Here is a 144,179-nt window from a genome sequence, read left to right as displayed (position 1 = left end):
GCTTTCTTCATTGAAATAAATTCTGGTGGTATGTGTGGCAAAACCACTATCTGATTATGAGGCCCTCGCAGGGGACGCTGGATTAATTTTGACCATGTGGGATTCTTTTAACGCTTGCCTAAATCTAAGTAGATGAGCTTGTTTGTGGCTGCCATGGTAGGGATCGAACTTGCGGCCTTGCATTCAGCAGCGCAATGCCATAGCCGCTAAGCTACCTATCCAACCTTGCTTTGTTTCCTGGTAGTATTCTTTGTATTTCTTTACTAGAGCTGCCATATTTATATATTGACACAAGATGATTTCGAATTACGCGCGCCAGCCGCCTCCTGCGTTCGTGCAGTTGTTTACTGCTACCTGCGAAAGATAGCGGCAGTGAAGCGGGCAACACGGGCTCGCAAGGCACGCGCAATCGGAGCAGCGTGTCATGAGCGCGGGACACGAGCGACGAAGAAGACGTGCGGGTCTCTTGCGAAAAGACTGCGAACGCTCCTGTGAAGCTCTTGTTTAGCTGTGTGTCGGGCACAAGTTCGCCCAAGGTAAAGCGATTAAAGTACCATCACTCAATTGTGCGTTACAAATCTGGTGGAGGTGCGGGGTATGATTTCAACCCCTTCTCAAGTCAGGGAAAGGAGCCTGGACTCACGGCATTTTGGACCCATCGAATTGACTCCTGTTCACCAACGCAGCAGTCGTCGCCTACGTGGTGAGCCCCCTGAGTTCTCCTCTTTGCCGGATTCTATCGGTGCTTCAGCATCTGCTAGCGGAAACGCTATCGAGATGACCACTCAAACCACGCCAACTCATATCGTAGTCAACTCGCCAATGACGCCAGAGCCTTTCCACGGCGACACATTTGAAGACGCAGAGGACTGGCTGGAACGCTTTGAGCGCGTGGCCGAGTTCAATGGATGGAGCGGAGAGCGCAAGCTACGAAACGTTTACTTTGCATTGGAGGACAGCGCACGAACATGGTTCGAAAACCACGAAGCGACATTTGTGTCGTGGGATGCTTTTCGACGGGAGTTGCTGGCAACCTATCCGAGTACCGACCGCAGCGAGAGGGCCGAAGCTGCCCTGCAAGCTAGAAACCAGCGTAACAACGAAAGCGTGGCCATGTATGTAGAAGACATGTCCCGCCTGTTCCGCCGAGCGGATCCGAACATGAGCGAGGACAAGAAACTACGCCATCTAATGCGGGGCGTAAAACAGGAACTGTTCGCAGGGTTGGTTCGGAGCCCGCCGCGCACCGTCGCTGAGTTTCGTTCAGAGGCGACGACTATGGAAAGCACGTTGCAACAGCGATCAAGGATGTACAACTGGGAGATGAACATCACCTCTGTGGGCGCATTTCCGGCCGTCCTCGGAAACAGCGTGGAGGTCATGCGAGAGCTCGTGCGATCCGTAGTGCGAGAAGAGCTTCAGAGGCTACGGCTTGACCAGAACGTTCCAACGCCCTCTTCGCTGGCAGACCTCGTCCGCGAAGAAGTCAGACAGGTGGTCCGGGAACCACAGCTTAGTGCGCAGCCCCAAGCGCCACTCCTGCGCCAGCCGACCCTCTCATATGCCGATGTGCTGAGGCAAACTCCCGGACGTGCTGACGTCGCAGCCACTTCCGCTATGAATAGCTCGATGCCTCGTACTACGCTGCCGCCACCCGAGAGAAGATTCAGGAAGGCCGATGTATGGCGCACTCCTGACCGAATACCCCTCTGCTACCATTGCGGTGAGGCTGGCCACCTGTACAGAATGTGCCACTATCGTCAGGCAGGGCTTCGCGGTTTTCCGGTGAACGCACCTTGCCCTCGAAATGGTGAGCGTCCCTTGGAAATCGAAGATTACCTGTCCACTCGTCAAAGCTCCCCATACGCCTACCAGCAACACCAACCTCGGTCAACAGCGCCGTTGAGGCATCGGTCACCGAGCCCCCACCCGTCTTCAAGCTCTCCAAGACGCCGTTCACAGAGCCCGCGTCGGGAAAACTAGAGCCAGCGACCTCGGGAGGTAAGGTCGCTGCCGACGCGAAAAGAGAAGAACCTCCATCGATGACTCCGAGCGACGAAGAGGGACTCAGAAACCAGTGCCGTAAGAGTGACGTTGCTTCCGATTTACGTGTGTTTGTTGACGGTTACGAAGTAGACGCATTAGTGGATACAGGTGCAGATTACTCGGTAGTAAGTAGTGAGCTCGCCAGGAAACTGAAGAAAGTGCTGACTCCTTGGAAAGGGCCACAAGTTCGCACAGCAGGAGGACACCTCATCGACCCGACGGGCAAGTGTACGGCTAGAATAGGAATTCGAGGCTTCACGTACGTCGCCAGCTTAATCGTACTTCCCGAGTGCTCAAGAGACTTGATTATTGGCATGGACTTCTTGCAGGATAATGGCGCTATAATCAACTTGCGGGAATCATGTGTTTCCTTCTCAACCAAGCACGCTGTCGCAGCATTCAACACTGAAGAAAAATTCGACGCCCTTTACATTGCCGATGACGACGTGATGCTTCCTCCGAGATCCAGCGTAGCCGTCACAGTCAGAAGCGACGCGTTCAGCGACTACGAAGGAATTGCAGACAGCAACACCAGTCTCCTACTCCAAAAGGGGATATGCATGGCAAGAGGCCTTGATCAGCTGCGTGGCGGATGTGCCAACGTTTTCCTCACTAATTTTGGGAATGAGGTGCAACATGTCGCGAAGGGAACCGTTGTTGCCACCCTTAATAACTTCGTCCAAGTTACAGATCTCAGCATTCCGGAGTCTTCACCATCGAATTTTCAAGATGTGGATTCTGTCCTCGCAGCCATCGACATCGAACCAGGCCTATCGCCCAGACAGAAGGAGCAAATAGAGACCCTCGTAAGAGAATTTGCCGAATGTTTTTCAGTGTCATCCAAAGTCCGGCGGACATCTATTGCCAAACATCGGATAATTGTTGACGAATCAGTGAGGCATATTTGCCAGCATCCCTACCGAGTGTCACCAAAAGAGAGGGAAGCCATCGGAAGTCAAGTTAAGGAAATGCTTGAAGACGACGTAATTCAGCCGTCGACAAGTCCGTGGGCGTCACCTGTGGTACTTGTAAAGAAAAAGGATCAAACCTTGCGCTTCTGCATTGATTACCGAAAGCTGAACGCCGTCACAAAGCGGGATGTGTACCCACTTCCAAGAATCGATGACACTCTAGATAGACTACGAGATGCCAAATTCTTTTCCTCCCTGGACCTCAAAAGCGGCTACTGGCAGATAGAAGTGGACGAACGAGATCGTGAAAAGACGGCGTTTGTGACGCCAGACGGTCTGTATGAGTTCAAAGTGCTCCCATTCGGCCTTTGTTCCGCACCTGCCACATTTCAGCGGATGATGGACACTGTGCTCACCGGTCTGAAATGGCAAACCTGTCTCGTTTATCTTGACGATGTCGTGGTTTTTTCTACCACCTTCGAGCAGCATGTAGAACGTCTGCGGGCTGTGATGGAAGCGATTAGGTCAGCAGGTCTGACGATAAAACCGCAGAAATGTCATTTTGGCTTTCGCGAGCTTCTTTTCCTCGGCCATGTCGTCAGTTCAGAAGGCATTCGCCCGGACCCTGAGAAGACTGCGGCAGTGCAGAAATTTCCGAAACCAACCGACAAAAAGGCTGTTAGGCGATTCTTAGGACTTTGCGCCGACTACAGACGCTTTGTGAAAAATTTTTCAAGGATCGGCGAACCACTAACGCGGCTAACAAAGGAAGACGCGCCTTTCGTCTGGTTGAATGAGCAGGAGAATGCTTTCAATGAGCTCCGAAAGCGTCTTCAGAACCACCCAGTTCTCGCTCATTTCGACGAGGAAGCCGACACTGATATTCACACAGACGCAAGCAATTTAGGTCTCGGTGCCGTCCTCATTCAGTGGCAAAACGGAGAGGAACGAGTCATTGCGTATGCCAGTCGAACACTTTCGAAGGCTGAGGTGAACTACTCAGCGACAGAAAAAGAATGCCTCGCGGTGATATGGGCCATCAGCAAGTTTAGACCATACTTATATGGCCGACCATTCCGAGCTATCAGCGACCATCATTCGTTGTGCTGGCTGGCGAATCTCAAAGACCCATCTGGACGGCTGGCAAGGTGGAGTCTACGGCTGCAGGAATACGATATAACGGTCGTATACAAGTCCGGTCACAAGCACAGTGATGCAGATTGCTTGTCCCGTGCCCCGATTGAATACACCGAATCTACGCTTAGGGAAAATGAACAGGATTACCCTTTCCTAGGAGCTGTAACATCATCACAAATGGCTCAGCATCAGCGATCCGACACGGAGTTACGCCTGCGCATTGATTACCTAGAAGGACATCCTGTCGACATTCCACGAGCTTTTGTCCGCAGCTTGTCGTCGTTCGTCCTGAGAAATAATGTCCTGTACAAACGAAATTTCGAACATAGTGCAGAGACATTTCTGTTCGTCGTACCTTCAAAGTTACGACTCGAGATATTGGAAGCATGCCACGACGAGCCAGCAGCAGGACATTTAGGAGTGAGCAGAACATTCGCACGCATCCGCATGAAGTATTACTGGCCAAAGTTATTGAATTCTGTACAGCACTACGTAAGAACCTGCCGGGACTGTCAAAGACGTAAAATACCACCATTCAAGCCAGCAGGTCTCCTACAACCGATACAGCCACCGGAAACTCCATTCGCACAAGTGGGAATGGACTTACTTGGCCCCTTTCCCACATCGTCATCAGGAAAGCGTTGGATCGTAGTTGCAACTGACTACCTAACTCGATATGCCGAGACAGGGTCTCTTGTCAAGGGAACGGCCAGTGAAGTCGCTGATTTTTTCGTCACTAACATAGTACTGCGGGATGGCGCTCCTAAAGTTCTCATCACGGACCGAGGAACCATATTTACTGCCCGCTTGACACAGTCCATTATGAAATTGACGCACACCAGTCACCGCAAAACCACGCCATATCATCCGCAGACAAATGGACTGACTGAGCGACTCAACAGCACGCTGACTGATATGCTGTCAATATACGTGGACATGGAGCACCGAACATGGGACAGGATACTACCGTACGCAACGTTCGCGTACAATACCGCTGTGCAAGAGACGACTCAAATGACACCTTTCCAACTCGTTTTTGGCCGGACCGTCACCACAACCTTAGATGCAATGCTACCAGTAGATGAGACCTCCGAAAATGACAATGACGTCAGCGACTTCACACAAAGAGCTGAAGAAGCACGGCAGTTGGCGCGACACCGCATCCAGCAGCAACAGCAAACCGACGCGGACCGATACAACGTGCGACGAAGAGACGTCCAGTATGCACCTGGAGACAAAGTATGGGTGTGGACTCCCGTACGGATGCGCGGCCTATCCGAGAAGCTTCTTCGTCGTTACTTCGGCCCGTATAGGATAATTCGCCGAATTAGTCCGCTGAACTACGAGGTTGCTCCAGAAGGTCAAGTAACCTCATCACGACAGCGGCATCGCACAGAAATCGTCCACGTCGTCAGAATGAAACCGTACTACGACAGGCAATAACTGCTTCCGCCTACAAGCGTTGCGAAATCATGACAGCCTAGAAATCACCGCCCTCTGTATGAGCATCGGGACGATGCACTCTTGGAAGGGGGACAATGACACAAGATGATTTTGAATTACGCGCGCCAGCCGCCTCCTGCGTTCGTGCAGTTGTTTACTGCTACCTGCGAAAGATAGCGGCAGTGAAGCGGGCAACACGGGCTCGCAAGGCACGCGCGATCGGAGCAGCGTGTCATGAGCGCGGGACACGAGCGAAGAAGAAGACGTGCGGGTCTCTTGCGAAAAGACTGCGAACGCTCCTGTGAAGCTCTTGTTTAGCTGTGTGTCGGGCACAAGTTCGCCCAAGGTAAAGCGATTAAAGTACCATCACTCAATTGTGCGTTACAATATTATGGATACTAGGAACACAGTGTTCTATAGAGTCTATTATATCACTGTTAACCCGTTTCACTGTTAACCCGTTTCACTGTTAACCCGTTATGTTATGCTATCTGCGTGTAGCTTATTGCGACTGAAGAAACACCGTAAATGCGTCCTCAAGCTTTGCTATGAGCTGTTCAAGTGGCCTTGATTGATAAACTAAGCCTCCATGGTTAAAATTTCGAGTAAGCGAGGCATTGTTGTTTGACTCGGCTTGCGAAGACAAAGTGCTGAAACAAGTTGCACATTGAGGGCAAGGAAATCTTTTAAGGATTGTTCTTACAACGTATACAGCTACATAAAAAAATTAGTCTGCTGTCACTTTCTTTTTTTTGTCTACACAGCCCTGAGGATCGCTCAGGCTGCTGTGCTCCTCGAGCAGCTCTGCATGCAGCAGAAGCCAAGTTTCCGCCATCCTGTAAATTATCGACAAGTTCAGTTATTCGCGCATTTCTTTCTTTGGGGACACGAGATGGTTGCAAGAGGGCAGTCACTACTTCTGCAGGTACTTTTGCTCCTTTTGGAGGCTTTGCGAGGCTGTAGAAAGCCAGGTTGTTGATAATTATCAAAAACTGCCCCACTATTGGATGATAATTGCAACCGAAGCACTGGCACGCAACACCAAATACATTCTCCATCCTGTCTTGGCTTAGGTTTGCGGTCAAGAAGTACTTGTATTGCAGGGACGTGGTTAGGTATTTTACAAGCGGCAGGGTGCTTTGCAGCGTTACACGCAGCCCAAGGGCAGTTCCTGCACTTCAAAAGCCGCCACCATGCTGTGCAGCATATTCTTCCCATTCATTGAGAAAAACAATAAACTCATTCAAAAACTGTGCACTTCTTGAATCAGCACGAAGGCCTTTTGATGGGATTCTAGACGACATTATAAAAATTAGTCTTTCCATTAGTTTTACAAACCGTTCTGTCGTGTCGATGTTTCAGACGTTGTCCCTTTGCAAATGCGGATCAGGAGGTGTGGGCTCCTCATCCGCATGAGGATACATTCCAACACCCACAGCTGATTGAACCGCATGCCCCGGGTTGACTTTCTGGAAGCTGCCTCGAAACATGCCTTCACGATAAGGCGCTGCTTTGGAGGAAGGCCTCCGATTTTCTCCTCCAGCACAATAGTTGGGATGGACTGCGTGAGTGCCCGGAGGTCCTTGATGGTCTTGCTGAAAGCTTTCTTTAGGGGGGGGGGGGCGGAAGAAGTCAAGGGATTTTCGCTTCCTTGCCTTTATTTGTTTCAAAGTCGTTAGTCGTTTCTTATGCTGCCAGCTGAACTGGTTCAAGATAAGCTTTCTTGAGTATTTGCATCGTTGGCAAGTATTGCATATCGGACGTCGTCACAGTGCAGGGTTTCGAGAAGTACGCTTTTTCATACTGTGTATGTTGGCCATGTGAGTGAGGCTCACTCTAACAGCCGGGACAAAGTAGCAATTTATCTCGTGCTTTGAACGTAGCGTTCGTTGAAATGCCTTGAGCACACGACACAGGTTTCGTCGAGAGCCTTGTCATCTCGCGTTATGTTTCGAGCCCATTGTTGCGATCGATGAGGGTCGGACGGGGCGCGGAACGACACTTTTTCTTTCGACGACTTGTAGCCACCTTTGCAGAGCGGCACGAAACACGTGCGACCTTTTTTGTTGGCATTATTACACGTGCATCTAGAGGCACAAACAAATCACGCACAAATCCCAGCCCGCGCGCACTTGCCAACTGGCTGGGCGAACGGCGCGCCTAGAACAGCGCGGCCAAAACTCGCCTGGTAGCTGCAGCGCCACCTACGCAGTGCATCCAAACTGGTTTCACAGGGGCCTCTTGAAATGGTGGCCGTTCACGACACTAGGAAAACCTTCTAGCCTCTGTAATAAAGTTAGTAGATGGTTCGAACATAGAGTTTCCTACAAGAATTACTAGAGGGAACCCTGGCGCTAGTGTCTACGGGAGCTGCAATGGCAGCGGTTGTCCCAGCATGGGAAGTACATGGATTTGCCTAAACTTCGTTCTTTTGGCTTCAAACGGCTTTGTGACTTTGTAAACTCGTCATTTTCAACAGTATATTGCGCAATAAATAATTAAATAAACATCATTAAAATTACCCGACGGCAGGATTCGAACACAGGGACTCCAGCACAGAAGCCTAATGTTGAAACCATTAACCTACGTACGCATGTATCGACAAGCGAATGAAACGCCCTTATGAATTTATCGCGGGCATGCCAGTGCCTTGAAACGCTTGGCGCGTTTCGATTTGGCCACCTGGACAAGCTCAATCGTTGCAATTAATAGCAATTGTATGCGTTCCTGGCGTCTTCTGCACTTCGAAGAATATAGATTGCGCCGAAATATACGACAATAAGGTTTATATAGCGTAATATACAAAGCCACAAGAACGTTTGAATCCATAAGCACGAAGATCAGACAAATCCATGTACTTCCCATCATTCCCATGGTAGGACAACGACTGCAGCGCCAGAGTTCCCTCTAGTAATTTTGTAGGAAACTCTATGGGTTCGAACGCGTGCGTCTATTTGTCGTACAAAAATCCCTCACGTGACCTTATCATAGGTGCCTAGGGACAGCATCGTTTAGGGATTTTTGAGAAGGCGCGACGTTGGCGCCGAGAGACATCGTGGCGTGTTCGTCCTCGGCGTCATCATTCTCTGGACCGCGCGTTGTTCAACATTGGTCATGTGATTGTGCGTGCGTTGCTGGTGTGTTGGTTGTAGGTTCTGTGTTACTTGGTGGAAAGCCGTGAGTAGTGGCGGTGCGGCAGTGCGGCTTTGGCCTCGGGAGCTCTGGCAGTAAAAATGTGCATTGTGTGACCAGTGCTTTCTTGAGAACCCGGCGGTAGTGACAATTGAAATATCGAAGTGGCCTAGCGCCTCGGCAGCGAAGTTCTGCGAACCGCGATGTGGCGTCGCCGTGTCTGACTTTGCTTAACGGACATCGAGGGATGTGCTGCTCGCTGCAAGTCATGTAAATGCAACTGCGTCGACCGCCCACTGTTCAGCGCTGAATGTGTTTGGTGTGCTGTGCTTGAAACGAGTGGTGCAGCCGTGCAGCGGGGCTGGCGGAGGAGCAGAGTGGCTTAGGGGCTCCGTTTGCACGTTCACAGACATGTTCTCCCGTCTTGGTCTCATTAGCGGCTGTCGCGGGATTGTGGTGTGCTAGCTCCTTGCCTAGTATGAAGTTTACGACGCTGACACAGCATGTTCACGCTTTTCCGCGCTATATGTCATTTGCATGACGGCGGAGTTGAAAACGAGACATATTTCTGTGTTCTTTGCGTTGGTGTGTTGTAAATTACTTTCTATTGTGGAAGTTCTGGGAGTCTTATTACGCAAGGAGTGCGAACGTAAACATGAACACATATGTGTGTCTGAAGTTTTGAATTACCCATAATACCTTTTACGACTGATAAGTGGGCTACACGGCCTGTGTGAATCAGCTACTGTATGTTGCGACACTCTTTCCTGCGGTAGAATGATGCATGGTGCGCGTTTATTTCTGTACTGTTGTAATAACCATTTGTTTATTCACTCAATACAAATGTACGGCTTCTTCGCCGCAGTACATTTTAGTTACGCGGTGAAGCGTCCTTCCACGTTTTTCTGGTCACGAAACTCCGCCGTCACGCTATGGGAGAGGTTCAGATGCTGCCCAAAGGTGCCGCGACGCGGCGCCACTGTGCCACAGAGGGCATCGTTAGCGTACCAAAACGCGTGCGCAGCGCTAGGCGAGCTGAGTGAACGGGTGCGTTCTGTGCATGTGCTGCGTTATTTCTCGAGTGCTGGGATCTTTAGTTGAAGTGGCGGGGTGGGACAACGATGCCGAACACGTGTTGCAAGTAACAGCTGAAGAAGTAGAATGGTGGTATCTCTAACAAGCCATTTAAAAAAATTGCTGTATTTGTGATGTGGCTACTTGTGTTCGTTCGAGAGTTGTTTAGCCATGTGTTATGAAATGCTTATGCTTTACACTTTCTTGTTTATGGAAACAATCGATGATGCATTCTGTATTTATTGCCACTCGTTTGCTGGTGTATGTTTCCTGCCCCCCAATGCATGTCTATCACGTTTGACGTTATTTCTTTATGCTTAATGTATCAGTGTCATGCTTTTAACAAACTTCTTGCATTGTGAATGGTGGACCATTCGTGACCGGACGCCTCTGTGCTGTCTGTATTTCGCTCCGCTTATTTTACATGATGAATAAATGATCGTGCTTGTATGTTGTTTTTGCACCAACACGTTTTATTTCTTTTCTTAATCGAATTATAAGGCTTTCTTTTCATTTTTCGACCATGGTAAGAATATCCGGACCGGTGATTGCAGCATTTTAACATATTGTAAATAGTTGCGCATTAGGAATCAAAGTACCTAGTCTCGTCGTTTGTGCGTCAAAACCACGAGCAGCGTTACTGACGCTTCTAAACGACTGCTTGCTAAGGCAATTGCCTAATTACAATACAGCTAGTTTCAACTGTGCAGGTCCTAACACTTCACGTTCGCCTTAATCCGTTGTTAAAAGCCGCACCGAAGACATTTAGTAGCGAAGTTTGTCTTGCATTAATCCTACCTAAATCGCATTCAGAAATGGCCTCGCTTTGCAGAGAAATCTTAAGCGCACGGAGCAGCTCCAATTTCTTTTTCTTTGTCTTTAAGTATTCTACAGTAGCAGCCCTTTGCAATAACAATTTCACTCTTTGGATCTCCTTATAAGATACTGCCCACAGTCAGAGTCCTTCTCTGCCACAGTTTAACAGAAAGTGAACAGCTGTGCTTGGCGAACATTCTGGCGCTATGCGCAGCGGAGAGTTGGCGCTTACGGGTAAGCGGGGGTGCAACAGCCCATATGTCTGCATCTGGTGATAAGTGGGACCACTGGCGATAAGTGGGACCACTGGCGCAACACCTCGGTGGAGCCCACCGAAGTGTTGAGGCGAACGGCGATGATGAAGAAATCTGGACCGAGACCGCCCGGCCGTGTACAGCGGACGCATTTCGACGGGGGCGAAATGCAGAACACCCGTTTATTTAAATTTAGGTGCATTTTAAAGGATTCCAGGAGGTCAGAATTAATCCTGAGTCCCCAACTACGGCGTGCCTCAATCGTGTAGTGGTTCTGGCTCTTAAAATGCCAGATTTCTTTTTTTTTTTGGTCTGAGACCGCCGCAAGCTCCATGTTATGAGCGGCTTCTTTTTCTTCCCGAGCGCTCATGTCATGGCAGAAGACGCGCTCAGGCAGTAATTTAAGCATATTGTGACGTAGCAGTTGTCACTACGTTTATTCCGACTCGAAGATACGGCGAAGCGATCACGCCCACAGCACGGATCACACTCGAGAGCCAGCCCCACAAGCGATGATGAAGAAGAACCCCATATGAGCCCCACATGATGATGATCATGTACAGATGACAAAGAATAGCTTATATCCCGCTACAATATTCAATGTTAAAAATAGTTGCGTGAAACTGAAGCGACGGTTGAAGAAGTTGAGAAAGCTAGAATACCGAGGCTGCCCCACACACAACCACAGCGGTAGCGGCGTTCGCATGCCCTCTGATAGAGTCACTGGAAAATACCCTCTGATGCACGGTTGCGCCTCTAGCGGCGGGCGCTGGCTCTATATGAAACTGAGGCGGCAGTTTCGTGACCAGAAAAAAATGGAAGGACTCTGATATTATCCACCAATCAGATAGTCTCCGTTTAGTTATTTCTACCTGTTCAAAGTCTATTCTACTTTCACTGTCTTTAAAACATTAAAACTCAAAGCTTTGAATAGTTCCCTGTTAGATTCAACTGCAGGGTGAAGTTGTTTTACGGCCAACCGCATTACGGCCAACATTATTATTTTAGGCACCTAATTAAACCGCCCGATTCTTGGCCAATCCCCCACTGTGGGTATGTGCCACGGCCACTCAGGACAACAACAACAACAACAACATCGCCACCTTGGAGCCACCTCGGCTTCCATCTGCCGTTGGTGTTTCATCTCCCCTCAAGCCGCCTAGCCGCCAAAGAAGTGCCCCCACAAGGGAGGCGTGAGCCGTGTAGCTGAACTGTCGGAACCCGATGAACGAGGCCTGTCCCTTGTGCATGGAAAATGACGGCGCTTTTGTGGCCACCATGTGTGGCCACATTTTGCACTTCAGTTGTCTGCAGGCATGGGCAGCGCTGTCGAATACCTGCCCGATATGTCGTTGCGAGGTGGATCTACACGGTGTGCTGCGCCTTCATGGCATACAGGGCGACAAGTGTTATCTAGAGCTACAGGAAGAGAACACTGAACTCAGAAGGAGGCTCGTTAGTGCTGAACAGGAGAAGCTCTGTGCTGAATACATTGCCCGCAAGAATGCGCGTATTGCGAGCGAAGCAAGCGAACAGTATGTCGATGCCATCTCCAAGTTGGCTTGCATGGAGGCAAAACTGATTTATGCGAGGGAGAGAGCGCGACTAAGCGCCAAAGTTCGACGAGAAGCTATAGTGAGCCTGCGGAGACTGAAAACCCGGTACGCTATGTATGTGTGCGCGTGTGCTTGTTCAGACCTATTGTTGACTGTATTCTTTAACTCAACTAGTTCAGGGTTGTGTTTCACGGTTGTGCATGAGTCTAAACGCTATTCTTGCCGGCTTTTCAGGGTGACGTACTTCGACACTTCCCTGACCGCAAGTCTCGGAGAGGACCCGAAGGCCCCCATTAACGATACGGTAGCGCCCGCCGACGACGCTGCGGCCGCAACCGTCGACACCGTGGCGGGCCTCGTCGACATGGCCTGCTCCGTCGACATGGGAGATGAGTCAGGCGACGACGCTGCGGCCGCCACCGGCGACATCGGACAGGATTCAGGCGATGAAGTCACGGAGGACTCGGCTGATGAGGACCTTTGAATCTGAGCACTTCGCTCATTCGTAAACATCAGTATTTGGTGATAACAAATTCATGCACTTCATGCGTCCCAAATTGTTTGGTTATTACTGTCAGCATGCTATGTCCTGATGCTATGTAATACATTTGCTTTGGCAAACACACTGGATTCTGAAATGCAAAGTTTGAGCGAGAAAGCTACGATTGAGTTAGCACGAGCGCCGCAAGCGCGAGACGTCTGACACAGTGGTCGCCAAATCGGTCGTCAGTGCCTGCTGCGCCAGCAGCCAGCATCCGATCGTGAACAAACGACCCCATTCCGCAACGCCGGAACGCCTACATAAAAACCTCCTTCGCAGTGCCTAGGCAAAGTCATATTCAAGGAGCGAGGACATTTATGTAGGTACTCTCAAAACGAGGGAACTTTTTGACTCAATATATGGGCATACTGAAAGCACAGAATCGTTCACAGATGTTATCTTTACCGAATACGTACAGTGAACGCCACTGCGCGCGGTAGCCGCGATGGAATCTCCCGAACCGGCTTATTGCTTGAAAGGTAGCCAAACGCTGGGAGTAAACTATGTGAAATATCTTCTCATAGTGGGCTGTTTGTAAAACCAAATAGGGCACAATAGAATGGAGCCTCAATTCAGCGATCGCACGGATTCGCAGCGACCGACTGCACGTCTGCATGCATGTCCGTGCACAATGTTTTGCGCGCTCGATGTGAGAGCGTTTTCGCAGCATGCCGTGAGCTTAAGGCCATAGCATATCCATCATCCGTCGTCTTTCTTCTGTCTGTTGTTTTGCGCTAAACAATGTATTCATGGATTCGCACCAACTAGCCCACCAACGCATTGTGAAGTAGGATCTCACTCAGGACATTCACGGTTATACCGCACCCTGAGTGGGGATGAGGAAGAGAATAAGAAGGTACACCTGGCAAGTATAAGTTATTGCTTAAAAAAAGAGTGAGAGACGATAAAGAGAAAAGGGGATGGCGTTTAACTGATATAGAAAAACGACAGGTATGGGTCCTGCCGTTATTTGTAAGCAGGGCTGAAAAAAACAAAAACAGATTCAAACATGCTAGCAGGGGCTGATCATACAGTGGGCTTACCTTCCTGCAAAATAGGAAATAAAGGGAATTAAGATTAAAATAAAAATGGTAGACGAAACCAAGTTTCCCAAGCAAGACCCAAATGCTTTTGGCGCGAAAGAAAATAGTGGCCCCACAACTGTGTACATGGAGATCCAGGGCAGCTTTCTAGTTTTTTTAACTCCAAGAAAGAAAAAATACAGTGAGTGATAGAAACCAATTTTAATCCTTACAACCAAACGCACTGAGGTATACGGCGGCTAATCGTTGTTTTAGATCATTTTTGTTTTTTGTTCTCTTCGAATTTTTTTATTTTCAACCAGTCGAGCAGCCTCGCGTCCATGCTCGTGTGAGCGAAGCATGGACGGCACGCGCGGAGTGATAACTTTTCTTGACCGAACTTCTTGCGTAGCTTCCACAGTGTTGACTGCTTCGTATGGAATGGAGTGTAGTGAATGTATGTGCCATTTGTGCCATCAATTTAGTGGCAAGTGCATAAAAAGCATAAAAACAAGTGGTAGGGCATCAGAGGTTGCACAACGCAGTGTGATGTTTCGCTACTGCTCCAAATCTGTCGTTGGCAGTTCGTCTACATCATGTTGCAGAAAGAGCACATTTTGTGAAGGTGTACTTATTTCTATAACTCAAACTTTAAATCTGTTCTTGAAATAGCTCGCTGCACCATTGCTGATACTTTCTTAGCATGCTTAGGATCCATATTCTTTTACCAGTCATGCATAACATGCATGGGCCGAGTTGTGGAATGTGTTGGCACAACAGCAAAGCCGAGGGTTTCTTTGTGTGGTAGAAATGCAGATGAACATGGATTGTTTTTTTTTTCTTTTTGCAGGTGCATGTCACGTGATGCTGCTGCGTCAAGTTTTACCAGTAAATGACCTTCTGCAAGCGTCGCCGACAGAATGTTCTTCCTGTTTTTTTATCCATATTGCAATAAATAGCTTTTCAGCAAGATCTTTATTTTGCTTATGGTGCTATTTATTTTTCTTCAAAGACACACTTCATCTGCTTTGTTGCAATGTAATTAAAATCATGACAGATACAGTTATTGTGCAGTGAAAACATTCACTGCCACGTTGTGCTACGCTGAAATGACTTGACATGTGTTGAGCTGCATTGGCTGAGTAGGAGACTCATGTGTAAGTAATAATTTGAAATCCCCTCTACGAACTACAAGAACACTGATGTGTGCATTGTGGTCTGCCTCTACAAACCTTTGTCGTGATTGACAGAAAAATTGGTACTAATTGAAGCAATCCTTAAAGTAAAATAATTCAGGGACTTCTTTTTGCGTGGAACAACACAAAGATAGGACTGTGGACGAGACAAAATTAAGTGTCAACTCCAAAAAAAATTTATCGAAATAAGGTGTGAATACGTTTTCATTTGCTATGTGTTCTGAGATGATTGACCAGGACAGATGCACAAGCTGGTATGGTTTGTATATATATTCACACCTTGTTTCATTTTTTTTGGAAATCAGCCTTGTCCATCTTCATCCTCTGCCACATCAGTTCAGTATGCATTACTGACATGCCGTTGCTTTAGTTACAGTGCATATCACATTTAGGCCACAGGGTGCTCAGTGACATTGCGAGGAACGTGGCTTTTTGGCGTGCTCGCCCCTATCATGGTAGCAAAGGCGCCACTGCAGTGTTTTGGTTAACTGATGTCTGATATCTATTCTGAATGGTTAGCCAAAGTTGCTGGTACAATTGAAGGGGCAACTCATGTCTCGAGACGTTGGCACCCCACTTATATGCTTGCTTCATAAAGAAGAAAATGCAAGCATATAAGTGAGCAGGCGATCACTAACCTCAAACAGCACTATACTTTGATGCCCTTTAGCGATGTCATCAATTCCAGTATTGCCACAACGTATTCCAAACACTCTAAGTATTCAGCCATGGCTTGTACTTTCCACCACAGCAACAACATCTCAATGAATCCCGGCCGCGCTTGCTGCATTTCGATAAGGGTGAAATTAAAGATCGCCCATATACCATGCATCGGGAGCACAATTAAGAACCCTAGATGTTCCAAATTAACCTGGAGTCCCTCACTATGATGTGCCTCATAATAAAATCATGGTTTTGGCACAAGAAATGCCAGAATGAAAATTTTGATACAAGTGGTGCAAATTAACCGAATTATCTCCGCCGCATGTGTTTCCATGTAAAATTCTCGACTGCTTTTGGAAAGGATTGCATAGCATTTAAGTTAATGGCGCACTTCGTAAAGTGACAATAAAAAGAACGATGCCATAAAAGAAACGCTCGGAGGCACAAATTAGCACTGTTATTTAGAAAAATCTATACAGCCGCGACATTAAGTCAATTAGGAGTCTTGTTTAGTAACTAGACTTGGGTCAGTACGCCAATCCTCAAGTGTGTGGAATATTTTAGGTAGTTCACCGTATTTCTTTAGGAGCCACACAAACCTTAAAGGATGACTTCAAAAGTCTCACCCGTACCCTGTCCACTCTTTCTCCAGCATAGGACAGGAAATCAGTGGGACTACTGATAGTATTTTTCTCTGAGTTTCACTTTAATTTGCAAGACAGTGTTTACTTGAGTGCATTTCAAAACCCTAAATTTCCTGTGTAGTTCCTGCCCAGACAGAAAGCAATTCAATATTGAACAGTATGCTGGGAACAACCAAGTCAAATATTACTGAGATAGGAAGTGCTGAGATCATCACTAAGCATAGCACAGTGCGAGGTTTTTGTGTATCTGATGGTAGAATTAAGCTCGGCAGCAAAGACTGACTGCTGTGGTAACAAAAAATGTCTGTTATTCCTTTTTTGTTTTCAAGGCCTTTTTTCACTGGCACTTCATCTTACCATACTTAGGAGGAATTTGTCTGCGGTACAAAGGTTTCTTGACGAGTCACTTGCATGCCAGAGCGGCGTGCTCTATAAAAACGAATGCTGAAGTGAAAGTTGAGTGTTGAAATGTTACCTGTGGCAAGGATGATATATAGCGTGCTAAAAAAATTGTTTTGAGAACTACATCGGCATATAATAAGCAAACTATAGACCTTTGAACTTCATACTTATGTTGAAATAAATTTCCTTTAGATTTGTGTGGCATTCTACATTTCTGTATTTGCCATTATGTGGCAAGCTTTAATCGCATTTCACGTCTTTTTATGTTGCAGATGCGACGTACACCTGCTTAAGGGTGCAAATAGCCTTTATTTAAATCCGTCCGTCCGTCCGTCCGTCCGTCCGTCCGTCCGTCCGTCCGTCCGTCCGTCCGTCCGTCCGTCCGTCCATCCGTCCGTCCGTCCATCCGTCCATCCGTCCATCCGTCCATCCATCCATCCATCCATCCATCCATCCATCCATCCATCCATCCATCCATCCATCCATCCATCCATCCATCCATCCATCCATCCATCCATCCATCCATTTATCCATAGTGAATAGACCCAGATGCGCAATGCCTTTCACGTAATCACTTCTTCTCAATTGCAACTGTAACTTACAAAGACAGCGTTATGCCAAAATATGTAACTAATTCCTATTCCCGACTTTCACGTGGAATGCACTATTTTGTGCTCACAAGTGCAGGCGGCATAAGAAGCCACTCTGGTCTTTGCAGCATTGCCTGGTAGAGTACGATCATAAAACAGTGGCCTACATTATCCAAAAAGCCACGTTCTTCACAATGTCACTGAGCCCCCTACGCCCTAAATATGACATGCACTGTAACTAAATCAATGGCCTGTCAGTAATGCATACTGAACTGATGTGGCAGAGGACGAGGATGGACAAGGCACATTTCCAAAAAAATTGAAGCAAGGTGTGAATATATATACAAACCATTCCAGCTTGTGCATCTGCCCTGGTCAATCATCTCGGAACACATAGCAAATTAAAACATAATCACACCTAATCTCGATAAATTTTTTTTGGAGTTCGCACTTAATTTTGTCTCGTCCACAGTCCTATCTTTGTGTTGTTCCATGCAAAAAGAAGTCCCTGAATTATTTTACTCTATGGATGGATGATGAAATGTGCACAGTTGTGGGGCCACTATTTTCTTGCGCGCCAAAAGCATTTGGGTCCCCAATTATGAACCTATGATTTGCAGTGGTGAACATTAGGATCTGTCGGAGGCCAGTAATTACCAATTTAAATCCCACTATTAACACACTCGACGAAAACCCTAAAGGGCACGTTCCTATCACAAAATTCGTCCATCCAGAGCACAAGGCAACACTTCGTAAAAATTGTGATTAGCACTAGTATTCAGCCATTCAAAATGCATTGGCATTACGCTCTTTTAACACCTTACGCACCACTTCACCATTGCCTACATTTTGTTGCTGCAAAGTGTAAAGAATGAATGAAATTACTGTTATCCTCTTTTTACATTTATATATATTTGTTGAAAAAAGTTGAATTTCTTATGTATTCACTAGTGCGGTTAGTCAAGTTTCCCAATATGACATAGAAGCTGCTCTGAATAATATGCAGTAACAATAACAGCTGTTAAAGAAATCTGAGTAAACAGTGCAATAATGGCATTTGAAAAGCTCTTCTCGTTACAATGTATTAAATTTATGTAATATGTCATAGAAGCTTTTCAATTCGCTGATTCTCTTGCTTGACATTGTGAAATTCACTGGATGACCATATGCTCGCATTATGCAGGGACGTGCATCTACACAGCTGGCACGCCAGACTGCTGGGCGGTGCTTGTGGTCATTCCTACCATGCAGCGAGCTCAGTCTCTGGATTCCGCTGAGGAGATAATATTTGTTGATTCAACCTCCTCATGTGATGTGACCGGAAGCACAGTGACAATCATGCTTACCGCCACAAAAGCAGGTGCCGTGCCTATTGCTGTGTTGCAGCACAGCTCTCAAACCACGGAGGGCTACAGCCTCGCCTTTCAACTGCTCAAGGATAGCTTCCTTCCAACAGACAGGTACAGGTTCTTGTTAATGAAAAATTCAATGTTGTAGCTTTCCACATTAAGTTACACTAGCTACTAGGAAACATAAATCCCCAAGAAAGTGGATGGGGAAACGGTGCCGCTGTAGCTCAATTGGCAGAGCATCGCACATGAAATGCGAAGGTTGGGGGGATCGTCCCCCGCCTAAGCCAAGTTGTATTATGCGAAGCATACTAGCCGCACAACCACGCTCTTCCTTGCTGCGCCGCGCGCGGCCGCGTAGCTACCGTATGACGTCATAACAGCTGCAAAAGCGGAGGCTCAGCTCGTGCACTTGCTCGCCGCCGCGTAGCTACATAGCCGGGTCTCAGCTCGTGCGCTCGCCTGCGGTCGCACAGATGGTACTGCGGCCTAACTCCTGCTCCTCCCACTAGGGCACTGACGTCACAACAGCTTCAAGCCGGGCTCAACTCTTGCAAGATGGGCTGGGTGGGAATCGAATCAGGGTCTCCGGAGTGTGAGACGGAGACGCTACCACTGAGCCACGAGCACGATATGCTTCAAAACGCTGCAAAAGCACCTCTAGTGAATGCGGTGTTGCCTTAGAAACGAGCTGTTTTCAGGCGTGCGTCGCTTGCTCAGGCGCACATTTCGTTGCCGCGCCGAACGCTGCGCTGCTCGACGCTCACCGCGTCCAATGCGTGGCGCGTAGTCGCTGCGCCGTAGCCCATTCTCTTACACCCCTTGGCGGGTCGACGGGAACGCTGTCGCGTTCCACTCTTGAAGGCAAAGCAGAGTAACGCATAAGTTGTTTCTTCGTCTAGCCCAACCAAATATAGCCAAGCAACAGCAGTTTACCACGCTAAACAGAGGTTCAACAACTAAAATAAAGGCTAGTATGCTTCGCATCCTGGGCTTAACCTTAGCTAAGCCACAGCCATTCTTTTCATCCACTTTTATTTAGATTAATTTATCGCTTCTTTATTTCATTTATTTAGCACAACTAATTTCCCCTATGTCATCCTTGGTGTCAGTGTTCGTTGGCTTCTTAAATATGAGTAGCTATACATATAATTTATTGAGGCATCCTAAATAATATTTGTTAGAGGTCAGTGTTGGCCATGGCAAAAATCATGATCTCAGTGCTCCTTCTGAGCAACTGTGGTGTTTCAAACAGAAGACTGTTTCTTGCACTGTAAAAGGACTATTCAGTGGGTAAGTAGTGTTTTAGGCTAGCAGGGCAACCACCAGAGACAACTAGAAGATAGGCTTATACATGCCCCTTTTCGCTGCATAGATTAAAACTATTGACAAGTGTTGTCTACAGGAGAAATATTTAGAAAAAAAATTTCTTGCTCAGTTTCGGTATTGTGCAGAAAACTTCTGGTTAAATGTATTTCATCAACACTAACTGACAGGCAGCAATAGGTGTTTGTTCATTTAGAGCTGGAACAATGGACAAGGAGGAATTTTGGCAAGCGACTCGCTTTCTTTTGAAAGCACGGTCAGAGAAGACAGGCTAACGCAAGATCTCCGGCTGCAGTGTTGTCATGCCCATGGCATAAAGCAAATGGTTCACCCATGGTTCACATATCACAAGCGCTGTCTGTGCATATAAGTGCCCACTTCCAGTTTTCTGCCTCGTGTTCCTCCCCTGTTTCTGAAAAAGCTTCTGTGAAATATTTTTCTTTTTGTTCATTATGCTTATTCTCAATGTGTCCTGCACATTTAGACAGAAAATATTCTTTTTGGGTATTCATATACGCTTTTAATAATGGGTTAACAGTGAAATAATAGACTCTGTAGAACACTGTGTTCCTAGTATCCATAATATATAAATATGGCAGCTCTAGTAAAGAAATACAAAGAATACTACCAGGAAAGTAAGCAAGGTTGGATAGGTAGCTTAGCGGCTATGGCATTGCGCTGCTGAATGCAAGGCCGCAAGTTCGATCCCTACCATGGCAGCCACAAACAAGCTCATCTACTTAGATTAAGGCAAGCGTTAAAAGAATCCCACATGGTCAAAATTAATCCAGCGTCCCCTGCGAAGGGCCTCATAATCAGATAGTGGTTTTGTCACGCATACCACCAGAATTTATTTCAATGAAGAAAGCAATGGGTTGACTTTGAATAATTACGACAGATACAAATGTTAGCCCAATAACAAAAATACAGTTGTTAACGCTTGTTTGAACCGCACCAATGGCACCGGCTGTTGGAATCTCAGCGCTGCCACCAGCTGTCGGAACCTCAGTGCTGACACCTGTTGTTGCAACCGGACCGTTGGCGCCCGTTGTTGCAAATGGGTCGCAAGCCCCAAGGGTAGCGTTGGCCTGGCGGCCTGGGGCACACTGGAAGCATCCGAAGGTCCCAGCAAAGCATGAGGCGACTGCTAACAGAACAACTTGTTTATTCTAGCATCGCAAAGAGCGGGCGGTCAGGTCGACCGAAGTAGAGAGACGGGAGAGCACGTTACTCCACAGAAGAAATCGGAGCCTCTCTCCTGGCGTCCAGGGGCAGCTGCTCTTATACTCTTGGCGTCGCGGGCAAGAAGGAAGGTCACGAGATGACACCACGTGACAGCGGCGACGGACGGACTGAGAGACACGTTGGGACAAGGAGGTGACGCATCAGCCGGGCCGGCGCCGGTCAGACCTCCTCGCTTCACACTGGGGGAGCTCCTCTCCCCGGCTGCCGCGCTTTGACAAGCGTGGGCACACACACACACACGCACACACAAAGACACGTGGCACTGAACATGCCGGGACGCGCTCGGCGGGGATGCGTCGCGGCCGCTCCGAACGGGCCAAAATGTCCGCCGCTTTGAACGAAGCCCCGGCGTCCGTTGAATCCGCGCCGGCTACAGCGCGCGTCATAGGCGAAACGTAACAGACCGCCCCGCCGGGGGAGGGAGATCCCGATGGTCAGGGGACTGCATCCGCTGTCCGGAGGGATGTCGCTCGATGATGCTCATAACCGAAGTCGGTCGTCCCTCGGCGTTTCTTGAGCGCAGCGTACCGAGAAGGCGTCGTTCTCACGTTCAGGTTCGCACAGGACACTGCTGAGTGACTTCAGGAGAGTTGCCATTTTTGTTCTCTTTCCCAGCAAGCGTTAGAACCGCGCCGAAACTCAGCCGCTCAGTCAGCAAGCACGGCACAACCCTCACTAAGCCATGCCAGGCTCTTTTCCCTTTAATACTACTGCCTAGTTCCTTACAGTAGTCTAGCAGCACTCAGAACGCGTCCACAAATCGTAAAATTGCACTAGAAAGCACATTATCACTTTGAAACACTACACAAAAGCAATATGTTAAAAATCCTGCCTCAGGAAAAAAAACATCAATAACAAACAATTTTGAGGCTGATTCCCACGTTAGGGGCTTCGACTTAAGCCATCGGCGTTACCGTTGAGACTCCCCTTTTTGTAACGCACCTCAAACGAATATTGTTGCAAAGCGAGGCTCCAGCGCAGGAGGCGGCCATTTGTGAAAGAGATAGTCTGCAGCCATTGGAGAGGGCAGTGATCTGTTTCGAAACATGCGATGCGGAGATCGCAGCGAGCGAACGTACACTAGCTCACCTGGCGAAAACCCTGTAGCGGCATGCGGCGCGGTCCTCAATGCAAACATCACCCCAGGCAGAAACAGCTCCCAGTCAGTTTGTTGTACAAACAACAATAATCTCAACACGCGCTTCATGACGGAGTGGAGCTTCTCAACCGAATTCGACTGGGGGTGGTGCACTGAGCTGTGTAACAGCTTTACTCCGCACCTTTCGAGAAAGGCTGTCGTCAAAGCGCTAGTAAACACTGTGCCCTGATCTGAGTGAATTTCCGCAGGAAAACCAACTCGCGCAAATATGGACAGTAGTGCATTGACTATCTCAACTGAGCTGAGTTCTTTAAGCGGCACTGCTTCAGGGAACTTTGTCGCTGGGCAAATCACAGTCAAAATGTGTCTGTACCCCGTGGCTGTTACCGGCAGAGGTCCCACTGTATCAATAACGAGCCGTCTAAAAGGCTCCGTAATGATAGGTACCAACTTCAACGGCGCCTTCGATTTGTCCCCTGGTTTGCCCACCCGCTGACAGGTGTCGCATGTCTTCACAAAGTGGTCTGCGTCCCGAAAACACCCTGGCCAATAGTACTCTTGCAAGAGACGGTCCTTAGTTTTCTTAACTCCTAGGTGTCCGGACCACGAACCTCCATGCGACAAGCGCAACAGATCCTGACGATAGCATTGAGGCACGATCAGCTGATCGAACTCCACTCCCCTGCGGTCTATATACTTCCGGTACAGGACCCCACCTCTTTCCACAAAGCGAGCATTTTTCTTGGCGACACCTTCCTTGACAATGCAGCGTATGTTTTCTAGGCTGCCATCCTTCTTTTGCTCGGCTATCAATGCTGACCGGCTGACTTTTAGCAACCTATTAAGTCCGTCTGGCGTAGGCGCGATGAGCAAATCTGCAGATATCTCTTCTAACTTTCCCACATCGGGCATTTCCTCTCCAGTATCTGGTGCCTTTAACGCTACAGACTCAGTTTTATTCAGCTCGGGCGTGCTCTGAATATCAGCTTGCTGCGCCTCTGACCCTTTCTCATCGTTCGACAACGTCGGCCCGGCAACTACCGCCTTTGCAGCGAGCTCCCGAACCTTCGATATGGTTAAGGCCTGAACGCTAGCCTCACCAAACAAAAGCCCCTTCTCGCGCAGGAGGTGATCGGACCTGTTCGAAAATAGGTACGGGTACTGGGCGGGCAGCATAGATGACACTGCCGCCTCCGTCTCAAGTGCTCCGAAAGGACCTTCAATAAGCACTTTTGCTACGGGCAGACACACGCTGTGAGCTTCCAAGGCTTGCTTGATCCATGCGCACTCGCCCGTGAACATATGGGGTTCTACGTAAGAGGGGTGAACTACATCCATTGTAGCTGCGGAATCGCGAAGCACTCGGCACTCTTTCCCGTTCACGAGGAAGTCTCGCATGTAAGGCTCGAGAAGCTTCATGTTCTCGTCAGTGCTGCACAATGACAAAAACACAACTTTTGTTTTTGTTTCTGGACACTGAGCCGAAAAGTGACCCGGCTTCTGACACGTATAACAAACGCGCGCTTGCCTCGTCTCGAACCGCTTTCTGCGTTCGGCTTCGGCTGCCGCCGTCTCCTTACGTTCGGTCGGACTGCTTTCACTCGCGTCCGCACTACGTGTGTCCCCCTTTGCTCTCATGGGCGTGAACTTCGGCCTCTCAAACTTGGAGCCAAATTCACCCTTTTGACTGTCCTTAGCTCCGCGAGCCCGACGCGTCACAAACTCTTCGGCTAGCTCAGCGGCTCTAGCCACCGTACTAACATCTGGCCTATCCAAGACCCAGAACCTCACGTTCTCAGGTAACCGACTATAAAACTGTTCCAGCCCGAAACACTGCAGAACTTTCTCGTGGTCACCAAACGCTTTCTCTTCTTTGAGCCACTCCTGCATGTTTGACATTAGCCTGTAGGCAAACTCTGTATATGACTCACTTTTGCCCTTCTCATTTTCTCGAAACTTCCCACGGAACGCCTCCGCTGACAGCCTGTACTTTTTTAGCAGACTCGATTTCACTTTGTCGAAATCCTCTGCCTCCTCTCTCTCCAAGCGAGCGACTACGTCGGCCGCCTGGCCGGGTAACAAAGTGAGCAAGCGCTGTGGCCACGTTTCCCGAGAGAACCCCTGCTTCTCGCACGTTCGCTCAAAGTTAACCAGGAACAAACCAATGTCCTCTCCAAGCTTAAACGGCCACATCAGGTCAGTCATTTTAAACAATACTCGTTCTCCTGCACCGTGTGCCTGACTTCCATTACGAGCGCGTTCCATCTCTACCTCGAGACGCTTCATTTCCAAAGCGTGATCGCGCTCTTCTTTTTCTTTCTCTTTTCGTTCTTTTCGTTCAAGCTCCTGTCTTTTTGCCGTCTCCCTCTCCTCAATTGTCTCAAGGCATTCCGACAGCTCGTCATCCTCAGCTCCTAACTCAAGGATAGCCCTTAGCAGTTCTGGTTTTCTGAGTTTGTCTGAGACATCCAGACCGAACTCTCTTGCAAGCTCCAACAATTTCGGTTTGCCAACGACTTCAAATCCATGGCTGCTCTGAATGCTGCTTTCTCTACTGCCTACTATTGTCTTGCCGCAAACAAACCCGGCAGCCACGACAACCACAATTACCAGCTCTGTTTCTGACACTAACAAAAGCCTGGCAAAACTCAGAAGAAGAAAGTCCCGCACTCACCAAACCTCGCAGCCAAGAATTCAGCGCAGTTGTTCCGCTGCAGGCAACCAGTCATCACACAGGGCTCATTGCACTGCTCCCGGATGGTCGTTGTGCTGCTCAGCATACAGACAACCGCATATCTTCGCTGTTGGCCTCCGTTGTCGCGATCTCACCACTGGCAACCAGATGTTTGAACCGCAACGATGGCACCGGCTGTTGGAATCCCAGCGCTGCCACCAGCTGTCGGAACCTCAGTGCTGACACCTGTTGTTGCAACCGGACCGTTGGCGCCCGTTGTTGCAAATGGGTCGCAAGCCCCAAGGGTAGCGTTGGCCTGGCGGCCTGGGGCACACTGGAAGCATCCGAAGGTCCCAGCAAAGCATGAGGCGACTGCTAACAGAACAACTTGTTTATTCTAGCATCGCAAAGAGCGGGCGGTCAGGTCGACCGAAGTAGAGAGACGGGAGAGCACGTTACTCCACAGAAGAAATCGGAGCCTCTCTCCTGGCGTCCAGGGGCAGCTGCTCTTATACTCTTGGCGTCGCGGGCAAGAAGGAAGGTCACGAGATGACACCACGTGACAGCGGCGACGGACGGACTGAGAGACACGTTGGGACAAGGAGGTGACGCATCAGCCGGGCCGGCGCCGGTCAGACCTCCTCGCTTCACACTGGGGGAGCTCCTCTCCCCTGCTGCCGTGCTTTGACAAGCGTGGGCACACACACACACACGCACACACAAAGACACGTGGCACTGAACAAGCCGCGACGCGCTCGGTGGGGATGCGTCGCGGCCGCTCCGAACGGGCCAAAATGTCCGCCGCTTTGAACGAAGCCCCGGCGTCCGTTGAATCCGCGCCGGCTACAGCGCGCGTCATAGGCGAAACGTAACACGCTCAAGTATTCACTGTGGTGATGTGTGGCCACGTCATGGGCCTTGCAGAATTTTGAAAGAAACTTTTTTTAGCTCTGGTGCTGCCGCAGAGTTCAGAATATTGGGACTGCCAGACAATCTAACAAATAAACTGCAAATGAACATAGTTATCTTGGCCAGACTCTAGAAAAAAGCAATGTTGTGACGGCCGAATTTTCGGTTCTGCTGAAGCCTCATAGGGGAGCTACTTTCTTAAAAATAATACTGGTTGGGATCACCATTGCATGCATTACTGTTGTGTACTATTATGTACAAGCACCTAAATCTCATATCGCACAAACACCAACCACACTGCGAACGAGCGACTTGTGGCGGTGCAATTTAAGTAAATTAGGATAAATGCATGCATGAAAGTGTGCACTAACTGCCACATTCTCTAACGAGCCTTGACCTGAAGGTGTCCCACTGAACTAGGTTCTTCATGTGAGCTGGTTAGTACGGTGACATGTTAAGGCAGGTAAAGAACAAATAAAACACGGACCATGGAAGCTGAAGGACATTGAAGCTGCCCCTCGATTCCAAAGTGGAGCGCGGCGCTTTCCATAAAGCAAACAATGCACTGTAGTCCAATAAAGCTCTTCAGTGATTACTGCAACTGGATGTTGCTTGAGAAATATATCTCCACTCCATTGTACTAAACTAGATTCCGAGGGCACCTGGTTACAAAATTATGGTGTCCCCCACTTTTCATTTTGCATTTTGCATTCTTCATTTTTATAATGGTTTAAATTTGTCAAGTTCTATAAATGATAGGAAAAATAAAACTCTCTGAGAATTCGAGCCAGCTTTTTGGTTTTAGGTTTCAATTGTGTGACTGTGATAGGAGTTTGGACTGTTTGAATGTCGCGGCCGAATGCGCGTGATTGCTGTGCGGCGGCGACGGACGAAGAAGAAGAGAAGGACCGGTGTCTGGGCGGAGACGGCAGCCATGCGATCTGCCTGAGCTGCCTGGGCTGGCCTTCCGTACGAGCCGAGCAGTCATCTACCCAAGGCCGGTGTTCCTGGGTGTGCTGGCAGAACAGGCCGGGCTGTCCTTGGTCTTCAACCGGCCTGCTCCACTGCTGGGCGAGCATCCGACACCGGCATGTTCCGGTGCAGCTAAGCCTTCCGAACGGTCTACCCTGTGGCGGGCAGACGTCCTGACCCTGCTGTCGCGCGAGTGGCTCGTCGTGTGCCGGGCACCCGCCCCGGCCTCCAGCACTTGCGCCACTCACCGCTCGAGATTCATCTCTGCGCCTCTTCGTGCCGTGAGTGTGTGACATACCGACGCGCTATCGGACGCCTTCCTAGATTGACGCTGAGCGTGACGATACTTACGCGACAGACATTTATGAAAGGAACTGTGTGTGTGTGTGTTATCGTGTACGTTATCCTAGTCCCGTCCCCGTGTCATTAAAGCCTCTCTGTGTTCATTGTGCCATCCCTGTGTGCTTGAGGCCTGGGCCCACATCCTCCTATCACAAATTTTGGCGAGCCTGCCAGGATCTTCAAACGCACAGGAGGGGCGATGGAGATCGAGAGGTTGTACGTCATAGGGAAAGAGCTAGGAATGACAGGAGCGGAGTTAAAGCGTTGGGTTGATACAGAAATCGTGAGGGAACGCGACCAGCGCGCCCAACATCGGGAAGACGCGAAAGCGCAGGCAGAACAAGAGCGTCTACGACTAGAAGCGGAAGAACGAGTACTAAAGCTCAAGATCGAGCTCCAGGAAAAGACTGCTGGCGTACAAAGCGCACAGAGAGACAGCACTACGGAACAGTCGGTTACCAGGGCGGCTCCTGAGCTATTCAGTCCTCATAAGTTGATCCCGCACTTTAACGAAGCCCGGGATGATTTAGACGCTTACTTGCAACGTTTTGAGCGAGTGGCAACAAGTCAGGAATGGCCCCGCGCAAAATGGGCGCTCTCCCTCAGCCTCTGCCTGACAGGAGAAGCGTTGACGGTCATAGGACGGCTTGATTCTAATGCAGCCCTAGACTACGACCAGCTGAAGGCTACTCTCCTTCAGCGCTTTCGGTGCACTGCTGAGGGATACCGAGAAAAGTTTCGAAACGCAAGGCCCGAAGACAATGAGACTGGCCTACAATATGCAGGTAGAATATCGGGATACTTTGACCACTGGCTTGAAATGTCCCAAATTGAGAGGACCTTCGACTCCCTCAGGGACACCATGATTGCTGAACAGTTTTTGAGAAGATGTTCTACGTCACTGCGAGTATTCCTGAAAGAAAGGAACTGTAAGACCCTCGCTATGTTGTCAAAGAATGTCGATTGTTTTATAGAGGCACAAAACTTAACCAATCTAGGTAGAGAAAAGTTATTCAAGGAGGTCGTGTAAGACCCTGCTCGCAAGAATGAACATCCAACAGCTATGCCACGTGCAACTAATCGGTGCTTCCTCTGTGATAAAGCGGGACATCGAGCTTCGGAATGCTGGTCCCATACTAAAGAGAACTCTACAGGTCGCGGATGGTCCGGCAGAAAGGGACAAGGAGGTGAAACCTCAAGAAGGAAAAATCAAGGACAAGCTTCGTGTAAGCATCGCAAGCCGAAAAGCCGACAGAAGAGAGTGGCGGATACGTAGTGCTTCAAGGTGGCGAAACGGTCCCAATAGTCAACATGACGTTAATGCGACAAGGTCCCAGATGTGACAGTGGAAATCTGCGAGTGAGAAGAGGCTTTCTCGAATCACAACCGGTGTCTGTCTTACGAGACACTGGCTGCAATACCGTGGTCGTGCGACTCTCTTTGGTACCTGAGGACAAAATGACAGGAACAAAAGGTCCAGTGTTCTTGCTGGACCGTACAATGCACTACTTACCGGAAGCCATAGTATACTTAGACAGTCCGTTCTTTACCGGCGTCGCGAGTTAAATGCATGCAAGATCCCCTGTATGATGTTGTACTGGGAAACATTGAAGGTGCCCGTGCACCTGATGACCCGACCAATTCATGGTCTCCGCTGAAACATAACAGCGACAAGATGAGTTACCCTGCTAACAGGATGTCATACACCGCTCAAGCAGAGCTACCAGACGTAGAGGGCCAAACGTTGACCACAGCAGCTAAAAACGCAGCCGGATCCTCGAGACATAAAGAAGACTACGAATCTGGTACCGAGCTCGTTGCTGTGACAAAAGAAACGAAGATACGGTCCCTGCCTACACTGCCTGTCCCGCAACTCGCAGTCACTGGGATAGAGCAAGGCAAACTAAAAGCTTTACAGAGAGACGATGGGTCTCTGAGGACATGCTTCGAAAAGGTCGGCAAGATGATGGTCGCGGATGGCCGCGCAAGTGAATATTACCTACAGAACGACATTTTATACAGGAAGCACACAGTGCAAGGTGGGAAAATACTAGATCAGCTAGTGGTGCCAAAAGCCCTCAGGGGGATGGTGATGAAGTTGGCTCATGAAGGGATCCTCGCCGGTCACCAGGGTATGACGAGAACGGTGGACCGAATTGTTGCTGAATTTTACTGGCCAGGGGTCCAGTCGGAGACGAAACGGTACGTTAAGTCGTGCGACGTCTGTCAACGAACGGTGCCACGCCATTTAGTCGGACGCGCTCCACTGGGTACGATGCCTGTAATTGAGACTCCCTTTGCTCGCGTAGGCATCGATATTATTGGTCCTTTATCCCCAACTTCAGATAAAGGCAACCGTTACATTCTCACTATGGTTGACTTCGCCACCAGATACCCTGACGCTGTCGCCCTGCCATCAACCGAGTCGAGAACTGTTGCGGAAGGACTCGTCGAAATGTTTTCCCGAGTGGGCTTACCGCGGGAGATTGTCAGCGACCGCGGATCCTATTTCATGTCAGCTGTGATGAAGGAGTTCAGTCGTCTCTTGTCAATTAAGCAATTGCCTACCACGCCGTACCACCCCATGGCAAATGGATTAGTGGAACGATTTAACGGCACGCTAAAGCGCGCGCTCGGACGGATGTGCCAAGAGCGACCTAAATGTTGGGACCGCTATCTCGGCCCGCTACTCTTCGCGTACCGAGAAGTGCCACAGAGCAGCATCGGTTACTCGCCATTTGAACTGTTGTATGGGCGCTATGTCCGTGGTCCGATGGCTGTGCTAAAGGAATTGTGGACAAATCTCCGTTTGGATAACGACACGAAATCTTCTTACGAGAACATCATGGAACTGCGTCAACGGCGTACGTGCGCCATCGCCATGCAAGAGCTTACGAAAGCGAAACAGCAACAGAAAACGTATTATGACAGGAAAGCCAAGATGCGGGTGCTCAATACAGGAGACAAAGTAGTTGTTCTCCTGCCTGGGGAAAGGAATAAATTGATACTTATGTGGAAGGGACCTTTCAACGTTGTAGAAAGAAAAAGTCCGTTGGACTATGCTGTTGACCTTGGGACCAGAACAACGGTATTTCATATAAATATGCTAAAAAAATATGAAGAGCGACCCAACAGCGAATTGCTTCAGGTAACAGCGACAACGGTGGGTACAGATGACGCAACAGGGCTAGAGCTTGAAGAGACGACGCCGCCTTACCCGTCACTTATCCGAACACAGACATCAAAAGACGTCGTCTGTTCAAACCAACTGACTATGGACCAGCGACTCCAAGTTGAAGCTGTCCTTACAACCTACGACGATATATTCTCCAATCTACCTGGAAAGACTGATGTCCTGCAATGTCATTTGGAATTGACTACTACTGCACCCATACCAATCCGGCAGTACCCCATGCCATTTGCTGTCAGAAATGCCGTGGAAAAAGAAGTCCAGGACATGCTGAAGTTAGGTATAATAGAAAAATCAAAGTCAGCATATCAGGCACCCATTGTGGTGGTAAAAAAGAAAGACGGCACATTGCGCCTCTGCATAGACTTTCGAAAACTTAATCAAATTCTAGTTCCCGACTGTGAGCCCATTCCTAGAGCAGAGATGGTTTGCCAGGCTCACTGGAAGTCATTATTTTTCTAAATTTGATTTCACTAAAGGGTACTGGCAAGTACCCATGGCCCCTGAGTCCAAAGAAGCCACTGCATTTTCATGCGACTCTGGACTATACCAATTTAAGTACATGCCTTTTGGCATTAAGACCGCACCTGCTGTCTTCAACCGATTGATGAGGGAGGTTGTCGGAGACATACCTCACGTCTACCATTACTTCGACGACGTTCTTGTGGCAACAGAAACATGGCAAGAGCATTTAAAGACTTTAAATTGCTTGTTTCACAGAGTGCGCACAGCCAAACTAACCATAAAATCCAACAAAAGTGAAATCGGCTCCCCAACAACATGCTTCTTAGGCCATGTGGTAGGGCAAGGCGTTTTACAGCCCTTGAAAGACACCGCCAACAAGATCAGCACTGCCAAACGACCTGGAACGAAGAAGAAGCTCAGGGCCTTTTTAGGACTAACGGGATATTACTGGGACTTTGTTCCGAACTACGCTGAGCTTGCCCATCCACTCACCGACCTTACGAAGAAGGGCTCTCCGAACCGGCTGAATTGGCAGACACCACACGAAGAGGCATTTATGCGATTAAAGGAGCTGTTGTCACAGCAGCCTATATTAAAGGCTCCCGACTTGAGCAGACACTTTGTGCTACGCACAGACGCCTCTTCGAGAAGTCTCGGAGCAGTTCTTTTGCAAGAACTCGACGGCCGTTTGCATCCCGTGTCCTACGCTAGCCGGAAGCTTTTGCCACGTGAAGCTGCCTACTCCACAATTGAGAGGGAGTGCCTCGCCATAGTGTGGGCTGTACAGAAATTTCATGTGTACCTTTATGGTAAACCGTTCATCCTGCAGTCCGACCACCAACCACTGCGATACCTCAATTCAGCGAAGCACGTGAACAGTCGCGTGCTACGTTGGAGTTTACTCCTTATGGATTATGACTTTCATGTGGAGTATATTCGTGGATGTGATAACGTTGGTGCAGACTATCTAAGTAGAATAGCTACGGACACGGACTAATCTGTCATGAGAGCAATAATTTGAACTGTGTGACTTGTGATACTCCGTAGTGCTACCCTCCTCGACTTCTTGAACTTGGGGGGAAATGTGATAGGAGTTTGGACTGTTTGAATGTCGCGGCCGAATGCGCGTGATTGCTGTGCGGCGGCGACGGACGAAGAAGAAGAGAAGGACCGGTGTCTGGGCGAAGGCGGCAGCCATGCGATCTGCCTGAGCTGCCTGGGCTGGCCTTCCGTACGAGCCGAGCAGTCATCTACCCAAGGCCGGTGTTCCTGGGTGTGCTGGCAGAACAGGCCGGGCTGTCCTTGGTCTTCAACCGGCCTGCTCCACTGCTGGGCGAGCATCCGACACCGGCATGTTCCGGTGCAGCTAAGCCTTCCGAACGGTCTACCCGGTGGCGGGCAGACGTCCTGACCCTGCTGTCGCGCGAGTGGCTCGTCGTGTGCCGGGCACCCGCCCCGGCCTCCAGCACTTGCGCCACTCACCGCTCGAGATTCATCTCTGCGCCTCTTCGTGCCGTGAGTGTGTGACATACCGACGCGCTATCGGACGCCTTCCTAGATTGACGCTGAGCGTGACGATACTTATCGCGACAGACATTTATGAAAGGAACTGTGTGTGTGTGTTATCGTGTACGTTATCCTAGTCCCGTCCCCGTGTCATTAAAGCCTCTCTGTGTTCATTGTGCCATCCCTGTGTGCTTGAGGCCTGGGCCCACATCCTCCTATCACAGTGACATAAAAAACCGATGGGCAAGGCATGAAGCAAGGGTTAACAACATTGTTCTAACTTTCACCTTAGTGTTGTCAGCAGTTGCTACTGCATGCACAGTTCAAAAGATTGGTGAAGTTTTTTTTTTCAATAATTCGATTTATTCACAATTCGAATCGGCAGTTAGCATCAGAAATAGCCACTACAATAACGTTTCGACCATAGTTTTATTGACACATGTCGACTAAGTTCGGTGCCAGCTGCATTATAGAATTTGGTATGAACAAATGGATTCATAGCCTAGCAGGTGGAGCTCAAACTTGTTGCTACTCTAACTACAATTGGTCATTGTCATTAGGGTGGCTAAACCATTCAATGTATGGCAGTGAGTGTTCTTGTAATGGTGGTGTATTTAACAAACATTAGAGCTCAGACAGCAAACTTGAGGTGCTATAAATGCAAATTTTCAAAATGTTATAAATTCTGTACAAGCACAGGCACAACACACAGATTCGACCTAATTCTTATACCATTCATTCAGTATTTTAGGTTAATGAAATAGAGTTATGGAGGAAAATTAGCAATGAATAGGCAGCAGAAAGCCTACTGAGATATCTACATCCATATGTTAGAATATATTTGCAATCTATGCCATCCTTATTGCAGGCTCCCTTAGTAGTGATGTCGGACAATTCCCGTCCCGACAAGGATGCTTTGAAAAAGACGTGGCCTGCAGCCAAAGAGCTCCTATGCCAGTTTCATGTGCTGCAAGCAGAATGGCACTGGCTGACTGCAGCGGGTAACAAAGACCCCAAGGAAGACCAACGTGAACTGATGGCTGCCTTCCAAAAGGTACAGAAATGAACACTTAAAAATTGCATGATGAGGTGACTGTCATACATACCAAGAGGTGTTGAAATGAGGTAAAGTGCAAAGGAAATGAACATGTTTTTTTATGACATCCTAGTAAAAAAAATTATGTGGCATACATCATAACACTCATCAAGGCAGCAGAAATTACTTCTACTTGTGACACACAGTCCACTACCAATAAAAATAAAGCAGTGGCTGCCTTTGAGGTATTCAGGCATACAGGCTTCAAGACTTAAAAGCTATCCTGTGTTGACAGTGAGACTGCATGTGTTTTCTTTAGAAAAAAAAAAGCCCTTACATCTTCGGGGCATGTGTGTATTTGCAATGGTAGCTGCCACAGACTTTATTGCATTTCAGTAAGCTTGATTGTATGTTGAACATGAGAAAATGCATAATGCAACTAGTATTGCCGAGCTCAAAAGGAGGGGAAAATAAACTAAAATTAGCTTGCAGCAACAGCACTCACCATGGAAACATGGTAGAACATGTCCATCTGCTCATACTAATGACTATAATCAGCACTGCCATTGCAAATATCTCCCCATCCAATGGGAGAGTAAGAAATCAAATACAAGAGGGAAAAGGGGACGTACTATTTGTGAGCAGTATTGCTTGTTTCTAGAAGCAAAAGAAAAGTTGCTTATATATTACTATAAAATCTGGTGTTTGCTTGTTTTCAATGATTCAATGCTTCAAAGCCCATCTGCAGACTGCAAAAAATGAAGGGCTGCTGGTTATATTTGTCCATTAGTGTAACAAATAAACTCATTGGCTACCTTCGAAATATTTATGCCATTAGGTCTGACAGCTTGTTAGACCACAGCTGATCATATCTTCTTTTCTAATTTACTAGTTGTTGGATTTCTTGATTTTCTTACCTCACAAGGCATGTTTTACTAATATGCTATCTTACCAAGCATAAAGTGATTGTTTTATTTAATATTGATACATTTACGTACTGAAACCATGATCTCATTGCGAGGCATGCCGTAGTCAGGGCTTCGGGATTATTTTTTACCACCTAGGTGCATTGTTTAATGCGCACTAATACATGGTATTTTTGCATTCTATCGGTATGCGGCACCGCCACCGCGGCTCGGATCGAACCCACGACCTCTGGCTCTGCAGCGTGACGCCATAGCCACTTGGCTACCACGGCAAGCAGATGTAAAAACGCGTTTAAGCCTTCTTCATAGCTGCCGCGCAGCAATGGCTTAGCGGCTATGGTGTTGCGCTTCTAGGCAGGAGGTCGCGCGACTAAATCGCGGCCGCGGCGGCCGTGGTCCTTGGGCGGCTTGCACGAACATTTAATAACGAATTTAAGAACGCGTTCATAAATCATCCATAGACAACGCCTAGTAAGCAAGCGGCGCGGCAAGCGGCGCGGCCGTTCTGCGCGTGCGCCGATCCATGCTTCTACGAAACTGTCTCGCGAGTCCTCGTTCGAACGCACCACCGTTCGCGTGACCGTACGCGCGAACGACCTTGCGTTGGTGTCCAGCATGGGGCGAACATGTTCGCTCGTTATCCGGTCGCGCCCATCGGCATGTTTTGTGGATAGCAACTCGGCTAGCAGGCATTGATCTATGAAAGGTGCAATAAATGCCCTTGTGATTGTTTGCACCGCTGTGTAGTTGTTCCTTTGACCCAATAGCGCGGGTGAGAACCCCACAATATACAGACAGAGAGAGAGAGCAACTGACGGTAGTGTGGTCTACTCCAGACTAACGTCAGCTGCACTTTGCTCCTCGAAGAGGCAGGACGTGTGTGGAGTGCGATCCTGAACAGCACTTTGCAACGTACGTGCTTAACGCGGTTTTAAATAGTGGGTAAAGGACCTCAAGAGTTGCGCCGTAATGCTCACGCATTTGCTACTAAATCGCCACTGAATCTCGGATCTCGGCACCCGTGCATTTAAATCTCCCTCACTACAGGGCATGCCTCGAAAGATGCGTATCGCATTAACGTGCAAGGTGCCTGATGCACGCACTCCACAACATACTGCGCTTTGTTGTGTCTATGCTGTTTCTTCCTTCCATATATAGTTAGGTACAGGATCGAACCAAGTAATGTTCGAATATCAGCGTTATACTACGCTCACACATTGTTCTAACAAAGTTCAGCCGAATCCCATCTGGCGACAACTAGTACCTCGGCACCTTACAAGTGTAGCAGCGCGAACGGATTGAATTTACGAACAGTTAAAGCTGCATGTGCCTCATTACTCGTGACAGACTGTCAAATGGTCAGAAAATTAGCACAAATCTTTGTAGTCGACTGCTGCACGTTGATTTGTCTTCTTGAGTGGGTGGCCGGCCGGAAACGTCAAGAGGAGGCACAGACAGCGGAGAACAGACGACAGTATACTGATCATAGCATAGATAGGTACGCGGACCACAAATTTAGACGCACAGCTTCAATGTCTCTGTGGGCCCGTTTCTGTTGGTGCAAGCTTTCAGTGATTTCCAGGTGGACAAAAGGCTGCGACGAGAGTTATGCCACTACTTCAGGCTTGGTTCTGCCCTACCGCAGGCCTGCCGTAATCTGCGCAAGACGCCGTCGACTCGCCTTGGTCGCTCGGTGTACGACCGGTCGGTCGAGCTCGCGGCAGACGCATCGGCACGTGAGGCTGCAACACCACGTGACTTGCGTTCTAACACGGACGTACGGCACGCGGGCGGCATCACTTCAAAGGCTCTGCGCTACTTTCGCCGAGTGCCAGTTGCGAACTGCGCAGTCAGTTCCTATAAACACGCCTGCGGTCGACTCTCTTTGGACGTCGCTCGCAACGTCAGGTCGATCAAGCTCGGAGCAGACGCAGGGAACGTACAGCCCAGTTAGAAGGGCGCGTTGGCGCGCGCACGCCAGTCTTCGGGTTCAGTGACACGTCGTGTTATCTTTCAAACGCCCAGCCCTACTGCTTTTCGCTGCTAGCCAGCAATCAGCGGGGCCGAAAGCTGCGACACGAGCTTGCGGTCCGCCCTCTCGTCGCCAGCGGGGGCCGTCAGGTCGAGCACGGCTTCGGCGTCCTCCGGGGGCGCCGTCTTCTGCGCGTAGCAGGAGCGCACGTCTTCCACGAGGGCCTCGTAGGCGTCGATGTCGCGGAGCAGCGCTTGCGCCTCGGCCACGGTCGGCTCGTCGGGGTCCTGGCACACGCGCACGGCGAGGGCCCCGAACAAGCCGACGGCCAGCAGCAGGCCCATGCTTACCAGGGCGTCCAGGGCTTGCTCGCTCGCTTGCTCCTCATTTCATGGCTCTGACCCGCTACGGGGGATTGACCAACAGGCCCTAGCTCTAAGGGACAGGGGCGGGAGAGAACGCTTGAAACAAAGTAAGGCAGGGTGAGGTAGACATTTATTTGTCAGATAATTAGGAAACAGACCAACTTGAGCGAGACTGAATTAATGAAATGCTAAATATGGATAAGCCGTAATTCTGGTATACCTACGTAAATAATTCCTAATTCATAATTGGTAATTTAGTGCACCATCCAATTAATTAAGAAGAGTTAAAGTGGTATCCTCCTTATGTCTCGAAGTATTCGCAAATGACCATATGTAGACGTACTTGTGGCTAATGCCCAATGCAGGAGTCCCGAAGGAGAGAATGTTTTGAGAATTTATAGTACAATACCTCATTGTCGGAATTAGATCGAAATGATTTTTTTTTTAGTCGTTGGCAAATCGACTGATGATTATGATGATGATGCCTTATTTAATGGCACAAACTCTCTGTGGGGAAATAGGCCCATCGATTCCCGGTCGTGTCCACACCGCACCATGTATCCTCATCTTCCTTTACCGGCACGTGACGATGACTCCTGGACTAATTAAGCTGCAGTATAGCAAAACTGAGGGAGGAAAAATTGAGGGAGAGCGTCCCGCCGCACGATTTAAATACGTATTGGTCCAGCATGTGATCGTTACGTTAGAGTTCATAGTAGGTTTTAATGCTCCATCCGTTCTGCATTATGACTTACAGCGCTAACAAACAAAACACGGACAAAGATAAAAGACGTAACACGAGCACCGACTCACAACTGTTTTGAGGCAACAAGAAAAGCTTATTTATTACAAACAATCATATAAATAGAAAAATCTGCACGCCATTCATCCCCGCTCTGCAGGCCGGGGTACGGCGGCGCAGCCTAATAAGTGCGCATCAATTGAAAACTACCGGTGACCAAACGTTCCCGGCCAATGCGATCTCTCTCACTCTGAGATCACGTGTTGCGGCGATAGTGCGAGCGCAATAAGCGAGTAGAATGGCTTCACGGAGCGTACGCTTGCGAATTGACTGGCTTCGTGACGTAATACTCGCTCCTAGTTCATTAACTTTCGTCGTGGACTGCAACACATGACGTCTCTGGCGTTTATGGGTGCGTTAATGTTCGAAACTTTCAAATAACGAATCGAATAGTACCCTATTCGATTCGGTCTTCAAATAGCTACTACTCGTAAATACTAATGTTTTTCTCATACTTTTAGAATATTTCTAAACATCAACTGAGTCCAAATAAAAGTAACATTGAAGCAAAATCAAGGTAAATTGTCACTCCCGCTGGCATAGTTTACACATAAAACATGAGAACCTGCGTATAGTGGGGCGGGCGACGTCAGTTAAATAGCCCTACTTTACAGGCTATACAGCGGTCATTCGCAGAAGTGCCCGGCGCATGCGAACATACTTCTGTAGCTCTAATACTCTATTTGTGCTTTTAATAAACAACGCTGCATAACGTGTACTATGTAACGTTATGTGTACTATACGCTTGGTTACGGCGATATTAGTGTTTGCGCAACCAGGTGACACCACCATTCCAGCCCCACTAAAACCCCTTAAACTTCCTTATGTAGCGCCACGCTTCGAAGAATGCCGCCGCCTCCTCGCGCGCTCTGATCGAGGCCTATGCCGCGTCGCCATTGGCCAGATGGCATCACGTGGGCCCTCACGTGGGGTTCGTTTGTTTTCAGTCGTACTTCAGCGCCATTTTTGCTTGAGAAGTGTCCGCGGAGTGGCGAGGAGCAAATGTCAGCGCCGTTGCTCTTCCGTGTTGTTTTGGTTTGCGAACGCCTTGAACATTTGCGGCAAGCGCGACCCCGCTTCACGGCATTTCCTATCACCATTAACCTGCTGCGCCTTCGCATACCAAAATAGTTTCAGCAAAGCTAAGAAGTTATTCTCGATACCGTCCGGTAAACGCTACGGGTTAGGAAGAAAGACATGGATTCATCGAATTGGGAGGGAGAACTTCAGACCAGCATTCTCCACTATACGAGGTAGTTGCGAGTCTCCCATAGTCTAGCCCTACGCGACGTGTACTTTTTATAAGTAGTACGGTCGTATTTGGTGCGCTTAATCCCATTGTACGCCAACAGGCTTGAATTCGCAGGCAGGCGAGGCTGCGTGCGACGTGATTACGAAACCTTTAGGATTCCTTTCGACAAAGTTTGGGGCTCGAGTGTGAAAACTCGACTTGGGAAAGGAACTCTGCATTTTGTGGTTACCAGCCTTCTTTAGAGCGAATATTTGCCTCTTCGTGTTCGCCATTGGCGGACGCCCGGTGGATTTGCGATAGGAAGGAAAAGCCTGCTTGCTCTCCCGAAATCGGGTTAGGGGGCGCGTTCGTCGCCGAACGACGACATCGTAGGCCTTTGAGATGTACGCGTTAATTTGTGGTTAATTTGTAGGTTAAGGTGCGCCGGTGAAGCACTCGCAAATAAAACGTGCGGTTGCCCGCTCGTTTACTGGTTGGTTTAGTCGTTCGCTCGTTCGTTCAACTATTAGTTCGTTCGACCACTGTGTCTTTGAAACACGCGTAATGAGACAACATATGGCGCCTCACTTGAACGGCTGCATCATTTCACTTACCGCAATTTCGGCCGCGTCATAGCGCGGCAATTATTTGCGCGGTCATCAATTCACTAAACTCGTATCTCGCAAACGGTATTTCGGAGTGAGCGCAACTGTCCTCAGTGCATGTACCTTATAGTGCAACTCGGTTAGCGACAAGTAAGGCACTTCGTGAACGAACGAGCTAACGCACCATGAAGAGTTATTCGTGATGAGTCACTAACCTGAGAAAAATAATTCACTTGCTTGAACCTGAATGAAGCGCAGGAACCGCATCACCGCTTCGCGAACGAATACTAAAAAGGTGATTTCATTTTCTATATACGCAGAATCCCTACTCCATGATCGGCCGCGCGTATTTCTGTCGACATTGAGGCACGACAAACATAATAGCACCATCGCCCACCTCTGAGCCTTTGCGCTTGCTTAGAAGATTGGCACGCGCGTTGGCGGAGCTGTAGCTTGTGATATTAACGCTACAGCTTAAGGAGCTCGTGTCGCAGAAAAGCCGGTGTCGGCGGCGTTGGCCGTGAGCGATAGATACCGGCAGGCACTTCATAAATAAAAAACAACTTGCAAGATGGGCTGGGTGGGAATCGAACCAGGGTCTCCGGAGTGTAAAACGGAGGCACTACCACAGCCAGGAGTTCGATGCTTCAATGCGGTACAAAAGGGCCTCTCGTGAATGCGGTGTTGCCGTAGAACGTGCCGTAGAAAGTCATACTGCGGTGTTTTTTCGAACCTTCAGAGCAGCGATCGTTCGTGCCCCCCGTCGGGCTTTGTACGTCATAGCTGATATGCGCCGCGAATTCATGTGGTAAGGACGGCGCGGATCATGTAGGCTACTCAGGGCTTGCTTGTGGTCAGGATGTTGGCATTCGATCGTAAATGTGTTATTTGCAACTATTCGTAAGAGCATCTTGCGACACTCACTTGACAAATGTTGCGTACCTAATTGTAGCCCATGCAATACATTCGGAGTCGTCATGGCACAGCGTTAGCGCTCGTTGAGATACAAAAAAAAAGGATTATCACAACATGAAAGAAAGCTGCCGTCACTGAAATTGTATAACCGTCCGTATAGAAATTCTATGCTGTATACGAAGTTACTCGGAGCTAGAAAGCCAACGCGAATGCTTACCGCCTTGCTATGCGTGCATTCACTCCGCGAAGGGTCGTCTGCTGCGCTCAAGCGGTGTAGGCGGCGCCACAGTCGGGGAGGGAGCGCGTAAGAGAGGAGAAATGAGGAGGAGTGTGTCGTTACTTTACGAAGTTTAAAGGGACACTAAAGTGAAACAATAAATCAGTTTAGACTAACGAATGTATGAGAACCCTGCAGGCAGTCATTTAAAAAAAAATTGATTATTAGATGAGAAAAGGAAGGTCCAAGTATCAGTATTTGAATTTCGCGCCGGTACGTCAGCGTGACGTCAGGGATTCCAAAGTATGTTTTCGCATTTGGGCCGGTACCCAAATAAAAGTTATGTTTCTCCTGGGAGTGTTTTTGAGTAGAATGTGGAGGGCTTCTTCCGAGATTCTCCCTTTGTTAAAATTTTGGATAGCTAATTTGTTATCGCATTATATTCCTCCCGCTATTGTACCCGCACAAGCGAGCGCTACTGCAACCTCCTCGGCTGTACAGGCGTCCCTCGTGCACGTGGAGCACGCTATCTTAACGCACCCGTCGCCATCGACCACCGTCGATACCGCAGCCCCGTCTCTGCCGCAAGCGGCGTCCACGTACGCTACGTTATGTGCCGGTGTGTTTTTAAGTTTATTTACTAGAGCCTTAGCCCTGTGAGCTCTCCTCTCTTTTTTGTAGATAGGATGCATATTTTTAGGTAGGGGGGCGATTCGGAAGCGTTTACACACGTCCAACGGAATGTCCCAGGCAACGAAGCCGCTCACGAGCTCGCCCGAGCACTCTACCACCGGGCAACTCTAGAGCAGCCACTTCCAGTGATCAAAGATAGCATCATCACGTACAGGGAAATTGTAGATCATTACAAAGGCGAAAGAAGAATCTTTCCGCCTCCGCATCGGTCTCTCTATCTGGAGGACGCTCGCATTTGGCGACGCCTCCAGGGAAACAATTATACATCACCACATTGGATTTACTTAACACACACGAGGGACTATAACGACGCCCTCTGCAAAATTTGTAAGCAAAAAGGTACGCCTCGACGGTGGCGCCAGACGACGGCCGGAGGAAATCCGCGGAAAAGTTCGTTCGAGCACTGCGGAGCAGTTTTTTTCAATCGAGGCCTTGCTTCGTCAGTCGGTAACTGGTCTTAAGAATGTTACGTTGGAATTGCGCAAAAATAGAGAAAAGTACCATTATTTAAGGCGTAAACCACGCGCACCTTGGGAGTTCGTGTTGCTGAAACACGACGCATGCACGCGGTGTGCTCGAACACGCACGTAATTACGAGAGTTTCAGGTTTTGACAGCGCGAAAGTATGTGTGCGCGGTTTCGTAGGTTCACATGCAGTGTATGTGACGCATGCGATACCCATTTACTTAGTCGGACGCATATAAATGTTAACGTTAAGTAGTCAAAATGTTAATCCTTATCAGCGGGCCTGCGGTCCTTTGCGGCCTTTCTCGGCCATTATAATCCTGCACACAAAACGTGCGAGAAGCCGCTGCTCTTTTTTTTTCTTGCGGGGTGCTTTGGTAATCGCGACGATAGATTTTTTTTTTTTTTACAAGTACTGCTCCAGGAGGGCACATGTAACGGCTAACGGATGCCTCTGGAGAGCACGTAACATTACAAGTGTTCCCGTTGCCGATTTGGTGCCCTGGAGGCACCGTCAATAATACGAAATAATGAGGCGTTGTTACAACTACTAAATAAAATCTAACAAAGAAATAGAATCACGCCGAGGCGCCAACTTCTGGCGCAGCGATACCGCACCCGCGCAAGAATTACGAAACGCAACGAGGAATTTACCGGCCCACGTACGACTACGATCAAAGTGCACGTTAAACATCCCCCGGCGACCCAAATAAAGTTATCCGGAGCCATCCACTACGACCTCCCTCATAGCTTTAGTCGCTTCGGGATGTTAAAAGCGTTAATCACGACAGACCAATTCAATACATGAGGGCGCACATTCGAAGCTAAACGACTGCATCCGTAAGTCATAGTGAGCCACGCAAGAGTGTCCAGAATGTGCTAATTTCTGGTGGAGCTCAAGATATCGCACGAATAAAGCCGCTTTTATGTCACAGGCCAGCTGCAGATGCGTACGCCTTCGCCGCAAGACGAAACTACACGAAACAAAGAGAGCACATTCAAAAACAAGTGAACTTTAACGCGCTAAAAGTACGCACAGCACGAACACATACTTTTTCGAAGAGGCAGGCGTGAACTAGGCTCAATTGATGTGAGGAACCGTGGCACTTCACAAAGCCCTGCGTTTCTTGCCACTTCCTCGAAGTCAGCCCGCCCGATCCTATGTATCCACACTTTTCTTCTTTGTGCGTTGCGCTCGTCGTATGGTAAAGAAAGAAGCCTTTTACCGTCGCTGTGTCGGTTGCGGCAACCGAAGGCGCAGCAGCACGGCATCGTAATTAAGTTCTCGTCCCTAACACACTCGATTTGTTCCGCTAACACACTGTATCAGTCCGTTTGCGCGTACTTTCGTCGCGGAGGGTCAACAATGGCGGTAGGAGGCCCCTGGAAAGAAAAAAAAATATAAAAAGCGCGGCGCCTACTTACACGTGCCAATGGGGGAGCGCTGGAGCAAACGTTGGGGAGAGCAGGGTGGCCGAAAGATATAATGGTGCTACTTCTGGAAAATTGAGGGGCTTTAAGCCGCACCCTACTAACCCGGTAATATGCTCCCGTTTACCAGCATACCGGACATGCTAGAATTAAAGACGTGCTAAGTAAACCTAAGCTATCGAATAGTGATTCTAGAAGAAGATACAAATATAGACCGTTTTTTCATAGGCGCCGCCATATTGTGAGCGCAGTGGCGCCGCCTATGAGCAGCGCCATACTGGCTTGGGTGAAAGCGGTCTTTTGCATGGCAGGTATACGCTCGGCGGCAGGTTCTGGCGTTTGTTTTCGCCGTCGTGCGGCCTGTTTAGTATGACGTGCGTCTTCTACATGGTAAACGGTTCTGTGAGCCGTGCTGAAGTGGGTTAAGGCGTCATGGCCGGAATTTCTGCCGGCGTTGAGGTGGACGGAACACGCAGTGCGATGTACGCGCGCATATTCGAGTCTACAATCAGCCTCGGAGATTAATTGTGTATTTCTGAATGTTCCAGTGACTAATGTGACCTTATTGCAGTATTACCCTCTATTTATAAGCTGCGGTTTAGGAGCCACGAAACATACACGACGATCGTAACAGCGTGAGCGTGGGTACCGTTCTGCTACGATAGGAGCTGTGATGTTATAGTTTGACAAGCGTTCAAATTGTTCGCTGCAGGTTACATTGCGTGACTACTTGGTTCGATGGATGAGGTTTCCGCCCCTGAATAAAATTGTTTTGGCAAGTGATAGCAGCATACCTTACAGTCTGAATTACGCTTGTCCAGCAGGGACTGTTTACGAACTGCGCGAGCGTCCTAAGCAGTGGTAGGTGCTGGATTACATATATCTTTGTTCTATATACCGCTTGTACCAAGCATACCGCATCAGCGGTTATATATTTATAAACGTTGTGCGGTGTGACTATGCGAGGCCCTGTTGCGGCGTTAGCCCGTTTTCTCTTGCTTTTTCTAGCAAGAGGATGATAACCGAATTTCTTTTTCGGTTGCGTTCGTTCCGTTCTCTACGACGCACTCACACGCATTACGGAAATTTTGTCCTCAAAAATAGGCATCGCATTCTTTTTATGCGATCCCTCATATATTATCATGGCTGTATGCAGGCCAGAAAGTCAATGCCGAAGCGCACAGCTTACATATGTACCGTGCTGGATCACCAACCGCAGTGATCGCTGTGTTGAGCAGCGCCATCGGCCTCATGCAGGAAGGCTACCGTAGGCATATGGTAATTTCAAGCCTACTAGATTTGAAATGCGCGAGAACGATGCCGGTGCATCACAAATATTTGATTGCGCCTGCCACTTAGATGTTTCGTGGTTGCCTTAGGTTGGCCGTGCACGAGCATGCGCTCTTATGCTTTATGTTTTACTCCCTACGCCAAGCGATCAGATATTGAGCAGATTTACTATTTGATGCTGCTAATACAGAGACACCGGTTTTCTTTGTTGAATTAAAACCGATATAATCAAAATAGTTCACAACACATACACACACCGCGACTGATAATGTGCGTATACACCGCGGCTGATAAAACGCGTCACATTTTTGCGCCCCCAAGAGATATTTCCGCCTACTGTAGTTACCGATGCACCGAAAGGCTTCCCTGACGACCATATATGAATGGACACGGCGTAAATTTCACAGAGTACGATCTAAAACATCAAGAAATCTTTCCGCAGCACGCGTCAGCAATACTTTCAAGCAGCGCCGCGCCGGATAGCCCAAGCCAGAGAGGAGGAAAGGCTCTTCGCGCGCCCTATCCCCCTCGCCCGATGAAACGGTCTATACACACACTTGAGAATTGGGAGCACATTTTTTTTTTTTTTACTGAAAACAAAATGGAGATGAGCGGTTTAGCTTTTCCGGTATTCTGGGTTGCGGCGGAGGCGTAAACGTGAGCGGCCTGCACGGTGGAGCTACCTGGTGGCGCAGAGCTCAAAGAGACAAAAAAAAACTAACATTGCATTAACCAATTGCATTCTACTTCGCTGCTGGTATAAATTTTCGGCACTCAAACCTTGTACCGGCACTGCTTTAAACCTTGTACCGTTGTTGTGCAGTATGAATAGGGTCGTGCACGGCATTTGCTAAAAACATGCACACATGTACTTTATAAAACTAGATCTTTGGCTTTTAAGACTGCGAAAAAAAAGGGGGAACTTCGTGCTGACTATTTCTTTTTGTACTTTTGTGCCACGTTTTCGTTAAAATTTGGTGAAAACAGTTTTCTTTGACAAGCGACGAGCTGAAGCCAGTGCCACATAGAGGCGTCAATCTCTCTTATTACATCATGGCAATAAAATAAAGGGGGGGGGGGGGGGTCGTCTTTGCGAAGTCCGCAGTCTCGAAACTTTGCTATGCCAAAGTTTTGACTGCAAATGTTCAACTGATCTGCATGTTTGAACATGTATACATGTACGGGCAATACTCGGAACTACAATACTGCACAAAAGACGACACTTTCAGAACAATAACACGATCAGAACCGATACGAAATGTTAGGATCAGAGCACTTGGTTTTCTGCACCTGCAGCATATGGCCAGAGTCCTTCCATGTTTTTCTGGTCACGAAACTCCGCCGTCACGCTATGGGAGAGGTTGAGATGCTGCCCAAAGGTGCCGCGACGCGGCGCCACTGTGCCACAGAGGGCATCGTTCGCGTACCGAAACGCGCGCGCAGTGCGAGGCGAGCTGAGTGATCGGGTGCGTTATGTGCATGTGCTGCGCTATTTTTCGAGTGTTGGGCTGTTTGGTTGAAGTGGCGGGGTGGGACAACGATGCCGAACACGTGTTGCGTGCCTGGGTGCCGTTCTGGCAACAAGGGCACGACCGAAAAGGTGTCGTTGTTCTGTTTACCTAATAACAAGGAGCAGCGCGAGAAATGGAAGCGGCCCAAACCGCGGCAGGGAAGTGGCGGTTTTAATTTCGAATCGAAGTATACACGTGTGTGCGCGAAACACTTTGACGCCTCGGACATCGTCACAGCGAAGGGGCGAGCTTCATGTCCAGCAGGGGGTGGTAGGAAACCAACCAGTTGAAGCGGTACCAGTTAAAGGGACGCAGTAGGTATCACGATTATCGTGTAAAGGTGACCACTTACAAAAAATTGCAATGCTGATGATGAAGGAGAATAAGGGTGTTGTGAGATCTGATCATGGCATTGATGACAAAACACATTTGCTTTATGCTTTGTTGCAACCTCAATTTGTGTTATACCAGGATAGAGTAGTTCACAGCAATAGCGCCCTTACCCCGACCATCTATAAAGGTATAGCATTAGAATTCCTTTAAATGCAAGTGTTAAAACAGAATAATATGCATTGTTTTATTTTCCATTGTCCTTTAGTCTTGGCTATTGGTGGGCTACAATTCTTCAATTGCACGTACTTTTAAGTCTATAAGCTGCTATGAGTAAGAAGGTTATCAGCACACCGTTAGCTACATTTGTATTGTGATTTGCTGAGCAAGTTTTGTTTGCATGTTTAAGTAACAGCTGAAGAAGTAGAAAGGTGGTATCTCTAACAAGCCATTTAAAAAAATATTGCTGTATTTGTGATGTGGCTACTTGTGTTCGTTTGAGAGTTCTTTAGCCGTGTGTTATGAAATGCTTATGCTTTACACTTGCTTGTTTATAGAAACAATCGACTATGCATTCTGTACTTATTGCCATTCGTTTGCTGGTGTTTGTTTCCTGCCTCCCAATGCATACCTCTCACGTTTGATCTTATTTATTTATGCGTATTATGTCATGCTTTTAACAAACTTCTTGCATTGTGAATGGTGGACCATTTATGACCGGACGCCTCTGTGCTATCTGTATTTCCCTCCGCTTATTTTACATGATAAATAAATGATCGTGCTTGTATTTTGTTTTTGCACCAACACGTTTTATTTCTTTTCTTAATCTAATTTTAAAGGTGTTTTTTTGTTCATTTTTCGACTATGATAAGAATATCAGCACCGGTGATTGCAACATTTTAACATATAGTAAATAGTTGCGAATTAAGAACCAAAATACCTAGTCTCGTCGTTTCTGCGTCGAAACCACGAGCAGCGTGAATAAGTGCTGGGCTTACTGACGCTTCTGAACGACTGCTTGCTAAGGCAATTGCCTAATTACAGCTAGATTCAACTGTGCAGGTCCTAACACTTCAGGTTCGCCTTAATCTGTTGTTAAAAGCCGCACCGGAGACATTTAGTAGCGAAGTTCGTCTTGCATTAATTCTACCTAAATCTTATTCAGAAATGGCATCGCTTCGCAAGAAATCTTAAGCGCATGGAGCAGCTCAGTTCCCTTTTCTTTGTCATTAAGTATTCTACGGTAGCAGCCCTTTGCAATAGCAATTTCATTCTTTTGATCTCGTTATAAGATACTGCCCACAGAGTCCTTCTCTGCCACTGTTTAACAGAAACTGAACAGCTGTGCTCGGCGAACAATCTGGCGCCATGCGCAACGGAGAATTGGCGCTTACTCATCTGGTGATAAGTGGGACCACTGGCGTTTTGTTGCGAATGCGCGGTGTTTAATTTAAGGCAAATATTAAAAAGCGGAGCCCACCGAAGCGTTGAGGCGAACGGTGATGACGAAGCAATCCGGACCGAGACCGCCCGGCCGTGTACGGCGGACGCATTTCGACAGGGGCGAAATGCAAAACACCCGTTTATTTAAATTTAGGTGCATTTTAAAGGATCCCAGGTGGTCAAAACTAATCCCGAGTCCCCCACTACGGCGTGCCTCATAATCGTATCGCGGTTCTGGCTCTTAAAATTCCAGATTTGTTTTTGTTTCGGTCTGTGACCGCCGCAAGCTCCATGTTATGAGCGGCTTTTTTTTTTCGTCCCGTGCGCTCATATCATCGCAGAAGACACGCTCAGGCAGTAATTTAATCATATTCAATGTTAAAAATAGTTACGTGAGAGTAAAGCGATCGTTGAGGAAGTTGAGAAAGCTAGAATACCGAGGCTGCCCCACACACAACCACAGCGGTAGCGGCGTTCGCATGCCCTCTCATGCACGGTTGCGCCTCTAGCGGCGGGCGCTGGCGCTATATGAAACTGAGGCGGCAGTTTCGTGACCAGAAAAAAACATGGAAGGACTCTGATATGGCGTTGCCGAGTGGGCACATAGAATCGTAAAGAACCCTGGAATACCCAGGACGTAGCTAAAGGGTATGTTCGCCTTCATTCCACGCCAAAGGCTCACTGCCCGACACCACATGAAAAACGAGTGCCACTTACGCAGTTAGTCGAGTCCCCGAGGTCTATCGACGGCGGTTGATCAGGGATGATGATTTCGTCCGGAGATGGCATATTCACCATTGACAGGAGGACACCTGGACACGTGTGTGGGGTTTAATTCAGGAGGTCAACCCCTGAACGGTTTATAAGCGGAACGAATTTCCGGGACAGAAAGCACAGTTTACAGGACCACCATATGAAGACACGGAAGGAACTATAGCACTATACTATTGAGGCCCGCAAGAGTTTATTTCCCACTCCGCACGCAAAGCCGCCAAACAAGGAGGCACTGTTTAAAAAAACTACCGCGAACCAAATATTAGAGACAGTATTACAGAGACTCCGCGGAGAGATTCTACGGGCTCGGTGTTCCCACCAGCAGTGGCCGCGCCTGTACTCAATGCTTCGCATTAAAATTCTTACTTTGAGACCAAAGTTATGCGCGCGTTTATTAGGCGAGTGTTTCCACGCAGCCACCTTAATTAAACACAGAAATGAAGGCGTAACACTATGTGGCAGCTAGGCTGGCATGTTTGCGCCTACATCCTGGATTTTCACATCAACTTTCGGTGTTCGAAGCGCACTCCACGACTGTTTCTTTGGTGGTGTGACGGTCTAGATCGAATTAGCGTAAATCTTCACAAAGGCTGTCAGCAAGACTATGCTTAAACCATACAGTGCCGTACGCATCCAAATTTACAGCCGGCTCGAACTTTACATCGTCGCTTAGCTCAGAGTTAAATTTGGATGGAACTGAAGGCAGTGCGTATCCCTAACATGCAACTGGTCGCAGAGAGTCGTCGTACACACTCACTCTGCGTGATGGCGTCGGGGTGTAGGATGACGCACTCCGATCCCGCGTCGTAGTCGGCGGCCACGACCGCCCCTTTGTCCCGTTCGCCTGCCGAGGTCTGCACCAGCTGGACGGCTTGCAGCTGCACTGGCTGCGCATGCGCGAGCACAAACACGTCTGCACAGGATTGACACAACTGGGCGAGCTAGCACTTTTGCCTGCAGTTAAGAAAGCAGCGCGAATCAGACCATACGAAGATTGCGTTACCACACACGTGACGAGACAAAACAAGAACACAGCAGAAGGCGCGCACAGTCCTGGCGCTAACTGCGTGCACTTACATTGACGCGCATTTGCCTTTTATACGCAGATAAAGAACAAGACTATGGGCACGTTACACCTCCGAAAGATGACAAGAAGCACTCGTGGCATTTTCATCGCTCAGACATCTCAACGTTTTTGCACAGTCCAGAGAAGTAAATTTGTTTACTTGTGAGGTTATGAAATGGGCTGCTTATGCAATTACCTTTCTAGCTGTCAATCTGAAAGGCTCATATCTCCCCTAGGTGCTTTATCTGGGTGCCTGAAGAGCGTTTTACGCTGTGGAAACACGGTGTTACATTTGCACTGTCTACAATGAAAGGCAATATTTACAGAGATGGCAAGCTTGGCCACATTGCTGCTGCGCTCAATCTATCGTTGTTACGTCTGCCTGACTGGTTGGTGTATCGCTTTCCACACACGTTCGTTGAGCCGAGTAAACAAGTTGCGGCGCACATGTAACGCACTGGTTCTCGCGCTTAGTCGCGCGCTATTGCTGCGTCCGTGTTGTACAGTTTGCGCAACGACTTCTTTCATCTTTCAGTGCCAAGGATACAGCACAAAGTGGAGAATATAAACAGCACGAATTAAAGCCTGTCTAGTGGTTCTTCTCCATGCTGTGCTGTGTCTTTCACGCTGCTTTCCACGTGAAACTGACATACATTCACGTGGTAATGCTTGTGTAAGGGCTTCACACCACTGGCTTGATGCCGTGTTGTCGTTCGGGTTCTATGTTCGGCCACAGGTTATGGGTAAAAGGAGACACTTAACTACCTTGGAGCTTCGTATGCGAAACTTCCACCGTGAGCCACGCTTAGACCAATCTCGCTTCCCTTTGTCCACTTCCACAAACAGGCTTTCGAGTTGTCATGTAGTACGTGTATTATTCTCTCTCTCTCTCTCTCTCTCTCTCTCTCTCTCTCTCTCATTCTGTGTCTGTGTAAGGAATAATGCGGGTTCCATGTTGTGGGTCTCACGGCGTGAACGTGCTTCGAGGGTCCTTATGATTGCCATTACGAAAAGGTAGCGCATAGAACACTACGCAATATTGGGCGGATTTTAGACCCGTTGCCCTCTCTCGCTTTTTTTTCTTTCCAATACCCCACAGCTCTTCCCTACCCCCCTGAGTCGCAGCTCTTTGCTTTCCTTTCTCTCTGCGTCCGAACATATGTATGCCAGCTTGCTGAACGCAGTCTCCCTCTAGCTTAATAGAGCAACGGGGAAGTCTCTTGTAAAGTTTATATGTGAGCTGAATGTTAAGGAGCCCGCATACACGAGCAACACTGGAACTAGTACTACACAGAAAGAAGACGCTTTATAGAGCAGAACCGATATGAAATGTTAATATCAGGACACTTGGTTGTCTCACAACTGCGGCGTCCAGCGTTAAGGAATGGGTTCATATTTAAAACGCGGCTAATCTGTCGTCAAAAGAACCCTGGAATTGTCCGCGCGTAGCTCTACGATTTGATGAATGCTGGTTCAGCTCAACGTCACAAGGTGGCGCCACCGGTTATGCGTATAGCGCATGCGCACAGGCTATAGAAAACCTCTCTGGTCACGTGTTACGCAACTGCAACGGAGCCAGCATGACTTACCTGCACAGACTGCACGGCCTGCGAGGTTCCCCGCGGGCCACCGACGACGGCTTTCTTCTCGGAACCCGCGGCATCGCTGAGGCTCTGCCTGCAAGTTGAAGGGAAAGAGTGAGACATGATTCTGCTTCCTGCAGTTTATGGAATCCCGCTTTCTCTTGAATGCAGCACGTTTCATTCGAAGGGTGCAGGAGTTCGCTATAACGAGAGCAGTTGCGCATTTTGAATATACTTGCATAATGGAGTAATCAGAGTTGGCTCAAACGTAAATAAAGGTTCTTCTTAATATTCACTTCGATATTTAAAATGCGGTTAGTTTGCCATGTGCGTCCTTCCTTTGACACTGTGGTTCGAAACGACGAGGTAGAGGTGCGCGAATATTCTAAATTATTTCGAAATGCGAATCACATAGTCATTGCATTTCGATTCGAGAATCCACTGTTCGAAGTTGCCGAATGTTCGTTTCTTTCGAATACTGCAACGTACGAGAACAGTTCTTGCTGTCTGGAGGGAGGAAGTCTGATGCAAGCGGTTGCTCTTTTGAGCGATCCTGGCGCAGGAGAACAGCGGTATAATTGTTGCCCAGACGATCCGGAACGTTCCTGGACAAATATGCGGAGGAGCTATGTCGGTCACTTACGCGCGACAGTTACCAGCCCTTGATAAGTACGTCTCGCCTTCGGCAGCTTACATCCCGATTTAGACAAAGCAATTTATTATTTCCCTATAATCTCACCTTGTTTGAATTCTTACAAAACGATTTACGGTGCTATACTGCTAATGCCCTTAGCTCCTTCAACGAGCGATACACGCTACTTTACTATTCGATCACGCCTACTAGCATACACGTTAGCAGGAGTGAGGCGACGAAAGGAGTGTTAAACATGGCAAAAAATTTCTCTCCCCTTCCCCGTCTTACCGGGTCTCGTAGGCCCCGACGAGGAAGCCGAGGTGCTTGTAGAGGCCCCACTTGACGAGGCGGTCATCCTCGGTCTCCGACTGCAGCTTGGACAGCCTCTCCTCGCGCACGAACCGGTCCCGCACGCTCCTCCACTGCCTCTTGCAGGCCGAGGCTGCACGTGTAACAGAGGAAACGCGAAGACTTTTGTAGACGCAAGATGTCCCCGAGGCTGCAATGTTGTGGTACCGAATAATATTGGTACCGAATAATATTGAAGAATTATCGCGGCTCCCATATACAGTGCAGGTTGAATAGCGCGCTCTTGTCGACGTTTAGGAGGAGGAACAAACTTTATTTGTAAAAAAAGAAATGAGCAGAAGGTGTAGTCGTTCCGGGTGGGCAGCGTCCCTATAGTGCAGGATGCCGTGAGCCTAGAACGATAGCTTTAGCTAGCCCTGCTCACGAGACGCTGCTGGTCTTCAGGGCTCGGGCTTGTCAGCTGGGCCGCCTCCCACTGCTCGACGGTTGGTCCGGTTGTGTGTGGTATCGACGGGCTGTGCCCACACTCCCGTACCGTGTGCTAGAGGCATGCTTTTCACGTCGTTTGGTAGAAATCCACACGCGCGTTCTGCCAAAAGCACCATTTGCATGCATATCGTGTCGTTTTGCAGAAAACTGCATCCGCGTCTACCAAAAGATGCATATGCATTAGAGGGTTGGTGTCGCGCTGGTGTCTCTGGAGACGCTGTTGCCGATCCCAGTTGGTGATTGAGGGATCGCTCCACGACGTCGGTTGGTGGTGCTGTGCCGCGTTGGGCACGTCAGTAACCCTTCTTGTTGGTTGCTCGGTAGCTTCAACCCACGTGCAGAGCGTTAATGCCACCCACCGCGAGGACTTTTTGACCCTTGGTGGCTTTCTTTATTCACTTTTCTCAGGAACTTGTCCAAGTCGACCGCGTAGAGCAAAAATTAAATAAAATAGCACCCCCGCCTCCTTACACACGTCGCGCAAATGAAAAACAAAACATAAAAAAAACATTATAGATTTAAGCCCGAGCCTGGGCAAGAAGTACAGGAAGAACGAGAAACAACACAAAGGAAATGACGAAATGTACGGTGAAGTTCAGTGTTTGACGGAAGCCCGTCTGGTCGGGATGACACATGGTGAAAAGGTAGACAAAACCCGGGGCACTAAGCCGACCAAAGTAAAATTTAAAAGAAAAGAAGACGTTCCGGCTCCCACACGGGAGCCTTGTTCACAGGTAAAAGAAACAAAGGCGTTCGAACGGCTCGTTTAAATAGTCCTGAACACGTGACGCAGGCAGCGCGCATACACTGACCGCGGATTGCCATCGCTCCTGTTCAGAGTGTTCGGCGTAGTCTGAATTACGAGCGACTCAAGATAAAGGCATCGCGATGGCCCCTTTTCCCTGGAAAGGGAAAATCATACATGCATTGACAATGTGATGATGATGTGTGGTGTTTTATGGCGCAAGGGCCAGGTTTGGCCAAAGAGCGCCATGACAGGTGGTAATTTTGACGATGTATTGTGGATGACATGCACAATGAACTCATCATGGTAGATGTGATGCGGCTGTAAAAGGGCCTAAAATTTGTAGCTGTAAGTGGCGTAGAATATATAGTTGCTAAAATAATGACGGTGACTAGGCAGCGATGTGGGCTATGGCAATGGGTGGTCGTTAAAACATTGTGCAATAAAACAACACTGACACCAGAGTTTTAAGAGAGCCCTTGAATGCAGGGCTGTTAGTCACGTGCTAAAAATTACCTGGCCAAATGATTTTCAGGATGTCAGTTTCGTCTAAAAAATCTAAGACTGCTTGCAGTTTGAAAAACGGTTCGTCACTAAGAAAAAAAGCAGGGTGGAGAGGTATATTTTCGCGATATGCAGAAGGGAAATACTTTTTCCTCTCCGTTTCTATTGCAGGGCACTGGATAAGAACATGGATGACTGTCAGGCCATCGCCGCACCTACTACAAGTAGGAGGGTTCCCGCCAGTCAAGAGGTAGGAGTGAGTACTGTAAGTGTGTCCTATTCTTAATCGGCAAAGAAGTACTTCTTTGTGCCGTGCTGTTTTTTCACTTATCCAATTCCGCAATCTTGGTTTTATAATATGTAACTTATTCAATGTTTGTGTATCCCACTCTGCTTGCCAATGTTTCCTCAATTTATGGCGCAGAAAGGGCTTGAGGTCTGTGGCAGGAATGGGGATGTTCCCATCTGTGTCGCTAAAACTCACTGCCGTAGCGTTTTCGTCAGCAGCTACGTTGCCTTTTATACCTTTATGATCAGGTACCCAGCATAGGATAATCACTTGGTTGCAGATATATGCGGAGCACAACAAACTATACAGCTCTTTCAAAACGGGATTCTTATGCTTTCGTAAGCTAATCAGGGCTCTCACGACACTTAGTGAGTCTGTAAAGACAACAGCCTTAGCGACATTTCTGCGCCTTATGTGTTTAATCGCCGAAAGTATACCATATGCTTCTGCCGTAAAAATACTGGTGTGTGGGTTTAGTGGCCCAGATGTTGAAAATGAGGGTCCGAGAGCTGCGTAAGCAACACCAGCAGGAGACTTTGAAGCATCAGTGTAATATTCGTCACAGGAATACTTCTCTTTAAGTTCTAGAAAATGCGATTGTATGTGAGCCTCAGGTGCTTGTTTCGATATTTCTAAGAAGGAGATGTCACATCTTATAGTCTGCCACTCCCAAGGCGGTGGAAGCCTTGTAGGAGGCATTAGGACATTGTGTAAAAGAGGGACCACTGTGTTTTCTGAGAGTGCTTCCAACCGGAGGGACAGAGGAGGCCTAGTGGCCGGGCGGGTACGAAACAGCCTAGCAGTGGACAAGTCGCAGATAGTGGAATGGCAAGGATGTTTAACATCTGAGCTAACTTTCAGGGCGTAGGAGAAAGTTAAATATGTCCTTTGGTAGTGCAATGACCATACGTTTGATTCGACGTAGAGGCTTTGCACAGGGCTAGTCCTAAAGGCACCTGTAGCAAGGCGGATGCCTAAGTGGTGAATAGGATCTAGCATTTTCAAAGCGCTAGGTGCAGCAGAATTATAAACTATTGCTCCATAGTCTAGCCGTGTTAATATTAGACTTTTGTAAAGTTTTAAAAGGCACCGCCTGTCGCTTCCCCAAGATGTGCGTGACAAGAGCTTCAGCAGATTCATAGTCTTGAGGCACTTTGATTTCAGATACTTCAAGTGTGGCACAAAAGTCAGCTTACTGTCTAAAAGGATTCCCAGAAATTTGTGTTCATGGCTCACAGATAGCCGCTCTCCATTTAGGTCTATTGCGGGGTCGGCAAGTATACCTCTCTTGTTAGAAAACAGGACGCATGTACTTTTTTGTGGGTTTAGCTTGAAACCGTTTTTGTCCGCCCACATACATAATTTATTTATGCAAAGCTGTACTTGCCGCTCGCAGATGCTTAGGTTACATGATTTGAAAGCTATCTGGATGTCATCCACATATACAGAATAAAACATAGTACGTGGTATGGCAGTCTGGATCGAGTTCATTTTGACAATAAAAAGAGTGCAGCTCAGCACACCACCTTGCGGAACACCAGCCTCTTGCGTAAATGGACGAGACAAGACGTTACCAACTCTAACACGGAACGTGCGATTGGAGAGGTAACTCTGAATCACGTTCAGCAAGTTGCCTCGAATTCCCATTTCAGACAGGTCACGGAGGATTCCATAGCGCCAGGTTGTGTCGTATGCCTTTTCCATATCTAAAAATACTGATAGAAAAAATTGTTTGTGGACAAAGGCATCTCGAATATTTGTCTCGATGCGGACAAGGTGATCTGTTGTGGATCTACCCTCCCGAAAACCACACTGAAATGGATCGAGTATCTTGTTGCTCTCAAGAAAATGGATGAGGCGACGGTTAATCATTTTCTCAAACAGTTTGCATAGACAACTAGTCAGAGCTATGGGCCTGTAACTGTTGCATGAGGAAGGGTCCTTGCCCTCTTTGAGGATAGGAATCACGATTGCTTCTTTCCAGGCAGAAGGAATGTAGCCGGCAGAGAACATGGAATTGAAGAGTGACAGTAGTGTTTCTTGGGTTTCAGGGTGTAAGTGTCTGATCATCTCATACACTATTCTGTCACTTCCTGGAGCGGACTTGTTGCAACAGTTCAGTGAGGCCTGGAACTCAGCCATACTAAATGGACGATTGTATGGTTCATTTGATGTGCTTTTCCGACCCAAATGCAGCTGTTCTGCTAGTCGCTGGTATTTTAGGAATGTTTCTGTGTAATGGGCTGCACTAGAAATGTGCTCGAAATGTGCTCCTAGGCAATCTGCCTGATCCTCCAGAGTCTCTCCTCGTGTATTCAATAAAGGTAAGGGGTGAGTTTCGCGGCCTTTTATTTTGTTAACCCTGCTCCAGGCTTTTCGTTCGTCTGTATACGAGTTAATGCTGTTTATGTAGTTTTTCCAACTTTCGCGTTTAGCGCGGCGGCGCGTTCTTCTACCTTGCGACTTGATCGCCTTGAAATTAATCAGATTTTCTGTGGTTCGTGAGTTACGGAGGAGGTTCCAAGCCTTGTTTTGCTTTTTCCTGGCTTCCCTACACTCCTCATTCCACCATGGGATACGTCGTTTCGAGGGCGAACCATTTGTTTGGGGAATGCATACCGATGCAGCCTCAATAATGCATGCTGTTATGTACGCTACTGCGTCGTCTAAGCTAAGTTCAGAGATATCATTCCAGGGCAGCTGCGTTAGTTCGCGAAACTTTGTCCAGTCGGCTGAGTCGACTTTCCATCGAGGAAGATGTGCATGACAATCACCTTGTTTTTTAAGGTTTAGTACGATGGGGAAGTGATCACTGCCATAAGGATTATTAATGACATCCCACTGGAGATATGGCACAATTGTACTAGACGCTATGCTTAGGTCTATCGAAGAAAATGTTCTATGTGTAGGGCTGTAAAATGTTGGCTTTTTCTTGTTAAGCAAGCAGGCACTTGAAGTGCATAGGATGTTTTCTATAAGCCGTCCTCTCGCATCACAGCGCGAATCCCCCCACAGTGTGCTATGCGCGTTTAGGTCACCGACGACAATGTAAGGGTGACGAAGCTCATCAATAAAGCTTTGAAATGTTGCGCTAGAGAGTTGATAACTTGGGGGGATATATACAGACGTGATGGTAACTAGTTTATTGAATAGAACTGCTTCGATAGCCACTGCCTCAAGAGGAGTTTGGAGTTGCAGTTGCCGACAAGCAACGCCTCTCTCGACTATTATTGCGACACCACCGGACGATGTAACAACATCATCTCGGTCTTTACGGAAAATAACGTATTGCCTAAGAAAGTTTGTTTGTGTCGATTTAAGATGTGTCTCCTGAACACACAGCACCTTTGGGTTGTATTTGTGTAAGAGTTCTTTGATATCATCGAGGTTGTGGATCAGGCCTCTCACGTTCCAGTGTAATATTTGTGTATCCATCTTGTTTGTGTTTATGTGCTGTGTGTCAAGAGATATCACTTAGGTTGGTTCAAGGGACCTTTTCAGGCCCCTTGATGCGGGGTATTTCTTTTTTGTTGGCGCGCTCCAGGGAGCAACGCCGTGCCTTCGGCGTCTGAGACGCCGGAGAAGTTTTCGTTACATCCATCGCCTCGTCAGAGGCGCTGGATGACGCCCGCTCAGCGGGCACGCGCGGGGGTTTTTCAGGCCTGTCTGCGCGAGCAGTGGCCCTGGGACCGGCAGGCTCGGAGGTCTGCTGGCCCTTCGTCGTAGGGGGCGGAAGAGCCGTGGCTGCTCCCGCCTGGGGGGCTGATGGCGTAACCGCCGTCACATTCCGTGTGACTTGCGCGGCCGCCTGAAGATGTAGCGCTGCCCCCCGGCGCGCCACATCGGTGTAGGAAGGACTGGACTGATTTTGGAGTGCGAAACGCTTACGTGCCTCTGGAAATGACAGATTCAGTTTTACTTTCAGTTCTATGATTTGTTTCTCTTTTTTCCATGTAGGGCATGATCGAGAGTAGGCAGGGTGGTCTCCTTCACAGTTGGCACAGTGGTTTGTTGATGTACAGATGTCCGAAGCGTGTTCAGAAGAACTACACTTGGCACAAGTAGCACGTCCTCTGCAGTTCTGTGACCCATGCCCAAAGCGCTGACACTTGAAGCATCGACGTGGATTTGGGATATACGGTCTCACGCGAAGCTTACAGTAACCGGTTTCTATTGTTTCAGGTAGGTTGCAGGTTCCGAAAGTAATGATTATGTGTTTGGTAGGTATTTGCTTGTCATCTCGCCTCAATGTTATTCTTTGAACTTTGACTACGTTTTGGTCTTGCCATCCTTCAAGCAGTTCGCTTTCGCTCAGTTCGAGGAGGTCATCTTCTGAGACGACCCCGCGCACTGTGTTCATTGATCTGTGTGGGCCCACTGAGACGGGAATTTCCCCAAATGCTACAACTTTCGACAGTTTGTCATACTGCACTTTGTCGCGGAGTTCGAGAAGAAGATCGCCACTTCCCATCTTCGTTACTTTATAGCCTGGGCCAATTGCTTCAGTGAGAGATTTCGCTACAACAAAAGGTGAGATCATTCTGACGGTTTTCTTATCGTGCTGACTATGTACAACGTGGTACTTTGGGAAAGATTGTTTTGGCTGCATGAAGAAAGTGAATGTTTCATCGGTGCGCCCCCTCTTCAGGGAGCGATCAGGTAGCGGAGGAAAGTTATTTGCCATATAGAGCTGGGAAATTCGGCGGCGATGGTGGCCACCCACCACCGAGCCCAACAAGGGGACGCTACAAGGTTGGAAGATTACCTGCAGACGCCAGCCATGCATCGCCGCTATAACCTAATATATATATACCCAAGGCAGGATATATTACACACGGTTAACCCTTGCCGCCAGGAAATACAGAAGTAATAAGAAGTGAAGAGAAGACAGGAAAGATGTAAAAGTGGGAGAGAAAGACGAAGATTGGCGAGGAGGACAGGAAACGGCGACTGCCGATTTCCCCCGGGTGGGTCAGTCCGGGGGTGCCGTCTACGTGAAGCAGAGGCCAAAGAGGTGTGTTGCCTCCGCCGGGGGGCCTTAAAGGTCCGATCACCCAGCATCGGCTCAACCTCCAGGATCCCCCTTTCCCCGGACACGGCTAAGCCGCGCACGGCTACACGCGGGAGGGTCCAACCCTCGTGTGCTCGGGTCCGTGGTGTCGCAACACACCAAACGCCTGCTTGCGCAGACGCCCCTGCGGGGATGCATTGACAATGTATGGTTGTCAATGCACGTATGATGTCAATGCGAAAGAAATGCATTACGTCGCACCTCTTCGACGTCCCGGGTCCATGATTTGAACCGCGTTCACCGCATCGCAAAGTTCAGGAGATCACTCGACGTACGTCCTGTCTCTTGCAGGAGCGAAGTGCAAGTGACGTTGGTTCGGAGTAGACGGCCGTCAGTTGCACGATGCGTATACATGTTAAAGAATTCGATAATTATAGGCCGATTAGCTTGCTTTCAGTGCTGTATAAAATATTCACCGAGAAGATAATTTCCAAAATAATCAGGGCAACACTTCAATGAACCAGAGAAGAAACTTGCATCAGGAAGTGATATTCTACAACGAACCACATCTATGTGATCAGTCGAGTAACTGAGAAATCTGCGGAGTACAATCAACCCCTCCGTATGGCTTTCATAAATTACGGGAAGGTATTTGATTGAGTATAGATACCAGCAGTCGTGGAGGCATTGCGTAATCAAGGGGTGCAGAGGCATACGTGAATATCGTGGGAAATATATACAAAGATTTCACAGCTACGCCTTGGTAGAAAAGAAAAGTAGAAAAGTACGTATCAAGAAAGGAGTCAGGCAAAAAGACCAATTCCCTCCAATGCAACTCACTGCGTGTTTAGAATATGAATTCAAGCTTTCAGACTGGGAAGGCTTAGGGATGAGGGTCAGCCGCGAATATCTCAACAACCTTCGGTTTGCAGATGACACTGTCCTGTTCAGCAAGACTGGCGATAAATTGTAACAAATTATTGAGGTCCTTAACCGAAAAGTAAGAGTAGGGTTGCATGCAGAAGACAAAGTTAATTAATGTTGAATAGCCTGGCAAGAGAACAAGAATTCATGATCGCCAGTCAACCTTTTGAGTCAGTGAAAGAGAACGCTTATCTAGGTCTGTTACTCACAGCCGACCCTGACCTTGAGAAGGAAATGTACAGATGAATAGAAATGCGTTGGAGTGCATACGGCAGACATTACCAAATTCTGACTGGAAGCTTACCACTTTTGTTGAAAAGTATACACTTGTAACATTCTACCGGCGCTAACATATGGGGCAGGAACTTCAGAGGTCAACGAGGAACGGCGCCCTATGTGGTGCTTACGCCGGACGGCGGCAATGCGATGCGGGCAAACGTACCGCGCAGGCAAAGTGAACGGCGCTTAGGTTTTTTTGGCCGCTTGCTAGCGACGATCTCGCTCTCTATCGCAGTTCTCAATTACGTGGCCGGACATAGATGCGCTCACTTGAGAAAGTCACCCGGATATAGTCCAGCGCGACGCGAAAGCGCGCCACAGTTTAAGGCGCGTATGTATTCCGACCTAGCCTGAGTGCGCGCGCACGCTATAACATCATGTTGGCACTGGCGCAGCCAACGTAACCGGACGCGGCCAACGCGCCCGACGTCGAGATGGCTCTGGCTCCATATGCGCGCGTTGGTCGCGCCGACCCACAATGCATTGCGCGAGAAAAAAAAAATTACGCAGATCCCACGCACTATGGGAATCGATGTACGCAAAGCTTTCCGTGCTCGATCACTTGCTTGACGATAGTTAGCGGTGATGTTGACGGCTAAAGCTTAATCCCTTCAACGTTTATTTTATATAAGCTAACACCAGAGTGGTCAGTTGATGTCAAACGTTACCTTGCGTGCACCACTGCTGTTTGTCTGCATGCGTAGTACACAGAACACACGGGGAGAGGTGTTTGCTTCAGGCGTTGTTGATCGCTATACTTCATAACCTCTGAAAGGGCTGAGCGTTGTCATTGCCTCACATGGCACATCGCATTGTGGCAGAAGTACTAAACTTGAATTGGATTATGGGGCTGTATACGTGCCAAAACCACACTCGGATTATGAGGCACGCCGTAGTGGCGGACTCCGGATTACTTTTTGGACACTGTGGTGTTCTCTTCAAGTATCCCTAAATATAAAGCAGCAGACACACGGTACAATTCGGCGTCCGATCCGACGTGCGGCCCTGCATGATCACGTGGGCCCTCGCGCCGCGCATCAGCGCCATTTTTGCTCGAGAAGCGTCTACGGAGTGGCGAGGAGAGCATGTTGGCGCCGTTGCTACGCTCGAACAGTGTAGGCGGCGCTAAAGCCCCTCCATACACGTTTCCGCCCAACGTTTGTAGATCTATAAACGTTGTTTCCGCCGACCAAAGCAGCGGTGGCGCGCGGGGATGCAGGGGCTTTAGGCGGCGCCACGGTCGAGGAGGGAGCGTGAAAGAGAGGAGAAACGAGGAGGAGTGAAGGCGGAGGAGGAGAGTGTCGCTACTTTACGAAGTTTAAGGGGCTTAAGATCCCTCGGTTTACAGCGCCACCTCGGTCGCCGCGCAGGTAACTCGAACTTCTTGTAATTCAAAACTCAAACGGTGAACTGCTACGTAATTTTTCTTTCTTGGAGGGGGGAGGCTTCTGCCGTGTTCATGAACATTCAAACGTGGCAATGTCGCAACAAAAAGCTGCGTCCACGGAATGCTCTCCTGCCTAACAAGCTTGTGCAGCAAGCATTCAAATACCTTCGGCAAATAAAAATTGCAAGTTTTCTTCTCGTGGAGAAAATAACGAGCAACCGCTTACACATACCGAAGCGGAATTTTCGTCTGCGCGTTAGCTGTAGCATCAATCGGCCAACTAATAGGTTCAGGTTCTTGCAAAACCGCAGAAAAATGCGCCGCGCCGAACCGAAAAAAGATATTCACTAGAAAACAACCGCGGAAGATCTTTCGTTTCGTCCTATAGACCAGAACACGCTAGTCTCGCACCCAGACTAACCGAACGCATACTCTCGCACCCGGGTTGCCCGATCGACCGGCGCCGTTTTGTACTGGGCTGCCAAAGTGTGTTCGCCGGCGACCGGTAGACATGGCAAGCGCCAGCTCTAGGGCTCCAAAGTGCGGAAATGTGCCCGTTCACACGGATCCAAAGTAGAAGAAGTCATCTGGGCATCATTGCGTCGTGTTTGGATGCCAAAACAACCAGCGGAAAAGGAGCAGGTCGCTTAGCGCTGTTTGCGAAGAGCACAACACATGCACGTAGGGAATCGTGCCGGTGCGGTGTTTTCAGCCTGCGCCGATTTCCATCCGCAACGAAGAATGCCAGGCTGCGCCACCGGTGGATAGCTGCAGTGAATAGGAAGAACTACCAACCCAGTGAAAATGCACGAGTGAGTATTCGATCTGTGTATATTTTGGTGCCACGTTCAACTTTGCGCCCTACGAACGTAATACGTGTAACACGCAGGTTTGCTCCGAGCACTTTCTGGGCAACAAGCCTACAGAGCAGAATCCCGCGCCGGTGCTTCGCCTTGGCTATAACAAAAAGGCAAGCCTTTTCGTGTTTTCATTCAGGCAGAGCTCCCGACGGTTAAGCGGAACAGTTGAGTTTGCGGTTAGCGATACTTGCAGCTGGTGCACGGAATGACCATTAAGCGTGAACGACAAGTTGTAGGCCTTGCTGCTAGTGAAAGTAAACCGAAGTCTGCTCGTCACGTAGCATGCGTCCACAAAAACGTAAACGACGACTACTCGTCGCCGAAGGTGTTCTTGCAGCGCACCTACCTTTACGAGCTGGTGTTGCAGGTGTCATTCGTAACGAATTCATTTGAGCCTCCTGAGCTCTAAACTGCGTGCGGGCTGTTATGCGGGGCAAAGCGCAAAATATTTCCGTTCATATGGCGAGGAAAATAAAGTGCTTAATTATTCTTGTATTTTGTAACAAAATTTTGATCGTTCTCACTAGTTTTTTTTACTGTTTTCTTTTCTAAGGGAGCGCCAACAATCCGATGGCCTCGCACAAGCGAAACAGGTCTGGTACCAGGTAGCTGCAGTTGGTGGGGCTAATTTCTTGGAATGCAGGTGCGGTTGTTGTCTTGTACGGGGTCCTGATGATGCAGCTTTAAGTAGGGATGGTAATTTTACGTGCCCTGTCATGGTTTGTGCAACTGTACAACACCTGCATCTGTCATGCTCGCCCTGTTATACGGGCTTTGAATGCACATGTAGTTGAACATTATAACTACTGTAGTACCTCATTTTCCAATGAGTGCAGGTTTAGCATCATATGCTGCTTGTTCGAGTGCTGTAGGCTTTTGTTCTGAATGTTGTACTCTTAAGTGGTTGCAGGATACAATTGGCCTGGTGTATTTTCTATTTAATTTTGAGAGGACTTTATATCTTCGCAACAGTGATGGCATGGGAAAGAACTACAGCCCTTCTTACTATAACATCTATTTTGTTTTCAATGTGCAGGTGGTGAAGGGCAGGCGTCTGCTAACCAGGCAGTCTAACGACCTCGCCAGTTGGTTGCGAAACGCGGCCAACCCAGTAGAGACCATGACAAACAAGACCAAACTGAAAGTGCAGATGACAGTGTTCTGCGTGCTTTAATAATATATGGCACCAACACAGTGCTGTAAATTCCTTCACAGGTTACGTGCCAAAAAGCTCACACGTGTTCTAGCATATAGCGCGCGGTTTGTACAAACGTAATAGCGAACCTACCCGATGTATTCGGTTCTGCAGTCTGCACAGCACTCAGTGTGGCCATTGCGGACTTGCATGAGGCCTTGAAGTTTGATAGAATCCAGACAGCGAAAATGACAGGTTAGAAAAAAACGCGAAATACGCCTTCCGCCCAGCTAAAAAGCCCAAGCTTCGCTTTCGTGCCGGGTCGCATCTCCCGGCGTGGCAGCCCAGGCCTGCTACTTCGCGGCGCTTGGGATAGATGGCGCGACCGGCGCTCATCAATATGGCGGCGCCCTTTGAATTCACGGTGTTCTGGTGTATAGCCGATTTGAGAAGGCTAGCACTTGTTTCTTCGTAACGACTGCAGAAAAGAAAAAAAGTGTGCTTACCTCTCGTCCGCTGGGAAACGGAAAAATTTCGCCCCGCTGTTCCTCCCCCGAGTTGCCACACCACACAGCCGCGCAACACGACTTGTGGCCCTTCGTCAGTTTTTCCGATCGACATTTTCGGAACGTTCGCGAGCACAGAAAGAAAATTTTTAACTGCAGAGCATACGAAGAGAGGTGCACAGAAAGCGGCGAGGAGCAGACGAGCAGAATGGCAGACGAAGCGATAAGAGCGAAAGCGCCGCTCATTGGCGTAACAAATGAAGCGACTAAACAAAGACATAGGACGCCGAAAAACGAAATAGCTGAAAACACATTTTACTTCCACACATATTTACATCACTTTACTGCTATGTAGATTGAAAAGACAGAGCCACATATGCAAAAGTTACTGAATTTTCCTTTGGTTGCCACTGGCGACGCCTTACTGTCAAACCGAAACTAGCACCGCTTTCCGCCCACTGCCATATTACCGCTTCTGCCTTGCTGTAATCAAGGGTTCGACGAAAGTTCGTCTGCTCAGGCATGGAATGAAGAGAATCACGGTCACTGACTAAGTATGATGAATTATCCCGACGTTTTGGAGCCGCGTATACGGGTTCCTCGTTCTCTGATGCTATCTTCGGCTGGTCGTTTCTGAGCACTCTGGAGCGCTCTGGCGAGCGGCGTTGTCTTCGGCTGGTTGAAAGAGGGTGCGCACCCTGCGTTCGGCTGGTTCTTCTCGATTGCTCTCCTCTATCTTGGAGCGCTCTGAGGCGCTCCGAGCCCTGTCGTCAGAGCAGTCATCGAGATTGAAACGTCATCGCAGCGCCGCGTCGCTGCTGTTGGCGACGGCCCACCGTAACCTTGGCAACCTAGGCCGCTGCATGCTGGCGTCTCGACGAACGCTCGTTCCGCCGGCACGTCTGCCGGTTTTTCTGGCAGTGCCGGGAGCTTTGGATAGGCGAATCATCGGACGTTGGCAGTAGTTACGTGGTTTCGCATCGGCAATTTCATCCTCCGAGAGCGAGTCGCACGTTCGGCTTGAGCGCTTGTCCCCTTACCTCTGAGCTCTGGAAATGACCGATCTACCCGACTCTGCTTCGGGGCATACAGGCGACCAGTCGAAGATACCATGAGTTGGACAGGAAATCGTCGTCACTTATATAGCCAGCACGTGACGTAACGAGCGTGCTTAAACGGCAGGTGTAGTCTCTGCTGTCCGGTTCATCGTAGCTGACGTCGACTGAATGATGAGCCATTCCAGCAGCCGCCGAGATGACATGTTCTTTCCTTTGGCGACAGAACTGTCATTGTCCGAATTAATCTTGTGACCGTGTTCTTGCGCATGCTCGGCAGTGGCGTTGGTCGTGAGACTGTTATTTCTTACGTCACGTTTGTGGTCCTTGAGCTGTCCGGAGAACTTCCATGTTTTGCCAACATATACTTGATGGAAATCAGCGCATGGTATCTTATGCACGACTCCTGGGAACGATTCAATAGGGTAACTTGTCTTTCACATTCGTTAGCTAGTTCCGGAGCTTGCTGGTGTGGATGTGGGCGATGCGCAAGTCGTATTTCGTAAATACGTGCGACAATGCCTCGCTGATTCCTTGGACGTAAGGGATGGCTGCACTTGTGCACAGATTGCCGGGTTGCTCTGTGAGCTTGGCTGTAATATCCGCTTCTCAGTTCTGCATATGAGACAACTAGTGTAGCCGTTGTGGTTTAGCCCTTTTTCCATGCATCGTCACCTGTGTTTAACACCTGCTTTGCTTCCACCGCCGGGTCGGTCCGGTATTGTACTATCTTCGGGATCGGCGCAGGTATGGGGAGCGCTTAACGCCTGCGTCAACTCCGCCGCGCGTCGGCGTGGCGTTGCAGTATCTTCGGGATTTTTTTTTCTACACGCGGACACGATAGTGGGGAAAGTAGACCTTAACAGCTTCGCTGGAAAAATTCACTCATCCGTCAGCGTTGAATCGCTAACGTTCAAAGATCGTACTTCAACGTCTGAACGTCGACCAGAGCGAGTACTGCTCATTACACAGTGACAGAGGGAGTAGCGCCGCTTCCTGTCAAAGTAAGCTTCTTGCACGTTATCTACACACGTCCATCCCAGCTCACGCGCAAACTTACGCCCACTCTGTCGCCAACGTATCAAGAATAAGTGAGTGGGCGTACTTTTGAACCAATGCTCTGAAACATGGACGACGGCGACTACACCGAAAACACCCGAATGTTCGGAGCTGCACGTGACGGTCCACAGCGTAAGCGAGTGACGTGTATGTAAAGAAAGTGTAGAGAAGGTGTAGCTCCGCCAACCCAATGCTACGCCAGCCTGTTTGTTTGCCATCTGCTGCCTACACTCTTTCGGTTGCATAAAAGACACTTTCGGTTGCATAAAAGACACTTTCGGTTGCATAAAGAAGTTGAATTGTTCATCGGTGTGGCCCCTCTTCAGGGGGCGATCAGGCGATGGGGGAAAAGCTTCTGCCATAAAAAAATTGGAAACTTCGGCGGCAATGGTGACCACCCACCACCGAGCCCAACAAGGCGACGCTACAAGATCGGAAGCCTGCAGACGCTAGCCATACATCGCCGCTATAACCTAATATAAAATACCCAAAGTTGCATAATTACACCAGGTTAACCCTTGCAGCCCAGAATACGGAAGTGAGGAAAAGTGAAGAGAAGACAGGAAAGATGAAAAAGGCGAGAGAGAAAGATGAAGATCAGAGAGGAGGACAGGAAAAGAGGACTACCGATTTCCCCCAGGTGGGTCAGTCTGGTGGTGCCGTCTATGTGAAGCAGAGGCCGAAGAGGCATGTTGCCTCCGCCGGGGGGCCTTAAAGGTCCGAACACCCGGCATCGACTCAAACCCTGGGATCTCCCTTTCCCCGGACACGGCTAAGCCGCGTACGGCTACACGCGGGAGGGTCCAACCCTCGTGTGCTCGGGTACGTGGTGTCGCAACACACCAAACGCCTGCTCACGCAGACGCCCCTGCGGGGGAAATTGAGCATCTGACAGAGTACGAAAAATATGTAACGACTGAAGGTAACAGAAGTGCAGCGATTATGAAGAGTAGGGCACTGTGGAACTACAAGAGGTACGAGGTGGTACGAGGGATATGGAAGGGGGAACCATTACCGGTAATGGTTCCGGGCCTGACTTTTGCCAGTGCAGTTCTATGTATGAGAGCAGAGACCCCGGCACAGTTGGAAACTAGGCAACGTGGTGTGGGTAGGCTCACTCTGGGAACACATGGCAAGACACCAAATCTTGGGGTGCAGGGGGATCTGGGATGGTATTCTTTCGAGGGCAGACAGGCTAGTGGCAAGATAGCATTTGAGGAGCGATTGAGAAAAATGGGGGAAATGCGGTGGGCTAGGAACGTTTTCAATTACTATGGCACAAGGTGGAGGAAGCGAACTAGAAAATTGTCAAGCAAATACTTGGGCAGCAGTGGGGGGACAGGTAAGGAATCATGCGTCAAGAAAAAGGTTAAGGAGGCAGAGAGGGGTATGTGGAAAACAGAGATGCAAACCAAATCAGCATTAGAGACATACAGAACGTTTAAGCAAGAAATAGCCGAAGAAAATATTTCCGATAGCTCTAAGGGAAGCTCACTGTTGTTTGAGGCCAGGACAGGTGTACTGCGGACTAAAACGTGCCGAGCCAGATACCAAGAGATAAGACTTGTTGTGCGGTGCGCGTGGAGAGGAGGAAGAAGTGGCTGAACACCTGATAGTTGCTTGTAAACAACTTCACCCTGCAGTTGAATGTAACGGGGAACTACTCAAAGCTTAGTGTTTTAAAGCCAGTGAAGGTAAAATACACTTTGGACAGGTAGAAATAACTAAACGGAGGCTATCTGACTGGTGGATAATATCAACGCAAAATTAAAGGAGTAGATACATAGGTATGCATGCATATAGTACCATTCGAGGCTAGGTGGCACGCGCCGCCGCCGCGCGATTCAAAGTGTTGAGCCTCATCCATCCATCCATCCATCCATCCATCCATCCATCCATCCATCCATCCATCCATCCATCCATCCATCATTTACGCTTGCGATACAGTCTGTCGGCTGAAAAGGCAGTGGCGTAGCAATAGGGGGGGCCGGGGGGCCGTGGGCCCCGGGTGCAAAGGGCCTGTGGAGGGGGGGTGGGTAGTGTCATATACGTCTGAAGACACCCCTCTTTCCGCCGGCTACACCCGGGGGGGGGGGGGGGGGGGGTTGACAGAAGACCTATGGGCCCCGGGTGCCAGACAACCTAGCTACGCCACTGTGAAAAGGAATGACATTAATAACTTACTTCTGCATTGTGTAAACGCACGGCACAACACGTTTATGCTTTGATACTTGCCGTATAATATTAAATTATATTTTACATTTACTTAGCAAACAGAAACATTCTGCAGTTCCTCGATTAGCTCGTCATATAATGACGTACACTTCAGAGGTGGCACCCTCTCATCTACTGGTCGCGTCCTCCCCTTCCACTACCGGCTTGGGGTGGCACATATAGTGACGTAAGCAGCGAAGTGAACGGTTCGTTTTCTGAACCGTTATAAGAGTCCGCCCCTGATTTTGTCTCTTTCCTCCATGGCACCACCTGCCCGTTTTCGTTTGTGGTGCCAGTGCACGTACCTTCTCTTAATCAAACAACCCTTAGTATGACATGGAAGAAAGAAACAAAATAGGAGAGGCCCTGACGTCAGGTTTTCGAAGCCGGAAATGCAGTCATGTTGGTGTCCCATCTCCCTTTGCGCCTATTGCCAGAGCAGACAGCGCGAGCTTTGCACTTGCATTGCTGTAGGAGCCGCCGGAAGTGTGTGCTGCCGACGCGCCTCAGAACAAGGCTTACAAAACTTCTGTGACAGTCATGGTCTAAGAATAGTTTCTATTCTTGCACCGTGGTTTTAGTGAAGCAGACGCACTCCTGTGCTTTTCCGCGCTAGCACGTTGAAAAAGACGACGAAGACTTGAGTACCTCTGTTGCTGGCCGACACTCACACTCGTAAACCCTAAACATGATTTTCAAGCTTACACACCGCGCTCCAAAGTCAGCTTGTCTCGCGGAATGTGCTGCGAGAAAGACACGTACCAAAAAATCACGATCTCCCATGTGATCTTCCTTTTTCAGAGGCCGAGAGCAGCAGATAGAGTGTCAGGAGTGCGGTTGCTACGGGAACGTTGACGTTTGGGGTACCAGTCCTAGTGCTCCTTCGCGAAAAACGGCATGGGACTTCCGCCCCACACGTCCGTACTGGCCGTCGCCTCTCCTACGCTTTCGAAAATTCGTCCATGAGGTGGTGCCAATTTAGTTACGTGTTACACTCGTGTAGCCAGTGTAGGTAAACTCAAATAGCCCTAGTAACACCGAGGAGGTTGGAGCAGGGAATCATCAGGAAAGATCGAACTGCGCGACCTGGAAAACATTTTTCTAGGCACTTTATCTGCGTAATGTGCGCAGCGACTATGGTCGAACTCGCACCGCTGCAGCTTTCACATCGTTGCCGAATTTTCTGGAGAACTGGCTGGTGGGCTAGTTGGTACTGCGTAACTTGAGACAAAGCGCAAAATAGCACGTATACGTGCTATTTTGCGCTTTACCTCAAGTTGCGAATATCGTAGTTTCGTTTTACCAACACGAAACGTTGAAATTTTCTTTCTCTATGACGAAACTACGACGCCTTAGAATCGACTACGACCAAGCCAATCCGACTTTTTAGTCAAAATGGCAGCGCCCTTCAAATGTGTGTTGAAGCTCCGTTCAAGTTCAGCAACGAAGTCGTGAGCGTTGAGGGCTTGCTTGTTTCCTTCTGCTGCGCTGTGTTGAGTCTATGTCGTCATTTTTGATCACGGACAGAGCTACGCGATGAGCGGGCGCCTTGTGATGTTATGCCAGGGACTCGGGCGTTTCACGCCGAACTTTCTGCGCGTGCGGGCAGCAGCACGCGTACCTTCGCCTGCCGGCAACAGCTGCAGCAGCTCGTTACGGGCGACCCGTGCTAACAGCTCGTCTGTGCAGGGCGCACCGCAACCGTCAGCGAAGCTGCCTTTCGAAGTGGACACGAACGTTGCCAAACCAACGGAGATCTATCGCTTCGACAAGTTCAATGTGTTCGCGGCTCTCCGGTTGTTCACTGTTACGCAGGTTTTTCTCTGGTCCTACATGGCTCAGGTCTGTTACACAATCACCGATCCAAAGCATGGTCCACCACCGAACGCGGACTCTAGTAATAGGTTCGGCGGACTGCTGCAGTTTCTCCGCGAGCGCTTGACCACCGACCCTTATCGCTACGGCCTGGCGGCCTTCTGCGCAACAATCGGTACGTGTAGCATGCGAACTTTTGCAATATTCGGCTTTGATAAAACCTGTGCTCTGTTTGCGAAGCAGCTGCATCGCAAAATACCAACTGTTGCCGTCCTAACCTGTTGGATCTTGACATCACATTTGTAAATTTTAATGCAATGGAAAGAAAGACGATGTTGAATTCTAGTATCTGTTGGGAACAGTCTGTTTTTTTTTCAAGACCCTAATTTGTTCCCACAAATTATTCCTCTCAGTGAACGAGCAATATCACAAATATGTAAGGTTTCTTTCGCCGACGCCTAACTTCAAAGCGGACAAAATGTGTCTTGCAAAATGTTCAGAGGTGTGCCAATAAGTTGCGAATGTGACTAAAGATTTTGCGTGCTCTGCGACTTAGCCGCTTCAGATTCGTCTGCTTTAGGCGATGTAATAGTGCGGTGATACGGGATCAGAAATTGCGTGTCTCACATATATTTGTTTGCAGATTTTTAAGAACTTACTTTCATTAATAAAAATTCAAAAATCACGATTTAAACCAGTGCTCTGCTCCCAACATTCAGTATAATTTTTTCCCCTTCAATTTAAAAGCTTTGTTCACGTATTCTCAGCGGCCGTCCAATGAGCGCATTCCCACGTTTCGCATGAGATTGGTCACAAGCTAAACCTCCACAATGCAGCGCTTCTCTCTCTCTCCCCCCCCCCCCCTCCCCCTACCGTAGTGGTGGTCTAGTTAGTGGCTTTGGCGTTGCGCTGCTAGACCCGAGGGCGCGGGATCGAATCCCGACCGCGGCGGCAGCATTTCGATGGGGGCGAAATGCAAAAAACGCCGCTGTACCGAGCATTGGGTGCACATTAAGGAACCCCAGGTGGTAAAAATTAATCAGGAGCCCCCACCCACCCACTACGGCGTGCCTCATAATCATATCTTGGTTGTGGCACGCAAAAACCCCAGAATTTTTTTCCCCCGTTTCCAGATCGCAACAGAGGTGCACCAGCACGATCTCGGAGGCTACAGCCTCTGCTTGTACAGCCTCCCTGATTTTTAATAATATAGCGCGAGCGTCGACTGAACTGCTGGTGAGCGCTTTAAAACGGCGATAAGCGTGCAAAAAGAGCGTGCAACAAGGCGAGTGCAACAAGGCAACAAGGCTCGTGCGCGAACTCTCGCCTTGTTGCACGCTTATCGCCGTTATAAGCAGTTATAAGCAGTTCAGTCGACGCTCGCGCTATATTATTAAAAATCAGGGAGGCTGTACATACGTTCCTTCAAATAGCGACAGTATCTGTATATGCTCCCGTTTAGGTAAGCATATACAGGGACTCTAGCGCCAATAAAAGTCACTGAGCATGTGCTGGTGGGCTAGTTGGTTAATCATGATTACAAAGACGGCGCCGAATACGACTACACACGGAGAAGGGGAACACAAGAAATAAAACACTCAGTTGTTAGTGCACCTACGTGCTGTCTCGTGTTCCCCTTTTTCGTGTGTTGTCTTATTCGGCGCCGTCTTTGTAATCAAGCCTAGTAAATGCAGTCGTAAGAGCGCTAGTTCATTCTTGAAATGCACTCAAACAGAGGCATCGTGTGCGTGAGACCTGAACTAGCTTATTGCAAGGCCTCTCGTACATCGTTTCATGCGAAGAGCACTTAAAAAAAAAAAAAGCTCCTAAAATTGAATTCGCTGTCTGTTCTAACTGCGCAGGCGCTTTGGTGGTTATGGGCAGCAGCATGTTCATCCTGCGAAGCGTGCGCTCCATCGTGCTGCTGAAGGGTGGCCAGCGAGTCTTGGTGCAGACGTACGCGCCCTTCACTGAGCTGCGCGCCTTCGAGACTCCGCTGGAGCACATCAGCTGCCGCCAGTCGCGACTCCAGCAGTCCAGCTACATCTCGCTCAAGATAAAGGGCCACAGGATGTACTACATGCTCGACCAGCGTGGTGTCTTCCCGCATCCCAAGCTGTTCGACTACACTGTGGGTGTCGCGCGGAAGCTGAAGTAAAAAAAAAGCAGCCAGAGAGCCTTTAGCACTGTGGAGGCGAGAGATGCCTGAAATTAGCCTACCTGTTTATGGAATACCGGAAATGTGAACGTGAGTAGCAGCGCTCGTGGCACCATCTTAATGTGACGCAGAGTTTTAACTAAAGTACAGATATATTAATATACTGCAGTGGCATGCTGTGTGTTACTTAGCTGATGATGAAAAATGCATCGTCAGCAACATAATGTATAGTGTCCCTGTCCCTCCAAGGAGAAGAGCACACAACGCAGGAAGCTTCAGGACACTTTGTGGTTGAAGAAACTGCCACAAGCTGTCGCTAGCAGCACTACTGCTGCCGTCTACGTCTCTGGTGTTTCATTATAATGCACCATCCCCGTCTGCTCTGTTTGGTACTATCTCTACTGTGTTTACGGAATGCTGGAGACGTAGAACGGTGGCAATATGCATTCATCGCGACATCTTGTGCAGTTGTGTTAAAAAACATAATACATTTGTGCTGCAATGGCCTAGTAAGTTCATAGTTTTAAATGTGCCATGACAAACAAACAAATACATGCAGATTATAAGCTGAAGGGCATTTGGCATGAAAATTTCGCATTAGCATGCACAGCAGCTCTTTTTGGTTGGAAGCCATAACCAAGGTGACCCACTTGCTTCACCATCCCCACTTGACTGAAGCGCACAGAACATTTGCTGCAATGAGGGACTGTATTTCGCATATTTCATGTGTCGGGAGCGAGGGTTGTAACAAAGGTATTGTTTTCTTTAATTTGCGTTCTTCAACGAGACGAGAGCCACGAAATGCAAACATTTCCAGCTCTTCATCATGGTGGATCAAAGTGCCACAGAAATGTTGCCGGCGGCACTGCCACTCACTCTTCGACATTCCGGTGGTCGGTGTCAGCGGCATAGCTAGGGGGTGGCGCAGGGGGACCCCTGTTCACCGTCGTCAATGTTGCACACTTCCACTGCACAGGAATTTTTCTTTTGGCCAGCCTAAGCCTTATTCATGCAAAGTATTGTGAAGATATGGCATTGTGCGCAGTGGGTTTTGCTTACTATACCACGTTTAAATGGATGGCCTTGGCACCCCACCCCCCCTTTTTGTCCAGAATAAATCTGTCTTACGTGTCACCGCATTGATTCCATATTGGGAAAGTCCCACCATTTTCTCTTTGAAATGAATGGTGGTGCTGTCTGCCGAAAGAGAAACATCCACCCAACAGAAGACGGTGGCCTTCCTGATCAGGCAGTCCCAATCTTGGCTGTCACAAGAAGACGGCACCACAGTGGAAGCAGCGAGCGCTTTCAGCCCACAGACACGACGCCAAAAGAAACCCAAAAGAGTTTCCTCAAGAGCGCCAGTGGCATTCGTGACCTCACATCGATGTTATTGGCACCGCGGTTCCCAACTAGGGTTGCGATAGAATGACCCATTAACGCGATAGCGTGAAGGAGCCCATGTCACAGAAAATCCGCCGTCCGATGTCCGACGCCGTTTTGCCAAAAATATTTTCGAACCCCACATACCCAGGCCTTCCATGTGATGCAAGGAATTGACTGAACTAATTGAATTCCTGAAGCTAAAATATGTGGAAAAAATCTAGTAAACTACGACTTACACACAACCTGCAGACATGATAGCTCTTGGATTGTAATTTGAATATACGAGAAAATATAATTCTGTTACGCGAAACTAAAACCCTTTTCCAGCATTTCTACAATGCATAGACCAGAGACAGCATCCGCCATTTGCGCACGCCAGCGTATAAATGTCCGAGAGTCCACGGAGCGGCATGCCCACTTCCTTGAAACGGTTCCAGATGGCACTCGCCTGCACCACACTGCGGCCCATGTAAGAGGCCACAAGTCTACCAGAAAGCCCGCCTTTGTGCATAGCATCTTCCGCGAGCGTTTCCTGGTAAACATTACGTTTACATACGCCGCAGTTGCCGGGAAGCGTGAGAAGCAGCCAGAGATCTTTGAATGCTATCGCATTCCACTCTTAATGGCGAAGCTTAAGCGTCCTTCAAATTTTTGGTCTTGGCTCACACATTGACATGTTTAATTGCCAATGTGTATGTACAGTGTAATAAAAGATGCGAAAACAATGCAAGTTTGTGATTTGTGACCAAGAACATTATCTATTACAGAAGTGTTAAATGTGTTGTTTTTACGTATTTGAATGTGCAGCTTGTGCCTTGTTTCCCATGTTCCGCTCATGTAAAACAGTGGACCTCACTCGTTGCTATCTTGTGATCTGGTTCTAAGGCTTCTGATCTGTGACCTTAGTACGAGCACAAGATGAATTCAAGATCAGAAGAAAAAGGAATGATCACCACGCATAGTTTTACACATCTCTATTTATTGAAATACATTCTTCATTTCAAACAGTTAAAAAAGAAAAATAAAAGAAAAAAAAGGTGTCCCTTTTTTCATTCTATCTAAAATATGCAGCAGACACAATCCCATCAGCTGTGGTTTGGCAATGGTATTGGCATCGACACAGGACTGTCCTACAGAAACCGGAGAGACTAATGCTCGGTTTAGAAAAAATGTGCATATCGTAACATTATTTTCTTTTTGTCTTCAACAACAGTATAGACGCCGTATTTACACAGATCCGAAACCACACACACGCATCCACACACGCGCACACACACACAAAACACTGGCGTGGTTGCTCGCAGTAATGTGCCCGTCCTGGCCAACATCGTCTTTCCAATTTTCCAGTTCCTATACACACGCCTCTTGCATGATCTGCCAAAACTGCACTTCCTCACAATGGACAAATGCCATTGATCATTCTGGAGTAGACTTTTCATCTTCTTGCTCCGTAGCGGATAACTTGTTAGCCATGGGTCATTTAAGATCAACCCAAGCGATGGTAGCTTGCTCTCTGTGCATTCGGCACAAATCTCCATCCACGCGATTGCTGGGAAATGACTACGAGATACTCGGTTCCGTGTCCTTTGCAACGAGTCCTTTTTAGCAGTCTGCTACAACCGGGAGGATAACCTTTTCTTTTTCTGTAGCATTGTTCACGACATCTTTCTTACAATTTTTCCAGACACGGTTTTTTCTTTTAGATAACCTACAGTGTGTTTTAATTAGCCACAAGAACTGTTCCACAAGTAGCTTGAGCAAGTAAGATGACGGCAGCACAGCAGATGAGAGCAATGTACTAGATGTCAGTAACACTAGCGATGTACTTTTGCAACCTTCGTAACCTGGTAGCTGCAGAGGAACAACTTGACTGGAATAGTAGAGTGGCTACGTGTGAACATGCAACACTATTTGGCACAGAGCATTTAGCTTTTCTCTGGCAAAACAGATTTATGAAATACGAGCATCATCATGAGCACTTCAGGTTCGAGGCGGCACCTCCAGAAAGAGCAGTGGAATTTGTCACAAGAAGGGTAATAGGTGTATTCCCTTCAGCTCACAAGAAATGAGAAGAAAGAAATTGGGGGAGAGGCACTATAGATCAAAGCGAGTAGTCTCTGGAACTTCAGTAGTGACATGACCAAAACACCAACACAGTTAGCTAAAAGAAAAAGCTGTGAAGAAACGCAGCTTTCATGGATTTTGGCAGTAATTGTCATTGAGGCCACGTTTAAAAAAAAAGATAACCTGATGCGTTGCTCGTTCGTTCGATTTCCGCAATTTTACTAGTGCGACGAGTGACCGCCGGAAGTACCCCACTTTTAACATGAGGTTTGGATTGTAATGTTTCACTGGAAAACATGCTTTTCATACATTCTTGTGAACATGGCAACAGGCTTCTACTCTAGTTGCACATTGATTAAATCAAAATGGGTGCCATCCGAGACTGTACTTATGGCCGGCCACATTACAAGCTTCTTAAATTATTAGAGCATTTTACCTAGCGGATATACCTTTCTGTGTCTTAGTTTTAGTGTAACAATAGAACACAGATGCAAACAGCCATTCCGGTAGAGAGATTCAAATCAGGGTAATATGTATAAACTCCTCTTAGTCGACTCTACTTTTTTTAACGTGCACAATTCGCGACCGGCTATCGCAACGATAATGTAAGCACGAGTGCCAGTCAAGCCACTCAAGCTACTGATGAAGTGCAAGAGGGAATAGCATTGGAGCCGTTGTATTATTCTGGTCCAGAACGCATAAGAATTTTCTTCAGTACTAAGACTGCTCACACCAGCAGATGACAGCATGCAGTGGCAGTATGCAAATGGAGGCCCATGCATTTTAGTTGAGAGCATTGTCGAAACGCCACCAGATGCTGCTGCTGGTTTGTTCTGCCACCATAACACTTTAACGAAACGCCAACGCTGAAACATATATGCACCAACTCATACTCTATTTTTGCAGTGTGGACCAGTGCATATGGGTGCATAGACTGGCGACTGGTGAAAGTGACTTCTGAACAGGCACAGTGTTTATCGTCACTATACCGTAATCGCGTGGCGGTTTGACCAGGTCATGCGTTCAAATACGTGGATCTTGAAACCACAGGTTGATTTTTCTGGAAATTGATGACAGGTGGAAGGAGTGCCAAGATGAGAAAAGTTTCTCAGTAGCCAGAAGTATGGTGTCCTGCAACCATTTGCTACTGCTCGAATGGTTCCTCTCCCTCTGTACCACTTTGCTACAGCTGGCAAGATGGCAATTTCTTTCTCAAGTAACTTTCCACAACATGGGAAGCAGCCAATATTGTGTCGCTCCGACATTGTGCGACACTTGCTTGAGTCTTTACAGAGCGCAATAGCTGTGCAAAGTGGCCGGCCAAGGTAATGCAGCCTATATTTACTTGTGTATGCCAATAATCGTAATGTGCACAACCTAAACAACTAGTGTTTGTGATGTGAGGTGTATCTGCAAAGGGGGGATAAAAAAATGGGGAAATTCAATGTAGCTGGAACTGAGAAACGATAAGACATGTCCGACTACACAGCTGCATAGGTTGTCAAACACTGTTGCTAAGGCAGGTGACACAAACACACATGCCATTGCAACAGCTGCCAGGGTGTCTCATCAGTAAAGTGTACCGGTCACCTTCCGTTGCAGTCACGTGGTGCCAAGGTGTAGCAATTTGCTACTAATGTTTGTGGTTGGTGCAATAAGTCAAGCAAAGCGCACACACACACACAGATGATGTTTTGCCATCTTCATCCAAGATTGACACCAAACCTGAGAACAAATGAGACAACTGGTTTTGTATTACAAGGCTTGTTCTAACTTCGCCATAACATCTCCTACACACACAAACGTTCTAAGCGAGGAAGAAAAAAGACGAGCAACTCAGAAAGCCAAAATGAAGTGTTTGTTGCATCAGGCACATGACATTCAAACAGATCTTCAAAAAAAGAAAATAATACAGACAAAGAAGACAAAGTGCTGGGCAATAAAAGTGTACGTTTATAACGAGGAGCTCTGCGAGCCTGCTCCCGTTGGTGCGTCTCGATGTTTCGGTACACATACACTTTACTAGCGATGATTGCTTTGTTGATTATTGCTAAAACCCAGAGGGAACATGCAGCAACTCGTTAGTAGTAAAAGCACGCGGAGAGGCTGCCAGACAAACACAGCCCAAAGGGAACATGCGACAAAACTCGCAAAGGAAGCATCAACACCTTCATACTTCTCACGTTTCCAGCAACCTTGCTGCCAGGCTGGCAAGATTTAGGCGCTACCAACAGCCCGAGTGAGAGGAAGAGAAAAACAGTCTTTTTTTGCATAGGATAGACTCACCGCTTGCCTGACGTACAGACAGTCACCGTTTCTACAGGTTAGGAACGAATGTACACACACGGGATAGTAGCTGCGCTGCAGCAGTAGCAACGTTTCTGCATAAAGCAGAGAAGCCGCTTTTTCTCCCTGCAGAGTTGGAACACTGCAAGCACTCAACAATCCATACACACACGCACTCACACAGACACAACGTTAGAGGGCCTTAGCGTAGCGACAACGTACTAGCACAGCTGTATGTAAAAATACTGGGAGACACTCTTGGGGGAAGCAATGCTCGTGGCAACACCTTGCGATGCGGAGGGAAGTCAACCGTCTTGCACTAGCAATGTTCTTGCATTGCACGAGTTTCCTCTTTGGAAAAAGAAAGATGCAAGGACACTTTCACGATTATTATGTCGCTGTGCCTGTAAGCTTATAGCTGTGGATTGAGTGGAATACAGTTCGTCACTGTAAAAGAAGTCCAGCACACTTTGGTTGAACGCAGCATTGCAAGACGTCGCCGCAAGCACTGTGCTACCTTGTGCCCATGCTTTCCATTGTACACCCATGGTTAGTACGCCACCTCCATGCTCAATCTCTCATTGAAGACATACAAAGTGACACAGGGGAAAAGAAAAACAAACACTGAACTGGTGGAAAGAATGTTTCTGTACAGGTGGTGTTCGTGTTATTACTACTGTCACCTACATTTCTCCACCTCCTATCAACTAACCACGCCGTGGTTGACGCTTTTGGCACAGAATCTCTCTCTCCTCATTTGCAACAGCTTGAAAACCCTCACTGGTGTCACCAACAACATTGTGCTCCTCGAAGCAAAACTCGGGACGCAAGCGCCCATACCCAACAAGACCTTCTGCTGTGGGCAAAAAACCCAGAGACTCTGCTGTCTCACTCCTGCAAAGAAACAGTGCTTAGACTTTTGGCAAAAAACACAGTGCACATAATACTGCGTGCAACCACAGGCTTGAGCTCAGTGATGCAAACTTCTCCTTCTCGTATAGATGCATCGTCGTTGCAAACTGAATCTCCACAGAAACGTCCGCACCAACACTGCCTTCTGTCCCGCCCGGAGACAACACAAGAAGTGCTCTGGACATGGCTGAGAATGCGATGAGAAGTACACACGCTGGCAAAACTAAAGTCCTGCGCTGCACACACACGCACACACAAAATGCAGAAGCTTCGAAGAGTGTAATGGCCCGACAATGTGAAGCGCTTCCACGTGTGCCATTTTTCGGTGTCGCACTTTCGGAACTGGGGCACAGTAGATGATCAAGCTTTTTTTTGCAAGCCAACATTCCTCTGCTGTCTTTGCTACGTCGACCACAGCAGACATCTGAATGTGAGCGTTCTGTTCGCGGTGACACGGTTTCGTCTCGATGCATACAGGAGCGCTCCGCAAGATCGGCACCTTAATATTTGTACGGTCAATTCAGACAAGGCAAAAAGCCGGGCCGTTTTGACACAAAGGTATACAACAAACACTGTCCGACATCGAATCAAGGCTGTCCCGTGCTTGGGTGCGCATGGCGTGGGTGGTTTTTGTAGCCGACAAGACACATTCCCCCATTTCAGCAAAGAAAGCGCAGTCACAAAGGAGAAGCATAGAAAAACCACGTGTGTGTGAACATATGTGCAAACTGTACTGCAACGCATCTAGGCTTCCGTCACACAACGTGCCGTCGATGGCCAGTCATCTAAAATAAGAATGAAAACGAAAAATGCACACGCAATTCTATCCTCTAAAAGCAGGGGCGACCCAATCTCTACAAGTACGAAAGTGCACCTACATCTGGAGACATTTGCGATATTACAAAGAGAGAAAGAAAAAAAAAGCACCTGCCTACTAACACACCGTGCAATGACGTGCACTCAACTATCAGCAGCCTGTATCAGAACAAAACACTCGTGCTGAAATAGTCAAACAAACCACAAGGTTATACGGAACCGCCGTGCCAAATGCTGCTACGGTACATCAAAGCCACTCTTCTGATTGCAAGAACTGAAAGAAGAAAAAAAGAAAAGCTACCAAGGATATTGGAGCGTTAGTCGCGGTATGCCATGGTTTTCAGGAAACAAGGCGAGCAAGTAATAGGGACACACACACACACTCTTCCTTCCGAAACGTTTTCCTTCTGCGTGAACCATTCACTGTGATGTAGTGCTGCATGTCTAGAGGAGGCATTTATAACATTTAGATTATGTAGATCTATTCTTTGTGTGCATGTGTATGTATATATATATATAATAATGTGTATATATATATATATGTATATATACTATAGCATTTGCAACTATTTATAGTGCCGCCAGCAATCCTTTGTATCTCATATATTACAGCTTCCATCATCCCATGCCTTATTACTTTTGTCGGGTGGCATCGTGCACCTCCGTCTCCCATTGCCCCACACCTTCCTTTCTTATGTACATGCTTGCACAGCCATTTGATGAGCATTTTCTAGATTCACTCGTCCAATCCTGGTTGAGGGAGATTACGAGGCCAACAGGAACAGCAAATGAACATTAAAAATTTAACGGTTAACTGTCTTGTGTATGGTTTAACTTTCGTGTGGAAGGGTCGCACAAAAAACTCACTCGCAGTCAATCGTAAGTCAACGCTGCTCAAAGATAGGCGGCCTCGCAACTCCACTCGGTCACTAGGGTGATGGAATGCCCTAGCGCCGCCACTCTGGGGACGCTCAACACACGGACTGCCATCATCTAAACACCTCTCATCGCTGCCTCCGACTTCTCCCGATTAGATAGCACAGCCTGCTCTCACTGACGTCACAATTACAGGTTTGTGCTTGAGAGCGCACATTATTGCCTTTAAAAATTTTTAGCCTTGTTTCAACTGCGAAGGCCTACAAAATCATGGGCCTTAAACATCACAGGCCTTTACAAGAGAGAGAGAGAAAGAGAAGGGGGATTAGGATGGAGGTGATGGAGCTGGGGTCAAGCAAATGGTGCATCTTGTGTCATTCTATTTTGTCTCTGGAGAGTAGTCTGTTGCAGAGGCGTGTTGCAGAAAACAATCGATAAGAAGCAGGAAAGCTGACATAAATATAAAAAGAAAAGGATAGACCAATTTCGGCTTACTTAAGCAAATGCAGCTTTTCAGCAAAGGAGGAAGTAACAAGGGGGGGGGGGGAATTAACATAATACTACTAATAATAAAAAAACAGACACGAGACATGGGAGCATTCCTCAACCTCCTCCTCCACAAATTATGAATGAAAGAGCAGGAGCCTCCTACGGACCACAACACACGAGTTAAGGAAACCATATACAGTCGAAACCCGCAATAACGAAATCCCGTGACAACGAAATTCTCGCGACAATAAAAGATTTTCGTATCCCTGGTGAACAACCTGATTCAATGGATATCGTACCTCTTGACAGTGAAGTGCCACTGTACTACAATCTCAAATCAATGAAATTTGCTGGAAATTAACTACGCGTATTACCTACTCGCGCAAGGCTAGCAAGCTCCAAAATGTGCTCAAATGCAATTCCTTTGCACTAAAATTGCGTAAATACAACCACGTTACACTTATATGCCGCCATTTATGTTAACAAAAACAATCAAACGTCAGAAGCGATCACGTGTGCTGGAAACATGTCATGCCTGCCATCCTGTCTGTTGACTGACAGCTTGAAGCGGCACGCATGTCACTACCGACATGTGACGACGGCTTTTGCACACCTAGTGTAGTGCGTAATGTGCACCTTGGTGAGGAGAATGGAGCAAAAACATGGAAATCTATGTGCCACTGATGTGGAATTGTTTATGGTGCTTGAGACGGCGGTCGCAGTATGGAGTACCACGTATTGCGTTGTGATTGAGCTATTGTTCGGGGAACGTGCATCCCTTGCTTCAAGAACGGCGATTTTGGTGCCACTCCGGAGGCATCACGTGCGGATCAGGTGCCAGGCATAGATTTGCGCCAAGTTGCTGTAATCTCGATCGATCGCTTTTGAGTATACAAGGTACGATCATTTGCGCACTCTGCACCGGACGTGTCGGCACCTATGGGTGACAGTGTGCACCGGAAAAATGCTGCTGCACGCGTGGAGCGCTGTTGCTCTGCGTCTGGTGCCGGCTTACGCAAAACGTTGCAAAAGTCATCGTATCACGAAAAGCAATTGACCGAGAATACTGCTCCATGGCGGTGCTGCCGCTGCTGATCGACGCATGCAACGCACTTTGTACTGTCGGCAATGCGGTTCTATATCCTCGAGCAGAGCTTGCCAATCTAGGCTAACGGAATTTTGACAGTAAAGTTTCATTCTGCGACGCATTGCCTATCTGTGCCGTCGTATTTCAAAACATCGAAATTCTCGCAAAAGTGTACGTTTTCGCGTTCCCGCTGATTTCGTTATTGAGGTTCAACTGCATATAGAAGAAAATAAGTAAGACAATTAGAAGTTTGCACTATAACTAAAAAAATTACCGGCGAAAGCTCGCAGATAAGAAAAAAAAGAAGAGTTGCAAACAATTATAGCTTGATACGAAGCCACAGGCAGTAAGTGCTAAACAGGAACAGCAAGTGCAGGACATGTAATGCTATTTGCACCACATGTGATGGCCTTTAGCTCTTGCTTCTATTTTTTGCATAAGAAGGAAATAAACCGAATTGAACTGAATCTGTCATCTCAAATTAGGTCTTATCTATCAGCAGCGCAACTCGACCTGCAAATTTGGGCCCTTGTTAGGCCTGCCAATGCTGTTCCACTGCTTCGCATTTCATCTACGTGGGCAAGCCCACTTGCAAACTACAATATAAGTGCTGGCCTGTGCCCCCAGCTCAGGTGCTTAAATAGATGATCCCAGCACTGTGAAGTCTACACACCAGTTCGAGCTGCTTTTGCGAGAAGTTTATCATTAGAACTGCAGCCTGGCTCCCCAATACAGTGCTAGGTGCAGTAACTACAGAAGAGAAAACAAAGTAAGAATTGAACTCGTGCAATTACAGTAACCCGCTTTCTCAAACAGTCCTCAACTTGAAGCTCTTCCTGCACTTCAGAGAGTCGAGCATGCTTAAGGCCCTTGATTGAAGATGCTATGCATCTCAAGGATTGCCAGAGAGTGTCAATAAAGCGCAGGGACTATTTTTTGTCAAGTGGCGATGATTCCTGCCATCCACATTTATCAAGCAAGGTGGAGCACTGAATAGAACGTCCAAGCCAATTTGCAAACTGTTTGCAATCTGCAAAGATAATGTGCAGGGGAAAGCATATGCCGCCTTGAAAAAGACAAGTCCACTTGTTGAAACGTGAACTCCCACTTTTACCTTGTTCTAGTTTTGCTCATCGCTTCGAATTTCCGTCTCCTGCCTTCCCTGTGTTTTCCCTACAGCCACTTAAGTGTCGGTTAAAAGAAATGCTACCCACTGAAACAGATTAAACTTATCTGGGTGTATTTTTTAAGTGTTACACCCACCTTAAAGTCCAAAAGCTGCACTCCTTAATATTACACTATTCAAGGTGCATTTCTTCAGAATTCAGAAATTCTGTGAATTTCCTGAATTCCAATGCAGGGGCACTACGAGGACGTGCCTCCCACAGTATATTGAAGTTTCATGGAATAAAAATGCACTCTGGTAATGATAATGGCAATCATTATGCTCTTAAGGATGTGCTTTTGTCACACAGCAACGAACGGTGCCGGTCCTGTGCGGATTTATTTAATGGTGCGTACCTCAATTTTTCTATCGGCAAAGCCAAGCACATAAAGCTGCAGGAAACTGGATTGATTTATGGGCAAAGTTTATGGCACTTAGCGTAGGTTCAACTATTGAAATTTCAGCCCCTCTGGGATTTCACTTTAGGCAAGCACAGTCCAATTAAAGTATCTACTTGCTCATAGAACAGTAGCATTCGAGCCTTTTAAGGCAAAAAAAAAAAAAAAACCGTTGGTATGACCTAGTATGCAGGGCCAGAGTATACAGAGGATGTTGTACTTTTCCCCCAGCATTTTCTTGCTTCTGATACAAGGATGCGTAAGAAAAAAAAAAAAAAAAAAATCTGCGACATGACTGCAGTGCCAATGCTATTCTTCTGGCACCTGAATGAATTCGCTGGTCTAAAGCGTGCAAGAAGAGTTGAGCTAGAAATCAAGAAAACCAAAATTGCCGTGCAACAACAGCAGCCGCTACTTGTGAAGCTACCGTAAGAAAGATGAAGGTTTTAAGAAAAACTAAAGCAATTACGCGAAAGCACCAAACAAGAAGTACTGCCAGTACGCAATGGGTCTCGTTTCCAGTGTCCAAAACTCCACGAGTTCATACTAGGTTGTCACGTGAGCACAGAGATGGGAAAAAAAATGAGTGAAAGCGAAATCTTAATGCAATCAACTGTTAACTAGTAAAACAAGCATCCATACACTGACCCGTACAAATGGCCAGTGTTGCTTGTCATTTACCACAGAGGGAGGCGGGCATAAAGATTCATGATGCTCCTCAAGTAGTACTTGTATTGCTACCCGCCAAGTGCTTGCTGCTACTGCCTCGGCATTTAGTTGTTGCACTTTCATCCCTTTCACCAAGCTGAGCATTACAAATTGACATTTACTTTCTTTCAACAAGCAACAATTTCGCAGTATGTCGCCAGCTTGATAAGAAAGAAGCCAATTGGTAAAGAGTCCTGTGCTCTTGCTCTTTGCAAAGTGCTGTGTGCAGCCCCATTAAGGAATGCACGTTAGAAGACCCGTGCTTTGAATGCCAACGAGAAAAGAAATGGCTAAAATCAGCGGGTAAAGAGAACAACAACAAGCCAACAAGGCAGTGGGCACCGCCGCGTGTCCTCGTGCCTAAAGGCAACCCCGCAACTGCGTCGCCCGAGCATAACACGTAACACCGTCTCGGAAATTCGCTTTGCCACCACCGTGTCACGACGATAAAAAAACCAGCTCTACGTCGGCTCTTCGTTCCTCTGCTCCAGATGACGAACAGCTCGAAAGTCAGGTCGGCACATCCACAGGTTGTTCACTGCAGCCTCTCACCGCCGTTCCCGTACACCCCCCACCAGAGAAGAACTCTTGCTTTGCAGCATAAGTTGCTGCTGGCTCGTCGCCACCTTTGCCAGGTTGAGAAGCGCGTGTGCCGCGCCTTCCGCCATGTCCTCAACGTCGTTCCTGCTGTGGCTGCTGCTGTTTATTATGGATGAAGAGGAAGCGGAAGAAGTTGCGGCAGAGCTGCCGCCGCTTCGGCTGCGTGCGGAAGCCGCACTTGCTTGACGTTTCGACTTGCGCGGGAGTGCCGCTGCTGCAGCCAGGGCAGCCCTCCGCTTGCGCGGAGGCACTGATGACAATGGAAGCCTGCCGAGTCCTCCTCCACTGCTGGAACCGATGCTGCCATTGCTGTTCTCCTCCTGGAGATTGTCGTGATGCTCTTCTGGCTCCTTCTTTGCCGGCGATGACCCCAGGTTTCGGACCGGCTGAAACAGCAGCAAGAAGCGGGACACATTGAGAATGCGGTTGCAGGGGACACATCGTGGCAGCACATTCAGAGCATTCACAAAGCAAGAGTGCATGCCCTCTTCTCAGCGTGATTGGTTGTTCGTAGCCAGGGCGATGACAGGAGAAAGCAAATCAAAAGCAAAAAGACATGTTTAGATTCCCTAATCAATACAGCCGCTGGTAGGCCACGAGCCAACCAGCTGATACCCTGGGTGATCATTCTGCTGTGGGACACTTCGGCAGCACATAACAATGATGTGAATTTGAAACAGTGCAACTGAACTGTGCAGCGAAGTTGAAAGTTATCGGGTATGTTTCATATTAATGCCATGTTTTCGGCCATATAACTCACCACAGCAAGCAACAGTTTTAAAGGGAGAAAAGCTGACATGGTACAGGTACTTTCACGTACCCAGGTGCACTTCATGGAAAAAAAAAGAAAATCCTGAGGACTAACCAAGGCTCTGCTTACTTGCAATTGCAATGAAATACAGCGGGACCTCGCTGATGCAATCTCACTTTGTACGATTTTGTGGCGCAAACGTTCACGATCAAGAACACCAAAAGCGACCCAATACAGTTACGCTTCCTTTTCACTGGTTAATACATACTGGGAAAACGTAGTCTTTTGGCACCAACCTTCTGTACATCAACAACCTGCGATTGTGCGTTGCGCTTTTCTGCTGCTGTATGCAAATGTGAACAAGGCACGAGGCAGGCGCTATCAAGAGCATTAGGTGCCTGCCGTGGCAGCTTCCCCGCAGTGTTTGCCTGCCTGTGTCACCGGAAAATGCTGACACACCCTCGGTTTCACATTCCGGTACCAGCAAATGTCCTTGCGGGCTGGCTGTTGCACATTGCATTCGCAGTGTGGGGACAGTCAACTCTCGCACCTCCCCTGATGTTACTTTCCCCACGAAGCTCTCGCATCTCCTGTAATCAGGCTTCACCACGTAGCTGAGCACCGCAGGCGGTCGGTGTAGTTGCAGAAAAATACGACAGATGGCACCACTTAGCTACCAGCTTATTTGGGCTCAAAAGGGTGTGGCCTCTGTCTCTTTTGCTTGGGTTCGGCTAGCTGCGTAGACATTTTGCGCGTTTGTAAACGGTTCGTGGGAGTGTCCTGCGAAAGGCTTCGGAGCAGGACATTGAAATGGATGAACACGATCATTCGAAGGCACCACCGTTCGCATGATCGTACACGCGAACAATTAGGCACTGGTGTCTAGCATGGCGGTGAACATATTTGCTCGCTATCCAGTAGCGGTGAGTCGAACTCTCCCAATTTGTCGCGTGCCCGTTGATGTGTCCGACTGGTGATAATTTGGCTGGCCAGACTGGTGTATAAATGGCACGATAAATGTCCCTGTGATTGCCTGCACCACTGTATTGTTGTCGTTCCTTAGACCCAAGAGCATGTACGAAACCCCACAACAGGTACGCGAGAAGCATCTTTAGACATCTGTTTCACGACGCGCGTGCTTTGGTGCCGCTGGAAGCGTGCTGCATGTTTTTAATAGGCGATAACCAAAACGTGCCACCATTCCCTGCTGCAGGTCGCACAAAATGAGCACTGTGTTTCGCTCTGGTGACACTGAATTCCAGCATCGCTCACCAGCTTTATTTCGTCTTCTGTCGGCTTCTTAAAACACTACACAATAGGAAAACAACAACGCGTGTTTCGGGCAGCTTGCACATCACTAGCTCATGCCATAACAATTCTTGCCGAGAAAGCACACAAGATCTTCCTGGCAAAATATCCCACCAGAAGATGCTGCTATCGTAGGCTGAATTCCAGGAGTGCAAATGTACGCTTACTGAACCTACAAAAACGAAAATGCTGCTCAGGCCGCTCGGCCCTGCAAGCTCCGCGTGCGTCGAAATGCTTTGCATTACGAAGGGGTCAACAACAGTTGAGTTTGCCAAATTTTTTAAGTGACTTTGGAACATACGTTTTCCAGGTTAATACTTTTTCTTCTCACACTGTTTTTTTCGCAAAGCACATGAACGAGGTTCTTCTCTTATCACATCGGTAAACAACTTCCTTTCCCCAAACAGATGCTGCTAAAATCTGTGACGTTAGAAACTAGTGCAGAAATTTTTGAACTCAGACTCTTAGCAACCTTTCCGTCTTCTGCACCATTCCTTGCTTGGCAAGCCTCCTGTCCACTCATGAAAACGCTAGCCCATTCAGAGTTTCAAAAGTGTAATCTTGCCAATCTACTTCAACGGCCATGTTTTAAATAAAGCCTTTTCAATCGAGAGTGACAAACCAGAAGCACTCACGGAAATGGAGATGTGATACAAAGTGTTGCCCGAATCCCCACCAAGGCCGTTCGAGAGCGAGGCGCTGTACGTGTGATCCTCGCTGGGGCTGCTCGTGATCACCGTTGCATTGGCACCGACCGGTGTCTGCGTCATCTCGGCGCTGCGATTGCTGAAGAACAAAAAAAGAGCAGGACCCAGTTGAGATAATACACGCGACGGGTGTGTCAGCTCAACAATCAGATGAGTTCGGCAGGAAAATCCACGACTTAAGAGGAAGCTTTAGCTCGGGCCCAACTCCGACGCGGCCTATTCAAATACATGTAAAACGCAAAAACACTTTTCCGAGATATCTGGCCCGATCTTAATGAAATTTGTTGTATTTGAGAGAGAAAGGTAAATCGTAGTGACTGTTGGTAGCGGAATTCCGATTTGGAGTTTTAATGTTACAAGAATTTTCAAAAATACAGAAGTTAAGAAAAACAGAAGCACCAAGTTAACAAATGAATCAGTCTGTATCAAGAGCAGATATCACAATTCTGTAACCGAGAACTATTAGATCATTCAAGTCGGACAAATTTAATATGGCAATTTATATCTTACATGAATTCGTTACACTGTGTACAAGGGCTCTGCAAAAGTACTCCCATATTTAAATTTCTTTAGAACCGTGTGTGACATATCAACTTAGTCCACTTTAGATGTACTACTATATGCAATTTACAGAATTATGATATCAATTTTCATTGCAGAGTTATGGAGTTGTAAACTTAATTTCATTTTCTGAAAATGAGATTTTTCCTAATTTTTAATAAAAAATGACTATCTAAATAAAAAATTCTAAACCAACAGTCACTAGATTTTAAGCTTTTCTTTTGAACGCAACAAGCCTTGTAGAATTTAGTGCACTGGTTGCCGAGAAAGACGAATTTTCCTTTTACATGTATTTAGATAGGAGCACCCAAGCTAAGGCTTGCTCTAAAGGGTAGATTTAGAAAAGGAGAAGTTGGCTTCAATATGATGATGGACGATGACCCTGACTTTACCCTTTGTGATTTGTCTTTACCCCGTGAATCTACATTGAACTCATGTACGGTACTCAATTTTCAGCACTTCCAAGTTGTCAGGCACAGCTCTGCGTGATTTGTGCAAATGGAAACAATAGATTTCTGCATTCAGGTCAAAGGTTGCATGTCACAAACAGGGGAAGCTGTATTACTCCTTTAATTTTTTCTAGGCATTGAAAATTCAATTTAATTCACTTTATTCTGCGTTGTGCCGAGGGTGTGAGAAAAAAAAAAAGCCGCCTTGTGGGCAGGGTTGAGGAGTTCTTGCAGTCTGTGCTGAATATTAAAACTATTGTAAAAAATTTTGCTAATACATGCTTATACAGAATAGAAAATTATTACAGCGGAGAACTTCTGAACTTCAACATTACACACATATCACACAAGTTATAACACAAACGTATACAACACATGAATTATAACACATTTTCTGGTATGACAGGCGCCAATAGAAACATACAGAGGCAGACGCATACAGCTGAACCTCAATATAACAAATTATCGAACATAAAGTAAATAAAAAATTGCCTTGCCACTACTAGAAATACTGTAGCACACCACACACAAAATTTACCCAATCAACGAGGCTTTGAAAAAAGAGGTTTGCGCTACAGTCAAGACGCTAGAGTTAAGCACCCTAGCTGCAAGGATGACACAGCAAACTCACCGTAGCCTGAGGTGCTTCTTGGTGAACATGACGGGGCTTGGAGGGGAGTCCCGGTAGCCATCATCTTCCTCCTCATCATCCTCCTCGTCACCTTCAAGGCCAAGTACACAACAACATCAGCAACACGCTAACTGCTGAGTACATGAACGCATATATCAATGAACATGCTTGAGAATTCCTGCTGGCGTCGTCTGCCGACAGTAGGCCGGCTCTGGCAGCTAGCTTTAGTCATGGACTGCGGGACCTTCTTTCATATTGATTAATGCAATGCCATCAATCTCAACAGCAATAAGTTTGTATAATAGACGGCACAGCGCCACCTGCTCATAATTTGTCACATGCAACTAGGTGTGGTGTGCAACTATAAGCCACACTGGACAACGAGTGTCAGTGTGCCTCACCGAAGTGCGATGCATCCTTGGCCAGATTGTTTAAACTGCTTCAGGCATCATTAACTTATTAGCGTTTCCCAATAATGCCCCTCTGGAATCACATTTACTATGACAATAATGCTTGCAATACCAAACACTTAAATGTGTTATGGTAATATCAGGTTAAAAATAATGCACTTCGGCTACAATTCTTTATCGCCACTCGTAGTACTTCGCAGCTGCTGACGAATGTTGGAAATACATTTGGACAACTTCCATGCAGGTGCCTGAATCAACAGTATGGAGATTGCTTAGGATGTCTAGTCTTGGAGTGCAGCCCACAGATAGATATAAGTGGAAGCTGAGAGCCTAAAACACAAAACGGCCACTGCTATGAAAGAAGCGAGCAGAATACCTCAGTAGAGGATGGACAAAAAGGAACAAGCTAATGTCCACCACTTGAAGGAAGCAATTTATTTTGTGCCCACAAGATTACCATCAGCGTTCACGGTAACTTCGCCGAATGAGGCAAGAAACTTACTCAGAGGAGGCAGGATGCTGGGGACATTCTGCAGAGCCAACATTGCAGCAGCGGCAGCGTCGACGTCCTGATCTGCAAAAAATTTTAAAAAAGAGGGCCGTACCTCAGCAAACAGCATCCTGTTTGCAAATGTTATCAGGTGTACTGCGGGTTAGGGGGTTCTGGCACAATCATGCACTCCAAACAGAACCTTTCCCCAATTTCTGATCTACTTATGGGGCTTCGATCTCCCAAAGCAACACAAGAGCTAATAAGGGACCAGATAGTGGCAGGGTGGGGAGGGTTCAGACTTAATTTCGACCACATGAGGTTCTTTATTGTGCACCTAAATCTAGGTACACGAGCGTTTATGCATTTTACGCTTACTGACATGTGGCTATACTGAGCCACCAAGGGGAAGCATCCCCAATTTGGAAGCACACTTCTTCGCACGAGTCGTTGTTCCGATGAAAAAGAAGTGCCAACTGCACATTTAAGCGTTTCTTTCTCATGCAATTGTATCACAGGAGCAGCATCTGTGAGCTAAATTTGCTCTCCCAAAGCCCAGCACGCTACCAATCACTCAATTTATCTGTGTGCAGATAGCCTTCGATTAGAAGTTCAAGGATCTGCACCTGCAGCTTGCAAAGCCATGAAACCACGGCAAAGTCATTCAACAAAATTGCTCAGCAGCATCAGTCACAGTTGGCAACTGTGAGGTAAGGCTTGCAAGCATTCACAACTGCCAACAGGTGCATTCAGCACCCACTGCTGGTGGTGTCAGAAATTTGCATTTCAATTTTATAGTGAACGCTGAAATACAGTCAAGCTTTTCTTATTATTCTTGAAATTTTAATATTTTCGCATCTCATTATCTAATGTTTAGTTGATGCTGTCTCCAATAGCTGGCTCTATATTATGTTTTAGAGCACGGCTCTTAGGCGCCAGTTCCTGCGGCAAGCGTCGGCGTCGTGCCTTGGCGTAACCGAGTGAATGAGTGCAGCGAAGGATAAAAGAAAACACAGGGCGCAACGGGGGATGAAAGACGCGAAGAGGAAAGCAGAGAGGGGGGTGCAGTGAAAGCATGAGGCTGAAAGCGGAAGAGGGTATGGCGAAACAGAGAAGAAAAGTGTAGCGTGGTGACAATGGCTACGAGATGGTGCCAGAGTAGCATGCGTCTTCTGGGAGGGCTGTCGCCGGCTGCTGCTGTGAATTGTGCCCATGTGCGACACACGCGCTGGTATCTCCATATTAGCGAGGCAGTTGCACGGCACTTTGCTCCCTTTGCAATGGGCCACACAAGACAAATTGTCTGCACCAGCCAACATGTCGCGGAATGAAAACATCTGTGTTCAAATTTCACATTAGGGAGTATCATAATCATCGCTGAATATTTTTCTTGTGCGGGATGCTTAACTAGCCATTGGCTAAGGATCCTGCTCTTCCCGTCTGTATGAGTCTGTTGAAAAAGACCGTAGAGTACAAGTGTGTGCACACAGTTATAGAACTATACTGAAAGCAAGTGCAGTTGGGTTTTCTTGTATTCCAGAGTTCAGGCTTTCATTGCATGCATGCATATGCCTCACCTGTCAAGTTTCTCAAACAGCAGATGCTTGCTATGCAAGGGTTCCATATTCATACGACACAATCTACAAAAGCACAGCCGCAGTGTGCCTTGTCATGACTTGTCATGCAATGGAATCGGCCAAGAGACCAATTTCGCGAGTTTTTGCGATACCGCCACTGCTGCAAAGCATGCCGGTAGTATTAGTAGTCCTAGGTGGGACAGAGGATAACCATGGTAAGAAGCATGTCATGCACCTGCTTAGACCTCAAGATTAAAAGGCAGCAGGGAGGTGAAAACAAGAAGGATTCTATATACGAGTAGGGTTGAGGAGCTGGACACCCCAACTTCCCGTAAACTTCACTAGAAAAATCCACAATGGCATTACCTTCAGCATTCCCCTAAATGCTGTCCTGAATCAGCTCAATAGGAAAACCACAAGGACTATTGTCGTCATGGCACCTGCAGGGCTGCCACGCGTGCGCCCTGAATGCTGCGAAATCAACCACTTCACTGCCATGTGATTGCACAAACGGCGAGACATGCAGCACCACACATCTGGTGCACTGTTACAGCACTAAACATTACTTGCAAATAGAATTACGTTATACGAAGTGACGCTGCCATGACAACACCACAAATGCAGCAAGGTGCTTTCCTAGAACCCATCACAGTAAGAAATAAATTTTGGCCCCATCAGCTTGGCAAGGTACGTGGCAAAAAGAAGCTGGCTTTTACCGAGCTACCACATGCGAAAAGCCATGACTTTTATCTGATTTGTCATCGGTATAATGTTTTAAATTGCAAACAGCTATCAAGACCGAGCTCAAAGAATACCAACATCCCAGTATCGGAACACAACAGAGAAAGCTGTGTCCCCAACTTCAGACTGATTCAAGATTTGCAACAACATACAGTTTGGTCTACTGTTAGAAGGAACACGCATTTAGCATTCTGTTATTGAGTATCCCTGAGATATGGCATAAAGACCCAAGGACAAATTTTTACATCAAATTGATTGTTAGCTGCTACCTTCCAGTCAAGGTGAAAAAAAAATGTTCCAGTTACACAGGCTTTATTAGTGGCTAAGTGTTCCCTTTAACAGCGGACTGTATCGTACATGCAGCAATAACAATGCAGCCTGCGCTAACCTTTCGTTGAAGATGCTGCAAGCCTCTTCGACAGGAAGGGGAAGAGTGCTGAAATAACAAAATTAAGTTTACTTTAAGAAAGAGGGTATTGCTTAAGTGCGGTAAACAAAATACTTGTTGGCATGATACACCTACAGAGTTATCCAATAGTAATAGAACACGAAAAAAAAAAATCGATGACTGGAAAAAGCCAGACAGCAGAATGAATCAGCTTGAAAAAAAAAAATTTAAATTCATTGTGAGGTTTGACATACAGAGACTACACAGTGGTTTATGAGGCATGCCATAACGGGGAAGGGGGGGGGGGGGAGGATAAATTTAGAACACCTGTTAACGTGCATTCGAAGTATGGTGCCCAAGCACAATGCTTTTAAAAAGCATTCCGCAAATGATAATTCAGTAAATGATAATTCACCAAAGTGCCCCAATTTGCTGTTACACGCGTGAATGTAATGACATTTGCTGGAAGAGCCACAAGCTGTTTATAGAGTTTCAGGGAACAAATCTGCGACTGCCTTCTGAATAGACTGAAGCATGCAATATTGTTATGAGCCAGACCGACTCTTTGCAGCAAGGAAAACATCCGAGTTATTCCTTGTTGTCCCATTCGAAGATTTAAAGCCAGAACATACAGAAAAGCTAGTGTATGCAAGAGCTTTGCTAAATGATTTGGCCCTATGTAAAACACTAGACTATCCAAAAAAAGACTGCTGCAGTAGTATCCTTTATTTTTGGCCGTTGTTGGGGTAATTGGAGATCGCAGGGAGAGGCCTTGGTCCTACGGGAGACATAAATAGACCGATGATGATGATGATGAAAACACTAGTCTTGGATAACATCACCATCCTGTCACCCCCAAAATGGTCTTTATGCTGCATTGTTGCCACCGCTGTACTACTGATGTTCAAGTTTGTGCACTTGAGTTTTTATCCCGACATGAAGACAGCAGTATGCATGACATTATGCCATTTTTCTTTGCACACAGTACACAAGATCGTGTGCCACTTACATCCATTCATCAATGCTGGCTACTAGCAATCTTCCATGAGCTGTAAATTCATCTATCACACTTGTCCTTTCAGATGCTGCATCAGATGCAGTTTACAGAACCGAGATAGCTGTTGTATTTGGCGCGGAGTGATGGATTCGTGAACCTTTCGCTTTAGCCACTTAAATAAAAGTTGCTAAACTTCGGCAATTTCTTTGAAAAATTTGAGACACACTAGCACACAAACGTGAGAGCACACACACCAGTGAGCACCGCAAATTAAAACAAGTGGGAAGCGGAGCTACGGCAGCAGCTACAAACAAAATTTGTTGTGCAGTAGGGTGCGCACCCGTTACATCTTTTTTTTTGTTGGCTAGTGCATTAAATATCTGGGTCTTCTTATTCAAGTATGCACTTCATGTGTAGACCTTCTGCAGGTGCTTTTGAGATAACAGAACCAGTGGAACCAAGCATTGACAAAAATCAATGAAAAATCCATCAATGAGTACGGCAATGCTCGAGGTGAACGCCATCTTGTGCTAAGCAACAATGACAAAGGCTTTTGCACAGCTCTTCTAGATTTCCATAAACAGTATAGTGCATTTAGATTAAGGACAAAATGTACATATAAAATGCCGTGTTTACGAACAGAAGGAAGCGTTACAGTCGAAGGGCAAAAGACCGAGAAGGAATCGTAGACTTGTGAATCAGTGCCACCATCAACGACCACCAGTTCGTGACTGCCACTGACTGTTTGGTGACATCACAGATGACCAATGCTCAGCCAGTTGAAAATGTTCAAAGGACAAATTTACGCGTCAGGGTCTCGGGGGAAAGCAGAAATCTGGGCATTACCAATACAGCTCCCTGCAGCAAAACATTTAGGCTGGGCTCATGTTTCTTAAGTGCCGCACAAACATGTGTTGGGCCGGCGCATAAGCTGAGGGCACGGGTACGAGTGCCAGCAACCACTAAACCAGCTCGAGATTTTTTTAGCAGTGTTCGGCATGAGCAGCTTGCATACACTTTGCTGCCCGAAAGCGTCGCACTGCAATTTATTTTCTGACATGTTAGTACCTTCATGGCGCTTTGCTTGAAAAATAGTATTTTCAGGGGCGTCTATCTAAATACACCGGAACAAAGAAATTATCTTGTTTGGCGTTCACAGCCCAGTATTCAATGAGTGCGTCTTGCACTTAAGAAAAGGTCAAAGTCCGCCAACTGTAGGGAGAAGTTTTTAAAAAAAATTATGCCATTACAAATTGTTGAAGATTGTGAAATTTTAACCAGACTAGAGGATCAAGCCCACAACCCTCAACTATGCCAACAAAGATTGATATAAAAATTCAGGGAACTGCATCTATAGAAACACACAAAGCAGACACAGTTAACATATTATACACCGCTCTGAAATGTACCACTGCAGTTTAACCTCGCCATAACGAAGTCAGATTTGACGTGAAAATATGTTTGTTATATCCGATATTAGTCATAAGTATACATTAACTACACAGTGATATCGGCGAGAAATGTTTCGTATTTACTTTGTTATATCTCACAAATTGTTTAATTGGCGAGTCACAGAACACAATGCCAAATTAAAGGCACACTAAACAGGAACGATAAGTTGAGCTGTTTGTACACTACGGTGCTGCGATAGCAAAATGCACTCAAGATTTTGACAGCGTCCCCTTGTGGACTGGTTAATCATTTATCAATAACGACGGACTATGCAACATTCTAAAGGGATGAAAGATTCCACTAAACCAAGTTTCAAGAAGTTCTGCCATCAAGTGCGCACTTGTATGCCGAAAGCATACTTTAAATATGGATAATATTGCACTCGCATGCTAGTGCTCATGTATGGCATGAAATTCATAGATGAAAACACTTGCCCTTCATTTTTCTCTCTACTATTAATAATTGTTTTTTAAAATAAAGGATAACAGGGTAACAACACAATACTATACCAAACTTAATGGATTGGGAGCTGCTCTGAAGTGTCCTTTTCCCATCATGGATTTGAAACCTTGCACTCGCCCCATTTCCCCGCCACATCACATTCACTATGTTCCCCGCACACGATCACTAACAAAAAGAATAGAAAGGTCTGTGATGCTTACTGGGTGATGGAACATTGTTCTGGGCTTGAGATGGGTCTGGAGACAAGGCTTTATCACTGCAAAGGTCATGACCACACACAAAGAAAAGTCAATTGCTAACGAAATTGGCACGTATAAATGAACGAGCAGCCTCACAAAAATTACCTGCTACAATTTTAAATATATAGAACAGGTTTTGCTGGTAACATGTGGTAGCTTGAAGCAAATAAACAAAACTTGGCGCACGAAAAGGAACACCTCTTGAAATCCTGACCATATGTTCCTTTTTTTTTTAAGTTGCCATGAGAAAATGCTCTACTAGGTCATCTATTTTGATGGAAACAAGCTTTCAAAAAGACTCTTTGCGGCAGACATCGCAGATTCCATCACATCCACTGAATAGGTGGACACTACTTGTAAAACAGACTGCGAAGTCATGTTAGCACTATAACGAACAAAAATATTTCTAATCACCTCCTAATTAATCTTTACAGCACACATCCCAAATGTGGAATTGAAAACTAGCACAGTCAAACCCGGATATAATTAATTATTGAGTATAACAAACAGCTGTAAAATCCCCTTGAAACTTATTGCACAACATTTCTATTTTACAGTACTATATTGAATTACCTATACATAGAACTCGTGATCCCCTTCAGATTCGATATATCCGGGTCTGACTGTAGTAATGCAGTAATATTCATACAGCAGAAGTCTTGTGCCTAGCACCCACCATCTCGAGAAATACATCCTCAAAATCTGTGGCATGATGCACTGATGCTGTGGGTAATGCTTATCAGCACTTCATTTTCCAGAGTGCTTATCAGTGTTGATTGCAGAAACTGGAATGCTGATAAATGTTGCCCAATGCATCCTGAAACAGATTTTGAGGTTGCATTTCTTGAGACGAGTTATAAGCACAGGATTTCTGCTAAATGGATGAATTGCAATGTTTCTTCCACAAATGGTTACAAGCGCTGCATTAAAAACCTGTATGGCCGGTGCATAAGTTGAGGGCACTGAATTGGGTGCCAACAACCGCTAAACCGGCTCGGGCTTTTATCGCAGCACTTGGTGCAAGCGACTGCCTCAGGCTCTATCGCACAAGAACCTCGTGCTGCTAAACAATTCATGTCCGCACCTGATTCCAGAAAAATAGCCTTATTTCAATAAAACGCCTTCGAAGAGGCACGAACATTTTGGGGGAACATGACAATTGGTAGGCACTCAAGGTAAAAGTAGGTGTGGGCTCTATCACTTACATGCTGCCAAAAGGCGTACGTAATAATTTTAAGGATGCCGCATAAACTTGCATACTGTTAAACATCACGGACTATACGAAAAACAAATCTAACAGACAAACAGCCACAGCCATTTGAAGCATAGAGATTGAAAATGTGACAGGACAGCTCTCAAATAATAATTCATCAAAATGCAGTAACTGCAATTCGACTGAAAATGACATCATGGGCCCGTATTCCACAACTTCCCACTTCTATTTTTCATTCCTCATCGTTTGTCACAGGGGCCACTGACAACAGCGGTGCAGTACCGTCTCGGCCAACAGCGTAAGGCGAGGAGAGTGGAACACTGAAATGGACCTTTGGCAAAATTGGGCAGGAACCATTCAAACATGGCGGCCAAGCTCAAGCGCTAGTGTCCCAACAGACGTATTGAGGTATGCTGCTAGGGACACTTACTGGCTAGTTCTATTGGTTAATGCTATAAGGCAGGTGGGTGCTGTGATCTTGCACTGGCTCTGGCATTAGCCAGCATAACAGACAACATAAAGACCGTTGCTATGTTTGCAGACAACCTGCTGTGGCAATGAAAGAAAAGTTATGGAAGCAATGCGCACTCAAGTAAGTGCGCTCCTGAAAAGGAGTCCTGCATTCTCATCAGCGTTACCACCAGCAAAGAAGAAGCTCCACATCGCCCCCGCAAAGTGCAATATTTCTTTTCGATTGTTTTTCTAAATTCTTGCCATGGACACCACACAACTGTCTCGCTCGAGGCAGACACCTGAACTATTCCGGAGCAAGCGTGTGTAAACGATACAGTCGGGAAAGTGCGACTGGGCATCCACGTGAGAAAGGAGGTTACATTTCGCTAGCTTAAACATTACAGTTACGCGCAGCTAGTATGGCCGCAGAAAGGCGAAAAGAAGCGCCATAGAAAAAAGAGGCATGCGCAGAAAGAACATCGAAATAAGGAAAACACAAGCCTCTGTTGCTAGGAGAAACTTGCTTGGCGGAGCATGCAATGGCAAAACCAGATGCCTCATTGCCTCCGCCATTAAAAAAAAAACTGGCAGTTGTTTTTTGCACCTTCTCCTCTGCTAGCCTTCTGTTTCGACTGCCATGAAAGTTACGCAGAAATCTAAGAATCCCCAGATTTCGGAGTATTCATTTGCAGTACTGAGCCGTTGTTAACATGACACATTCTGAATGATGATCATTATTCTGAAAAGTTCGGCATACCGAAGTTCGTAGTACTGAAATATTTTTACATTGAAACTATAAGCAGGGGATTTCTGGAAAAGTTTGTTAATCTGAAAACTTCGTTAATGTGATGTTCATAGTAACGAAGTTTCACTGTATGTGAATTTCACCTTAACGTATGACTTCACAGCAGCGCAAATTTCGCCCTGTGGCATGGCTTTGCATAGATTATTTTATTAGTAATTTCTGGAGCATCCAATTGTATATTTCAGGCAATCCCCGCCGGGCCTCATCTGTCAGCTACTCTATATCACTTCATATTAGTGTGCATACGCAAGTTCTTTTTTTTTCAGTTCCCCATTGCAACCTCGTCTTATGATGAAACAAATACTCTACTTGGCACTGCAAAGCATGCTTGGATGATCTGCCTCTGTAGCTTTCTCTTCACAGCCATGGAAAGTTGAATTCAATTGAATTATGGTGTTTTACGTGCCAAAACCACTTTCTGGCACGTCATAGTGGAGGACTCCGGAAATTTCGACCACCTGGGGTTCTTTAACGTGCACCTAAATCTAAGTACACGGGTGTTTTCGCATTTCGCCTCCATCGAAATGCAGCCGCCGTGGCCGGGATTCGATCCTGCGACCTCGTGCTCAGCAGCCCAACACCATAGCCACTGAGCAACTGCGGGGGGTTGCCATGGAAAGTTGTCCACGAGCTCGAACATTATGTCACGCACTGACATCAGGATCAGCCTCATGCGCCATTCATTACACTGTCTATAAAATCAGTCCAGTTGACTTGGCCAGACCGTCCACGCAAGGGGGTGGGAGGAAAAAGCAAAAAGCATCACCGTAACATACGGTCATTGGGCATCAGAGGTTTGTTCCAGAATGTCTAGGGAGACAATGAAAACAAAAACTAAGAAGGCAGCGATTTTAGAGTCACTCTGGTCGGTGCCTACCCGTTGTCTTGAGAAGGCACTGAGTGAGGTGTCGAAGGGGCTGCCCAGTTGAGGTGAGTGTAGGGAAAGCAGGGCGTCTTGCGCATGGCCTGCAGCAGGTTTGGCCGGAATTCTGGGTCGATGCACCACAGGGATCCCTTGCCGATGTTCTGCGCACACACACGCACATGTGCATGTCTCAAAAAGAAGGCGATAAAGATGAACCTCTGCCACATACAGATAGTTGAAAAGCTAACTTGCGTACACACAATGCATACACACAATCCTCGCAAGTGAATGACTGCCAATCAATTACACTTCTAGCAACTTTGCAGTTCATCAAATATGGTATATCCTCATATACAGCTCACCAAACACTAACTTGTGTACACACAATGCTGACTACACTAATCAGTGTGGTCAGCTCTCCCAGCCTGGGAGAAAGCTGTCCTCTTATAATGATCCACTAGCCTGCTCATTTCGGTTATAACCAACTGACTGCAGCGTCTTGACGAGCCAGTGTAGGGGAATAAGCTGTATGGGTAATGAGGCAGCTGCATACAAGATGTAAAATCACCGCTTAAATAGACATGTGAAAGTTCGCAAGCAGGCTTTCCCACACAACTAGCTTGTCCTAACCAATATGGCCGCATACCCGCAAGCAGCGCTGTTAAAGCCAAGACAATCGTTCTGAAAGCATTGACGGTACGTGGAATGGACGGCGGCAAGAATGATATCCCCATCCCGCATGATGACACTTCACTTGGGATTCTAGCCTGAGGTCCACCACCTTGGTTACGTCAAGGGAGGCGTGTGGTGAAGTGCACTTGCAGGTTTTGCATAACATCTATTGCTGGATAGATGTGACAAATTCTGAAAAAGGAGGCCTGCAGTGGCTAGGATGACCGAGAAACTAGCAAACCTACTAGCAGTGGTAAAGGCTATAGAATGGCAACATTACATTCTAGCTTGGTGGCCAGATGCAAGGGAAAACTGAGGTCATTAAATTTTCAGAGGTTCTCTGAAAGCCTTTGTGCTTGTGCTTCCTCCATGGGGCATTGCATTCAGAGGGAGAAATGTAGCCTGAGGACGAGTGTTGGTTGAAAAACAGCCTGGCACAAGAGTCGACTGACAGACTTTTGCAAATGGCTTTTGCTCGGTATGTGGCACTGTCAAATACCTACAGTCCATCAAAGGAGAGCGCTTTCCTCAATCATAGGCGACAGAAGTCGCGCAACTGCGTCAGGCAACCTACGCTATAAGTGCACCAGCTGTTTTGACATCACTTATCGCATGTGCTGTCAGAAACACTTATTCTCTAATCATGCAGTGAGGTGCAAGGTTTTCAATTCTGGCGCTAGAGGTCGCCCAAATTCTGCAAACGGTGCATTCCTGCCATTATTTTTCCTGCGTCCTGATGCTGCCATGCCCGCCACTGTCTCACCTGTCCTTTGTCCTTGTCGACCTTGCGGAAGCACTTATTGAGGGAGAGGTTGTGCCGGACCGAGTTCTTCCAGCCCGTGGGGGCCCGCTGGAAGTAGGGGAAGTGGCCCAGGATCCAGGCATAGATGTCCTTCACGGGCAGAGCCTTGCCGGCCGACTCTTCGATCGCCATGAAAATGAGGCAACTGAAGGAGTACGGAGGCTTCGATGTCACATGCACCTGCATGCAGCCGGAAAGAGAAAACGACAAGCCATTAACCTCATCTGACCCAACACGCACGGCGAGGCCCACTATGAAAGCAAGACACCTAACTTGTAACGAAGCGGAAGCAACTGCAAGGTTTGTTCAACTTTATCAAGAAGAAACTAATACAATGTGCTTAACTGGCCATTTACCGTTTATCGCATCTTACTTACAGGGCATTACTGACAATGCACATTAAAAAATTTTATGTCACTCCAAGATGCACAGATGTGCCTGGCGGCGGCATAAGCTGAAACTATTAGCAAAGTGAGCACTTTTCTCTGCAGTATGGTTGGCAAGAGCTCAACTTCGCTGCGACGGAGCCCAGCCTTTTTTCCTGCCAGAATTTTTTTTCACCGTATGTTGTATGCATAAGGTAAACGAAAAAATAAATGTCGATGGACCAAATGATTGATTGACGGATTGATAGACCATACAATTCATAAGTTTATTTGATTTATACATAAAAAACGTCAGTCGAGAGATTGTTGCAGTGCTGTCTATATATGACGGGGCGGGTCGTACGTATGAGAATACTGCAAGTCCAAAGTGTTGCCAGACCTGAGGGTTGTAGGGCACTTGTCCCGGGGGCCCCCACTCCCGAGACTCATCGTCTTCGCCCACCGACGTGGCCGACGTCGTGCTGCCTGAGCTCCGGCTACCTGTAGCCGCTGCCATCGTCCCGTTCCCGTGGTGGTTGGCCGACGAGGACGGTGGCCCAGCTAACTTGCGAAGCAGGTTCGTGTCCTGATGGAGGACAGGGAGGAGAAAGAAACGGTCAATCCCAGTCACTTATCTCTGCACAAATCTAAGTACACAGCATCTGTGCGTTTCACCTGACACACATACAGACCTCCATAATTTGTGCCGGAAGAGGGCACGGTTGGGTTTATACACATCAATGCCTTAATAACGCAGAAAGCTGGGTGTTCTTGCAAACGCGCAGGAAGAGCTGCCTGTACTGAAAAAAAGTGCAGAACACTTCCCTATGTCTTAAGCGTAGCTTTCAGTTTTGGAGACAATGGTACATTGAAAAACAACACATGGTATGTATAATGTGCAGGTCTCTTTTTTCGCAGATTGAGTGTCCATGTATTCTGATCTTTGCGTGATTGCGCATTATATCTGCCTGTGGAAGTATGATGCATACTTAATCCATGTTGACAATTTCTCTGGTAAACATGCGATTGATATGTTCACTGAATCTCAGCATATGTATCGTGCTGTCCAATACCGGCGAGTGGTTCCAAAACGCAACCATCCTTGCCACAGCCAAAAGGCTATTTTCACATGTTTACTTCACTTGCTACCATGAGCATGGGTCATTAAATGGCGCGAATGAACAGAGAACACAGGTAGTGCACAACCTTTAGTCAAATGCCACAGCTGACCGGGGCTGGTTAGGCATCATGAGAGTGAAGGGTGTGGAAAGAGGGAAGAATATTGCTACAGAACAGCCACCACAGTGAGGCTGCACTGAGGAGGAAGAAGACGATGTGGGCCCGCTTGATATAGCGTCGCCATTTTGGCCTTCCGTTAGCTTCCCTGTAAATAAATTGTATATAGTATTGGGCTCCAGCTACACGTAACATTAATTTGGTGGAGGTGGATGTTCCCTGTACCCGTCATGGAGCTTCGCAGCGGTCGCAACGGCGACAGTGCAACTTCGGCTCCTGCTGGCGGCACTTCATCTACGCAACCGTTTCCGCCTGCAGCCCCGACCTACGTCGTATTGGGCTCCAGCTACACGTAACAATATGATGCGGTGCGGTTTAGGCACTATGCAAGTCAATACAGGACTATATGTATCGCATGGTACAATTTTCATGAGTTGTGGCAATGCAATGTTTTGCCGCCAATGCGCTTGCACAGTCGACAGCAGTTAGAAACGGACATCCCCTTGGGGGGAATAGGCTACGCAAGCTTAGCTTTAAGACACTTCAGCTGTACAGCTGTCTGAAGTGCTCTGTGAGCACATGTTGGGCCGGCGCATAAGTTGAGGGCACAGATTCAGGTGCCCGCAACCACTAAACCAGCTCGAGCTTATATAGCAGCGTTCCGAATGAGCAGCTCGCATAGGCTTTGCTGCTCCAGAACGTCACGCTGCGGGTTTATATTTAAAAACACATTAGCAGTTTCGCGGTGTTTCCTTAAGCGGATGCTTTAGCTGAGGAGGTCTTACTTTATCTATGTTATATAATCTACTCACTCGGCATCTACTGCACTGAGTTTGACGAGGTCTGTTGCAGTGAAAAAAAAAAAAAAATGTTAAATAGACTATCCGGAGGTAGGGAGTTCATTTATTTAGGGCACTGCATCAATAGCTTTTAAAAAATATTGTTGAAATTGCAATGTCCTGCATATCGCTCCTTCTTAACTCATTTATTTCGCAACCTTCAGGGTTAGCGCCTGTCAAAGGCACGGGAGAGCATCAAAGAAGCAGTGACAGGTCGGGCAGGACGTGTTGGCAACTGCCACTTTCCCATTCACTAGCAAATTGGGAGGGACGAGCAAGCAAGTGTGAGCTTTTGCTGTAGGCTACCTCCTGCACGCAGCAGAATAATACTTGAGCTGCATGTTCATGATGGCATTGTGTAGAGATTGCAAGCTCTTAAGAGACGTTCACACAGGCTAATGACAGAGATTGCGCAATTGACTGCGGCTGGCAACATAGGAACAAGTCACGGCAACTGATGCTCTCACTGGCAAACGCGACCTACCTGGCGCCATGCCTAAATGTCTCAAGACTGAATTTTACATGGTGCTCACACCCACAGCACCATGTAAGACAAGCGTCAGCGTATAAAGGCGTCCTACTCCTGCGCCACTGAGTGGTTCAGTAGGTTTGCGATCGCAGTTGCACAAGCGATAAGTTGAGCATTGAGCGACGGACCCAAAACGGCTGTGTTCTGATTAAAGTTGACCATTTGCGACCAATTTGTTCGCGCGACCTCGGCGAGTTGCTGGTGCGAGTGGGCCCTTACACTGTGTCCAAAGAGTGTTGTTGCGACCATTTCAAGTGAAGCTGCCAAGCACACATCAGAAGAGAAGACAGGATCCTGCACACCCACCTGCAGCCAGGTGAGGCTGGTGAGCTCGTCGTCATGGCCGCCCCCACCTCCTCCACCCTTGGCACTGCCGTCTGGAAGTAGAGGTGCTGGTCCACGAGGGGTCAGGGCCCCCGGAGGGGTGGCGCCCCCTCCAGGCACCCCCTCACGGTGCTGGCACGGAGCCACCTGTGCTGCGTCCTCCCGCATCGGGGGCTCCTCTACCGCCATGCCCCCCAGCGCCCACGGGACGCCACCTGTACAAGTTCATTATTACTCACGACATGTACATCAATGGGCCCACACGTTTTATGGCAATAATAGCTGGTCCTAACGCTAAACTCTCAGGAAGACTGACCTTCTATTATTAGTGCATACAGCAAAGCATTAGTGCAACACCCACACTTTTCACAGTCAATCCCTCTCACGAGCAGTATCTTAGAAACCTGAAAAACTTGAAGCTTGATCATTTGACATGACTTTATGGACACAGTGGCACATTTTCAGGTACATGGACAAGTTAACCACCTCTCAAGTTTGTTTGGCTAAAAACTACTTTGTTTGCCAAAACATGCGCATGAAAGTAACCGCATGACTCCTGTGTGGGTACTCCATCCCAGATAGCAGTACAACCTTGAACCATTAGAACTGTACTCGATGGCCATTTTTTAATGTTGGTGCACTGGTCTCACACAAAGTTGCATCCCCGTCTCAAAAGTCACCATTTTGTGGATAGCAGCAATCTCCTAACATTCTTTTGAAAACGTCAACGTTAAGGACCTTCCGGGTAAGCAGTCACTCGAAAAGCAGCGTGCCAGTAGTCTATTGAAGTCAACTGCCCTAAGGTCCCTATGCTCGGTGCAGTGGCGAGCTGAAGTCCAACTCAAAGAGTACAATTGTATAGATGTGCCAGTGAATTATGTTCACTGATTTTTGTGATGTCGCGATGGAAGCAAACTTCTTTCAATATTGGCGTCTATCAGAAACTGTTTTGGTGCATGATGGCACAGAGCGCAGATGCAGAGTGCTTTGTGGGTGTAGCTCGTACTGAATTCTTAGGCTGACTCCAAGCGCAGGCGCTTCCGACAAAATAGAACACGCAGCCATCCTGACTAGTATTTCTATGGCAGCTTGTGGTGTGCCGTTGCATCAAGAAATGCATCACGACGACAATGAGATGATGTCATTGTTATACGACTTTGTAAGCACCTGCCTAGAGCGCTTCTCCCTCACCAGTGCTAAAGGTGAAAATATATATTTTTTTAAAGGACGTAAAGTTAACATCAACGTCCACTAGAATGGGCACTGGATCTCAAAAGGTAATAGACGAGGAATGCCGCCATCTAGGTTTGTTCAGCCTAGATGGCGATTCAGCCTGTTCAGTCTTCGAACAGCTTCCGACCACTTTCATCGCAGCTAGCAGAGACGATTCTAAAACTTGAAGTAATTATAATGTTCTCTACATTGCTTTCGATATAATATTTGCTACCTCTGTGCACTTGCTGTGTTTTACTCCGTTCTCACTTTCTTATTCTTTTTTTACAGCTTGATAGAGCTGCCTCCGTACTACTGACGCATACTGTAGCTCTAGTGCTCCTACATTGCACATTATTAAAGTGTAACTTGTACTATAAGCTACACAGTACAGCTTGATAATATTACAAATTGTACTAGAGGCTAATTATGGTGGAGATGACGTGTTTCCGAATGAACTTGGTCTGTAGACATTCTAGACCACGATCCTGACCATATCATGCCACAAACGTAGTGCAAATGGATTTTTTAAACGGTGTGTGCAGGGCAAGTTTGTTCCGACTTTCGTATTGGTTATGGTGCAAAATGCTTCGAGAAATTTGGATACATAGAAGACGATCGACAGGCTCAGGTAATATTACCGCAGAACTGAAATGAAACCGCTAAGCTTGAAACACAGTTTTCAAAACTGTCAGCTAACTAACCAGACAGCTCTCGAAGAAATGACATGAACCAACTAACGGCAAATCTTTTTAGAACTTGTCTCGGCGGCTCGTAGAGCCTCAATTTCACCATGCACCGCCAAATATAGGCCACTACCACGCACACCGGCTACTTCCGGCAATCGAAGATCACGAACAGCAAACGCAGCAAATATTTCAAATCATACCCCCGCGACAAGGGGGGCAAAAAAAGAAAAATGCAGAGTAGAAGGCGGGCACGAAGACGATAGGGGGGTGAACGACAACCTACAACCACCTCCTAAGAAGACAGGAACAGTAAACATAAAGAGAAAGGAAAGGAAACCGCCACACAAAAAACGTGATACACGTTACCGAAAGTCAGAGCGGCCCAGGATACATCGCTAGGATACCGGGGCCCCGGGGCTTTGGAAACAAACCATTACTTAGGCAACCCAACAACAGAAACCGTCGCTCCGTAGATCCGGATGTACAACTCGCCGGCGCGGGGACAGGACGCGCTCTGCTCGCTAAGCTTGACAGTTTCGGAAACGCGAATTCGGGCGCTCTCACCGCTCGTCAATCAAAGAGAGATCGCAGAACAAGGCGTCAGCAGCGGCGCGCTGCAATCGGCGTGGAGCAGGGAGAAAGAAAAAAAGAGAGAAATACGCGCAGCCCATCCCCATGCGCGCGAGTTTAACGTGTTTTTCAACAACGGCCATGAGGTAACGGCGCGCTGCCCCTAGCAACGGAGCCCAGCGTCACTAGGGGAAGACGCACCCCCCCCCCTCCCGTAAGTAAGAATAAATAAAAAAAAATCTAGTGCGATCAGGGCAGGCAAGCAACCGCGACTGCCGAGCGCACTTGAAGCCCCGCAACCGACCACGGCCCTCGATTCGACGACGACGTTCGCCTACCTACCTATGCGCCAGCCGAGGTGGACGAAGATCCTCGAGGAAGCCACGGCGACCGCAAAATAAAGAAACACAACCGAGCCTGCCCAAAGATTCCGCGTTTCCCGAGTGGGAAAACACACGCACACGACCGAGCCACCACACCACACCAAACTACGGCAAGCAGACGAACGCTTGCGCCTCACACCGCCGTGGAGCCGAGCGTCCTTGCGTGAAGGCAGCTCGGAGGGGAGGGAGGGGAGGGGGGTTAGTGAAGAAAAAAAAATGCGACGAGGGCGCCCCCGCGCGCGCTTTCCTCGGAAGCTTGCGCCGCGCGAGAACCCGCGCGGGCACCCGGCCCCGTTGTCATGGGAACGCGTCTAGCACGCGCGCGCGCACTAGAGAGATCGCGGCAACGGCAGCCCCGAAGCACGTGCTCGTCGCCCTCGCCCTCCTCTTCTGCTGCGGCAGACGGCAGGCCGGCCCAGCCATGGCCCAGCAAGCCAAATGTCGGTCGCAATAGGCGCGGGCTTCTTGTAATAGTGTACTTTATGTACTAGAACAAGATAGTTAGCTGAGAATATGAAAAGAGAGAAATGGAGTTAGGCAGCCGTACAAAATACAATGTGTAGAATAGATGGATAACCGGTGGTCTGTGGAATACAGTACGGGGATGCCAACTGGAGGCGGTAAGCAGTCGAGTACGGCAGACAGCTTAGGCGGTGCGATTAAATGCAAGGAATTCGCAGGCATGAGAACGGAGTCAGCTGACGCATGACACGGGTACAGTAATATCTCTAGTGGAGGCCTTGGGTCTGCGGACGTAAAAATAGGCTGATAATGTAGTACAGCAGTACGGACCACAGTGGTACCGGTCCTCACACGCGTATGTCTATCTTGTATCCCACTGTCAGCGCAACCACGGCAAGCATAACTCGTCCGTTTACTTGACTGTTATAACGGAAACAACAGTGTCAAGTCAAAATTTGTCGATCGTAGCGGTGAAAATAAATTAAAAATTAGTAAAAATGTATGCAGATTCAACGCGCACGTTGCAATCTATGTGAAACGAAGCTGAATTGATGAAACCACGAAATTGCGACACGTACCACTGTGTTTATTATGCTACGTATGTAATATCAGACTACGTTCGTGCGCTAAACAGTTCACAAACTATGCCAAAATAGTAAACAACAGTTCACAGGTTGCAAAAAAAGAAAAACGTAGAAAAACGGTATAGACGGCGCTCCGAACGTCGTTGCAACCGGTTCAGAAGAAAGTCTGGGCAGCCAGCCCCTTGGCTTCGGTGACTCCCCGCGGAATCGACGAAACGTGACTTTTTGCAACGAGCGCCGTGATAACGGAGAAAAAGCTCCGCCAACCCCTCTGTTGGTCTTCGAAAAACTTGCCAGCGCCGAAGACGCAAGCATTTCGGCAGAAAGCGTGGGAGGCGACCAGATAGCGGAAACCGAAAGAAACAACATCTTCTCGTGTGCCCGCGACAACAAGCAAGGCTACGAACGTGTTCTTACCTAACATAAAAAAATGGCTGTGGCTTAGCTAAGGTTAAGCCCAGGATGCGAAGCCTACTAGCCTTTATTTTAGTTGTTGAACAACTGTTTAGCCTGGTGAACTGCCGTTGCTGGGCTATATTTGGTTCGGCTAGACGAAGAAACAACTCATGCAGGCGAGCGCACGAGCTGAGACCCGGCTACGTAGCTACGCGGCCGCAAGCGAGCGCACGAGTTGAGCCTCCGCTTTTGCAGCTGTTATGACGTCATATGGTAGCTACGCGGCCGCGCGCGGCGCAGCAAGGAAGAGCGTGGTTGTGCGTCTAGTATGCTTCGCATAATATATGCGCCTTCGGTAGTGCGACAGTCGGGAAGGCACCCCTAGACTTCCGCGATGAAACCACAGAGCGATAAAACCATAAACGGAGGAGAGCCTCCCTGCTGCATTATAGCGATTTCGACATGTTTGTCCGACGCGGAGAAAAACAAACAAACATGAACGATAAAGTTCTCAGATAACAGGATGAGTCTAGGCGACACGATGACGCGCATTAGCGATGGGCACATGGAGAAATCAAATCGTGCGGCTACACAGCAGATCGCTGAAGCAAAACATTCTCTCGTGTTGGTTCAGCGAAAGCAGAGGTTTGGCTCCGGTTTCACGCCGGAGTGAAAAAAGAAAGGCTTCAAACCAATTTGTATCGGTTTACGTTCGTTTGCGTAACTATACGAATGATTGCGGAAAAACAGCGTGTAATTATTTTGTACGAAAACTCGAGGGTGCTTCAACGCTGCACGCATTGAAAGATTGAGAGAAAAAAAAGAAGGAACGCCTGCTGTTTTTCATGCCCGCGAGTATAGTTACAAGAAAACACTTTATGCAAGCGCAGCTCGCAAGTAATAAGCCATCCGCTCGCGAAAACAAGTTAGGGACCGCGCCAAGAGCGATGGAACGAAAAATGTTAGTTGTATTTAAGAAACAGGAAGAGAGCGGTGTGGAACGGAGAGCAAACAAAAAAAGCCGCTATTCTAACTGAGATTAAGAGAAAGAAACGGAGCTGGGAAAGCCATGCAATACGTAGGGTAGATAACCGGTGGACCACTAGAGTTACAGACTGGACGCCAAGGGAAGGGAAGCGCAGTCGAAGACGGTAGAAAACCAGGAGGGGGCGATGAAATTAGGAAGTTTGCGGGCGCAAGCTGGAATCTGCTAGCGCAAGAAATTGGATGTTGCCTTCGTCCTGCAGTGGGCATACAAAAGAGGCTGCTGCTGCTGATGATGATCGTGATGATGATAGCACCTACTTCACTCTGCGTGCCAATGGGATCAAATGCGACCGCCTAGCTAGAAAGCGTTTCCTCAGTTAGGTAGGTAGGTTCCTCAGTACCGGATGAGCACTCTTTGACGGTGACCAATTTCAAATGCTCGTGGGTATGTGACAAACATATGCTTGGCTCCCGCCTAACGGCACTAACGGTGCTACCACTTCTAAAATGACACAAAGCTCGCGTGCATCTATAAATGAGGTTTCACGATTGAGAGCGACACATGCGACGGCATGCAATTGGCTTAAAAGCCCCAGAGAATGTCGCAGCCGGGAATCGGACCCACTACCTCGCGCACTCGGGCAAATAGCCATCGAGATACTGCGGCGGGCAGAGCGAGTGTGACAGAGAAAGAAGAAAAAAATCAACGCTGATCCAACGGACATACTGGAACCTGGAGTCAATCAAACATCTCGCAGTCAGACATCGCTAATCGGCATCGGCTCGAGACGGATCCACGTACGCCTCCTCTCTCTCTCTCTCTCTCTCTCACTCATTCACACACACACACACACACACACACACACACACACACACACACAGACACACACACACACACACACACACACACACACACACACACACACACACACACACACACACACACACACCGCAGCTCTCACGTTTCCACCGCTTCCCTATCGCGAAGTCGGCCAAGTCAAGCCAGCCAGCAGTCGCTAGGGCGCCCGCGGCTCTCTCACCCTCTCTCCGGAGTAACCATGGCAACAAATCAACCAACGGAGACGCCCACGCACAGCCACCGCCGGAGAGCCGCAGCTCTCAGCTCAACCCCGCGCCCCCACTGCAACAACGCTATAGTATACCACCGCGCTGCGCCAACAACCAGACACGCAAGACCTGGACGGCAGTTCGTGCAAAGCCGATATTGCGCGGCCTTCGACGTCCGCGAAGAGTAAAAAGAAAAGGGGGAGGGGGGGGGGAGTGCTGGGAAGAAGTAGCTAAGTTCTTCCTTTAAGGTTCCGCTTCGTCCCCACGACCGTCGCGGCAAGAAAAAGCTCTCTTCCACGTTTCCTACACTTTCCCGGCATAGCCAACAGCCCCCCCCCCGCGATTTCCCTACGTTCCTTTCCCCATCCTCCCGAAGATGAGGAAGAGATTCGGGAGGCAGGGAAGAGAGTGGTCACAGGGAGTGGGAGCGCCAGGTCGGTTGCCACGGGCAACCGCACAGTGCACTGCCAAGCTCGGATTCGGCCCGCTCGCCTGCCTTCACTGGGCTGCTTTGCCGATACCCCGCTGCCGAGACAGGGTATACAAACGCCCGAGAAACACTGTGTCGAGTACACACGCGCACTCCCCCCTCCCCTCCCTCCCTCCCTCCTTCCCGGGTTTTATTTCCAGGAGGCGCAGAACAAAACTATACTGTGTGATATGGAGGCGCCGCTATTTTTTTGCCTGCGATATGCGAGCGACTACGATAGGGACAACGAAGAAAACGCCTGCAAGCTTTCAAAACAGAAAGAAAGAAGAAAAAATATGGATCGCGGAATAAGCGGAACAAACAAGTGTACGCGGGAACCGGTAACTGAAACGATGTTGGCAAAATTAAAAAAAAAGAAAACAGTTCTGTAGTTTTACGTGCAACAACCCCGCGATTTGATTATGAGGCACGCCGTAGAGTGAGGGACTCCGGTTTAATTCTGAGCAGCTGGGTTTCGGTATACGTGCACCCCACTGCGCGGTACACGGGCGTCTTTGGCATTTCACCTTCATCGAAATGAGGCCGTCATGCCCGAGACTCGATCCCGCGACCTCGGGCTTAGTGGCGCAAAGGCATAACCTCTACACGCCACCACGGCGATTCGATGGTCACAACGCCAGCCATAATAAAGGAGCACTATACACTTATTTTCTAAGTTGCAAAAAGCCCTACCATACATTTCTCATGAGGGAAAGGATCGCAACTAGCGAGTGCGAATACTGGGAAACATAAGGCGCTTTCATTCGATGGCAAAACTGGCTTGAAACCGGCGCGCCTGGCTCCAATGTAGAATGCATGGTTGCGCTGCTGCGGTGGCAAGTGGAACCACCTGAACTCTGACGCCATGGTGGCGCAAAGGGGGACAAGTAAACACGACACGAACACGCCGAACACGGGCAAGTTATAGCAGGACACCGGTCAAAAATGCCAGTGCCGCCCAACGTTTGATAGGACAAAGAAAGGTAGCTAATGCTGAAAAGAGAGATATAATTAATCAAGGCATTTCTTTTTCATGACTGAATTGTTTGGCCGCACGTCTGTCAGTGCACTTTCAGTCGTTTTAGGTCGAGGCTAGCAAATTCTTTAAAGAAAGGTCTCGCACAGTAAGATATGTTGCGCCATGTCGTTAAAGGGGCACTGATGTGACATTTTCGACTTCTTTATTTCTTGCATCACGTGACGGTCCGCGACAAGCTTCTAAAATCGTAAAAGCTCGCAGCGCCCAAAATTTTTTAGCATAATATCGCTTTTTCTCGCATAAGTCGCATAATATATCATAATATCGCATAAGTCGCTGTGTAGTGACGTCATTACGCAAGAAGGTGGTCAAGTGCGACACTGCAACGCTTTTCCACTAGCCCCGACCAAAACCTGTGGTGTTGCACCCGACTGGTTCGGCCCCAGCGAGGCGGTACGGATTGCGGAGGGGTGAGGGGGAGGGGCTCGCGACCGAGCGAGACTGAGTGCGTGTAAAAACGTCCTCCTGCTCGAAACAGGCTGTATACAGGACAGCAATTATATTAAATTATAAAAGAAATAGTAGAAAATACCATGCCAGTACACCTTCAAGGAACGTATTCGTGTGTCATGTGTGCTTTCAAGGTTAACACTTTTTATTATTGTCACATCAAATTTATTTGTTTTTCTTTAAAAGAAATTATGGGGTTTTACGTGCCAAAACAACTTTCTGATTATGAGGCACGCCGTAGTGGAGGACTCCGGAAATTTCGACCTCCTGGGGTTATTTAACGTGCACCTAAATCTAAGCACACGGGTGTTTTCGCATTCCGCCCCCATCGAAATGCGGCCGCCGCGGCCGGGATTCGATCCCGCGACCTCGTACTCTGCAGCCCAACACCATGGCCACTGAGCAACCACGGCGGGTACATACCGTGTATGTCTGTTCCAAAGTTGCGGTACCGATAATACGAAAATTGTGAACGCACCCCCCCCGCAGTGGGAGGCCAGGAGTTTAGTTTCTGCGCGCTTTAGTTGAATTTGGCGTCGCCAGTCGGCGCCACCAACCTCGCGCTAAACTTCGTAAAGTAGCGACGCTCTCCTCCTCCACCTTCACTCCTAGTTTCTCCTCTTTCACGCTCCCTCATCGACCGAGGCGCCGCCTACACTGCTCGAGCGTAGCAACGGCGCCAACATGCGCTCCTCGCCACTCCGTAGGCGCTTTTCGAGCAAAAATGGCGCCGATGCACGGCGCGAGGGCCCACGTGATGCTATTAGGCCAATAGCGACGCGGCGTCGGCCAGAGCGCGCGAGGAGTTGGCGGCATTCTTCAAAGCGTGGCACTACTTTACGAAGTTTAAGGGGGCTTTACCCTCGCGCCATTAGACACCACAAACGTGCAGCACTTGCCTTTCTCCAAATTATTGCTTGTCGAAGGCTTCCGTTCTCAGCGTGGCCAGACATAGACGGGCGAGTTTCAGGAGCGCTGAGACCTGCGCCAAAAAAAGAAGTACGGCAATGATTAGAGGGATCACGCGCTTTCAAACGGGGCGAGAAAGAAAAAAAAAAGGCACACAACCGATGTAGGCATTCTCCCAAATACTGCGCGCATACTGTTTCATTTTCTTTTCCTTTTGTTTCTTGCTTAGAAATGCAGTTTCCTGCAGACCACAGGGAACTGGGCGCCCGCCACGTGTCCACTTCCACCGACGAAATGCCGTTTCAGGGGCCCAAGGGAATGACGAAGTAAATTTGGCGGCCCACCGGCACTGAAGCGCTAGGCCAACGCCGCACACAGCCAGGAGATAACGCAAGCTGCTCGCGGAGCCGGACCGGTGGGGGCGACGACGACACAGACGCTCTTTTTCCAGCCAGTTTCGGTTTCAAGGAGCCTGTCAAGGGGAACTAATTGTTCGCGTAGCTACCACATGAAATCCGCTATTCAAAATTTAATCGCTGGGATAGGTAGTTTCGAGGACGGGCCCCAAGATACTCATTTGCTGTAGCCACCTATTGTTGATAACTAGAAAGTTAATTACCGTAACTTCGCTAATTACGCACGTAAATAGGGAAGTTGGTCTGTATCTAGAGGCTGCCAATCCGTACACACGAATGGTAAACATAACGTTACCGAGATTTATATTTTTCTAATTTTAAAAATTTGGTGCAGCTGAAAGAAAAAACACCCTGTATACGTATGTATGTATGTATGTATGTATGTATGTATGTATGTATGTATGTATGTATGTATGTGAAGGGGAACCGAGGGGCCCCCCGTTTTCTCAAGTCACAACCACACGAGCCCAACAATGACAACAAGGAAATAATAGTGGGGGGGGGGGAGTTGCTTAATTGAAACGTAGAAATTGGGGAAACGAACCAGTGCGAAAAAAACAACTGGCCTCAGGTGGGATACGAACCGACAAATTCTTATTAAACGCACGTGCGATGCACTTTTATACGTATGTTGTGGCGGAGAAGAGATTACAAGCAACGCAGTCGCAGAGAACTCCAGATCAACTTTGACCGCTTGTGGTTCTTCAATGCACACTCAAATCAAGGTACACGAGCGTTTTCGCACTCCATCCTCATCATCGCAATGCGGCCACGGCGGGTGGCAATCGAACCGGCGCCCTAACGTCGCCGGACGCCATAGACACACTAAGCCACCACGTGGCGGGTGAAGGTACTAGCGGAGAACGCGAAAAAAAAACAACAACATACTCGACACGGAACTACTTCTCTAGGTAATCTTCGAGGGCTAATTGGTGTCTGTGCTTGCTCGTGTGGCCCGTGTTGATACGCGCAGTCAATCGTGCCAAGCGACACGGAACGTTGGTCTCTCCGCGCCCCCCCCCCCACTTCGCTCCCTCCAGGTTCCACATTTTCCCAATTCCCGATCACCCTCTCCACATTTCGCTCTCCCACGCTTTCCTCACCCTCCCTCTCTTTTTCTCCCGAACGCTTCCCGCTGCGCGCGCTCCGCCTCGAAAACCCGGAAGTCTGCGCCAAAAGGGGAAGCAAATATGGAAAGAGGGACGGGGACGCCAAGGCGCGCATGCGCCGGGACGCCGACACCGCCGTTGTCATGGCGACGCTCCGCGGCGTCTCCTTCCCTCTCCCGAGTAAACATTAGGGAAGCGAAACCCAAACAGTCAAGGGGAGAGGGGCGGGTGGAGAGAGCGAGAAAACGTGAGGCAAAGGGAAAAAATTTTAAAGGCGGCGGCGTCCAGTCCAAAGTAGACGAGCAGCGTGGTCGTCCTGCGGCAGAGTTTTTTACAAATTTTTTTTTAGGCGGCATCTTGGCGCTGGCGTTTACCGGTGCTGCAAGGGCGGTTACAGCGGGCAGTGGCGTAGCCAGAAATTTTGTTCGGGGGGGGGGGGGGGCTACGCCACTGACCCAATATATATATATATATATATATATATATATATATATATATAGCTGCACGTTGCAGCTCAGCCACCTCCTTAAGCGGATGCGTTAGCTCGGGTGCTCCTATTTAAGTACATGTAGAAGGGGAATTCGTTTTTCCCTGCAACCACTTCACCAAATTTGAGCACGTTTGTTGCATTTGAAAGAAAAAGTTTAATTCTAGTGACTACTGGTTTCAAATTTTTCATTTAGGTGGTCAATTGTTTATTAAAAATTGGCCAAAATTGAAAATTTTCAGAAAACGAAACTATCAAATTTAAAACTCCGTGACTCAACAAAGAAAAATGATATCACTATTCTGTGAATTGCATCTAATAGTACATCTACAGCGGACAAAATAGATATGCTACACATGAATCTCAAAAAATTTTAGTATTGTGGAAATACGGCTTTTGCAGAACCCTTGTACACAACGTAACCAATTCACGTAAGATACAAATTGACACAGCAAACTTGTCCGCTTTGACTGTTATAATAAATGTCGTATACAGAACCACAATATCTGTTCTTCATGCATAGCTATTAGTTTGTAAACGTCGTGCTTCTACTTTTTCAAACTTTCGAATTTTTCAAAATATTTTAAACAAAATTCAGGCCCTAAATCGAAGTTCTGTTTCCAACAGACACTAGGATTTAACTTTCTCTCTCCAATGCAGCCAATTTCAATAAAAGTGATTAGCAGGATTATCTCAGAAAATCGTTTCTGCGTTTTACAAGTATTTGAAGAGGCCGCGTCGGATTGGGCCCGAGCTAAAGCTTTCTCTTAAACAATTTATCGAGGGATGAAATACATGAATGATAACTGCATTGTCATTGCCAAAGATGCTGCAAACGAATTCTTGAAAGCTACGCACTGTAAATACAAGTAAAATGTGTATTTTTTCATAAAATATTATACTCGTATGTGCCAAAAATTGTGCCCAAAATAACTGACGTCAATGCTTCCATGTTTTTTGTCTATTTATTAAGTAAAGAAAATATCACACGAACTTTAGAACTATATCAGTTCGAAAACAGGAAAGCAGTGCATGCCGCTGATATGAAAAATTAAAAGGCAATGAACTGAACAAGTTGAGGACAAATATGTAAATGAAACTTTGTCATTCAAGAACCATGCTTACATTCTTGTATATATGCAATGGCCAGTGAAAAATCTCAATGATGCTGTCGTTTGTTCCAATGTATTACGCAGGAGTAGCTGTCCCTTGTCGTGTATCGTGAGTAATTGAACCGAAGTTATAGTCGCGACAGAGAGCACGTATAAAAAGCAGGAGTTCTGCAAGATATATGAGGGCAAGTCAAATGAATGAGCCAACAACAGGGTACTTTGTTTAAAAGTAGTCTTCATGAGAATTTAGACATTTGTCCTATTGACTAACGAGTCGCGTGATTCCCGTCTTATAAAACTCCTTGGGTTGCTGCTTCAAAAAGTCTGTATCTGGTTCCCTTGAGCTGTTTTTTCGGTTGCCCCAAAATGTAGAAGTCGCAAGGTGACAAGTCTGAGCTGTATGGCGGATGTTGCAGCGTTTCCCACTTGAACTTTGCCAGTTTTGTATTAACCACATAAGCGACGTGGGGACAGGCATTGTCGTGGAACAAGATCACCCCATTTGTCAATTTTCCACGTTGTTCGTTCTTGATTGCGACACGCTGCCGTTCTGGCGTTTCACAATACCGGACACAATTGATAGCCTGTCAAGATTTAGCAAATTTTATCAGTGATGGACCCTGTCGATCGAAAAAAAAAAAAGTCAACAACACTTTTTCAGCGGAAATGATGGCCTTTACGTTCTTTGGGCGTGGTAAATTCGAATGTTTCCACTGTAAGCTTTGCCGTCGTGTTTCAGGCTCGTAGTAGTGGCACCAGGGTTCGTCCCCGACCACAGTTGCAAACAAGAAGTCGTCATGCTCATTGTGATACCCGATCAGATGAGTCAAAGCAGCGCGAAACTTCTCCGTCTTCTCGCGATGGATCAAAATCTTGGGGATCCATTGCGCACCAAAGAGCCGATAACCGAGAAGCTCATGAATTATGGCGTGAACCGAACCGTGACTGATGTTCAGACGGTCTGCCAGTTCATCGATGCTTATCCTCCGTTCTTGTTTCAGCAGCCCATGAACCTTTGAAATTGTGTGCGGGGGGGAGGGGGGTGATTGCACGATGGTTTTAACCCGGTCTTGGAATGTCTTTGCAACGTCCTTTGAACCGTTTGCTCCAACGCTTCACGGTGGTCAATGAAATGAAGTGTTCAACGTACACGGCAGTCATATGGTGATTAATTTCTGTTTTGGAAACACCTTCAGCTGTCAAAAACTTCGCGACACCGAGCTGTTCAACTTTTGAAGTGTCCATCATGTGACGCAACCATATTCAACCCAGTGTATGAGAGCATTAAAGAACATTTATCTTCACACCTGCGTGTCACTTTTGTAAATGAGACATGCCGTTCTCCTACGCGCATGCCTCGCAGATAATGAACCGAACCATTATTGCGCGGTTAGGGTAGGCTCACTTTCATTTGACTTGCCCTCATATATTAGAAATTCAAAGATACAATGGTATAAACAAATGCGAAAATACGGCTTGATAGCGGACAAAAAAGTGTCACTGGAAACAAAGTTCACTGCATGTATACACAAAACCTCGCAACAAGATATTTAAGTATACGTATGAGTCTCCAATGAGTCTATGTGTGTAAGAAGAAGTAACTGTATATAATGCGTCAAACAAGGCAAATAAACATGTTGCACAATCAGATTCACAGAATCCTAGATTCCGCTCCCATTCCATCCACTCCCCCCGATGTATTGCGCGCGACGGAAAGCGGCGCGCTTGCTCCCCGCTTTTCTCATTTGCACACGCAAGACTGAGCCACCATCGTAGGCTCACCCATTCCACCTCCCCTACGCTTTCACTCGCACATACAGCATCACCCTTGTTCTTCATACAAAACATGAGGGCGATGGCAGGAATGCGCCTGGAGTGTCCATATAATTGCTTTCGCAATAATATAATAAACGTATCCGGCAACTGAAGCGTCCCGTCGCTCATTACTTTCCGCAAAAGAAGTATCAAAATCGAACTTTCACCATGCGACAATTCGCTGCGCCGCAACAATGTATTTTTTTTTTCTGTGAGGCGGAGGCACCGAAATGAAAAAAAAAAAAGCATAGGAAAGTATGTTGGTCAGAATCTAATGCCTACTTCGGGCACCTAATGGGGCTACGGAAGGAATACCGAAGAAAACGTGAGACGCTTGGTCCACTGAGAACCATACGCATACTGCTCAGTATCCTACAGCGGCAAAACAAGACTTTCCGGAAAGGTTCCGGTCAAGGAATGCGGTGCAATGCTTCGAGTCCCCACAGTGATGGCGGTGAGCAACCATTGTTTTTTTTTTCTCGTCTGCTAGCCAGAAAGCGTCCAAAACTCTGTCAGGTGAAAATCCACTCGACCAGAGCAAACCGAACGCGAACCGAAGTGCGCCTCATGGTGGTCGGGGCCATACGAGAAAAACGTACGCGCTCTGGCTGGCTCTGGCAGCCCGCGGGTAGGGTAGCGAGAACAAAAAAAAAAAAAAAAAATGAAGAGGCTCAGTGTGTCCTCGCGAATAAAAGCCAAAGTAGAAAAAATAAGAACGTAGTTACTCTGGCTGGCTTTAGTGTCTTGACACGGATGTTCTGGCGTAGGTTAAAAAAGTGTTTATATTTTTTTATGTGACATGACGGCACAAATGAACCATCCCAACGCTTCGTCTCATTGGACCTCGCTGCCTGCTTTGTCAACTCGTCTGCTAGTATGTTGATTTGCCTTGTCTCGTTGTATGTTCCGATGTAAGACTTTAGAAAAGTCAATAGACCTTTGGCGTCAAATGTTTATAACAACATTAAACCCACAAAGTTCTGCAATTGAAAATCTAAAGCACAACTTTGGAAATGTCAATGCACCTTTCACATCAAGAGCTTATGAGATTTACACCCATAAAGTTTCGCAATTGATATCCATGCGCTCCATAGATTCCGTGGCCTCAGTGAGATGCCGCGGCGAACCCGCACACCATCAAAGCGCCCTTGAAACTTTGTGCTCGGATGGGACTGCTTGGCGTTATGTGACTCCCGGTGTGTGGGCGTTGCCACGAAATCCAGCCCAAGTTTGCAATCTTCGCGGTTAAATGTCTTTTCGAGCGTCAAAAAGACATTCTAGACAAAATCCAGAGTGATTTCCGGCGCCGGGGGTCACTTTGGGCGGCGGTGCATGGACAGCACGAAAAAATTTCGGGGGGGGGGGGGGGCTGAAGCCCCATAAGCTAGACCCCTGGCTACGCCCCTGACAGCGGGCTATGAGGGCTCAGCTGTATACCACGGTGCTTCGGCCGGAAGAGGCCCTATTCTAAGCATTCCGCCATTTTCTTCCCAGGCGTGACGTATGCGCTACGCCTACAGAATGGTGCTGGCAGCCCCGATTTGCTTTCGTAACGTGACGCAAGCTTGGCGTTTTGCCCAAGAAACGTGAAACGAAAGCAACGAACCAAAACGCTCTTGGTGAGGCAAAACAGTCTTCCCTCCTCAGTAAAAAAAGGTAACTAAATAAAGCGGATAGTTCAAAGCGTACGATTATTCCGGTAAAGACTCCTTTCGATCCCGCAGTCTGCTACACTAGCCATGCTGCGTGTCTCCGAACAAATTCGATGAGTAATCGCATATCGGCGCCAACGCGCTCGCCTTCTGTCTTCAGCATGCGCGACCGACCAACGGTGAAGAGAGCACGTCGCCGGCCGCGTTATCGCTATCTCGCGAAACGCAAGCGACTTAACTAGGTTGGCTAAGAAGTGGCCGCATGATAGCGATAGCGATGCGTCCGCCACAGGTGACCGCTTAAGGCCGATCCACACCTATGTCCACACGACGGACCAAGTCTGCGGGCCGATCGGTCACGTGATGCGACGTCACGGCCCGCCGCGTTCCGGTCCGGCGCAGGGCACATCCACACGACCATAGAGTTTCTCACTATGACACCTAGAGGGTAATCTGGCGCCACCGTCTATGGGAGTTTCTTAAGGGGGCACCGTGCCGTCATGGGAATGACGGTATATGTGTCTGCGAGGCTCGTGTTGGCTGATGTTCTAAGAGGCTTCGTCTAAAACGTGGATATGGCTACGCAAATAACGCGTTCTCAAAGTAAAATCTTCATAAAATGTTTCCATTCATGCATATTACATCTTTACTCACCCACGATGCATGACCAAGGGAAGAAAAGCAAGAACAGACAACCAACTGTTTCAAAGCGAGCGTGAACCTTGTCGTCTGTCCTCCAACTTTAGCGGCCCACTGATACTTTTTACGTAACACGTAGTCGTACACACAATAACAAGTCCTCATAGTTAAACAAAACATCTTTTCGCGTAATAATAAAGCTAAAACAGCTTTTCACGCGCTATTTTAGTAGAAAATGAATCATTGTGACAGACGGAACGGTACTTGCCAAGCGCGTCTTCATGGCGTCCTGTCATTACGAGAACGATGCCAATCCGAATCCACAATATACCGGCATTCCCATGCATACCACAGCGCAGCAGCGCCAGATTTCCCTCTAGGTAATGTAGTGAGAAACTCTATGCACACGACGGACCGCCATAGCAGACGGCAGAGCAGACCAACCAGCCACACTAAAGCTTTTCCGCGTTATCTTGCAATCATTCCGGCTCGAGTTCCACAAAGCAGGGAACTGCTCAACGAGGGATACAAAATAAAAAACCTCCTAGTCACTCCAAGAGGACACGGTGTTTAAAAAATATATCTGCTGCACGCATATGTAGGCGGAACGGGGGACATGAAACGACTGGCTTGACTGGCTTTTGCTGAGCCGAAAACTAGCGTGGACTTGGCTCAAGACACTCTGTTGCCGGACAACGTTCGCTGGCTGCGCCAAAATCGCTGTGGTTTGCGTGCGGTCCGCCGCCAAAAGTGAAGCGGGAAAAGCCTCGGCGATTTGTTGGACCGCGAGGGCCGCGGTCTTGCGCGGGCCAACGGCGGTACGCACGAACTGGTGACGTCCTATCACGTGATGAGCGGACCGGGGTCTAAAAGAGCAATTCGGTCCGTCGTGTGGATCGGCCTTTAAACGCACTGAGCAGTCTTGCGTACATTTGTTTCATTAAATTAAAGAGCCGCCGCCGTATTGACCTCCCACGATGTGAAAAAGTAATTGATCTTGACTGGAATACAAATCCAGCAGCGAGAAGTGCAAAATGTCGCAGGAGATTTGCAACGTTCAACTAGTACTAAATAAACGCGTCTTTAGAAAAAAAATGATGGCTCAAAACCCATAAGCCAACACCACACGAGAGCAATGCAAATGCTATGAGCAGGCATTATGAACAAAAGTTTTTCACCGCCCCAAACGACGGGAGGAAACGCGGCGATACGCAAACGCCTCTCGGCCGCCACTGCTTACGGTCGCTCATTACCATAACTCGCGCGGTTCGTCGCAAAAAATAATAATAATAATAAAATAAAAATAAAATAAAAAATCTGCGGCGGGGAACAAATCTCTGCAAACTGGCGACCCGGCGCAACGTCACACAACGTCAAATAGACGCTTACGAAACGGCCCCCCTTCCTGTGACGCTCCTCACGTGATACTCATTCAGCCAATCAACGAGCTGTCATGGCGGCCACCTTGGACAGCCACCACATATTCGCGAAATTGCGGGTACATTTCGCAATCTGCGCTTCAGATGCGAACATCGTTGACATTATGTGATCTGTTCTTTCCAGAAGGGCCTTACTTACATAGGTGCGATGGCACCTACAAGTGATGCTATGTTAAAGGGCCCCTGAAACGGTTCGGACAAATTTTGTAGGCGCGTAGGGTACAGCTTAAGTAGAACATTCACACCACAATTTAAGTGAAGCGTTACGTATTAATGGAGCTGCAAGCGATTAGAAGTTACCCTCCTCCCTAGCTATGATTTTCCTCCTCAACTCGCTCGCCGAGCGAGAGGCGCTAAGCTCCGCCTTCACTGGTTCAGCGTCACGATGCGACGTCACATCGCTCACTTCCGGTTGTTTAGGAGCACGCCCCTCCCGCGCGAGACCTCTCCGCTAGCCGCTTGGCCGTCGACCGAGAGCTATCGAAGCAGCGTGCGGTGCGAGCATTCTGTCGTAGCGCCGAACGTGTCCGGTACTCCGCTAAAAACAGGCAAGCTGGTCATTTCGGCAAATGACTGGAGGCATAAACTCAAGCTGATGAAGGAACTTTAGCGTAGACGTACGTGAGCAGCCTGATCGGTCTGCACGGTCCAGACACTTGCTGGCGCAGCGCTTAACCAGTCAAACAAAGCGCTAATATTGCTCTAACCAAGTGTAAAGCATTTTAAACATTTATAAATCAACGTGTTGATGATTACACTCCTGCGAAAAATACACACCATCAGCAGAGAATACACTTCGTTGCTGCTACTGTGTATGGTTGAGCTCTGTGCCACCAGGTGGCTGCACCGTGCAGACCGTTCACATTTGCCCTTCTGCTCATCTCGTGGCTCATCCCGGCACAGTCAAGCGGCCAGACCCTGTCCCCTTGCGCTTGCGTTTGCCCTAATACTGGACTCGCAGTTTGCAGGTCGCTAGGTTTGCAGTCCACAAGGCAACGAAGTCGAATCATAGTGCTCGCGAAAAGACTGAGACCGACTCTGACCGCGGAGCTCTCGTCAAAATGGAGTACGTTGTAACACAAGCAGACGACACTTGCTGTGTGCCGGAAGTGCTGAAGTGTACTAAAAACTATTCTTGTGTATTCTCTTTAGGTTATTTTCTTTTTACAAAAACAAAGTAACTAACATTCCAACTATTACGAGCATCATTTGTTCACCATAAAGTTGGAAAAATTATCGACCACGCGCCCTGGTCAGCCAATCAGATAGCTCGCCCATGTGACGTAATATGGGTTATTTGCATCATATGGGTAGGGGCGGCTTAAAATTCCGCCGAGCAGTGCGCTGCGATCGGCAGCGATGGGTATTTTCAAAACCTTATAATAAATTACACGCTTTACGCAGAGCACTTAGATGCATGAATTAATGATCAGAAGAACCTACTCTAACGACTCAGTACGTTTGCAGAAAATCGCCAAAATCGTTTCAGGGTCCCTTTAATATTAAATCTCATAGCCTCCTTTCTGGTTTGCTGTTCTTTCGGAGTGTTAATGACCCTATTGCTGCGCTCAAGGTTTCGTAATCTTATTTCTACGAGTAATCTGTGAAATGCTTCCTTACTGTTTGCTTCTTTCCATATTTTTCATTTCTTTGTATTTGTAAGTGTAAAATTAAGTGTGCTTGCTTCATTATCATATTATTGAGAAATGTAGCCCATTGTGCTGAGCGTTGTCGGATCTGGTGGTAAGGGCAGGTTCTGGCGCATTTGACAGGCATTTAGTCGCCTTTTTCCCAGACGTTCCCACGCAACCACCATGTAAAAAAAAAAATCGTTTGTACGTTTGAATGAGTGGATGAATAAAGTGTTTCTCGACACCACTCGGGTTTCTTTCTGCAAATACCGTTCACTTCATTTTTAAAGGGCAAACATAACAATACAGCTGCCAAGGACCAGAAAAAGAAAGTTACATTTGAAAATGTGGAACGACTGCGTGACCTCTCACATCGACCTATTTCAAACAACATATTGCGCTATAAAGTGGATGTTCCGCAACGATCACGTGTGAGCGCAGGCACGCATCTCCTTCGTTGACTTAGCAAAATGTCGCAACGCTTGGAAATTTAGATTATATAAAAAAGGTATATATATATATAGACCATTTTTGTCCACGCTGTGGCAGCAGTGCATTCATGACCCCAGAACACTTCCGGTCATGCATTTATGACAGTCAAGTTAGTGAAGAAAACGGAAGTATTTTGCGCATAGTTTACTGTAGGCACATATTCTTGATGTGTTCAGATATAAAGAAAATGCGGCATGTGTCGATCTCACGTATGGGCTTTATTTTGTTGCACTGAACAATAAAATTCACTTGTAGAACACTCCAACTTCACAGCAAAACTGATGCCAGCTGGAGGGTTCTGTAAATTTATAGGCTATTGTAACGTGTGTTGTTCCAGAGGGCTTAACCGGAAGTCGTCTGGGAAGCCTCTTTGTAAGCATGAAAAGGGTCTATATATATATATATATATATATATATATATATATATATATATATATATATATATATATATATATATATATATATATATATATATATATATATATATATATATATATATATATACCAGACTAATAAAACACGCCACATGGTCAGAAGCCACAAGCAAGAAGCTGAGACAAATCAACGTGCCAACCAACCGCAACACCTGCGGTAGCAGAACGACAGCGGCGCCATATTTCTCTGCCGCAATTTATTGCGGGAATAAACTAACACTTCGCACGTGGCCTCCGTGATCGCGCTCGCTCCGCGCTTAGCCTCTGGGTCGCCGATCACGGAGGCCATACTTTCCAGCCGCGCGCCACGCAGAGGCGGCGGCGAGGCGGAGGCAACGCGTGGCGAAGCCGTTCTTTTTCTTCTTCCGTTTTACTTTGTTTTGTTTTGCGACCACCCCAATTGGAATGCGGTCTTCTCTAATCGACGACGGCTCATTTCGCTTGCCGCTGAGAATAATAATAATAAAAAAACGAAAGAATCGAAGGAACGCGCGGCCCTAGGGCAAGACCCCAACGACGACGCCAATAATCGGTTACGTATAGAGCAATACACCCCTCCCTGGGGGTGGGGTGGAGGGGGGGGGGGTTTCTCGCGCGGGCCGGGCAGAGTGGTGCGCCCTGAGTCGTTACGCGCGGCCGCAGCTGCCAATAAGGCAAGCCACGAACGTGCAAACACGTCGGCAGCTACCGAGGACCGAAAATGTGCAAACGATAAAAAAAAAAGAACAAATGGGCACTATTTCAAGGCTACAAACCAACGCGTCGTGCAAACCCAGAGCCTTGCAACATTAGCGAACTTCTGGTACAGAAGAACAAAGAAAGACAAATACAGGAAAGGAAGAAAGAAAGGAGGAGTCATTGTCGACCTCGTTTGCACACCTCGCTCCAGTTAGCAGCCAAATGCTGCCCTGGATCTGAATGGCTGGAGCATTAGCGGAGCCGAATGAACCATGCAAAGCAGGGAGGGGGGGGGGAATAAATAAAGCAATAACAAATGTGGATGTGAAAGAGAAAACGAGATTGGCCAACGGGGATCGGGCTGCAATCCGACGGTGAAGCTTACGTGCCTCGGCAAAACAACGACACATTCGAAAGCTTCGCAGCCGCGCTGGAAAAGGAGCACAATCGGATCACATCGCAACGAAAAACGGGAGCATGAAAAAAGAAGCTGGCCTCTAACCAACACTTGCTACTACTCGTCCGACTCGAAAAAGCTGCTGCGCAGCAGGCGTACGGATGTTTTACTATGCACACGTGGAATTCGCCGAGAGATGACACGAGTAAAAACGATGGCTCATTCTCTCGCGGCACATTCGACCGGTCGTTTTTCCGACGCGGCCGCGAGGCTTCGAAGATGTCGTTGTTTTGCCGAGGCACGTAAGCTCTTCACCGTGACAGTAACCACTCTCTTACAGCGTTGCCATTAAAGAAAGAAAGAAATCACCGACGTTTACGATCCTCTTTATTCGGAAATTCGAGCGCAGCCCCTATACGTGTCGTCATTTCGCGATATATTGGCTGACGCGGACAATGTATCCGGAGGCTCGTTGCAAAAGGAGCGAAGTCTGTTGTTATTGTTAGTTGGGGTTTAATGGCACAAAGGCACAACTTTCTGTAGCAGGGGGCGGCAGAAAGTTAGGTGGGCGGATGAGATTAAGAAGTTTGCAGGCACGGCATGGCCACAATTAGTACATGACCGGGGAGAAGTATGGGAGAGGCCTTTGCCCTGCAGTAGGCGTAACCAGGCTGATGATGATGATGACACAAAGGCAACTAAGGCCATGCTGCGCCAGTCGCAAGGGAGCGAAGTGTGGCGCGACTGCCTCGCTAAACGAGAGATCCCGAGAGGCAGCGCGTGGGCGCGATTCACAGCAGCCGCCGCAGACAGACCTCCGCTCATGCAGCGCTTTGTTTCCATATATGCCATCGGTGGCGTCATCGGTGAACAGACGAAGCGCGATACTACTCTGGCGCCATCTCGTAGTCACAATCTCCGCACAGCCCGTATTGCGCGGCACTACCCTTTCTTACGGTATCGTCACACCCTCCTCCCCGATTTCCTCCTCACGCTCTATTCGCTATCACCGTCTTTCGTACCCCGCTGCGCCCGGCGTTCGCTCTTTCATCATTATTCAAAAGACTAGCGCAAAATAGCAGGGACAAAGACAGAGAAGACGACAGGACGAGCGCTAAACAGTTGATGTTTAGCGCTCGTCCTGTCGTCTTCTCTGTTGTTTAGCGCTCGTCTCTGTCCCTGCTATCTTGCGCTAGTCTTTTGAATAAAGATGACACACCAACTAGCCCAGCTTTCTGCCTTGATAGCTCTTTCATCCTTCGCTGTGCTCGTTCGCTTGGTTACGGTGGACAACGCCTACGCTCGCCGTAGGAACGGGCGCCTAAGATCTGCGCTCTAAAAAAACAGAAATAGTTTTTAGACCACCTGGAATTCTTTCACGTGCACCTACGTACGCGAACGTTCTCGAGTTTCAGCCTCATCGACATGAGTCTGCGGAGGCAGGGAACAGGGAATCGAACAGGCGACCTCACCCTCCCAGCAGCACAACGCCACGCTCACAAGTTACCACGACGGGTCATAACCGTATTAGCCGAAAAGTAAAAAAAAAAAAAAAACATGCGTAAACGAAGGGTATACGCGGCATAATCAACCCCTCTAGGTCAGCAGCAAAGTTGGACACCGAAAAGTCGGTGATTGGAGTGATAGCTCTGCACGCTACAGTTTATAGGCTTAGCGCTACGAGGTGTCGCCACCAGTGTAATACTGCTATGTCCACGCGCCCCACAGCCCGTTAAAGATGTACCACTTTCTCTAGCACACTGTAAAATAATTTACACCCTAAAAAGTGAAAAAAGTGTAAATGTTTCTATAACTCACACCCTTAGGGTGTCCGTTATATATATAACACCCGAAAGGTGTGAGTTATAGACACATTTACACCCTTTTTCACTTTTTAGGTTGGAAATTATTTTACAGTGCACTGAATGGAAAGCTACGGAAGAGGGCGCGCACGTGACAGCGCTCCCGAAATCAGTCGAACAGCTCCACATTCGTAATCGTTTGAGACGGTGGAAAAAAACAAGATCTTACATTAGTGTTGTTTTGATTACGTATTACCGCACTTATATTAAAGCCAGAGATAAAACACACTACTCAGGGTTACATTTGAATGTGCTAGACACTTCTTCCTTTTTTCCCCACCATGTTCTGGCAAATGAGAAATCATCGCAAGCAACAACGCATACGTTCATACTGTATCTACTTCCAAAGACTGAAACCGAAGCGTTGTCAAGCTCTGCCGGGCTATTTGGCACAAAAAAATGTGGCGCCAAAAAAATGTGCGCGGCAACTCCGTGCCGCCCCTTCAAAGCTTTTCCTTCCCAGCCATGGAAAAGTTGTCTGCAAGTTCAACGCAAGAAAGAGGACAATCTCGCGACGGTCGCATAAACGGACAGGCAGGCAGAGGGATGATTGATATAGCGGCGAAGATGACGCAGCACTCGCGTCGAGTCTAACAATGAGCCCGGCGCATGCTTCTGAAAGCTAAATGTCGCTAAAGGTCACTAAGGCAGGGCGCATACAGCCAGACGCAAATACACGGGCCTACCACCTTTGCATCAAAACGGCAAGTTGGACCAGTTGGTTGGGACTCATAGTAAGGTATGTTACAGCGCAACACAAGACAAGGACAAAAGAAGGTATAAAACGACGCCGTGTCGTCGTTTTATACCTTCTTTTGTCCTTGTCTTGCGCTGAAACAAACCTTACTATGCCTACCACCTTTCTTGTAGAACTATTAAGGCCGTTATGTGGGTGCGTGAATAATGAGCGGCTCCATACGCGACACATTTCAAGTTAGAAAGGTGGGACAAAACGCAATCTTGCACGTGTAAAAGCCTAGAAAAGAACTTGATAAGCAATCGTACGAAAGAGAGAGAGAGAGAGAAGCACTAGACTGGCATACTATTACTTCGACTTTATTTATACGCAGCGGGTAAAGGTCTCTCTCTCTCTCTCTCTCTCTCTCTCTCTCTCTCTCACACACACACACACACACACACACCAGAAAACAGTGGAAATGCACAGCAAAGCCGGCGTCTATTATCTCTTCAGAGAGTTCTAGCGTTCCAGTATTCCCGTGGGCGGATTGGGTATAGCCAGTTGAGCGGAGGCGTGAGCGGCCGACGGAGAAGGGCCGACGGATCGGTGGCGACATGTGAAATTGAAAAATCTTGAAATAAAAAAAAAAGGCCTTTAAAGGGAGAGACAACCACTCGGAACATGAATCGAGATAAACCCGCTCATGGACCGATTCCAAATCGTAGCGGTTAAAACGAACCATGTTTTCTCATTAAACGTGGATTGATATATTTAATTAATCACTAAAAGTCGCGAAAAATTACCTTTGGCGACCCACCCGGCGAAACCACGAAGCCGCATAAGAGGTCCACCACGTGACCTCCTACTAATGTACGCGGTTACTGGTCTTTTTATTAGTAATGAATTGCAGTGTACTTTTTATTACTGCAAGTTTTTCCTGACTTACAATGCGCAGATAAGCCTTCGTTTGTGGTGAGCAGAAAAGTGGCGCTGCCTTCGCCTTCGTTTTTGACGAGGTGGCTTGGCTCGTCTATCGACTTAACGACGACGACGGGGGCCAGCCACCCATGACGTAGGCGTGTAATTGGGGGAAAACGCGGTACAAATATAATGTTGAATTCCAATGGCGGAGTCGGAGCAAGTTTTTCTGCTCGTTTCGGAGCAAGTTTGTTCCAATGACAGAGTGAGGGCGGGAGTCACTCCGTGGAGCAGAAAAAGATGCTCCGCCACAATCGGCGGAGTGCACTGGAACTCTAAAAAAATTTTTTTTTTTACAATTGCCGAAATAAACAAAAAAGAAAGTGTCAGAACGCCGCAATGTCCTGCCCTCACGTGATCGCATACAGTGTCGTGACGTCACGTCAAAACGTCGCAATGTCCTACTCTCACGTGACCACACACAGTGCCGCGGGGTCACGACACCGTACACCCTCTGGGAAACCAAGCCGAAGCTGGCTCTAGAAAAGCTATTACACTGAAAAGTATTAACGGGCGCTCCGACACTTGTCACCAATTTTTCTAGCGTTTACAGGTCTACGACTTTATTTCAGAGCAAATGAATGAATAGTCGAAAATATCAGCTCATATATCCTCTCTACCGACCGACGGAAGCAAAATCTCGATTTAAGGAGTTCGTCATTTCCCTGCAGGGAAATTGGAGCTGGTCTCGAGCCTGGGGGGGGGGGGGGGTGGAGGGGGCGGGGGCGTATTCTGCAAGTCCACCTAGTGGACTGTCCATTTCGGCCGCTGCTGATTCGCTAGGGCTGCTCGTCTCCTCATCTCTCGTACAGCTGCATCCAATCAGCGGCGGCCGAAATGGACAGTCCACTAGGCGGACTCTTGCAGAATACCCTCCCCCCTCCCCCCCCCCGGTCTTCCTCAGCGCAGCCACAGGTCGGAGCACACGCACCACGTGTTCTGCGGTCTTCGGGGTGCCCGTAGAAAAAGCGTAGTCTCGGACCGTATTTTTTTAATTACACGGTATTTAGGAGATGTATCTTTTGTTTTTGTGATGCCGTATATGCAACACGCTTGCGTCTAATTTTCAGCACGTCAACAAAAAGACCGTGCGTCGCGACACGGAGCCGCTGTCAAGGGGGCCGAGAGACGATGCGTGTACACTACACGCGAACGTCCTCGACCCAAAAAAAGAAAAAAAGGTCAGCCTCGGTGATGCGACCGACTTCACAGAAGCTCACAGACGCGATCGCGCTCGACAGCCCCGAGGACGACGAAATCACTGACCGTCACTCCACCCCCTCCCCCAATTCCACTTTCACCGCCCCCCTCTCCTCTCGAGATACGTGAAACACTCGACTGAAGACTCCCCCCCCCCCCCCCTCCCTACCCATCCCTCCGAGCGAGGAGCCCCTTCGCTTGGAACACTCGATTGAAGGCCCTCTCTGAAGAGAAGAAGAGACAGGTGGCGGGATTAATTACCGACGCAAATAAATATACAGTTTGCGCCCGAACGAGTGGGCAAATCTGCAGGTAGCTAACGCACAGTCGACCCCAAAAGTTTGCGGACCACGGGATCCGAGAAAAATCGGAATGTCTGCGCAGCCTCAAAACACAGCCTGGTAATCGCATTTTCAGCCTCTCTACTAGTATATGCGAACGCTGTGACGTACGGTTTTACTGGCTACTGCCACGGACTGCTCGGGAATTCAGCTTTTTCCCATGTCCCGAGGTCCACAAAATTTTGTGAGCATTTGTGGACTCCAACCGAAAAGGAAAGATACATAATAGAGAGTTTTAGTATAGCGTAAAACCCTTGCGTTAGCGTTAGCGTGCGACGCAACGCTAACGCAAAGAAAGACTGCACTGCGCGGCACAAGGTAGTGTTTTAGAATAGCGGAACGGAGAAAAGCGTTAACGTTAACGCAAACAAATACAGCGCCATCTAGATGTAAAGACACAAAGTACTGGAAAGCCAAATCCACACGAAATGTCGAGCTTATCCAATGCCGAATCCGCAAGTGTGTCCCTAAGGCAAGCTTATCGAAAGCCACAGTCGCTGCGTTAATTACGCATGTAGGTGTTTGGTTTGAGCGTTGTTTTGTCGAGAGTCGCGAAACATACCGATTAATCTTGGCATGCTGCGATCGAGTGTTCTGTGGGACCCATATTACGTGTCCTTTTTAAGTTGGGATGACATAGACACCCTCATGCTTCGGGAATGAGAGCGACCGCGCAGGTTCTACGTGTCCTCAAGATCCACTCAACGTCAAAGCTATACCGGAGGGGACGTTTCGCCGGCAATTTCTCTTCCAGAAAGCGGATTTCCCACTTCTTTCCAATTTTTTGCAACGGACGCCCACCTTGACGTCCATCCGAATGGGTTCAAGGCGAAAACCTCCTTCACGAGGTTCATATCGTCGTCGTTGGTAAAACGCACACGCATTGTGACCACAGCACCGACCACACTACTGTGTTTTGCCGCGGAAAACATGACATGCATCGGTTCCACATGCGGCTTTACACCAAGCGAACGAGCGAAATACACTTGGGCGCCATCTCGAGGCGGATGCAGCAAACACATTTAGCAAACCCATAGAGTTGCTCTACTAACTCTATGAGCAAACCCTCTCGTTAAGCCTACTGCGCCGCTAATCGAGAACGTATATCGTAAACAACGCCCATTTGTCACTGTGCACCGCTGCCGAAGCATCATCACACAAATCTAAGGCGAACACGAGCATTAGTGGGGAAGGATAGAGCCTAGCAGTGCAGGCAGACGGCTCGATAGATCCGAAGCGGGCTGCTCTCACTTCGACTGGCGCCGCCATCTTGCCGTACGTAAGGCTCCCCTTGCGTGCGTTAGCGTTCAACGCTAAATCCTGAAAATAGCGTACGTACGTAAGAGCTCCAGCAGCGTTTACGTATAGCGCATGCGCAGTGTGGTGCACGCAACGCTAACGCTAACTCTTTGCGTTTGCTGCTTTACGCTATACTAAAACTCTCTAATCCCGTGATGTCGTCGGCGAAAGCAACAAATTAAGACTACGAAAACAACGACATGATTATGAGGCACGTCGTAGTGGTGGACTACAGATTAATTCTGACCGCCTGGGGTTCTTTAACGTGCACCCAATGCACATAACACGGGCGTTTTTGCGTTCAGCCCAGGCCGAGATGGGGGTCAGCCAAAGGAAAGACAGATAAATATATGGAACGATAGGTAATCCGTGATACAATCATATACAGATAATTATAAACAGATCGCAGGGGAAGAGAGGCCTTCGTCCTAGAGTGGCGATAAATAGGCTGATGACGATGAAGCCAGCGATAGCATCAGCCAAAACAACCAGACATAACAGACAGATCGCTAGACAATCGCGCGCTGTCAGCCAAAACTAAGATCGCCGCACTGGTACGCGAGCGAGGTCGTCCGCCATTACAACGTGTTGACGACCTGCACGCCGCTTCTGGCAAAGTCTCCGAGCTGCGCCGACCTCCCGGAACAGATAAATAAACAAACAAACAAACGCCTCGGCGCGATGCCGTCGATCCTTGAACGCTAGGCCGACCCAGCGCGCACACGGGCCGGTGAGAGAAGACGGGAGTTTAATTAACGCCCCCCCACCCCCCTCCCCACTGCATGTTGTTGCGCTTCCGTGCCTGACAAGAGGGGAGTCCAGCTAGCGCACGCTAATTTAAAGCAGCGCCGCTCCATCGTCGCGCCCCCTAGTGAGCGCATGCGGAACCTCTGGCACGCAGAGCTGCGTCGATGCAAACGGCACGAAAACCCGCCGGGCGAAGACTGCGAGGACGAAGGGCGCAGGGATTGCACGTCAGCGCACCTAGTTTGGGCGAGCATGCAAGATGCGCGCCGGTGGGTGGTTGTTTTCAACTGACGGCACTCTCCATCTCACACAAGTAGTTTGATCACAGGTACGAGGTACATGTGAGCAAACTACTTGTACAGGTACCTGTGAGCAAGTACGAGGTACCAGCTCACAAGGTACGAGGCGTACAGAGTAAATATACTTGCGCAGCGAACTTACACCTCTGCCCGCGAAGATGACTGTGCTGTGCTGTGCTGTGAAGTGTACAGTACACGTACGCATTACACAGAAACATAGTGCTGTGCAGCCCTCATCATATCCACCATACCACCACCTTCCTTCCTCTTCACATCTTATCTCTGTTATTCCCCAAACTCCTTCCCCAGCGTGGAGTAGCAGGCTAGAGGCATTTCATTCAGGCCGACCTCTCCACCTTTCTGCCATTAAATATTATCTCTCTCTCTCTCTCTGCGCGGCGAAATATAATTTATGGTATAAGTGTCCCGTTAGTGACAGGATTAGAGAGCTATGTTTTCGCACACATAATCGAATCAAATCTGTTTATTGGGACATCAACATGGCTACACAGAATGTGGCCGCGGGGTGAGGCAAAAGGAAGAAGCTAATATTTGCATGCTTCCTGACGAGGCCTCATCCCGGGTCACACATCAATGGCAGAAGGATGAGCATGTTCACTGAAAAAAAAAATTCTACAATTTAGTTTTGGCACGGCTGTAAATTAATCAAGACACATGGAATTATAAAAGACAGAAAATACGTCAGTAACGCTACAATGGACGATACAAACGATAATAGGAATAAGGCTGACACTAATATCACTGCATATCACAAGTGTTTTGGTACAACAGTATTAAGAGAAAATAGCATCTCCATTTTCTTTTTAAATTCGAAAATAGTTTTACAGGTTACAGCATCAATTATTGAAGAGTAAACATTGTATACTGTAGCAATGTGTGGCAAGGATCTTAGAATTTCGTAAGCTGCATATGAACTATTAAAGGCATATAGCGCAATAAATTTGTGTATTATATTATGATGCGCGGTATATTAACGAAATGAAGGTCAAAGTTCTCTAGAATTTCGCGCCAGAATCTCAGCGTCGGTACTTGGGTGTGACGTCACTGATATCAAATTATTTTCTGATATTTGGTCTACATTTCGAATACACTATAGTCCGCCCGTCTTTACTAAAAAAAAAAAAACAAATACAAAGGCAGTGAAACCTCGTTTAACTAAGTTGAAAGAGAAGCCAGAATTACTTTTATTGATTACTTCGTTATACGTTATTGCACGTACTGCACTACGAATATCTATGGGGATTTCAAGGGGAATTCCACCTACTTCGTTATATGCAGTTTCGTTATAAGAGGTTTGACTATAGGCCCGAGTCAACGCAATCACTGGGTCACTGGGTATGCGCTCAATTAGACAACTCGGGACACTGGGTATGTTCTCGAATAGACAGAGTGAGAGAGAGAGAAGGGAAGAAGGAAAGGCAGGGAGGTTAACCAGACGAAGTCCAGTTTGCTACCCTACACGTGGGGAGGGGAATGGGGAGTGAGTGAGTGTGAGAGAGAGAGAGAGAACTTAGGTGTAGGATGTGTATAGTCGGGCACTCAAGTCTGTTGCTTTCAGGTAGTGAAAAAGCGCTCAAACCTCGAATAGTCTATTTGTGACACTGGATATGTGCAACTGCCAACTGGGCATGTGTCCCCGAGTACCATACATGAACATTCTTGGCCAATCCGTCAGAATGGGTATGTGCAACGATTATACTTCTCCACGCAGATGCGGGTTCCGAACCGACCTGCGCACCCTTTCCCAAGCACAACGGCAGACTAAGTGGCCTGCCACCCGCCGGCAGCAGGCGTATAGGTTGCCCAAATTGATAAGCATAACAAGAGGCAGGAAGTGAAGAAGATGGCAACAGAAAGTCAGCTACACAATGGTAAAGAAGTTGGCATTGAAAACAGTGGAGCATGGAGAAAGAAGTGAAAAGAACGAAGCGGAACCATAGTGTGCATTAGGCGAGGTACGTTGAGCTATATATAAGCGAAGACATTCCAGCAAACATCAAGGAAACCTTCGCTTGTAACTGATTCCCACGTACAGGGGGATCCACCGATTTATTCAATTAATTTATTTTTCGCTTACCAAGGCTCCTGTCAAGATAAGAGCAACTTGCCAATACAGACCTAACTATTTGTCCCATTAGGGTCCCTTTCTTGCAGTGATTGGTAGACAGAAGCAGCATCACGGAAACGAAATAAAGGACGCGAAGTGCTTGTTAGTTTTCTTATTGGGCTACTTGTGAAACGTAGCCATTAGAAGCGGGGCGCAAATTAACACACATTCGCAGATGAAGCAATGACAGGACGACAGCTCGTGTTGTCTACGCTTTCTGTGTATCGGTGTTAACTTGCGCTGCCCGTCTCCTAATAAAGAAATGGAAATATATTCGTAGAGAAAAAAAACAAAAAGAAGTGAGACGCGAAGATAGAACGAGCGGCCTCAGGGCCCGCGAAAGAGAATCGACCAATCCAAAGCTCGCGCGCCCAAAACGACGCGTCCGTCCGGCTTCTCCTCCTCCTCCGCTTCTTCCTCCAGGAGGCCGTGTCCGTTGCCATGACAACGACCTACGCAGCGCGGCGGCGATAGCCTTGTGAGGAGGGGAACGACGCTGGGAAGGAACAACCACTGCTGCTGCTGTTGCCGCCGCCGCGTTTTCCTTCTTGCAAGCCGCCGCGGAGCAGGAAGTGTACGTATGACTATGACGACGAGATGACGGTGGCGGCGACCTTAAGAAATCTTTCCCGCCGGAAAGCAGAGGCGGAGGGGTGGGGGTTGGACAGGCGTGTTATGCAGAAACACATGACGCAGGGTATTAATTGCGCCGCCTATGTCCCCATAACTCAATGACAAAATGAAACAAAGGTCTCGCTAAACCAGCTCTATCTTCTCAGAAGCATGGGCATATCAATTGTGAACAATTGGCATTGTTATTACTACTACTACTATCGGTTGAATATGAAAGAAAATTCATTAAAGAAAAGAAAGGGAAGGAAATCACTGGCCGCCACACTAACTGTCAACGCACTCTGGTGATCACCTGAACGGCAATCAGCATTGGGGTGGTCGGACGTCCATTGGGACAAAGGTTGCGAAAGGGGCAAGAAGGCAGGACAACAGAGGATAGAGCATGAGAAGGCAACTATGCGCGTATGTAAACAATAGGGCGACCAGGCAAACGTCCAACACCGATTAAAGACCCTCCCTCTCCCTCTGGGTTAAACGCTCGCTTGCGCAGCGACTTTTTCTCACGATACTTCCGTCACCCGGCCCCGCACACTGGCAGCAGCCGTGTCGCAAGGCCCCATAAGTGCGTCGAGTTTTGTTCATGCATTTCTTTTATTTATTTATTTTAAGCGATGTCGGTGGTAAACGCAGTTCACCACAACAGCTGTAATGCTCAAAACAAACTTTTTCAGACAGTTCAGGGACGTACTTTTCCCAAGCCAGTTCCTGGTACTCGATCAGTACTGTCCGGTATGTTGCAAACTCGGGGGGGGGGGGGGGGAAGGTCTAGACACCCCCGTTAGATGTGGAAGGCGGCAGCTCCACGTACGTGAGGAAAGTAGACAATGAAATTACCGTCTCTTCAGTTTGCTTTGCTTATAAACACAGGGATGAAAATATGACATCGCGTAGCAAGGTTGACATGTTGATGCTACACGCTGGACTTTCATGCCATCTCGCAAGGTATTCGAACGCACTTCACAGCTGTTTTTCGTCATCTACGACGACGCAGCGGTCTAGATCAAACTGGTGCCATACCTTTTTTTTTTTGCGAAAGCTAATGGCAAGAGTATGATCGAACCGTTTCTACACAGTCGCGTATGCATCCCGACTTTGTATCCGCGGACTACGGAGTTCACTTTGAATAACGTTGAATTGTCAGTTTGCACTACGATGTACAGGCGTGGGATCGGCCACACAATGACATGATAATCAAAATGAAATGACTAAGTAAGCGCTTCAGAGTTCCCATCGTAAAGGACTGGATCGTCAGCGTACGTAATGATGCATACAAGGGATCGGTCGCACGAGGACGCGTTACAAATTTACAAAACGATCGCCGAACATTTTCGGGAAGTGATGACCCGCATCGAGAAAGCTGAAACACCACGTAAGCTAAAAGTTACCCAAAATAGTTCGCTCTAATCGATTTCCTTATATTTTTCTGCGTTATGTAAACTTAACTTTCCGAATACGTGAAGAAAATTGCGCACAAATCATCGACGATGATTGTTGATGCAACCGAATAGAACGAACGAACGAACGAACGAACGAACGAACGAACGAGCGAGCGAGCGAGCGAGCGAGCGAGCGCGAACGAACGAACGAACGAACGAACGAACGAACGAACGAACGAACGAACGAACGAACGAACGAACGAACGAACGAACGAACGAACGAACGTTTGCCGAGTCCGAAGACCGACCATCAAGCAACCACGCAAACGGGAGAAAGGGGGGGGGGGGGGGTAAGAGAGGAAGGCGGTGTGCCAATGCGAGCAACTCGTACATCAAAGCTAGCGAAGCTCTGTAAGAGAGTTCTCGCTACTTTCGGAAGTCGTAGGGGTCCGTTTTTGTCACTGCCCGAAAGTTACCCAAAATTTCGCACACACTTTTGCTATATCTCTGAGCTTTGTGCAGATAACTGAGTTCTGCTTAAAAAAAAAATGCTAGTAAACGGCCCGGTACGAACGTACTCATAACAACAGATACTAAACAGATATATTTTTTTCGAACGGTCATTCAGTGTTTACTAGAATCAAAGGTATCAGGACAGCCTCATTACTTACCCGCCGTAGCGGGCATCACCTTCGTCCCCCACCGATCCGGACCCCGTACCCAACCCCGCCTATACTTTCAAAGAGATCGTTCAGCTCTACCAATATGGCCATTCTATCTATCCCAAGCCGACGCTCTTCCTCACAAATGCGGAAGAGCGCATTCTCCTTCGCCTTTACACCAAAACTCTACTGTGCCCGGCAGCCTTATACTTTGGCCCCGCTTGCACGGGAGAGTGCCCGCACTGTGGGGAAAAGTCCTCAGACATTTTCCACATGGTGTGGGCATGTCAAAAAACCGCAAATCTACCCCCCCCCCCCCTACCCAACCCTTTCCGGGAGGACTGGGAGGCAGCCCTGCTCGGCTAGAGTTACTGTATATGCTACCACAGGTAGCATATACAGTAACTCTATGCTCGGCTGCTCTGACCTGACGGCCAAGCGGGCTTTGGTCGAGCGGGCCCGGGCGGCGGCCGACGCCAATGGGCTCCCGTAAGGGGGAGCCCACCTAGTGTTGGTGCAAAACTTATGTAAATAAATGTTTTTCAGGCAGTGGATGCTTAGTGGCTATGGTGTTGGGCAACTACGCACGAAGTCACGGGATCGAATCCCGGCCGCGGCGGCCGCATTTCGATGGGGGCGAAATGCGAAACCACCCCTGTATTTAGATTTAGGTGCACGTTAAAGAATTCCAGGTGGTGCAAATCTCCGGAGTCGCCGTAGCGGGAGACTTCAGAAATTTTGACGACCTAGGATTCTTTAACGTGCCCCTAAATCTAAGTGGACGAGTGTTTTCGCATTTCGCCGCCATCGAAAGGCGGCCGCCGTGGCCAGGATTCGATCCCGCGACCTTGTGCTTAAATCAATTTGACGTCACGGATTGATTGTCCCCGCCCCTTGAAACGGGGCGGGGTCAAACCATCACCCAGTCTGCTTGAGTTACTCAGGCACCCTATCAATGCTTTTCCCTCTAGCATTCTTGTGTACATCTCTTTAATCTGCTCTATCTACCTTGTACCGCCGCCCATGCCTGTAATGGATACGGTCGTATAAGTCTCTACCGTGCTTTTTTTTCCCCCCACCGGCACTGTAAACGTCTCTAGCTTATCTAGACTGCTGACCGGTTCACACTTCAGTCCACCTTAAACCCAAGCGCTTCTGGAAGCTGTACGTACGTTACGTACTGGTCTCGCTGGGTGGTTAGATGAGGTACGCACATGCCTCATCTAATTGCGAATACTTGCTCCGGTATGTTGCTGTGCTTAGGCAACCAGCTCGAGCCTCAAATTGCAAGGCACTGACGTCGACGCCAGCACCGCCTCCCGTAGAAGTGTGGTATCGAGGCATCCTGTACTAACTTATCCTAACCTATCCTAACTGCTCCGATTGCGTCACCCGATTCACGGCGGAGCATACGTAACTCCGAGATAAAGCCCCCTCCGAAACCGACCGCAGCGCCCCCACGAGTCTTCGCTTCACTCTAACGTGGTGACAAGTCACGTTGCTCAACCACTCTATAAATTCGATCCCTGATTGGCTGAATGCCAGCTCGATTCGACAGCGCCGCGCTATCCTTGCGAAACAAAGCGTAACGCCTTAACGATCCCAGCACCTGCGAACAAATAGCAAAAAAAAGAAAAGGCTGGACAAGAAAAAAAAAATGCGGAGTTGACGAGATGTCGTGCCCATCCAGCTTAACGTGCCCAAAGAAAAAATAAGAGCCAGCGGCACCACTGCGCATGCGCTGAAGCCGTAAAGCCTAGCGATCTTTCTTAATATTTTGTGCGTGGGTTAATTTGCACGCCCGGCCTATAGTGTCCCCTAACTTCGCGTCCCCGACTTCTAAAAAACCCCTGATCTCTCTCTCGTCTGTGTGCGGCTCAAGTTGCAGACGGAAACCGCTACTACGCGCGAGACGATGAAAAGCGCCGGCTCGACGAATCGGAAATGGTTAGGCGATGCAAATTAGAGAGATGCGCGGGCCTAATTGATCGCGGTTTAAAGACGCAGGGTGCGAGAGAAGGCAGGTGCTAACGAGCGACGGACTGTCGCGAACAGGGAAGAAAGAGGGTGTTTGGTTAGGAGAGAACGGGTCCCGCTACGACGGCGACAAAGACAGCCACGCGTCGCACCTCGGAAAAAGAGGAAACAAAAAAGAAAATCCGAGCAAGAAGAAAAAAAAAAAGCGGTTGAAGCAGCTTGCGACAGCATCCCGGATAGGCTGGCCAGCTATCGGCCAAAAACAAGCCATCGCCGGGAGCACCTGACGCGCCGAAGAGGCGCAGCATTTTCTTTTTCTTTTTTTCCGCAGTGCTTCGAGAGGAGCAGGAAATCGGCAACCACGTCGCCCACCCGAACTCCGCACGCACAATAATCACACCGGTGGACTCGCTTTTCAGGAAATGCTAGACACTACCATGCGTGCAAAGTAAGAGGAAGCCGTTGCCAGGGAATCCACGTTCGAAAAGCAGCGACCATCGCCGCAATAGCAGCGGTGGAGAACGAAAAAAAAAACAAAGAAAAAAAGCAACACGCTGCAAAGGCGGGAGCGCGATGCAACCAGCCGACGTGAAGAAGCAAACGACGCCAGCAGCAGAAGGCGCGTCATCGTTCCCATGGCAACCAAAGATGGCGGACGCCGGAAAAAGACTTCTCGTTGCCACAAAAGCACGGTGTGCGCTCCTCCGCGTGCGAAAACGAGTCATTCTTATTTTTCGCCGACCTCGCCGGCTCGGGGGATGCCGTCGTCGAAGAGTTTTTTTGTCCTCGGCCACTACTCTCTCTCTCTCTCCTCCACCGACACACGCAAGAGGGAGGCCGCCCGTTTCCTTTTAAACGGGCCGTGGCAGGACAATTTCGGTCGCTTTCTTAGCCAGCCAGCCAGCCACGCGGATTCTCGCTCTTTCAAGTCGACGCGCTTCGCCGCCCATTCGCCTGCAGGCCCAGGCGAAGCACATCTCCCAAACACACGCGACTAGATTGGAGGGAGGCCAATTCGCAGAAGGCCTTTTCACAGCCAACCGCACCGCACTCACAAGCAAGCAGACGTAACGCGCTAACGAGGCTCTCTTCCCTAACTAGTCAGGTTTAAGTACGCAGTTTGCTAGCGCGGAGGCTCCACTGCGATCTAGACCATGTGTGTACTTCTCACCACGCTCTAAATGACCCCGGAATCGCCTTGACTGTATTGGAAATCACGCAGGGAAATGCCTTTTCAGAAAAGGCATTGTCATCTGCTGCGACGATGTGACGTATAGGTGTTCTGTGGTAACGTCGCCGTGGCATCTCCCCCTCCCCCTTCGTGAGGTCAAGTCTAGTTACTCCCGGGTACAGCCCAGGCTACTGGCTACGTCATCCGTGGCATGGTAGCTGCGGGAAGATGCATACGCGCAGAAACCACTCTTGTCGTTGCATATGGCTCGCTTATCACGATTATTATCAACAGGTCACATGTTTACAGAGGTAATCCCCCCCCCCCCCCATCGGGATCGCCACATGGCAATCGCGATTAAAAAAAATTGCACTCCTTCCCCCCCCCCCTTTTTTTTATTTTATCCTGGCTCCGCCGCGGAAGGCAACACGTGGCGGCATCCAGAGTTGAAGTCAACGGCATCCAGACGAATACGTTCCACGCTCGATGCGTTTTCTTAAGGCAACTTCTGAACCTTCGAAAAGCCAGAGCCCACGCTACCCGTCTCTAAAGCTCTTTAAACCACGCACAAAATGGAGCTAGAAGAAATAGAAAGCGGTGATACTGGCGTGCCACGAGAGAAGCAACCCACACTTTCTTTTTCCAGTCTGATAGCGAAATGGGAAGGGACTGCGACGGCGTAATCGCCTCCAAATTGCTCGCCCTATCTCGGCTCCAGGGGACAGCCGAGGCTACCGTCTACGTCGTCCCGTAGCACGGTAGCTGCGGGGACATGCGTACGCACAGAGACGACACTTGTCGTTGTACAACGCTCGCCTCTCACGATTATCATCAACAGGTCACATGTTCACCGGGGCAACCCCCCAACATCCAGGCGATTGCACAAGTCGGCAGGGTCGAGTTGGTTTTGAACGCGTCTCGCAGGCAACAAGCAAGGTTGTGCGCTTGTGACGATGACGCCGACGCCCCGAAGACAAACGTGACTGCTTCCGTCACGTCTGCTCGGCTCAAGTTGGGATGCACGGATGATCGCAACAGCTGTAACGAAGCCCCAGCAAACGGCTTAGCCCGATGCTTGCCTACCGTTTTATTTCCTCGAGGGTGGGAACACACCGTTTCTTCCGGAACCTTTTTTTTTTTTCCTCTCCTTTACATACGGGGGGTATCGCTCACTAAAGCGCCCCGTTTCTGTCGAAAGCAAATGTTCCCAGCGCAATAAAAACTTGAAAGCAAGTGAAGCTAGGTCACCGAGGTATGCCTCAAAGCGGCGACTGAGGGGATTGCCCGAAGCTCGCCGGTCTAGCGAGCCGGAATTCGACGCGATGAGCAACATTTAGGCCAGATATCCCGAACGCTTTTTTATTTCCATTAACTTGACCTTCGACAATCGCCTACCGACGGCCGAGAAGCTCGGGGGTGCCGCTACGCTTGCAGACGCACATTTCACGATCACGGAGACGACGCACACGAACCACATGTAGCTCGTTACTTTCTTGTCACTTTTAAGGAGATGCAACATCGACAGACGTAGGGAGGGGGGAAGTGGCAACCAACGAGCTCGTCAAGAGGAGAGACACGTTGTTTGGGGTGGTGGTGTGGGGGACGATCACCAACGTTTAAGCCTCGACCCACATGGGAGAGCGTCGTGGGGGTGAGCCAAAGTCGCGTCCGGTCGGCGTCTATCCGTGACATTCAATCTGCCCGAGAACGACTTCGCGACGCGCGGCGTCATCTAGGAAACGATGCTGGTCACTTACGGTGAAACGGTTCGGCGAAGGCGGCGAAACATTCCTAAAGTTGTTCCACCTCGTGTGCGATGCTATGCTGGCTTGTATCCTTGTGTACGTAGCAGCGTTTGGCTCTTCCGGTAGGCGCCGCTCACCACCAGGCCCCGGCTTCGCCGCGAAAAACAACTTATTTTCTGATAGGCCGAAAGTTCTGCTTGCACAGACTTTGAGTATTTTCGATTTCATTCGCGGCCTCGTTGCGTAAAAATTGAAAACGAGTAGGAGTCGCGAGTTATCGGTTTTAGCCGATAAGTGGGGAGTGGTGCACAGTTTACGGTAACAGCCCAACGGCGCGTCCGTGACGTAGTTCCGGGGCCGCATGTTTAACTTCCGGTAACCTGAGATCGAGAGATGTGGTTTGCGGGAAAGCCTACGGAGAGGAAGTAAAAAAGAAAGCAGAACCTGTTAATGTTAATTGAGATCATGCAGGCGTATGAATGCTATACTTATGGTTCAGAGTTGCCGTATTGAAAGTGCATAGTAACGTTATTGTAAAAAATAAAAACGATTATTAAAAATTTTCTTCCTCGCTTGTTTTTTTTTTTTTTCCAGAGCGGTGCGTTGCAGTGGATTTACGAAGAGTCACATAACGAGAACCGCCATATGGTTCGAGATTTTATAGAGCAAAAATTTTAAAAATAACAATATAACCAGGCTGGACCAGAGACATAACTGAGTCACCTCATATAGAAAAATATAACTTCTCATGAATTGGCAAATTTAAAAAAAAAAAAACGAGGGCATTCAATACAGTGCGTCAGCACATGAGAGCCAATTAAGCGTCCTGGTGTAGACATGGAACAATTATGCAAAAGACACAATTAAGCCGTGCAAAACTATGTTCTGTGCACTATTAACAAGGCAATGCAGTCAGTCCTTGGCATGATTCATGGTGTATGTGAGCACAGTGTCAAAAAAGTTACAAAACCAAAAGCA

General features: G+C 48.1%; 4 protein-coding genes across 6 annotated transcripts; 2 read left to right on the top strand and 2 right to left on the bottom strand.

Moving 5' to 3' along the window:
• Positions 1-11,901: 11,901 nt before the first annotated feature.
• On the top strand, positions 11,902-13,147 carry LOC139047366 (uncharacterized). Its single transcript, XM_070521190.1, has 2 exons — positions 11,902-12,474; positions 12,604-13,147. The coding sequence occupies exons 1-2, from the start codon at positions 12,038-12,040 to the stop codon at positions 12,851-12,853; spliced, it is 687 nt and encodes a 228-aa protein (XP_070377291.1). The 5' UTR covers positions 11,902-12,037; the 3' UTR covers positions 12,854-13,147.
• Positions 13,148-42,627: 29,480 nt separating this feature from the next.
• Positions 42,628-64,394, bottom strand: LOC139047365 (uncharacterized). Its single transcript, XM_070521189.1, has 6 exons — positions 64,232-64,394; positions 52,082-52,235; positions 51,166-51,253; positions 49,268-49,397; positions 48,454-48,548; positions 42,628-43,114 (listed from the first exon to the last, which is right to left on the bottom strand). Exons 1-6 carry the CDS (start codon positions 64,344-64,346, stop codon positions 43,058-43,060), a joined length of 639 nt encoding a protein of 212 aa, XP_070377290.1. The 5' UTR covers positions 64,347-64,394; the 3' UTR covers positions 42,628-43,057.
• Positions 64,395-69,931: 5,537 nt separating this feature from the next.
• On the top strand, positions 69,932-72,695 carry LOC135917437 (transmembrane protein 223). The gene is made up of 2 exons (XM_065451005.2): positions 69,932-70,549; positions 72,237-72,695. The coding sequence occupies exons 1-2, from the start codon at positions 70,096-70,098 to the stop codon at positions 72,530-72,532; spliced, it is 750 nt and encodes a 249-aa protein (XP_065307077.2). The 5' UTR covers positions 69,932-70,095; the 3' UTR covers positions 72,533-72,695.
• Positions 72,696-74,877: 2,182 nt separating this feature from the next.
• LOC135917435 (forkhead box protein N3-like) lies at positions 74,878-143,435 on the bottom strand. Of its 3 annotated transcripts, XM_065451001.2 has the most exons (12): positions 143,214-143,432; positions 113,794-113,876; positions 104,568-104,800; positions 102,058-102,243; positions 101,254-101,472; positions 99,831-99,979; positions 96,444-96,499; positions 93,333-93,380; positions 90,639-90,710; positions 89,727-89,817; positions 88,014-88,164; positions 74,878-85,705 (listed from the first exon to the last, which is right to left on the bottom strand). In XM_065451001.2, the coding sequence occupies exons 3-12, from the start codon at positions 104,772-104,774 to the stop codon at positions 85,268-85,270; spliced, it is 1,617 nt and encodes a 538-aa protein (XP_065307073.2). In that variant the 5' UTR covers positions 104,775-104,800; positions 113,794-113,876; positions 143,214-143,432; the 3' UTR covers positions 74,878-85,267. The 3 variants fall into 3 exon arrangements, with proteins under 3 accessions (XP_065307073.2, XP_065307076.2, XP_065307074.2); XM_065451004.2 differs by lacking the exon at positions 93,333-93,380 and having other exon boundaries at positions 143,214-143,435; XM_065451002.2 differs by lacking the exons at positions 113,794-113,876; positions 143,214-143,432 and adding an exon at positions 107,399-107,597.
• Between the last annotated feature and the right edge of the window lie 744 nt (positions 143,436-144,179).

This window comes from Dermacentor albipictus, chromosome 7 (assembly GCF_038994185.2).
Source record: "Dermacentor albipictus isolate Rhodes 1998 colony chromosome 7, USDA_Dalb.pri_finalv2, whole genome shotgun sequence".
Taxonomy (NCBI): Eukaryota; Metazoa; Arthropoda; class Arachnida; order Ixodida; family Ixodidae; genus Dermacentor; species Dermacentor albipictus.
The sequence above is the reverse complement of the archived record's forward strand: the minus strand, read 5'-3'. Positions and strand labels throughout refer to the sequence as shown.

Excerpts from the sequence above, each read along its gene's own strand:
- LOC135917435 (XM_065451001.2), bottom strand. The coding sequence starts at position 104,774 with ATGGCGGTAGAGGAGCCCCCGATGCGGGAGGACGCAGCACAGGTGGCT. Across the intron at positions 89,818-90,638 it reads CAGCATCCTGCCTCCTCTGA|GTGACGAGGAGGATGATGAG; the intron begins GTAAGTTTCTTG and ends TTGGCCTTGAAG. Across the intron at positions 85,706-88,013 it reads TGTATCACATCTCCATTTCC|CCGGTCCGAAACCTGGGGTC; the intron begins GTGAGTGCTTCT and ends CTGCTGTTTCAG.
- LOC135917437 (XM_065451005.2), top strand. The coding sequence starts at position 70,096 with ATGAGCGGGCGCCTTGTGATGTTATGCCAGGGACTCGGGCGTTTCACG. Across the intron at positions 70,550-72,236 it reads GGCCTTCTGCGCAACAATCG|GCGCTTTGGTGGTTATGGGC; the intron begins GTACGTGTAGCA and ends CTAACTGCGCAG.
- LOC139047365 (XM_070521189.1), bottom strand. The coding sequence starts at position 64,346 with ATGTCGATCGGAAAAACTGACGAAGGGCCACAAGTCGTGTTGCGCGGC. Across the intron at positions 51,254-52,081 it reads GTCGGGGCCTACGAGACCCG|GCAGAGCCTCAGCGATGCCG; the intron begins GTAAGACGGGGA and ends TTCAACTTGCAG. Across the intron at positions 48,549-49,267 it reads CCCCGACGCCATCACGCAGA|GTGTCCTCCTGTCAATGGTG; the intron begins GTGAGTGTGTAC and ends ACACGTGTCCAG.
- LOC139047366 (XM_070521190.1), top strand. The coding sequence starts at position 12,038 with ATGAACGAGGCCTGTCCCTTGTGCATGGAAAATGACGGCGCTTTTGTG. Across the intron at positions 12,475-12,603 it reads CTGCGGAGACTGAAAACCCG|GGTGACGTACTTCGACACTT; the intron begins GTACGCTATGTA and ends CCGGCTTTTCAG.